Below are 144,179 nucleotides of genomic sequence, written 5' to 3'. Positions count from 1 at the left end.
TTCATGTGAATAGTGTACACATATGCCAAAAAGAGTATTTGCTACAGACAAAGCTTAGTTCAGGCAGACCCTGAGGGAATGTATTCCCGAAGAAAAAAAACCAAAAGCCTCTTGTGAAGTTAGCTGACAAACATCCATTTCAAACAGATTCAAACACTGTGGCATGCAGTAAAAGCAGACAGATGTGGGAAATAGAGCAGTTTTCAGTAGTAAGAAAATCCAATGCTATGCTGTAGCTAAGGTAACACTTTTAAATTTAAATTTAAAAACAAAGAACTTTTAAAACCCAGAAATTAAACAGATGCAGTACAGCACATACAGCTTATTAAGTCAGTCACAATATTTTGGGTTTGTGCTGCTGTTTTAACCACAGACTTCTGATTTTTAAACAAAGCTCCTGACCTCATGCAGGGTTAGCCTAGATTTTAAATTCTGATAGAAGCACTTCCATATATTAGAAAAAAACTCAATAGATGGAAAATAGATTGTTTTTCTTCAGTGATTATTTTGTGGCACAGATCATGGAGTTGCTTAAGGCAGCGGGATGCTCCCCTGTGGAGCTTTTTGCTTGGTGTTTGTCAAGTGAGTTGCAGAATTGTTCATCCGATACTAATAAACATTCTCATTAATGCCTGCTCCAACAAATCTGTCCAAACCTACATAGACCAGTTACCTTTACTGCAGCACACTCTCCCTCCCCTGTGTGCAGGGAGAGCTCCTCCTCCCTGCTGCATTCCTTATCTCCCCAGCTATCTCTCTGTGGCCCAGTCATTACATGAAAAAAAAAAAACCAAAAAAAAAGATGTGTAACAAAACAGACATACTAATTTAACAGGTGCATATTGCTTTCAAATTTTACAGTAAGGAATACAAACCATCTGATAATGGGGACGGATAATTTTTCATCCCTCTATTATTCAGGGACCTTTTCTATTCACTGTAAACCATCCATTAAGACAGTAGAGAATTCCCATCAACCAGCAAGATTTCACATCCCATTTAAGGGTACCTTGGACATCAGCATTGTAGGAAAATCATATTAGTTTTCTCTGCTAGAGCTTAGAATCTCTCAAAAAGCAAGTAAGTGCCAGGATTCATTCCTCCTTATTGTCTGGTTAGACAATCCTCAAAATTACCAAATCTTGCCCATGAGAACTTTTGTGTGGTGGATCTCCAGGAATTTCCACAGGTAGAACGAAGATGGTCATAACTACACTTAACTACACTTAACAATAGAAGCATCCAAAGTTTCTTCTTTCTCTAAATAAAGATGTAGGCAGATGGCCAGTTCTGTTTTCCTAAGAGCAACATTTTTGATTTCAGGGTTTTTTTATTATTCAGTTATTATTTTCATCCCATGTCAAGTCTTTATATTGTATTTGTGCTTATATTCGTGCTTGTATATAGGCTTACAGTTCAAAAATATATTTCTCTGAGTATGAGAAGAGGAACCATTAATGACAAGTCAGATATCCTTATAAGAGAAGGTCTGCAGACATAAAAGTGTTGAAAAAGAGTTGTACAGAGCATCTGAACAGTGCAAACATAAGATCTGAAGGCTCTTAAGTCTCCAGAATGAACAAACTCAGTGCAAGAAACATGAAAATAACAAAAGGCCATTGCAGAGTGTGTTTCTGAACAGCCAGAAATATCAGCAGTATTGAGGGCAGTCCTAGAACACAAATCATTCACATGACAGATTTCTTTGGGATCAGGTGAAGGCATTCATGTGTGTGCATGTCACATCATCCCTCTGCTTAGTCCATCCACGTAGTGCAATTTCAGGACCCTGCTCTTGCAAATTTGTGATGAGAGTCATTCCTTTCTGACTGTGCTAGAGTGAATTCACATGAGGTGATAGTTCTTTCCAAAGGATCAGGAAAATAGCTGTTTAATGAACAGACAGGTAGCCTAGCTTGGCCTTCAAAACTTACTTAGAGCAATACGGGCACCTGGATTTTTGCAGGCTTGCTCAGAATTATTCATGTTCATTGAAAAATCTCATTTGTTTTATTCTTATAAAATGTGCTTGGCAATTTACTTGTCAGACAGGGGAAAGGAACATGATTCTTTACCTTTATATTCAGATACTGCTTCAGAACTGAGAAGCAGATATTTAAAATAGGGCTGAGTTTCATTGATGTTTCATAAGCTCTCCCCTTACATTCTCATCTGGAACCACATCCTGTGACAGTCACTACCACACCTAGATCCACCATTCAAGGTGGGTGAAACAGGAGAAGCCTCATATTCTGCTGTCTCTGCTTTCTAACGTCTTCTTTCTACTAAAAAAAATACTAAACATAAAAGGGTTTTCAATACTGTTATGTTTTAAAGGAGTAATCACAAGTGTAAATGTTTTTAGCATTTAGTTCTTAGTGAACACATGTCTCCTTGACATAAGAGAGATATTTTGATTAAGCCTATGATAGTTCTTCCATGCCTTCATGAGTGGAACTTATGAGGGGAATTCCTGTGCATAAAAAAATTCATGAAACACAGGATGAAGTCCAGGAAAACAATCCAATACATCCCATGTTCTTAACTGAATTAAATACTTCTGAGATAATCTGGTGATGAGCTGATCGCCTTGTTTGCTACACACATGCAGCTTCTCTCAGCTATCAGGATGGAATAATCCCAAGGTATGACTGCTGAATATTCAGTCAGCTAAGCTATTTCAATACAGCCTAACCAATTACAATCCACTAAAATGAGTCAGAAATTAAGAAACAGGCTTATCATCAAATAAAACCAGTTCATTCCTCACCCATTTTCTTGATATTGCCGTTGTTCACGTTCTCTCTCACCATTCCTGCTCATTTTGCCAAATCAAATTATGCTTTTTTTCCTCTTCTTCCATTTCTGTTTTGCCCTTTCTAGTTATTTTCACCCTTTTTATACAATCTCTATTTTCTTTTTTGCCTTCGCAATTCCATTCTAAAGGCCTTCCTACATTCTTCATTTCTTTTCTATATAGTGATTCATTCAGTTTCTGCAATGACCTGCCTAAATTTTCTACACAATCTTGTGGTCTGAACATGCACTTCAAGTATTTATTTTCCTTTTCTTTGTTTTTACTGAAATACATTCACCCATGATCATGCTACTGTTTTCTTCATTCTATTTTTTAATTCCAATAGACATTAGCAAATGTAATAGATTTGTCATTAAGATCACACAATCACAGAATATTCTGAGTTGGAAGGCACTCACAAGGATCATCAAGTTCAATTCTTAGGTGAATGGTTCATATGAGTATCAAACCCACAACCTTGGTGTTATTACCACCAGGTCAACCATCTCATAATTGAAAAAAAACAAAACAAAACAAAACAAAACAAAACAAAAAAAATCAGATTAGGGAGTCTTATGTTTGATAAAAATATTTGGTAATTAATATTAATGTTCCCAGCATAATTGAACACCAGAGGGGAAGATCTCAAACTTGACCTACTAATCAGCTACAATTTATAAAAATACTGCATTCTTCATTAATACACATGTGAAACTGCATTTCTTTCAGTTCTGGACTGCACTCACATTGTCTTGACTACTTTGAAATATGCAGGGACGTACTCTTCTCTAGCAGTATGGCTGATGGCTTCTGTAACCTGAACAGAAGAAAAGTTGAACACATATCAACAGCAAGAATGCAATTTTGCTATATTTTATTAATATTTAGTTAGATGTTAAGTATATTTATTTATTGATACTATTGAGTTAATTTCTAGGGACCCTGAGGAATATGTCCCTAAATAAGGATGTTGGTGTTATGAGGAGCATAACAGAACTTCATTGAATTCCCTCTGGAAAAATATCACTGAGATGCCAAGGATTGGAAAATGTCCTAAAAGTCAGTATCTGAAGAAAATTCACTAAGTTATCCTGATAAATACCTAAAAAGCTTTAGCTGCCTGTGAAGAACTATGCACAGAAAAGCAGCACATCCCATTAACACAAGCAGGAATTTTTGACCAGCAAAATCACTGTTTTGACAGAGTAGATGAAATCAGCTCTGAGTTGCATGTGCAGGACTGTAGCAAACACTGCAGAAATGTGTAGGGACCCCTTCTCTTCAAAACTGACTGTGCAGAATTGATCACTGTGATGTGCAGTAGTGTACTGCTGCTTATGTTAGGTATTACTTCATCATGGAGGGAAAAATCTAAGTCTCATGTTTTCGTCTTCACTTGATTCTGTGCTTGAGATTTGTTTGCAAAATTTTGATCCGGAAGATTGATCCATTTCTGGATAATATGTAAAATTCTGTGCCTCAGCCTCAGGGCTCATCAATCCCATCCAAAAAAAGGCAGTATAATTAACAACATTCTTCTATGTCAGGAAGCTAATCTAGCACAACAAGCATAGGACCTACTTCCCAGGCTTGTGCTCCACCCCAGTGCTGACTATCATGCAATGCCTCTCCAAGCATAATATGTTTGCCACCACAGCACTGCCCCAGAGGACAGGAGAATATCCCTAACTCAGCACGGACTTACACAGCAGCTGTCTCCTTATTCACACAGAAGCACGGCCACAGAAACATTTCTCTGTGTGGCAGACAACAGGCAGCCCTGACAGGAGTTTGTGTGTGTGTGTGTGTGTGTGTGTGTGTGTGTGTGTGTGTGAGGATCCACCACTCCTGCACCTGCAGCACTTGGAAATGATCCACCTGCAACACTTAGAAATGATGCACCTGCAGCACTTGGAAATGATCCACCTGCAGCACTTGGAAATGATCCACCTGCAGCACTTGGAAATGATCCACCTGCAGCACTTGGAAATGATCCACCTGCAACACTTGGAAATGATCCACCTGCAGCACTTGGAAATGATCCACCTGCAGCACTTGGAAATGATCCACCTGCAGCACTTGGAAGCCTCTGCTGTGGTTTTGTGGGGGGCTGACCTTGTCCCTCTGCTGCTCACTGCCCACCCAGCTGCTCTCCCACTGCTCCTCTCAACAGGATGGGGAGGAGGAGCATGAGAATGCTCATAGGACAAGACAAATACAGGGAGGTCACTGAACAGTTACTGTCACGGAGAAAATAGACCTACCTCAGAGAAAACCAGTTTAATTTATTGACAGTTGAAATAGATTTGGAAGCGAGAAACAAAGATTAAAACAGCATCGCAGCCCTTGAGTAGCACGAGGAGATGGTGAATGGGGCTGTGATCAGTACAGAACAGCTCCTCTCTGATGGTCCTTGCTCCAGAGTGGATTATTCCATGGGCTGCAATCCTGCAGCATAACCCACCTCCAGCAGGGTCTCTCCAGGGACGTGTCTGACCCAGCGCCTGCAGAACCTCACCCCACAGCTTCTTGTCCGACCTTGCTGTCTGCAGGGCCGTTCCTTGCACCTTTTTCCCTCTTCCTCTGCCTTTGTGGCATTTCTTTGCCGTCCCTCAAGCACACACTCCCCCCTCAGTGCCACAGGGACACCGACATGTCTCGGTGGGGCTGTCCCAGCTCTTGACTTGGGTGACAGAGCAGCCTCAGCTGGGCTTTGCCTCTCAGGGCATGAGCAGCAGCATGAAAACAGCTTTTCTTGACTTTTATTTAAGCATCTTTGGGTGCTTTTGTCATTTTGTCCATGACCAGACAGATACTTATTTCATGAAATGTTGCATTTTTTACATTTTGATTCATTTGATCTCTTTAGCTCACTACAAAGTCAGCTGCGTGTTTGAGCTCTGTGTAGTGTCTTAGACTAAAAATACGCCCTGGTATATTCTGACAAATGTACAATCAAAACTCTCACACCTTTCCTTACTGTAATAGCCAAATGTCTTGCAGTAGTGATGGCATTTGCACCATTTTATACTTTAGGGACAGATACATATGTTTTTAGGAGCTGTATTGTCTGGATCCTGAAGAATCTGGTCTGTAGGGGTCTATTCAGTGAGTTCATGCACATCAGTGCATTCTTCAGCACCTATGAGCTCAGTAAATGTTTCCCTTCAGATGTACCTGTGAAGAATTAACACAATAAGTCAAAGTCAAAAAAAGCTACAAGAAAATAAGAATGGACATACATTTAAATGAGAGAGGAGAGGAGAGGAGAGGAGAGGAGAGGAGAGGAGAGGAGAGGAGAGGAGAGGAGAGGAGAGGAGAGGAGAGGAGAGGAGAGGAGAGGAGAGGAGAGGAGAGGAGAGGAGAGGAGAGGAGAGGAGAGGAGAGGAGAGGAGAGGAGAGGAGAGGAGAGGAGAGGAGAGGAGAGGAGAGGAGAGGAGAGGAGAGGAGAGATCAATGCCTTTTTAACGAAACAGAAGAAAAATTTCAATTTTTAATCATCTTTTAATATACTAAAAATAATCTCTCATTATTTATATTTCTATCTGTTGTGTATAGGTGCATCAGGTGAAAGGTGAGTCAGGTGTACAACAGGTGGCCAAAGCAGTCCCTGGTCTTCACTGAAGAAGGCAGGACCAGGGCAGCTTTAGATGTCTGCAACCCTCCTTGAGCAATGTTGCCACAGGGATGTGAAAAAGTTAATGAAATTAAAAGTAATTTTAGCCCTAATTTGCACCATTTGGTGCCACACCATTCTCTGGATTGTAAGACCATCCAGGGACTGGAAAGAACTGAACCCCCTCAGTACAGTTCCTTTGAACTCCATCAGATCATCTCTGCCACAGCCAACTCTTAGGTACCTGCAGAATGAGGTATTCTGTCACTTTGAACTGCTCTGAGAGAAGATCAAAAGCTAATCTAGACTATTCAAAAATATGTATTTGTTTACCCTCTGAAACTAGCACCAGACACTTGAAGTCACTTAGCTGAGAGAAGTATTTGCACAGTATTAGAATGGTTCAGATATGCATTGCAGTTGAAATAAGTTGTAAACTGCTATTGGATAAATTCAAGACTGATATACTCTAGATTCTTCAGTGGATGTGTTGATAATAACAATGATTTTGAATGTAGAATGCAACTTTCTGCAGATGCAGGAACTTTCTGCAGCTATACAGCTGCTTTTTCAAATATTTTCATTTATTTTCCTCATCTAGGATTTACACAAAACCTCTAAAAACCCAAACAGAATCCTTGAGTTGGTTTTCCACTGCTGACATTTTTGACTAAGTCTGTATCTTCAATAAGATGCCATTCACTGCCAAAAAGATTGCAAAAGTTCTTCTCTGAGTATAGCAACCTTCAAATGTCTGTAGAATACTTTAACTGCCCTTAATTTAGTAGCTGGACTGAACTAATTATCATGAACATCAAAAGGTTTCCAGAAATACAGTCATTAAATATTTTTTTCTTTTTCGTAGCATTAAAAAGCAACTCCTGGCTTTATTAGCATAAGTTTTCTCTTTAATTGGGTGCTAATGATGGTACTTTTTCAAGGATTTTCAGGGCTAGTACCTTGGGGTAAGTAAACATATAAATAGCTCTGGTAAGCTTAGGGGCTGAAATCTCAGGTTAACAGCATCATTACACAGAGGATATACAAGCATAACTAGAAAACTTCCTAAAATTATTGGTGGTGCTTTCCATTTCCAAATGACTCTTAACGTGACTGAAGTCATTAATATATGCCCAACCATTAAAGAAATAAAAGTTATTTTCTTAGAGCTTTGGTCAACCTTCAAATAACTATTTACTGAATTTCAGTGATGCTTCTTTTATTCTGTTTACAGTGAACATAAAATGGGGAAGACTCCTCCAGCAGCAGCCTCTCAAACAATTGGAATATGAAGAAACAGGATCTCAGAGGAACATTCTTAAACACACATTTTGGTTTTCCATGTATTTAATTAAGGACCATTTGCTCAGTATAGTCACAACTGATGATTATTGGTACCTTGAGTCCTATAATTTACATTGCATTCTACTTTGTACCCAAAGATTCCAGGGAGGATCAAGCTCTTTTCCTCTCCATGATTTAAATGCATTGAGGCTCTTTCTCCTGTCTTTTCCTTCTGGGTGTGCAGGAGGGTGTGGAGGAGTGAGGGCTGTCACTGATGACATTTACTGGGCAAGGTTTGTCAGTGATGGAGCACTGTAAGGACTGCTCCTACCCTGCCTTGGTCTAATGGCAACACGAGCCATTATTCTTTAGGAAACCCATAACAGCCTGCTGTCACCAACCTCCACTGTGCAAAGCACTGCCTCACACCAGAGACCAGCTCTGTTCTTGTTCTCTAAACACGACTTCTGTTTTGGGATTCCACAAGAAGAACAAATCAAAATGTTATTAATGTGTTTTATGCACTGACTTTCAACAGCAGTGACTTTAGTTGGGAAAACATTGCTTTTTAGTACATATTCTACAAAAGTGCTTCATTCTCTGTAGCAGGATTAAATGTTTCCCCACTTAGACAAGGAAGAAAAAAAGCAGCGAGCTACAATTCAGCTCTTCTCCAGAAATCATAGGTCAGATTTCCATTTATAAGAGATTTTTAAAAGTAAAATACCTGCCATTCAGGTGAACTAACTAACTCTCTGTTCTTCAGGAACTCTGACATTTTGATCTAGATAATAAACTGGTTAGCCTATGAAATAAGAGCAGAGTAGAAAGGAAATCAGAAAAGTTAATATTGAACAAGATCATCTTTGAATTTTGTATCTGTTTAGAGCACTTTATAGTCTACTTAAAATACTTAACATTCTCTTCACTAAATGAAAAACTGAGAATTATTCTTTTATTTCTCATCAAAAACTTCACTGAAAGGAATAAGTTCAAAGGAAACATCTGACAGGTGACTTGGTGACTTGTTTCTGAACACATCATGAGGTGCTCACAGGTAGGGGAGTACTCGGTGTTTACACTGTCATTAAGCCTTCCCCAGAAAAAAACCTGATACTTTCTTTGCACCATGGAATCTTGGCATTTCCAGGGTTGCTGCAGAATGTTTCCTGTGGTATTGAATCACAACTAAAATGTGCAAACTTATATTTAGTCCCATGTAACTTTTTTTAATGAGCCATTTAAATATAGAAGATCATTTTTTGCAGGTCATTTTCCTAACATTACTGAAAATCTTAACATTCTAAAGATTTTCTAGGGACCAAAAAAAAAAAAAAAAAAAACCCACAAATTTTAATGATTTTACTAAGTTAACTCATTGAGCTTTTTTTAATTTTTAGTTTTGAAACAAAGCAACATCTCATTGTGGCTGAAAAAAAAACCCTACTTCAAACCAATTGCCCTCTATCTTTGAATAAGGTGAGATGATAACAATTTGCCAGACTGAGACCTGAACCTTTCCCTTTACAAAAGAAAAGTTTGCTCACTAGAGTCTTTGTGCTTTTAGCTGTAGGAATGCATCACCTTCTTTAACAATGCCCTCTGGTCAGCTGGCTCTCTGCACCAGGCATTCTGCTCCAGACAGATGTGGGGAATATTAATCATGACAGTATTTTACCTTCTACTGCCCTGACCTTCACTGGGGAAGTGAAGATCTCAGAAACAGAGCATCTCAAAGAGCAGATTAATTCGGGGCGAGTCCTCTTCATTTTGGGCCAGATCCCAAACCAGAATCAATCTAAAAACTCTGCTGAAGGCAACAGAATTATGTTACTGAAACCAGTTGAATGTCTTCTGCCACAGCAGTCTCTGCATGTTTAAGAGAAATTTACTTTTCTCTTGATTCTAAGATATGTAAAATATTAAAACCACTAAAGTAAGTTGTATTATATGTAATGGTACAGTTTAGATTCTTTGGAAGTCAAACTAAAACTATCATGATTGGTACCTTGCAAATTTGTCTGTAAATAAGGATTAATTTGATTCTTGCAGGCTAGCTCTCAGATGATTTTGTGAACTATCATCTTCCTATAATTGCTGGAACATTTTTCAGTGCCTTACTAGTAAATATTGTGAATATATGACAATATCCAGTCTTGATTTCTTATTTTCAAGGAAGGTTCTACCAACAGCAAAAAGCAAAAATATGTATCTAATATTTAATGACATAAAAAAATTTACACAGCAATTAAAAAGAAAACAAAACCAAGCCTACAAGAGTCCCCACAACTCCTCTGAACACTGAAAACAAACTAGTAATGCTCCAGAAAGCTGCTCATCATATTTCAGTTTTTGAGGCTGGCAATGCAACTGTTAGTCCCATTTCACAAATGAAGAAACTGAAGCAGGGTTTTGGATTGATCAGAGCGAGGTGCTTTGAAAATGAGCCAAGTGTTAGGGTTCAGAGACAGGAGGGATCACTAAGGTTCCCAAAAGCCACAGATAAAAGCTCAAATTATATTCATCTACCTTTTAGACTTTATAATCATGTAATGAGCTATTGCCTCAGAGAAAACTAATCAAGCCCTGTCCTGTCAGGGTGACTGTACTGACAGGCTCTGTTTTGGAAAGCCAGAGACGCTCGCTCTAAGCCAGCCTGCAGTTCTCCATGCCTTGGAACTCAGTGGAAAATCTCAGCAACAGATGATTAGCCAAATTCGTGTGAAAGTAATATAATTTATGCCAGTGTAAATAATATAACAAATCCTCACAGATTACTTAACTAAATATGATACTGGAAGTTGGCAAGAAGCCTTTCAGAGAGGAGAAAAGAAATTTAATTGGAAAGTGCATTAATTGCCTCTATTTTTGACAAGGAATAAATCTTCATGAGACCTATCTAATCAATAGTTGGTAACTTCCTCAAAAAGCAGCCACAGCCAGGGCAGGAGCAGAACAAGCTGCCCCACTAATGAGGCTGAAGGAAGAGCAGTGCCGGTGACAGGAGGTCGATAAAATTCTGACATAGAGGGGGGAAGAGGGGCTGCATGACCAACCAAGGGTAGTGACTTCTCAGCATCGGGGAGCAGCCGGCCCCTGGGACAGAGCCATGCATTGCCAAGAGCCAGCACTGCTGTCAGGGCTCTGCAGGGTGCCAGGAGCTCCTGGCCAGCATCAGCTCCCACTCTGCTTGGGAGGAGAGCCCGCTTCCATCCTCCCTGTCCGATGAGCTCCTGCCACCAGATCCTGGCTCGGCCACGGTGCTGAAAGGAGCTGCTCCTCCGTTTGCGAACGGTGACGGGTCACTCACGCACTCTCCAGTTCTCCCGCGTTGGAAGGAACCAGAACCACACACCTGTGCTGGAGTAAGGGAACTGTTCCCAAGGGCTGCTTCACCTCTGCAGGATGAGGAGAATTTCAGAAAAGCTGGAAGCCCAGAAGTGCCACGGCTGCTCAAGGTGCGCTGGCAGCACATCCCACCATGGTGGGAGAGCGGCTGCCCAGCAGCATGGAACACACACACACAGGATCCCTGTGTGCTCCCTCTTGTCCCAGCTTCAAAAATAAAAACAATCTTTTACTAAATTTTCCTTTTTAACCCCTTCCTCCTTGCCTAGAGAAAGCTCCCACAGTTTAACAGCAGGAACCCATGAGGAAGAACTGCCAAGAGACCCTTTGGAGCAGCAGTTCCCAATGGGAACACCCAACTGCACCCAGCTCTGCATTTCCCTCGAAGTACAACAAAGTGGTATTGTAGTTTGGGTTTAGAAGAACAAATGCTTTCCACGGTGTTGTTATACAAATCTCAGTTTCCAATACAATGTTTTTATACACAGTAATTAATTTTAGAAAACAATTTTTTAATTGTAATTCTTTTTATAATAGTTTCCCTGTGATAACCTACAACCCAAACACAGCCCTCTGAAGTGATTTCTCTTTTATTTTTAGAGTAATTTTTTCTTGTACCTATTAGTGTATGCAATAAATAAAGGGATAATATTGATCTTGCATGTGTTTACTGCAGAGGAACAGTCACATTTTAATTGTTCTGCAAATAATAGAGCTTTAAATGTAGAAACATAAGCCAGCAGTGCATGCAAGGTTATCAGAAATGGTAAAAGAAGAGAAGAAACTCTGCTCATGTATACACACTATAACGTTTCTTCAGGCAGCTTGGATTTAAAAAAGAGCTCCTGCTGGGGCTTTTTTAAGGATAAAAGCAATTAACACAAATAACTCTTGACTGTTTACATTCTCAAGACCTTATCTCTCTCTTATTGAAAGCAATTTAAAAACTCCCTATTACATCACAAGACTAAGACAAGACCTCTAATTTTTCTGTCACCTTACTCCACTGTACATAGGTGTGTTTTTTTGCTGGAATTTGAGATTAAAAAAAAAAAAAAAAGAAATTACATGGGTAGGTTTTCTCAGTATTTAGATTATGGTTTTTATGAACTTTTTACACAGTTATGGGCATCGGATCTCATCTGCATTTCTGAATCAGACTTTTCCTTAATAAGATTGAGATACTAAGGGAAAATTATTGTAGTCTATTCTAAATTTATCTTACAATCAACATTGTCAGTGGAAGACACTATAATTCAGTAATATTGCATCCTGGTAAACTCCTTTTTTTTTTTTTTTCCCCAGAAATACTAGCTGAAATGTGCAAAATATGATTTTTCTTATACATTCTGAACCAAAAAATATTGCAGGTGATTAATAAAGGCAAGATATATTTATTTAAATGCTTTGTCTAATGTCTCATAAAAACCTTAATATCTCCAAAATTTATTTCAATTGGAACAGTAATAACCAAAATAGTACCAAGTGGAAACTATCCAAATCGCCATAAATCTATGACAGCAATAAATATAAAGGTTTGATTTATGGGAAGAAGTATTGAAGATTCAGTTTTTTATTAAGTTCCTCCATCAAATTTGGAAAATCGGAAGGAAATTTGTGAAGTAAAAAAGAAAAAATGAAACAAAAAAAAGTATCTTGAGAAATTTGAAGTTTGAAATTTGCTATCACAAAGTGGTACAACTTAAGGCACTTCAGGTCGAGCATAGGAGCAGACCACAGCTTCAGCCTGAGCTGCTCTCTGTGACTACCTTAGCTTTTGTCTTCTTTTCTGAAGGACATGGAAGAATGAGCTGGATTTCTTCATTGCCCTTCCACCAATCTTTATTCTTTTAGCTAAGCCTGGGGATAGAGAAGTCACAATGGGTTTTGTCCACTTTATGCTCTAAAGAAAGGTAACAGAATCTCTTTTTGAGGCTCAGAAGCCTTCAGTAACTCAGAAAATATCAATGAAATCTAATGGAAGAAAATATGAAACTTTTAATCTTGTTTTTCTCGGCTTTTTTTCAGATAATTTCCTTTTCATATTTAATTCTTGAATTTCAACATTTCCATATCCCAGATTCAAGCCTTGGAAAGATGACATGTCCTAAATAGCAATGAGTAGGTGCAGCTTGTTCATTGAATGAATACAGACAGATTTAATACTGGTTGTGATTTCTTTTTTCTGCTACAACTAGCATATGAGGGTTTGTCATTGTCCAGGTTTTGAAATACTTTAAGCTGGAGCTTAAAACTAGACAACCAGAATCCCAGGGCTGATACACAGCTGTGACACACTCTGCATGTCATCCTGCAAGCACCTTCTCAGGGCCTTCTGATGCCTGTTTCTGAAATCATTCTCAGGAAGGCTGGTTTATGCCCTGGGACTATGCTACCTGCTAAACAGAGAATTTGGAATTAGCATAACGCCTCCAAATGTTGGAGTGCCCCAGGAGAGAGATGAACAACTCCTCCCATGGTGGTAACGCTGAGGTCAGTGGAGCCAGACGAGTTCTCATGGCTGAGAAGCTGCAACTGTGGTGGCTTCTTAATGCTGAGGATCACATATTAGGTCAGTATTCTCCAAAAGATTATCAGAGGTTTCCAATGCTCACGTACACTGAGCAGATAATGTGCAATAAATACATAGTTATGTGTGAGGCTTTTGTTTGAATTAAACATACAGAAGCCATTAAGAGGTGTCCCTACTTCTAAGCAGCCTCTATACTTCTAAAAAGATTGTTTCAAAACCAGATGCCTTTATGAAAGTGAATAACACTGAAAAACTGCTTAGACCAAAGGAAGGTGTTTCTGCACCACTGGAGCTGCCAGTTTTGAGGGTACTGGGGCCCATTGGAACGTGCCCTAGGGCTGCTCACAGTGCAGCCCCAGACAAGAGGACAGCACAACAGGTTTCAAACATGCTCCCAAAGTTGGAAAGGGCAGCAAAACCATGAGCAGAATAATTTGTGGAGACAATTTCAGTCCAAGATTGCCATCTTGTGGGCTGCAGGTGCAGAAGAAAATTTTTTAGATCTGGATTTGTTATCCTGTGGTCAGTGATGACAAATTTATTGCACTCTAAAAAAAGACAAAATTATTGCTTTTCAATGAATCTTTAAGATCAAATTAAGGATTTTCGGCTCTTCTTAAGCAATAAGAGAAATTTCACTTTACAAAAAGTTAATAGTTTCTGATAATAAAAATTTTACAGCATCAACATTTTACAATTACTGTGTCCTGGGTGGCATCCAAAGCAGTGTGGGCAGCAGGAGGAGGGGAGCGAGGTTGTTATTGCAGCCCTCCTCTGCCTAAAGGGGGACTATAAAAAAGATGGGGACAAACTTTTTATTAGGGCATGTTGTGACAGAACAAGGAATAATGTTTCAAACTAAAAGAGGCTAGATTTAGACAAGGTACAGGGAAACATTTTTTTACAATGTGGATGGAGGAACAATGTGACAAGTTGCACTGAGGGATCCTAGATTCCCCGTCCTTAGAAACATTAAAGGTTAAGTTAGATGAAGCTTTGAGCAACCTGGTCTAGTTGAAGATGTCCCTGATCATTGCAGGAGATTTGGACTGGATGACCTTTAGTGGTCCCTTCCAACCCATAATATTCTATTCCAAGACTATGATTAATGGTTTATAAATTTCGATATAAAATTTTAATTAAACCTTTCGGAAGGTGACTTAGTAAAGGAATACTCTTTCCCAAAAGACTTTAGCTAGAAAAAGCAGTTTTAATATAGGAAAACTCTTCACCTACCGAGTTATGCAGATAACTGATTTCTTTAAAATGTTAGTGGGAATAAATTATTTTGTTTACTCAATATTTGGATCTAAAAAATTTTAATATATCTGCATACTACTTAAATATATTTTAGAATGCTGATTTTAAAAATCAACACATAAAAAAAGAGTCTGTTCCCAAGGAAAGATGTGTATAATAAGGAAAGATTTTAAGCACAATTATGTGGTCCAGACAGTATATATCAAATAAACATCTATGATGCATATAAGTGTGTTTGATTTACTTAGGTTTACCATTGCCATACTTGTGAAGTTGCCTGTTCTGCAAGCACACTGCCCTGCTGCTGCTGGGCTTGGAAATCTCAGACACTGCTGCACTCAGGACATTCCCTACAACAGGGAACATCTGGAGAATGCAGGTTCACCATGGGGAACCCTGAGCCCCACTCCCTGCGCTGTCTTTTGATGCCAAGGAGACTATTTCACCCCAAGACAGAAGCTAAGAGCATTGTTTTATGTTTTCCAAGACCCTGTAGAATGTGCAGCTCCATCTTTGCACTGTTATCTTAAGATGAGACCTCAAAATGCCACACTCATTGCAGAAGCCAAGGAGCCTGTGTTGAAAGGGACCCTTGGTCAATAATAATGATATATTGGGCATACATTATATAAAGGGTGTCAAAGTGGGACATTATTGAAAATATACTACTTTTCTTTAAACATTTTGCATTTTATTTCAGAGCTACAAATGAGGAACAATAATAACAAGTTTAAAATCTAATCACACAGTAGCAATCCAGTAACAATCAATTACTATCAGCCTGATTTGCATTTAATTTACAGCATCATTTTCATAAATGGAAGCTTTCTTTTAATATTTTATACTGTATTGCAGTCACTTTAAACTGTGCATTAAATATATAATATCAGCTAGTTAACTGTAAGAGATTTCAAGTGCAATTTTCCACAATATTTTATATAATGATCACTTATTCTCAGTTAAATTTGTCTCAGCTCTATTTACTCTGCTCTTTATTTGGTGCAGTAATACACAGAGGAGATTCAAGTGAACACACGTGACTTCTATCACAGAAGTTGAAAAAATGCAAATGTATTCAACCATTTGTATCCATAATAATCAGATTAATTTTAACAGTGTACATTTATTTTGACTTTCCGAGTTGAAATCATTTATAGCTGATTTTAAGAAGCTCTAAAATTCTTCCTGCCTGAAATAAATAAAAAGAAATGTTGCTGCACTTTTGAAAAAGAATCATGAGTATCTTGGATGGGCCACGAAGAAAAGATTGTTGCGTTTGAGAACATACAAGGTGATGCCTCAATGGACGTCAGCAGATGTCTGAAAAGCTCAGGTCTGCAATACAGCACACACGGCACACTCCAGAGCAAAGTCTGGGGAAATACTGCAGTCCTTTAAAACAAGAAAGGCAAGCAAACAGGCTGGACCCCTTCCACCAGGCACTAAGGTGTGGATTTGGCTGAGAAAAGGCACTGCCATGCTAAGACACTCACAGCTTGGCAGAACGGTGGTCACAGACTCCATTCTGCTGTTGTTAAGTCTGTAAACACAGAAGAGATAAAAGCAAACAAAAAAATCCTTCTCCTCTTGGTGTGTGTTGTTGCAGTAAGCTTTGCACGTTTTATTGGTTTATCTTTTCTTCAAACCTTGCAACTTTTTATTGCTATGAAATACTCATACAAAGCACATGAGTAGGAGCAGATGTTGTGTCACAACAATAACAAATATACATATCCTCATGTGATGTCTTTTGACACGTTTACATTATCACCTCTCTGTTAAATTTCAGTTTTGAAGAAAACATCAGATGTGACATCAAACATCATAAAAAGGAAAATAAATTGTACCTGTAGAAAATAACTTAATGTGAGTATCTAAAGAGGCCATGTACTCTTAGTGTCCCTGCATGTATCAGCTGACTAAATCCAAATTCTGAAAGTATCTTCTGATACTAAACACAAAATCATTTTAGTCTCCTCCCGTTCTAATTACTGCTGTATCCCAATGTTTCTTTCAACATGGAACATTAAGAAGGTCAATTTTTAAAGAGCTATCTAATGCAATACTGACAGCATGGAGACCAGTATTTCCACTGAAAAGAACATAAAGAAATAAAACCAATGAGCTCCTGATACGAGCTGCTTGTAGCTTGCACTTTATGTTACCACCCAGAGAGACACAGGGACACAGAAAATTCCACACTAAATGAAAATTCCACTTGTGCCTGGTACTGCAAAGAGAAATATGTAAGGAATCCTGCTGTGGACCACAGCTAATAATTCCTCAATGAAATTAACAGGAATACGAGGGCAGAATCACTGTTTGTATATTTGAGTAGTAATCTGCACATTTCAGAAGTTTAAACTATTACAAGAAAACAGGTTATGTAGGCTTTACTCCTTTGGGAAACATGAAACATCATTAGAAATGTTTTAGACTTTTATCTTGGTCACCAACCAAGCAAGGATTAAACTTCTCCAGAATGACTACAGCTAACACACTTTATCCATGCAAAGTAATTTATTATTATTATTATTATTATTATTATTATTATTATTATTATTATTTTAGTACAGAAGAGAGTCTGGTTCTTACTGGGAGTCATTTTCGTTTATCAAAACAATACGGATTTCTTGGGAATTTCTGTATATTAATAATGATCTGGTCTGCATGTTTGCTGCAGCCAGATGCTGAAATTCCCTCTAAAACCTCCATTGATTAAAAAATGCCACAGCTGTTTCTCAGAAATATGTTTTTCTGAAAAGACAAACTTGGTCTACTTCATTCAGTTTAACAGAGCCTCTGTATTTATAAGGACACTAAACGATCATTGTGCAGAAGCTGACAGAGAAAAATTTCTTTGCAAATCAGCTTTAAGTTTTAGTGGCTTTAGAATAAGCTTTAAAAGACATTTCCATAGCAGAATACAGCACTTAAGACCCAAAGGCTCAGATTATCCACTCTTGCCTGTGAAGGAACACATTTTTAATCTCTCTGAATATTAAGCCTAGACATTTTTGTACGTACTTTCTCTACCTGTGCAAGTAGATAATCTTGGTGGAATTACAGTAATAATTTAAAGCAGTGCCACAGCATGAGCCTTGCCATTATCACCCACAGGTCTGTCACATTATGGGAATTGTCTGTAACCCAAAGATGAAAAGATATTAGTACTGCATATATACGTCATACTTGTATACATACATAGACACATATATATTTATACATTCAGAAATACATACTTCATGCTTTTTACAGACATTTATATGACTCATTTGCTGGGTTATTCTGGAGCAACAATATTCTGGGCTTCTCTCAGCTGCTTGGGAGTTCATGGAATAACAAATTTAAAGCTGTGGGTGTTATTTTCCATGGTTGTTATGGGGCCAACCATCCAAGCAACTTGACCAGAGCACCAAGGCAAATGGTTTTTGTCATAGCAATGATATCAGCTGCATTCCACAGAACTGACCAGCACAGGCAGCCTTAAAATCACTTAAAAAAAAAAAATTGAGCATAATACAATACAATTAATCTCTACTGCTTTATCCCTAAATAACTGAAGTTTTGTCCTCAGTACTTCTGTAGTTGTGTTTTCATGAAAAGGAAATTAATTTCAAAGTCCCAAGTAAACCATCTTTGAAAGGTGGATCATGGTATTGCACCCGAAGAACTCATAGCTCCATCTTAGAATCACGTAAATATTTTAAATGAACATATTCAGGTTCTCTGAGAAGGGCTGACCATCTGTCAGGAATAAGGAGAAATCCCTCCAGGTCTGGTTTTGGACAGGAGGCTGCATTAACCACCTGTCTGTACATATGTCTATAGGGACATTTGGGACCAGCTCAGTGTGACCTCTGTGTTCATTTAGATTTATTTTAACAGGCAATATGCTATGTTAAAACAAAACTGTCCCTGTGGCATCACCCATCAAAGAGAGTATCTGCAGCATAAAGAGCAGGCCTTCATGGGGGAAAACACACAATTCTCTTCAAAGTTGTCAATATTCTCGAGCTCTTAGTCAAATCATAGCTGGAATGTTCTCTCAGTAAAAGCTGAGTGCAATGAAGAAGGCCGTGTTCATTGGAAAGATTAAAATAGGATTTGGATGTGAAGCTAAATCGAGACTGACATAGGGAAAAAACCCACAAATGACTACATTCTGCTAATTTCTGGTAGAAAACAGAGGAATCTCCTGGGTTTAAGATAAGGATATTAAGATGTAAGAAACTTTCTATGAAGAAAGAGCTTTGATAAGGTTTTGGAGGCAGCTAATCTAGATTTGTAGGACATTCTGGCTCTACTTTCTGTAAGCCTCCAAAATGTTTCCAGGCACAATTTTTATCAGACTGATAATAAGAATTACAGTGTCAAGCAAAGGTAAAAGATTTGTATTTCAGCCACACACAGCTTCCCTGCTCAGGGTACATTTATGAGCTGATAGCAGACTCAAAATAATGAAATAATTTCCTATTAAAATTGTAATGAAGTGCTACATAATGTCACTGTACGTATGTCACTGTTGTTAGAGTTTCCACTATTCTATTAATTTCAGTATTAATTCTAATACTGATAATGTTATTTTAAATGTCAGTACCATTAAGTGTTTCACAATTAAAATACTAAGAAATGTGATGAGACTTGCTATAAATACTTAAATCAATGTTATAAATATGGAACATAAAAATAGTGTTCAAATTAAAACATATTTGTGTTTAATAGATCATGTGAAATGTCTTGAGCATGAGTTAGTGCAGTTTCCATAGAATAATTTAGCTTTGATGTTTTCTTTTCTTAACACAAACAAAAAACCCAGGAAAACCAAGAAAATTACCTATCTGTGTCACTTGTAACTGATTACTGAAACATTGATGGCAATTATATCTTGAAAAAAAAAACAGTTTGTCTTTTTTTTATTTGAAAATTTAAAAAACCTTGGCCCTTTTTTTAATGTGTGCACACCTTTGCAGTTTTCCACTTGGAAACATTTTACTTTCGGAATGATCTATTTTTAACTGCCTGCAAGAGGGGAAAAGTAAAAATAGCTCACATCAGATGTAAAAATCTTAACCACAATGACATTTGCAGAAAAAGATGACTGAAATATTATTATACAAAAACAAGGGGGGGGGGAAGCCCTGAAATAATTTAATTAATTACTCTGCTAAGACAGAAAATTATAACAATTCCACAAAATCTGTCAGCCATCTAAACCTGAGCTGTGAAAGTATCAGTATTGGGGAGTTTTTTTCCCTAATGTCAAACCTAAAACACCTTGACAGCAGCTGAAGCCTGTTTTTTCTTCTCTTACACAAAAGTTGTTTGAGAAAAAAAAGTGGGTCGGGGTTTTTTTTTTTTTTTCCTTTTTTTTTGGTTTGGTTTGGTTTGGTTTTTCTTAATCTATATATTATATGTTGCGGGCTCACTTTTGGCTTCTCAGAATTAAACCAGCAGAAGGCTGGACTCTACCAGATACTTCTCTTCCTGTAGAAAATGAAATAATTCCTGTTGTCTGAGCACAGAGACAGCTTCACACTGCAGGAAATCTCCCAAAGGATGAAAACAGCAGGGCTGATGCTGCTTTGTTTTTTCCTGTTGCTACTGTTAGGAGAATTAAGAGCAAGAAAGGGATGGGAAAGAGCTGACTAGAAGAGTAACTTTGTGAGGAGAAAAGATCTTTGGACATTTCTCGCCCAGTTGTCATTAAAAATGTACTTGCTAAGCATATATGGTCTCTTTTTCTGCAAACCTCATTTATCCAAGCCTGAAGCCAGCAGTCAGACTTGTGCTACCACACTGCAAGAGAAGGACTTGCCCATCATCCATACCAGCAGTGCCAGAAAGCTCCAATAATTGTCAGGTTATGCAAAACTGGTAATAGAGCTTAAAACAACTAAACTGTTCCTTGTTGGCTTTTCTCTGTAGCTTTATGCCTTCAAATACCATGTCTTACAATACCCCTTTTTGTATGTTAAAATGTGAGGAGGATGGAACAGAAACAGTGCTTCAGCCTCTGTAAGGGTCTTGGAAGATGGTTAGAGATTGTCTGAACCATTTGTTAGCTTTGATCCACTTCAGATGTCTGTGAAGCATAAAGAGCACTCAGAGGGAATGAAAAGTCCCTTTGTGAACCCATTCACACCAGATAGGTTTACCTACACATGGAGACAGACATATAGAAACTGAATTATACACGTGGCACTCATCAAAACAATGTTTTCTGTAATAATTAGATACTGTTCCTTATTCCTAGGCCTCAGTGAACCTTTTAAGTCCTTACTTCAGACTCAACAACAGAGCTGCAAATAATTGCAAAAAAATGATATGCATAGATTCATTTGACATATACTCTCAAGATACCTGAAATTGTTGCTTGTCCTGTTTCCTCTGAAGTAGAAATCCTTTTTACTCTACCTTGTTCAGTAGCCTTGTGATTCCAACTATTTCAATATAAAAGCAATCCTGCATTATTTTGAAATTGATAAAACGGTCACCACTCAGTCTGTGAGATCTGGTATCACTTTAAAATCTTCATTAACAGTGGAAGAGGAACTATCTTGAAATATCTGCTTTAGCATCAGATCTTTCCAAATAGTGCTGGGCTGGTCACATATACTCCAGACAGAAGGATCTACAGCTCATCAGTCTAGTAAATACTGATTTAATGGAAAGTCACTCAGTATTCTCAGTAAATTTTGGAAGAAACTAGCAAATGCATTTTCATATATTGGACAGGTAGCGATGAATTAGGATGCAGAAACAGCAGCCCTCAGAATCAGGAAAAGCAAGAAGTTAGTTCTGGCTAGCTGGGTTCTGGACAGAGGGAAATAACAGCAATCTGCAAATGGCCTAAACAAAATAATTTTGGAAAACATAAATAAAAAGGTCACCAAATTACATTCCCAAATTATGCTAATTCTGCAGCAGTACATTCCAGCTTTATGTTTAAATTGTAGCAGCTTAAAACATTAGATTCTCATCCTTCCATGGGTAGATTTCTATGCTCATATCCTCATTCACTGAATACCTGGGTAGGACCTGTGTTGCAAGGAAATGACAGTCAGGAAAACAACATTTTTCAAGTAAATAAGTTTATTTGTTTCAGGAGATTATTTTAAAAATTCAAATTCAATTACTTTTAGTTATTTACTTCAAGACTCTGGAAAACTAAGAGAAATGAAAACAATGAAAATATCTGCATTGTATGTCTAAAACCCAAGCTTTTCACCAAAAGTTCTTTAAAATCTATAGGGTTATTGCTTAGGTGAGGTGTCCTTCACCCTGGAAAGCCTCAGAAAGTTTGCAGGGAGACACATCCATTCTCAGTACACTTTAAGCCCCCAGTACAAAATACATTGCATAAAATATGGACTGAAAGACAGAAATGAGCAGCCTTTTCCAGGTGAGTATAGGATCTGTTTTGGTCAGCACAGTTTTCTTGTTCCAAGGCAAAGTCACGGAGATAAGCTTAAATCCTCATGGTTAATTATTTTTGCCTGTGATGGGAAAGGTCTTTATCACTGCTGAAGTTATTCCACTTTAAATAAGCCATTAAATATTTATGAAGCAATGAATCCAGACATTTTATATCTCGTGCTTGTTCCCTGGCCTAAGGAGTGAGTCTTTGTGGAAACAGTTTGAAATTTGTCAGAGCTGAGCAGCTCCACCAGAAAACAAAACCATGAGTGTCTGCTAGCACTGCAGACATGAGGGCAGCAGTGACAGCATTTGCATGGCTGTGCTCAGAGTCCTTGGCAGACTCAGGAGGGCACAGAGGGGATCTCTCAGATCCATCCTGCATGGTTGCTGCCTACCAGGGCCATGAGAGTTGCTGGTGTGGGGTGCCTGATCTGGCTGGGCACCCAAGCCACTCTTTTACTCCCCTCCCCAACCGAACAGGGGAGAGAAGTGTTAAAAAGGCTCCTGGGTTGAGATAAAGAGAGGGAGATATCACTCAGCAGTTACAGGGAGAGATTACTCAGATGGGATCAGAAGATCCCAGGCAAAACAGACTCAGCTTGGGGAATTAGTTTAATTGATTGTCAGTTGAATCCAAGTAGGATCAGAAAAAAATAAAATCTTAAATCACCTTCCCACCCTTCCCTTCTTCCCAGGCTCAGTTTCACTCCCTATTTCTCTACTTCCTCCTCCTCCGCAGCAGCAGCACAGAGGGATGGGGAATAGGGGCTGTCATGTCAATCCATCTCACACTGTCCCTGTCACTCCTTCCTCCTCAGACAGGGAGCTCCTCACGCTCTTGCCCTGCTCCAGCCTGGGTCCCACCCCTGGGACACAGTCCACCCTGCCCTGCTCCAGGGTACATCCCCCATGGGGCCACAAATCCTGCCTCCAAACCTGCTCCAGCCCGGGCTCCTCTCCCCATGAGCTCACAGGTACTGCCAGGAGCCAGTGTGGGCTTCCCACAGCAGCACAGCCTCTTCTGAGCATCCTTGGTGCATCCTGCAGGTGGATCCCTGCATCCCCATGGACTCCATGGGCACCAGGGGCTGCAGAGGATCCCAGCTCCATTGCCTGGAGCATCTCCTCCAGCTCCTTTTGTACTGCAGGCTCTTTCACATAATTCACACTTCTCTTTCCAGCTCTCCTGCAGCACTTTCCATCCCCCCCTTCTTAAATCTGTTTTCCTGGGTTGATTGATTTCCCATCTCTGGTGGGCTCGGCCTTGGCCAGCACCGGATCTGTCTTGGAACCAGGGGCCATTGGCTTCATTAGACATGGGGGAACCTTCTGCAATCTTCTCACAGGAGATACCTCTGCAGCCCCTCCTCTACTAAGGCCTTGCCCATCCAATCCAATGGATTAAACAGGCCCCAGCGCATTAATTTTCAAAGCCGGTGTCAAAATTTCTCTATTTCATGCAAGCATGGAATTCAGCAAGTGATCTTTCTTGAAAAAACAAACTTTTTAAAACGGAAAAGTCGTTCAAAGCTTGATGCCCTAGATTTATCCTTTGCCAGCAACTCTTCCTCTGAGAACCAGTCAGGATTTATGTCCCACTCTAGAGATTCCCATGACCTTCTAAATAGCTAACTTTCATAATTTAGTCTTAGAACATTGTAATCTTTCTCTGACAAAGGCCCTACTGATATTGCTATTGTCTGCATTATCCTGCAGACATCACTAGCAGTAAGTCAACGCTGGGACTTCAGTTGCACTTGAAGGACGCAGCAAACTCCCTCTCATTTGTGGACTGCATGAATCAAACCATGGAAAATAGCGATAAATTGAGTGAAAGGAGTAATTTTTATATATTATAATATTTTTACACAAGTCTCCAGAATACAGAAGGAGGGTTTTGTCTAAAAAGCATTAGTTCACTGAAACAAATTGGACACGAGTCAGTTCTACTCTGCAGAATGCAGGCATACTTACTGAAGAATAAACTCTTTTAACTACCTTTGTGTATATTTCTTCTGTTTGAACTGCTAGTTAGAGAATATTGTCTGGAAATCAGCACTTTTGCAGACTTGTATTTCTCTGTACTATGTAGTTTTAAAATGGGCAATACAGGAAATCGAGCCAAGTGGCTAATTTAAATTTTCATATTGGTTATGTATTGTAATGCAATTGTAAATATTAGCTGTCCAAAATTCAGGCTGCTTACCTCAGCAGGACTGTTTGGGAGCACAGAGCAGGATCCAGCTAAACTGGCTCTTGTGCACCTTCTTAATCTCACGTTGGGCAATGGTAAAAGCCTCACGGGAAGATGTGCTCAGTTTGTTCACCTCCTTCAGAGTTAACAATTTCATTTCCCCTCTCACAGCACGGGAGGAGAGAGGAAATCACCTCAAGGGAAGCCTGACTATGTCTGTTAAAAACAAACAAGTAAACAAGCAAGCAAACAAACTTAACTGAGCAAGAGAGTCAGGTTTAGATTTTTGTTGCCAAAATGTTTGTCCAAAGCTGTTATTTTTCAGTGATGATACATGAATTTTAGCTCAAGCCTTAAGTTTGGGCAGAATTCAGCCCATTAAGGTATCTACATTTTGCTTCTGAGGGAAAGCTATTTAACTAAGATTGTACTCATTTAGTGAAAATGAATTATATTAGTGAAATGTATAAGCACAATTTATAATTTTACTGTGTTTTCACAATAAGCTGCTTTTACTAACAAAAGTTTTCCATGAGAAAATTTATGCCTGACACAGTTCTCCTGTCTCTTTGTAGTATATTTGTACTAAATGAGCAGCTTATCTATCAGAATGCAGTGCTCAAATCCCTTAAAGACCACTGTGTTAATTTTGTGCTATCATTTGATTAAAACCCGTCGCCTCCGCTTTTCCAAAATAAAGAATTTTTTTTCTGCTTTTACTACTTTAACATGTATTTAGGGAATAATACTTAACAACCTGTCATCTTTTTGCCCAGAGATCTGGCAGTATGAAATTAACTTACATAAAATGTTAAAACATTCATATTTTTACCAGCACATAAAGAAAAGGAAATGGAGTTTCTAAATAAAGCAGAGACTGGTAAAGCCCCATAACTTTAAACACATTACAGTTGAATTTATACTCTTTAATACACACACTATTTGCTTTGGTAGTTCCCAAATGCATTCCCAGGATGCACAATAGAACTTCAGTTTATTTCAATACCCATATAGATTGGATACTGGGAACAACTGGTATCAGCAGTCAAACAGCAGTAAATAGATTGAGAACAATTCGTATCTGTTTTATAAGACAAAGTTCTATATTGTGCTTCACATCTGCAACTCAGGGGCAGAAATCAGGTAGAATCAAGATTTATGGGTAGATAAGAGACCAAGATAAATAAATGTACTGAAGCAAAACTTTTTTATATCATTATTAAGCTGGTTTTGGTAACAATTTTGATTTTAATTAAAGCATATTCATTTTGACAAGGCATTTTTTAGAAGGCTTCCTGTTTACAGAATGGATGGCTGGTTGGGGTAACAGCAGCCCAGGTTCAGTGTCCACAGGATGAAATGGGAATCTGTCTGTCTCCCATATCCCATAGGGCTGCTCTGCCTACAGCACTGTTGGCTATTCTAACAAGAGGTTAGAGAACTTCTGCCTTGAAATAAAAAAATAACCATAATAAGACTATTGATGCTGGTGCGAAACAAAAGCAAATTGAAAAAACCTTAAACTTTTGTACTGAGTGTGGCTGGAATGTCACAGCAGCTGATATCGTGCCACTTTCTGGATTTGTGACTGAGCTGTGTTGATCACATACAAGTGTTTTGGCTGCTGCTGAGCAGTGTTTGCACAGCACCAAGTCCTTCTGGTTGTCACTCTGCCTCTCTGCTGGGAGGGGGAAGGAGACTGGGAGGAAAGGCAGCCACAGCTGCCCAAAGGCCTTTTCCATGCTCGCTTGTTAAGCTGTTTAATCTTGACCCACAAGTTCTCTTGCTTTTGGTCTTCCTCTGCACTCCCACAGGGAATGATGGAGTAGCTCTGTGGGTGCTTTGCTGCTAGCTGGGGTCAGCCCACCACACTCTTTTCTAACAAAGTTCACTGGGCAGCTGAGCCGGTGATTAAATCCCACATCTATCAACTGAATAAAAAAGAAGACGTAATTTTGTCACCGAGGCAATAATGTGTTGTTTGATTCCTAGGTCTGTCCCAGGCTTTCTCTGTGGCCCTGGACAATCTGAATTCCTTCTGTCCTTGGACAACTCACTCAATTTCCACCAACGGGAGCTTTACCAGAACTAATTTAATGGCAGCAGCAGCACTGCTAAGCCATGTATTGCTTTTGTCTTGCTCTGGAACTGTTTTCCCTCTTGTTTGTAATCAAATTAATCAGTAAGAGGATGTCTAATCTTATAGCTAAACAGGTCGTGGTTTTCTTCTATAGCAGATCCCATGAATATCAGAAAAGCAAGTGGTAATTTGATTATGTGTGCTTGAGAGCACCAATACTTACTGCCAAGGTTTCCTGTGCTCTCTTGCTGCAAATGCAAAGCTAAACAGGCTCAGCTTCAGCTTTCCAAATGTGTTTTCACTCTGAAGGCTGTTTATTTTTTAACTGGCAATTTTACACATATAGACATTTAAAAAAACTGTTGAATATGAACTTCAGGCTGTCCCCAAAAGTAATGTTTAGAGAGACAGGTAATAAAACAGACTTGTGTAGTCCATTAGCTGCACCTAACCTGACTGAATACATCACAGTCAGCTCTAGTAGCCTTGGACACGGAAAAGTGTCACACCAACCAAGATTAATGAAATTACCCAATGTTAAATATAGAATAAGACCATAGTTTTCAAAACTAAAACTTTTTATTGCTGAGGTGTTAAAATGCTAATGGTTTATTTTTATGCAAATAGCTTACATGAAGCATGGGACACAGACACTTTGAACAATTGCAGTAATAAGCAGCATCAACAGTCCCTGGCATGCAAGGCTCTGGAGGAGGTGTCTTGACTATCTGCTGCTGTTACTGGTTTTGACTTTATTTTTTTAAATTCTAACTCTAAACTGAGAATCCTGCTCTTGTTTTCTATGCAGCCTCCTTTTCCTTGCCTAGAAATTGGACTTTCAAAATAAAAACTATTTTACCGTTGTAAATCTTTACAATCTTTGTAATCCTTACCTCTTCAGTTTTCTTTACCTTTTCCTTGTATTTTCTGGTTGACAGGCACAGTCTCTGAAACATCAAATAATTCAGTAACTTCTCTTAACTGCTAACAATTCTCTCGTACTCTTTATTTTTATGAGAAGTATTTTTTTCTCCACTCCAAAAGATCTTATGATAAAAAGAAAAAAATTACAATATTGAATTACACTTTTTATTTACATAAATATCATTATATTTATATAAACCAGAAATTTTGTACCTCTTAATGATATGACTTGTATAAACACCACCACAACAACGCAAAATATCATGAAATAAATAATAAACAGAATGTGAGAGCAAGTAAATGAAAAGGAGAGAGAAAAAACTACAGCATGCTTGCTTCTCTCATCCTGGGAATCATTAATTCTGAATACTTGTTCTGACTTTATTTTAACATAAGAACTGGGGGTAGAGAAAGGAAAATAGTAAAATTAGACTTAAGAAAATTAGGCAAAAAGTCATATTTACCTGTCCTGAGGCAGCTTAACGTAAGAATTAACAACACAGGATTGAAGAGACCTTCTGGGCTACCAAGGACAATGAGCTATTGCATGGTTCTTATCACAAAATTATTAAGTTTTTTGTTTTGTTTTATTTTTCATGCCCAGTTGTCTCTACACCACTGCTTCAATGGCCACATGTCAAATCCATGCAGGAAGTTTGCTTGCTTGCTTTGCCCATGAGTTCCTGCACTGTGTGATTCATGGAAGGGAAGCTCTGCTGCACTGAGCACCTGGATGGGAACTGTCCAAATGTCTGTGTCACATCTTGTGACTTCTGTTTTGTGTGTCCTACCAAGTGCTGGTTTGCTTCCAGTCACTCTCAGTGAGAGAGGAACAGCTGAGGAACCACAGACTTTTATTAAAGCAGCACTGAAAATCAGAATTATTAGGAAAGGAAATCTCGTGGTAAATAAAATGGATCCCTACAACATAAAATGATATTATCTTCATTATTTTTAAGATTATTTTTTAAATATTATATATATTTTATAGCTATTACATTAATCATTACATTTTATGGTTATTTTTAAATAAGATGATTTTATTATCCTCTTTCCCTCATCAAATGGTTTTCTTATAACACTTTCCTTATAGAAGTGATAAACAGAAAACCTTAAGCAGCAACATTTTATGCACACCTTAATTGTAAATTATTTTTTAATAACTCCTAAGAAAAGAAGACATGATTGGTTTTCTTACAACCGAAGTAGTTTACAGTGTAATAATACCTTTGTGAACTCTGCACACCAAAAAATTAGACAATCTTCAAAATCCCAAAATCCTGCAAGTTCAATGGAAAAAAATTGTTAATGCTTTTCAATAGCTCCTTATTGAGTATTGACAAAAAATACAAAAATGTTCCTCTGGTTCTCCATCTATTTGAGAATGAGCATCAAGTGTACGTGAACTTAAAGCAAAATTACAAAAGAAGCATATTATCAACCTTTTTAAAACAAGAAGTCTGAAAAAATGAACTGTCACAATCTCACAAACAGTGACAAAGCCCAAAAAATTAATCGAAACAACTCCAATCCCTCATCATCTTTACACCATCTATTAGCAACTCTGTTTTCCCATTTAAAATGACAGGTGTAGATTCTCCTTTGTCCTCCTTGTACTTTCCATGGGTTTAGGTAAGATTTTTCTGGGGTTTGGGTTGTTTTATTTTAATAAGGATGTGAAAATTCCTATCCTCATAGGGCTGGATGTGGACAGTAAAAGTCTCCTCATAGAATCAAGCATGGAGGAGTGAAGGTCTGAGTAAATGACCAGAGGAGAGGAAGATGTGTGAGCATTCCCAACCCATCTTCTTAGGTTAAACCTACTTGGGACTGCTGCCAGGGAAGCTGAACAGAGAATACAGTTACCTCTGGTGTTTGTACAGAATTCACAGTGTGAAGCCCTTCATGGTGGAGAATGGCTCCAGGCAGCTGAGACAAGACCAAAAATGCAGCTCAATAGGACAGGTGAGAAAAGTACGTACCGATACATAAAATTTCATAGAAAGAGGAGCAACCAAAGACATGGAAATTATTCACATTACCCCAGATCTCTTTGCACAGACTTCAGCCACTTTAGCCCAATAAGTGGAGACCTCCCTGTTCTGCTGACAGTGCTGGCTTGCTGCAGTGAAGACTTCAAAACAGATCAAAACAATCAAAAAATGACCTGAGGTTGGAGGAACTGTGAAAATAGAAAGGCAGCAGAGCAGCAGCGTGATGAGAAGATATGTGATATCACAGGGATCAATTTTAAAAATTTAAAGGATACTTTAAATTATTAAAAGAAAAATAAAATTCTTATTCTGTCGCCTCTCTCCACTGTAGTATAAGCAGAAAATAGAATGGGGGTGACTGCAATCACTGTTAGTTTAACACATAGAAACAACTGAAAAACATTGTGAATAGCATTAAAGTAGAGCTGCTGAGATCTTGTATCTTCCTTCCTGACCATCAGAGATTTGATAGCAGTTCCTGTGCACAGCCAATAAAAGTTGAAGTAGGCATGAAAAAATAAATTTACAGCCCCTTCCCATAAAATACCAACTCCCAAAAATTTTAAAAAAGCTTTTTAACGTCATGCTATTCCAAAATATCATTTTCCAAACTTTCATTACCTTGAATTTACTATTTTTCTACACTAAAAGTTTTGGAGGAAGTAAATCTTTCGAGGGAGAACTGCTCAAACAGGCAAGTCATAGCAACCGCATGATGTTAAACAAAAATCTAAACAAGGTAACCCAAAGGTGCTGTGCTGGATGTGGACAGTAAATGTCTCCTCCATTTACATTCCACTTCTCTATTTTTTGTTACAGATCTACCAGGGGTGAGAAAGTTTTTTCTTACATAGACAACAACCTTTACCCATATGATAATAAGATTGGATTTATTTAATTCCTTTGCACACGTCTTCGAGACAATCTCCCCTTGCCAGGCTGCAGGACAGAGCAACTGCCTCATCTGGAACATTCACCTCCAAACTTGAATATTCCTGTTAATTAATTAATTCATGTTTGACGTGCACTGTGCTACCAGGAAGCACCCAATACTGAGCCATTTTCTAACACTACAGAATGAAACTGTGGAAAAAAAAAAAAAAAAACTAAATAGAAGTGTAAGAAGTTACTCGTTTGTCACTTGTAATTGGACATGAGAGCCTGGAAATCCAGAGCTGTTTCTCCTTTGTACTAGCTCTAGTTAAAATTAAGCATTCCCACACTGGCCCACTAGCAGCAAGAACAGAGAAAGCTACTTCTGATGAACTAGAAATACCAGAAGGAGAAAAGACTGCTCATGAGCAGTAAGTTTTAATAGCAGCATTTTGAAATGGAAAACCTGAATACTTACTTTGTGGATGTTGATGGTCTATGTGCATTGCTCCCTCTAGTGTAAAAGACAGAAAATCTCAACAAACATTCCCCAAAGAACCACTGAGGTCGGTAAAAACTTTTCGAACCCATTATTCTTTAGTCACATTTCCCCCCTAAATGCTTATAACATAATTCATCTTATTTTGATACAAGAAAAGACATTTTCACGTAGTTTCAACTGATAATGTAGGTATCACACCAGAACTGAGCAGTGAATGTGCAAACTTACACCCCCTACTTAAAACTGTAATACTCCCCAAGAAGTTAGCAAGCCAAAATGTGGCGTGTTGCAGTTTTTCTCTCCACTAGAATACTAATTTCCACTCCATGTTGTTATTATTACCACCACAGAAGAACCTGGTCTAAAACATAAAGCAGTACACTCCAATATGCACAGGTTCATCTGACTACTGTATCTGGTTAGGCCCTAGAATTTGGAAATAAAGCAGCTGTGGAGCTCAGACCTCCTTCCCTAAGTAGGTCTGAAATCCATTAAAAATGCCCAAGTCACACCAAAGACTGGCAAGTCAGAGAAATTATTTTAATTTTTAACTCAATCTCAGGAGCCACTGGAGGATACTGGACTTCATCCTAAGAGTATGGGAAGAACTGACATTGTTGCAACCTCCTCTCGACAGGACCTGGGAAGAATTCCTGGGACAGTTTCCACTCATATCCAGAACAAAAATAAAGGAGTTTTTCGTGCCAGTTTCATCAGAAGATGCAGTGTGCTTTGTCAGGATACTCAACAGGCTTCTTTTAATCAGTGAAGTTTTCCAGCTGGTAATTCTGGAGTCCCCCCTGTAAGATGAAGGCAGCACATGTTCCTTCTCCCAGGAACTGAGGAAAGCATCTTTGAAACAGAACAGTCATAAAATAAGAGTTGGAAGTCTGAGCAAAATTCACACTAGAGCTTTCCCTGAAGACATGATATTTAGAAGAAATGTTCCAAAATAATTAAATTAATGCTTTGGGGGTTTTTTGTTTTTTTTTATTTTTTCCAAAAGATGAGCTCTTTCACCCCCCAATGTTGTTAGTGTGCAAAACAGCTGAGAATGTAGAATCATTTTGCAAGTGTATGCTTTTTTTGAACTGGCATTTCGTATTTCATGGGTATCAACATTCTTGTACAAGTACCATCATCTTCAAACTTCTGTTGGAACTGCATTTCCAAGGTCCAAATCAGAAAAAAAAAAAAAAATTCCTCTGTGCCCCAAAATGAGGTTGTGAATCACTCTGTTATTTTACATATAGAACCTGAGTACATTTTGTGGAACCAGCCTGAAATAAAACCTGATGCAGCATATTTTTATAATACCTTTAACAGTGTCCTAAGGATGACAAGTGGTTCTACTATCTCAACACTGCCCACATTAGGCTCCACTCCCTTTAAAGAGCACGGCTGTATGGCAAATACTCGAAGCCATTATATTTAATGCAAACAACCAGATTTTAATTTTTTTTCTAACTGCTATGGCTGTTGTGGCCATCAGAGCAGCATATCTCACTGATGGTCCTTCCAGGATACCTACCATCACTGCTCTCCCTGAAGCTGGGTCTGCTGTCAAGTCTGAGAAAACTGTTTGCTTGATAATTAGTGAAATTTATCCAACTCATGCCTAATTACCAGGGTCCATCACAGGCAACTGGTCTCAGCTAAGTGGAATATCTCCTATGCAAAGGGCTCAGCAAGGACAATGCTGGGTGCCATAGGAGAACACTCAGCTTCTGGGCCCAGTGCCTTTGGAACAGCTCAGTCATGGAGTAAGAAAAAGGGCTCTGCAGCAAAATCTCAGGGGCTAAATCCAGGACAAAATTTACAGTTGAGAAAGAAATTTTATTTCAAGCTTCTACGGGGGTATTACAAACAATAGAGAATAAAAACATTAAAAACTATTTAAAAAGTAATTGTCCCTTTAAGATAAAGATTCAAGCAGGTTTAACAATGAAGTATGCTATTCAATGAAGTTTAAAAAAAAAAGATTTAAAAAGTATTGGTTTTGCTGTATTTGCTAATCCTTTATAAAAAAGCTGGGCATAAATACTTCGTGCATTCTTATGCATTATTTGGTGTTTCATATTATATAACTTGGTACAGTATTTACGATATCACTGCAAAAGAGTTCAAACACAGTGCATTTATAAATAATGGAGCCATTATAAATCACATTGCAAACATACCTTGCCATTTTCATTGTTACAAATTCAGTATCTCAGTGAAGGTAGGAATAAAGTAGCTACAACAATCAATATCTTGACTTTATTTTTTTTTCTTTTTCATATAAAAATGCAGTTCTGGAAACCCACCCTCCTTCTTCCCCCTGCCCAAACATAATGCTTTACTTCTTAAAAATAAAAATAAAGTACTAATTCTATATACATCACATGTACCATACAAAAATGTATCCAAAGTTTCTATTGCTACCAAAGTGTTCTAAATTAAAAGTTACATAAATCCCCTCATTGGAAACAAAAGATTACAAGTTACCAAAAAACCAAATTACACACAAACCATCAAGTTATTTTATACAATTTCCAATACATTTTTTCTCCCAAAGCAAGTTGTCTTCTCATGTGCCTGTATAAAAATGCATATCAATATATTTGTCAATTTTATTTTTCATTATAAAGCAAATTAATACATTTTCTACAATAAATAAAACACAGGGAGGCACACATATCAACAAAATTAAACCAATGGGAGATAAATGGGATATGGTTTTGAAAGAAATAATGTGCTTGCAGGCTTTAAGCCAGGTTTGTTTAAAACAATAACAACCTTAAGTCATTTTGGGCAGCAATGGAGTGTTTTTGGTGATTTGCAAGTGATGTACATAGTATAATTTTTATTGATGTCTTTCTCACAAAGTACCCTCCAAAATAATGCAACTTCCTTTCTTAAAATACATATTTGTAATTGTAAATTTACATCAATCTTAAATATGTGGTACTTTGTGCAAAGAGCAACAATTTACACAAACATTCAGCAGTCTTTTCCAGAAGCTAAAGACCAAGGAAGAAATTATACAAGCAGCACCATACTATATATGATTTAGGCAAACTTATATCTGATGTCCTTTTGATATTAGGCTTTAAGATCCACTAAACACCTAAAGATGGAAGATGGTGCTTAGGTAACTTAACCTCAGAAAGAAAAATTAAAAAGCGTGGAAAAAAACAAAAACCAAATCCCTCCCCAGCAAAATTATAAAAGGAATTAAGGAGCTACTTCTAAAATCAGAATAAGTTAAGTGTTGAATATACATTTATGTACAATTATGAACACTATGAACAAGACATTTTAACAGGTTTAGTGGAAAATCCTCCGATCTACAACACAATAAAATAATTAATCAATATGGCAATGGTGATTTAGAAGAATTGCTCATCTATTTCAAGTTTGCAGAACTCGGCCACTGAATCAACAATTAAGGGGTTGTATCTTCAATACATTCTTTTAGACAAAGAGGTTCATTAGTAGAGTTCAAGTCTCTGTGGTATCTTCCATGCCTTGCTGGAGAATCTCTGTCAGTCAATGTCACTGAAGTCACTGACTGGCTCTCCATGGACTCGACTCAGGTGATTCATAGCACGATCAAAAGCGATTCTTACTGCTTTTCGTATGCTCGAGTTACGTCCCTCCATCATTTTTAACTTGTCTATGGTCTCATCTATCCCAAGGGGAACCATTTTGGATTTGGGAAGCCACTGCCTGTAAGAAAAGGGCAAAAATTAAATCTGTTAAATATAGAATAAAATCATGGAGTCTGTCCAGAAATGTCAGGGCTACTACGCCATGTTTCTCATATCACAGATCAGCTTTACCATCTTAAACAAAACAATAAAACACCTTTTCAGATAATGCTTACTTGCCTTAAATATTTAAAGAACATGACATATTAAGAAAACCTCTTCCATACAAAGAGAGAATGCATTCCAATTCAGTGATATGTAAGTAGTGATTAAGTACCAACAGAAGAAAATTAGCCTGCAATACTGATGCAGGTGAAGAACAGGCAGCAGCAATTACCAATGGCCAGGGCTCAAGATTCACCTGACACAATACTGTTTCTCTTCTTTCTTTCCCCTTACATTATTACAAGCCATTTTCAGATGATGGATTTTTGCCTTAGATTTCAGGCATCTCAATTTGTTCTTTATGGGGAAAGCTTTAGCATGCTTTTACCCTGCAGTATGAAATTCCACTAGCTCTGTATTCAGGGTACTTTTGTGTTATAAGCTCCATAAATATCTTCAAATTCTGGGCATGGAGAAGTGATAATGGAAAAAGTTCTATATCCCATTCTTCTATTTACAGCATTCTAAATATTTACTGTAAAAGTATAAATTAAGTTGACATCATAATCATAAATGCTGATTGTAATCCTGTTTTCTGAAGTTACAGAGATTAAAGAAAATAAAAATTAGGTAAATTAATTAATATCTTTAAGATATGATACTGTAGTCTGCAATCCCAATCCTGCAAAAGGCAGAAGCCCTCCTTTTGTTTAAAAACATAAGTTTGGGAGACCATTTGAAGCCAAACCAAAAGGAAATCAGACAGTCAAATCTGCAAAAATTTTCTTTTACATGACTGAAATTGGTTATTGAAATATTTTCATTCTCTTAAAGGACTCTAAACAAGAGCCATATTGTACTGAGCACACACACTGAAATAAAATGTGACAAGTCAGTACAAGGACAGAGACAGTATGATAGCAGCATGAAAATCAGCAGTCTAACCGTTAGCAGTTTTAATACAGATCAGAGGAAGTTTTAAGAACGTATTTTTAAAAGAAAGCATTGCAAATCCTCCACATATAAGTGGGGAAGAAGAAACAAATATGCAAATCCATAGGGGATAGACACTGGTATCACACACTGAAGGTGACACACACCCTGCAAATGAATGAAAATCACAAACAGGGGTTCAAGACTAAAATAGACACAACAGAGATAAAATTATGAGTGCCAAAATAATCACAATGAAAGAATCATTACCAAAACAAGTTGGTGGGGTCAGGGTGGAGGGGAGGAAAGGGGCTGCAAGAAGTATTGAGTCTTTTCCTGTCCTTCTAAGCAGAGTACCCATTAGAGACAACTTTGCACAATATTTACATGATTTAGGACCACCTGCATATAGAGACTAATCAAAAAAGTTTAAGGTGCAGAGGACTCCCCAGATGAAGAAGCAATCAGAGCAATTATTAAGAAAGTGACCAGGGAAAACATGTGTTACACTGGTGACATCCAGCATGAGAAAAAAAACGAGAAACAGAAGGCTGAGTATGTTCAAAGGCAGAAGAATGCAGGATCTTATGGAATCCTGAGCAAGTAAACAAATTATGAAGAAGTACCAAATAATTAAGAAAATAACTGAAGAGTAGATAAATTATGACAAAAAAATCTAAGGGGCAGAAGAGCAAACATTAGTCATATATTTTAGGCAGGAATTTATTTAAGTGATAGCATACTGGCACAGAGGGAGTCAGGAGAATGTCAGCATCACTAGATGCTACATACAATCACCCAAAGAGGAAACTGATACCTATAAGTAAGCAAATTGAAGAGAAAAACAAGACATGGGCAGATTTAGTTAGCTTGACCTTTATGGAAACTAGGAAAGGAGAGGAGAGGGTCTACAGAGAACACAGAAGAGAAATACATAGTTTGATGAAAGGTAGATGAGAAACTTCCATGTCTAGGAAAACCCCACCAAAATCAAAAACAACTTTAACAACCAAAAGAACACCAAAAACCTAGTGTGGCTCCCCCTACCTCCCCAGAGAAATCCCACCAGCCTTAAAACCAAAGACCATGGTGGAGAGAAAGAGAATGTTTTGTTGGGTTAATTATCCTCCTTCAAAATAAACTATGAAGCAATGAAGCAATTTCATCAGGCCAATAAATTAAAGTAGCTTGTAAATAAAAAAAAAATATTTAATGATTTGCAGTGTTTTTTTTCCAAACTGACAATAAAAAGGTATCTTTTGGTGATGATATATGCCTTAGCCTTAGTTCAAAAAACAGACTCAAATCTGAAATTTTAACCTTACAGTTTATACTTCCATAGGAATTAGATCCATGGAAAAAATAATGTTTCAATTTTCTTCTAGACCAAAGGTACAGGTTCTTAAAATTTTAAGTCACTGCATCAAACAGTACATCTCAATAACATACCAACTTCTTTTATTGTCAAAAAATAGTACTAAGAATAGTTTCTCATCTGATTTGGTCTGCATTTGTTCTCCAATTTTCAGTACATCTAGAGGTGGCACTGGTATGGTAACACCGTTGTGATGGCCAGCAACACGAGGCATCTTAGGGTCAATAATCTGTAAGAGAGAAGAAAGGACAGTTCCTCATATTTAAAATGATGTAATTCCTTTTAAAAATGTATTAAAATTAAGTTAACAAGAAAGAAATAATAAATTGAACAGCCACTGGATATAAACTGACTTTGTGTTACACACGTTTTGACATAAGCTGAATAGGCACAGTGGAGATCCAGTGGCAGATTTGACTGAAAACATTGAAAGAAAGCATTTTTTTACCCTTATCAGTTCTTCTTAAAAGTCCCATTTGAATTCCAACTTAGTACAACTTTGAGACTGACAAGCAGGTTTTAGGATGAAAAAGTCAAACCAGGATTTCTAAAAGCTGTAACTGGCCTCACTCAAATTTTGGGGTTTGAAATTCATATACCTAAAAGAACCAACCTATGCTAAGGAGTAAGTATTTCTGTAAAATACATGCTCCCTTACTCAAACTCTGGAGTAAAATTAAAAAAAAAAAAAAAAACAAAAAAACAAAAAAACACCCCAAAACAACAAAAAACAAACAAACAAACAAAAAAAGGTGTTACTTCCAAATATCTCGTATATCCAATTTAATGATTCAGTCTTCAGAAAAAATACAGTTACAGTAACAAAGTCTTTCTAAACAAAACTTGAGGGAGAGAGGGAATATGCTGCTGAAGTTAAACAAACCATCCTGATGGAAAAACTCCTTTGCAGGCAGCTCACAGCATTATGAAGTGCTTAGTTTCCACCCAAAGAAAGGTTTTTACTCCATGCCTGCTCCACCCATCTCCTATTCTACAAAGTCCTGTTGTTTTTCCACCATCCACACTAGCACCAATCTTAATTCACAGTAAACTCACTTTGGGAAATAAACAAACAGAAAGCTAATACTGTGGGGAGCTTGTAGAAATCAGAAGAATTTTCTTCTCTTGACAGAGGTTTTACTCCTCAATCAACTTATCCCACTCTCAGCAACACCAAGGCTGAATAAAGCAGAAGGCAGAAAAGGAACCCCTTGGTCTTCAACAGTTTAAATCTAGCATTAATACCTTTCAAGAGACCATCATCAAATCATCACATTTTCAGCATCTGACCCAAGTGTCTTCGAGTCACCCACTGAGGGTACTTAAGTGCTCTGAATGCCACCTCCAGAGGTTTTAACCTCACTCTGTATGATCACATTTCACGTTGTCCTTAGAACACACATATTAAAAGTGGCAGTTGTCCAGATTCATATATAAATCATGCCAGTGTATGAACTGTTCATATAACCCCAAACGCCTCATCAATATTTTCTCTGCAAGTTTTGATGTAAGTAGAACTGTGTCTGTTTCTCCCTTATTAACACACAAATATATATCCTATATTAACAACAGCTTTAAGTTTCCAGTACATCATTCACAGTTGGCTGCAGTCAGTTTATTCCAGCTACTGAGTTTTTTGTTTCCTTAATGAGCTGCAAAATCGAGAGTATTTTTATACTCATTCTGCAGCAGAAATAATATATAATGCAGAAACAAAGACTACTGAGACAAGTATGCTGGTTTTAGCAGGGATAGAGACAATTTTCCTCGTGGTAGGTGGTATGGAGCTATGTTTTGGATTTGGGCTGAAAACTGCATGGACTATAAATATTGAGATGTTTTTGTAAATGCTGAGCAATGCTTATACAGAGTCAAGGCCTTTCTTCCTTCTCACGCTGCCCCACCAGTGAGGAGGGTGGGGGTGCACAAGGACTTGGGAGGGGACACAGCTGGAGCAGTTGACCCCAAGTGACCTGAGGGATATTCCATCCCATATGGCATCATGCTCAGGATGTAGAGCTGGGGGAAGAAGGAGGAAGGCAGGGGCGTTCAGTGTGATGTCATCAGTCTTCCCAAGGCACACATGCTGGCTCTGTTCCTGGGGATGAGTGAACACTTGCTGCCCACGGGAAGTGGTGAATGAATTTTCTTTGCTGGTGTGCACAGTTTTTGCTTTCCCTATGAAACTGTTTTTATGTCAACATGTGAGTTTTCTCACTTGCACTCTTCTGACTCTCCCCCACCCACGGGGAGTGAGCGAGCGGCTGCAGGAGGCTCAGCTGCTGTCTGGTTAAACCTCAACACAGGAGTATTGCACATCTCCAAGGGTGGGCAGGGCAGCAGAAGTTATTGACTTAAAATCTGATAGTGCAGTAACTTTACAAATTCAGTGAATGGTAAAGAAGGCAGAACAAGCCACCTTTATTCAACACCATATGCATGGTGTTTTCAAACAGACCAGAAGCAGTCACTACAGTACTTCTGGAAAGCTGGGCACTTACCAGAGCTGGGTAAGAGGGATATCCACTGCATTTGGCCCACACTACTTTTAGAGGCTCAAGAACAGATGTTGCAGCATCAGTTGAAATCCACATACTGCTATGCCCAACTTCTAAGAACAAGGAAATATAAAATTAAAAAGCTCCAGAATGAAACCTCAGACAAATCTGCAGTTCTTGGTTTCCTAATCAATAGCTCATGGTCCTTAGAATCCAAATACTATTATCAACTTTCACACACATACCAATAAAACAAGGCAGCATTCATAAGAGCTCTTTACATGATACTACTACTTTATTCCAAGACAACAGATAAAGAACAAGGGTTTAGACACTTCTAGAAAGAGCACATCTTAAAACGTCTTGGCTCTTAGGAAGGGTTTGCAAAGTTCCGATAATTCATTCCCTTTGAAAAAGCTCCAAAGAAAATATAAAATTATGGTACTTCATGTAACAGTTTCTTTTACCGTGATGACAATCCTGTCACAGAGGCGATGATTTTCAAGATGCAAGTTGCATAGCATATGTTTCCAAGTGCTGGATACCTGGATACTCACACTGAGTTTAGCACCTGGTAACTTAACAGTACTTCTCTGGTACACCTTTCTATTCTTATGCCTAAATTCTAACTGGCATTTTGATTTCTATTTATTCTTAACAATTTTTCTCAGTCTCTCAGATCTGCCATTTCCTGCAGTCAAGTTCAAAAACATCAATACGTTTCCAGGCAGCACCACTAGTATTTTATTTCTTCTCAAAAAGCAGGGCAGTGAAGAACTGAGTTCATGTTACTGTACACTTCTACCAGAATCCTCAATTTTCTTCTCTGTTACTTAGTAATGGATTGAAGTCTGAGACAGGTTTAAGCCTTTCAGTCAACCGAAGCCACAACTGGTCCTCTAGATACAGTCCAGAGACTGATCAACAGATAGTGAATTACACCCTCAGGATGAACTGGGGGTGGTGATCAAAGGGGGAAGAGTTATCCAAGCTGATATGCTGTAAAGGTCGGGCAGCACTTCTTGTATGGGGAAACCTGGTACCAAGATACAGTTCAGGGGCTGCAGCTGCACTTTCCCTCAGCAGTCAGGCAGCACTTACTGCTGAGAGAAAATGCATTTTAAATGGGTATCACTTATTTATAATGAAAGGTGGCATGTTCTATCTCAACACTACAAAAACATACTAGGGAAAAACAGGTGGTTTAAGACCTTTTAAAAGTAGAATTACCAAGAAAAAAGTTTTTAAAGTGATGCCGTGAAAAAATTACTTCAATCATTCTGCACAGTAAGTTCTATTTCTTTGCTCTGTTACTAACAGTTTGTAAAGTATTCACATGTCAGTTAGAAAGAGCCACTAAGGTGTCAATTAATTCATCCTTCTCTTACAAACTGTTAAAAAATATGTATGTAGAACTGTATCTGGTACATAAAACCAGTTACAAGTCCTCTTCAGCACAGCTAACAATAAGGAAATCTACACTATTCTCATTCTGCAAAAACGGTATTTTAATGCTGAACAGAAAATCATTCACAAGCTGACAGGATGCATACAGCCACTCAGGAGACTTCTCAGGTGTGTATCCAGGTAAGACTCAGAATACTTCCTAGTCAGAATTTATTCCACATGGTAATAAGGGGTTACTAATCTGGCACCTATGATTATTAATTTTCTTTTACAATATCTGCATAAGAAAACTCATCTTCACTTTTTATTCATCATTTTATTCATTAACTCATCCTCTTTATTTCCTCAAGCAAGGAGAGAAAATTAATCAAAATCAGAGTCAGATGCTATTCTTTTAAAAGTCTTTAAAGAGTCAAAAGCAGAATTTAGTAGTTTCTGGAAGGATGTCAACAACACTTTCAAAAGGTTTAATGTATTTAAGCAGTAAAAATAAGAATGTTAGAATGTGTCAAATAAATGGATAAAAAAAACCTATTAAGAATTCAATTCTGTATAGTTACCAGCTGCAATTCTTGCTGCTTTGGCATAGTTTCCATTTTCAATACAAGATATCAGTTCACTTCGATCTTCCAGTGTATGTCTCCGTATCAGGGCAGGTTTACCTTTACCACACTTTGGCAGACTGAAACTACAAAAGTACCAATATTAAAACCATCAAGTTTATCAAGTGATAATTAACATCGTTCACGATAAATCAAAATTTTGAACAAGAATTTAAATTTCATCAGTACAGAGTAAAATCAATGGAGCAAGCTCTAAAAATATTTTGAGCAACAAATATAAACAACATAAAAGCCAAAGTCCTGATTATTTTCATACACAGAATTGCCAGGTTATCAGCAAAAAACAGCTCAACTGCTCCAACAGTTTTACTACATAGAAAACACAACCATTCTCTCTTTAATTTTTCACTACAAATTCCAGTCTTTCAATTGTGAAATGTCTCTACTCAAAATGGAAAATTTGTTCTCTGCACGCTTGAGGTGTCTTCAAGAAAACATAGCATCTGAAATACTGACAGTTTGATCTAGAATATCACATTTAAAATAGATGCAATATTAAATTGTCTTTGTTTCTGAAAGCCTGTTTGGCATGACTGCATTAACACCATTCCCTTAACCTGAACACATGGATAAGGTCCTCTTTTTCTGTCTGACTAAAGATTTACTCTAAACTTTCCTGTATGTCCCATCCTCATAGCCCAATACTGGAGACAGCTACCTTTCACCAGAGATTAGTGCTCTGGAAGAAGATACACCACTGGGGATGGAGACATCAGTGGTGGCAGAAGTGTCTGTTCTGAGAGTCCTTTACCAAGACTTCATGGAAAGCCAATAGCTGGTACAGAGTTACTGTCACCACTGTAGTACCTAGACAGACTGAGTACCCACAGACTGACAACCCACAGTTCCAAAGCTATAAAACTATCTTTGCTGGGTACAATACTCTGCTTTCTAAGTTGCTTCTCTCTTGTCCTGACAAAAATAAACACACACATTTTTAGTGCTCCAAATTAGGAAGGTAATTAAGCCAAGACATTATATGCAAAAACATATTTGTATCTTTACAGAGCAAGAGAAGCACAATCAGTTTAAAAATGTAACTGCCTGGATATGTAATAACATGAATTCAGAAGAAGAATCCCAGCAATCCTGAAAGGTATCTCGGATCTAACATGACTGAGAAAATTGAAATGCACTCTTTTTTCCAAAATCTATGCAATCCTCCAATGTGGGTCAAAAGCACTATAGAAAACTGATATATCCAGTCTCAAATCTGCATTTCATATTTACAGTTTTACCTTGAGTTACACAAGAGACTGTTACTAGATGAAATACTAGATTCTGAAGCACAGCGGCGACGAGGTTCAACTTTTCTTCCTGGAGTATCATCTAATGCTCTCTCTTTACTTTCATCTCCAAAACCATTTGATAGACCTGCAGCATAACACAAAAAATAAACTGCATCAAACTGGAAACCACACCATTTTCATTAACAACTTTTTGTATTCAGACAACGTATCATTATTGTTTTGTTCATCAAGTATTTTGGTGTGATGAAAAAGAACGTGAATATTAACAAAATATGTAATTTCAAGGAAGTATTATAATTAGAAATTTCCTGTTATCCAGATTTTAAAGACATGATGAACCTTTAGGTAAGGTACCAAAAAAAAAAAAAAAGCAAGCAAAGATTGTAATATGGGAAATACTAAATGGAGTATCAAATCAGTCTTTGCAGTAATGTTTCCAACTATTAAAACAATCAGCTGCAAACACTAAGTAGAAAAAAAACCCAAGAAAATAAAATGTTGCAAATCAGGCAGATTACCTAGTCAACAAAAGGCTTATCTGAATGCAATGCTATAATCATTAAAATCCTTTTCAAACACTGGAAGTACGGACTGGTATGGATTTCTTCACGATACTATCTAATTCTTCCTGGTCAGACTGTCTGACATGATAACTGTTTTCTGTCACCAATAATCAATAACATACATGGTACTGTTTTCAACTAGCCTTCCCCTAACACAAGTTTACATACATCAAAGGAGATGATATTTTAATTTCATAATTGCAATGAAAAACATTAAAAAGGCTTTTTATATTACCATCTACTTATCTGATGGGCTGTTGCCAATCCTGCTCTGGGTTTGGTATACAAATGGTATGGTCTCTATTAAGCCATTTCTATACTTAATTAAAGAGGCAAATGAAAAGTTTTAAGACAGCATTCTGAAGAGTCTCTAGGGCGTGTGGGAGTGTGTGCAGAGATGCAGACATCAGGACTAACACGGAAAGAATCCAGCACAGACTCTAGAACACCATCAGAAATGCACTCAACAAAAGGCAATGGTACCAGTCTGCAGTCAGCTACTGCAAACTGCAATCCACAGAGAAAACAAAATTTCAGAACAAAATCAGTTCTGAGCATGTGCTTCACAACACAAGACAGAGCTACCCATGCCAGCCATCCTTACCACTACCAAGATTCGAAGGCCATCATGATCACTGTACATCCAGACACAGTCAAACTAGGTGACAGAACTCCACATGCTCCTCCACAGAGCACTGTACTATAAAACAATCATGGCAAAACTCCCTGTATTAATTCTTCCAGTCTGTTAGATATAAAGACCTCTGCAAAGGGGGCTGATAACTAAGGAACTTGATCTTAACAAGTTATTTTGTACAATCCAGTAAGTTTTCAAGCATTTCCATACAGTGACATATGGGGCTTCCCCCTCCACCCCAGGAGACCTTCCATTTGGATTATCAACATAATTTTAGATTTCTAAGAGAAAAAGTATTATATTTATTTACTCAAGGTTCTGAAAGATTTACATAGAAGCATTCTCTTTCATTGTCATTTAGTTTACACTGTAAATATTCATTCAAGAGTGTTTGTTTTGTAACTCCTACATTTACCTTTGATTTCCTACAGGAGAAAAACGATAAAAGTAGCACTGCCCTGAGTGTCAAGTACCAAGCTATTAACCAGTGATATTGATTAATCTTGCTCTCACTCTCAGCAAGTTGATAAAAATATCTGCAGATTCAGGAGGAGCTGTGTACTAGACTGTGCTGGAACAGAGCACGCTTTATGAAAAAGTGTACAGGGGAATTTAAGTTATCACAGGAATTTAAGTTATCACATGGCATTTGAAATGAAAAGCTGAAAAAAAAATCCCATTCTGCAAAGGACATCTCTTATGCCTTGGCAAAAACTATTTTTTATTCTTCAATATCCTGTCAGACTTATCTTTCAAGTGAGGTGTATAAACTGTTTTGTTTTCATCCTGCCACAAGCTGGAGACACATTACTCAAGTTATCGCTCAGGCATCTAGTTCATGTGGAGCAGCTATCAGCAGAAACAAGCCAGATCACAGACTGGATTTTAAGTAGGAAGACATCAAGCAATGATTGCTGCTAGAACAAGGGCACGGTTCAGGTTCCCAGTGGACTGTGAAAGTGGAAAGAAGTACCTGTATTATAAGAGCATGTGCAAAACATTTAACCATATATAAGCCAAATGCAACTTGGATGCTTATCTCTGCATACATTGGTTTTGCATGTACATGAACACCCAGGACAAAAAGACTTCATATTTTTGTTACTTCAATCAGTTCATGACTGTACTGTCACCAAAATGGACATTTTGGCACTCTCAGTCCCTGGCAATGGCATCTTCCCATTGTCAACAAGTCAGTACCAAGAAATACGTGGTCATGGTAAGGAGCCAGATTTCAGCAATGCACTGGACAAAGCAACCATGTGACTGCCTGATTGCTGAAGTTAAGAAATAAGGGATACAACAGAAACATGCAACTATAGCAATGGAGACACCTCTCTGAGGTGGCAGACTTATTCTAGTTTAAATAGAAACTATTAGTTTTATGACTCATTTAATTCACTTCGGATTACATTAAGAAACATTTTATCGATCTGTAGAATGGTTACTAACAGTGATGTCCTGGTTTCTGCTGGGATAGAGCAGATTTTTTTCTGAGTAGCTGGTACAGTGATTTATTTTGATTTGAGTGTTGATAACACTCAAATGTTTGAGTTGATGAGTAGTGCTGACAACAAGTCAAGGACTTTTCAGTGTCTCATGCTCTGCCAGTGAGCAGGTGCACAAGAAGCTGGGGGGGAGCATGGCCAGGACAGCTGATCCAAACTGGCCCAAAGGATATTTCATAGCATGGAGTGCCATGGCCCAGAGATAAACGGATGGGAGCTGGCTGGGAGGGGCTGATCACTGCTGGGGGCAGGGCTGGAGATTGGTTAGTGGGTGCTATGCCACAGTACTGTGCATCACTTGTTTCTCTTGGGTTTTACTCCTTTCTCCTATTATTATTACTATCATATTTTACTTTGTTTCAATTATTAAACTGTTCTTATCTCAGAGGTTTTACCTTTTTCTGATTGTCATCCTCACCCCACTGTGGGGAGGGAGGAGTGGGGAAGTAAGAGAGTGGCTGGGTGGTACTTGGGTGTCAGCTGGGATTAAAATATGCTAATGGGAGAAAAACCCCACAACATTTTCGACAAAAAAAGAGGAATAATAATGATGTGCAAAAGAATGTAGAGCTTCCCAGACATATTTCTCTCTTGCTTGTGGAAGTATGAAAAACAAAGAACATGCAAGCTATCAGCAGGAGTAATTTTCCTGAGCATCAAGCCCCAAATGACAGGAGCTTACACAATCCACGAGACTCCAGTTTATACAGTTCACATTTCCGAGGTTATAAGGAATAGGCATTATTTTAAGAAAGAAAAACCTCAAGGCTTATTTTAAATAAAACACACTCATATCTAGTCATAGATGAAGCAGTTCACAAGTGACCTTGTAACTTGCCAGAAATAAAATGAGGCAATAAAATCTAAGTGCTTGAAGGTAGCAGCACCGATGTGCAAAAAAAGACCAGATATACTACACTATTTGGTTTCTGCTATATCATTACAGAACTATTTTCTGCCATGAATCATGAAACACCCAATGTCCTGCAGCTGCTAGAGTAAGTGAAATTAAAGATCTCTATTTGCTTTAAGGAACTTGCATTTTATTGAATCAGTAGATATAACTAAGAAGGCCAAATAAAGAAAATCCATGAGATTTAACTCATCCTGATTGCAACTTTCCAAAATCTCATCATTCTGTTGGATCAAATGAGCTTTCTCTACAGTCATGGAGTGAAATTTTATGTCAGGTACTAAACTTCTTACACATATTGCCTCACCAACACCAATGATCCTCTTCTCCTTCCCAAAAGTCCTGAAGATCAAACTAAAAGCCTTTCATTAGTAGTTCATTTCTTTTACTTTTCCCCTCTGCTCTGAAGTTTCTTCAAAAAAAGCCGCCCACTTTCAAGAGGCAGAACGTTTTTCAGTTAAAAAGGGAATTCTCAAACAATGAAGTCTGCTATCAGTCTTAAATGCAGGGTTACTGCCATTTCTCATCTTCAGCTCAATTTCAATTTACATGGAAAATTTACTGTCTTGCCAATCATAGCATAACACAACCATTTTGAAAATAAAGAAATGCTAACTAAGAAGAAGAAAAGTAAGGCAAAGACGGTCAGCCTGATACTTTTCCACACCTCTCTCGCTGCACTGAAAACTGTGTTTATCAGGCAAAGTTTAAACTTTTTCTCAACACTGTCAGTTTGCTCTTTAGCTACAATTAAAACTTTCACTGGCTACCCACATCACATCAAGCAAGTCAGAATCTTGTTGCCCATACTAAATTAATGGAAGCAGAAAAAGGTAACTTCCAAAGGAGAGCAGAAGTTTGGAAAATATGGTAAGAGGAACAAAGCTCAGTATAGTCCAAAGAGCAGCACAGCAAGTCCACGAGTGTACAAAATGCTGCCCCAGAATACAGAATTGTACATTTCAGACTGTAACCACATCTTAGAGTTCTGCTGAAACAAAAAGAAAGAAGCAGAAGGTGTACAAAATTATTCTAAAGCAATTAAAAGTGCACTATACATAGCCTGATGCAAAACCAAGCACATCCAAATGTAAGATGAAGTACTCTCCTAAAACTAGAGCTGAAGGGCTGAGATTCAACCACTAAAAAAACTGGGACCATTCAAAAAATCACTGCACACAGTGCACCAGCACTTGTATAACACTATTTAGTCTAATTTGCAGTCACAACTTGTGCACTTACCCAGAACCAGTGACGTTACTCTTCATTAAAATATATACACAGTAGAGGAAAATGTGTATTTTTATTAAAAAAAACAAACCACTTTTTTTTTTTTTCTTGATAGGTTTCACTTCTCCAAGGAAGATGAGACATTTTTGGAGGGAAGGGAAGAGGATGCAGATGCAGCATTCTTAGCTAATCTGCTCTCACAGAACACGTTCTGGGAATAAGAGTGCTGGGACTGGTAAAACTCTGCCACCAATCTGTGTCACATATACTACAACACGTACAACTTTGTAACTTACGGAAATGGGGCAATATATTGAATGAAGAACATAGTTTCATATATGTCAAAGACTTCCTCCAAGAGTGTTCATTTCTATTTGTTTTTTTGTTTTAAGGATGGCTGGTGTCTCCAACATGATCCAAATTAATTACTTCAAATGTAATTGTCTTTCTGCGTTCCAAAATGATCATTTAATTGAATTCCATTCCATGTTGAGGATAATAGAAAATAATTAGGATCCAAAGAGATAAATACCCAGCATGATATTAGTTAATATGAGAACCTGGAAGACAGTGAAAAAGCCATTAAGTCTCTCTGAAAGGAAACAGAGCTTTCAAATAAATAAGCCATCCTTACAGCAGTGTCCAGAGACAGTGAGAATGACACAAGTGTCCCACATATTCTATCACTAAAAACTAAGGTTTCTAAAGGGACAATCTAAGTAAGTTTCACTTTGATTCAGGCCTCTTTCTTGAAAAAGAAAATACTCAGAGTCATTGAAAACACAGAATACAACCTCCACGTGAATGATGTGCATCAAGAACACAGTTTAGAAATATATCAAAAAATACCTCCAGTAGGAGCAAGAGAGGGGATGTCACCAGTTTAGGGGATTTATATATACAGATAAGCACACATAGGATAATGGAATACTTGAACGCAATAAATCATCAAAAGTTACTGTGTTTTTAAAAATGCAAATCTTGGAAATGGGCAGACTGCAGAAACAGGAGGGCATCCATTAAGTTTTTTTTCAAAAGTAAGAGACTAAGAGCCTAAGAGTAACCCTTTAAATGTTACTTCAAACAGTAACTTCTGGAGTGCAGTAGGAGTATTAAACACAATTCTTCTTTTCAGAATACACAGATGACTATCAGAGGACATCAAAGCTTCCAGTGCTTAAAATAGTCTTCAATATGCACACAAAATGGAAGCCAGTTACTCAAAGCCTACAAAGCCTGATGTGAAGAATACCCTTGGAAATAAAGCTTTTAGAACTTGCTTAAAGCCTGGTCATGGCTAAAGACAGCAAAGACAGCTCAATATGAGCCCACGATGTGGCACCTACACACTAAACAGCAGCACCTTCCAAGATCCTAAGCAGAAAATGTTAACCTTTAAAGGTTTAAGTGACACAGAGCAAATACAGTTTGGTGGCTCAATGAATAGCCTGTTTGATAGGTTCAAAAGAATGCTGAAGAATTAACCTTGTGACTACTAACTTTCTTCAAATCTGAGAATAAGAAGTATCTCTGGCAAATCAGATGAGACTCTGGTACAACAGCAAAATCTGATTTACACAACAGAAAGGAAAATTAATCAACATTTAATAACTACAGCTTCCATAAGATAAGGATCACACATTGCTTTGCACTACAACAGGATCTCTGTACTATAGGATTTTAAAATATGCAAGTGGGAGGCAACCTTAGTGGAGGAGTTTGAAAACACTCCAGAAAATTCTGAAACTAAAGAAGAGCATACCAGAAGAAACATTTCTCAAAAAAAAAAAAAAAAAAAAAAAAAAAAAAAAAAAAAAAAAAAAAAAAAATTACAGCTTCTTCTAAGACAGTATCAGCTTTTCCTATGGTACAGACTGATTAAGCAGCAGAGTAGAAAACACCATTACAAAGTGCACACACAAAATCTGAAAAATTCAAAGTTAACTTTACAAACTGAATTCCTGAATCAGCTTTGGTTTCTATAATTTATGACATGTAAAACAGATGATTACAAAATACAACCTTTAAGTGCCTGAATCACAAACAGACCAATGGTAGTCAGGATTCAAGAAATGACTATAGAAAGTCAGTGATATTCAGGCCATTTACTTCTAATTACCTTGGCAAAAATTACTTATGAGGACATAAGATCAGAAATTTTTTTTAATATTTTTTACTGATTTATGCCCAACAGTTAAGATCCTTAAGAAAAAAACTATATTCCATTTTAAGCTTTTTACTTTCTTACCTACAAAAGCCTGATATAAATGAAATAATCTTTAGAGATTTCTTAAAGACTTAAATCAATAAATATTATTTTAATTCACAACTTGTATAAAGAAAAAGCATGATAATTATTTATCAATATACTGCATGAAAATCCTAGTGCCTAGCAGTCTTTCAGAGCAGCCCTACACCTACAAAGGCTGCTCCATTTCCTAAACTGAGCAGTTCCTGAATGGAACTAACTTTCACAAATTGCCATCACCAGGATTTTACACAGAGCTTTCATCAACACAGTTTTTTCTTCATTGAAAGTAAGGGCTTCCCTGTAATTGTGAGAACACCATTTTTGGGTATGGTATCCAAAGAAAAGGAAACAGATGGACAGAGACCTCCAGAGCTCTCCTATGTAAGCAGGTCCAGTAATTTTATTAAAAAGAAATAATTTAGCACTTATTTGCCTTCTTCAGCTATTTAGGAAAACTGGTTCATAATTTGTTCCTCTTTCTAGGATAGGGAACAGAAAATGATACCGAAGTGGCCACTTGAATGAAAGATCAAGGCAGAGATCTGCCACTCCTGAGATGGCATACAGATACCACAGTAAACTGTAGATCTTTCTGAATTACTTCAGCAAGTTACACAGCTGCATTCCCAGTCCTAAACTTCCTGGCCTTTTTTACCTTGAGAGGTACTTCAAGCAGAGAGATTAAAACTTCATGTGATTCAGTGTAAAAAATCCAGTGCTTTACAGCCTCCTTCTATGATAGCTTGCAGAGTACTTGAGGAGATGTATGACCTGAGTCCTTTGAGACTGAAACATCATAATAAAAATGTAATCCAGCCCAGCAAAAGTTAAAAGTGCTTGCTATCCTAAGATTGTCTTCCAGGCTTCATCGACAGCAGCTGGAAAGACCAAATGAGATGTTTCATTGCTCATGCAGTCAACCTGAAAGTGCTTGAAGCATTGGCAAGTGAACATAATCAAGAGCTATGAAATACCAGCCCACTTTGCTATTTTTAGGCAAAACTGAACAGAAGAGTTAAAATAAGGCTGACTTGCATGTTCATATCTTTGTGTCTACTCAGATGACTCTATAGTTGCTTTTTTCCCCTCAGACCAAAAATACTTTTACCATCAGCACAGAATTTTTTTTAGAGAACTCAGGAGTTATCAGCTGAAGGTTAGTTCTTAGCATCTGCTTCTGTCTCATTTTTTTTTTTTCCAATGCCATACTGTTAGGAAGTAATTTCTGAGCATTATTATAGCTTTGGAGGGAAGGGAAAAAGGAGAAGTCAAGGAAGAAAATAGAATAAAAGGAAGGAGAAAATGAAATCCAAGTGGGAGCATTACCACATTAGGATAGCGTGGCCTGCCAAAGTGCCAGCTAGAAACAAAACAAAGCAACTTTGTTTCCATTTTACCCATTCTGGAATATTACATTTTCCTTTGTATGGGATATCTTCTTAACATGTACACTTTCCCTGTGCATGCCTAAGAAGTTACATCTGGGTACTACAGTGAGAAACACAGTAGAGAGCTATTCAATTAAAACTATCCCCAAACACTGGACTTATAAAAGGTATAGTGTGAATCTCCAAATTCACTGACTTTTAGAATATTTTCAATAAATCCTACAGAAAAAAATAGTCTTAAATGTCACAGATGAAGCACATAGAGGACTATGTTATTTAATTTTTTAGAAAGACAAACCTGGGCCAAGAAATGAGCGAAGTATTAAAAAAATAAATAAAAAAAAATTAAAAAGCAATACCAGAATACAGTGAAAGGCTCCACAATTCCTACAGCATCAAGGAAAACAGAAGGGCTTCTAGAAATACTTGTTTATTTCTACAGAAGATTTGGTTATAAACATCTTAGAAAATTCAGCAATTGTATGTTGCGTACTAACAACTAAGATCTTAAAAATAACCCAAAATGCATCACTTTCAAAGAAATTAGCATTTTTAAGACCAAAGAAAAATTTCCAGAATACTAATGCATGATGGACCTTATGCACGTACACAACTCACAAGCCTTGAGAAAAGCACCAAGTTGCCACTGATCCAAGTGTTCATCAATCCACAACATTCTTAACCACCTTGCTCAAAATTCCCCCTGTTTTCATAATATAAATCAAGAAATAGGAAAAGGAGTTTTCATTCTCAGAAAGTTAATACTACTATTATTTATATTTAATAAAACCAGAAGGAACATTTATTTCCTTAAAAACCATTGTGAGTGTTGATTGGAATAAAAGAGCTTCCTACTCCACCTTTCTGCCTTATGCACTTATTTTACTTTATGTGTATTACAAAACCCTCCCCTATCTCTCAGAATGTTCCCAGAAATTAAATTGGCAGAAATTTTCATATGGCTGGAAGAACCCCTATTTAAAGTTGGAGTGGGCCAAAAAGAAATTAAGAAATGCAGCAGGGGTCCTTTTTTTTCCCCCCTCGTAATTTCTCTCCTTAATTTGCTTTATTTTCTTAGCAAATGGTCCTGCATTTCCCAGTGCCTATCAACCTACTAGAAAACCAATTAGCCAAACTTATCCTGACAACTCAACATGTTGTCAGACTCCTGCAGTCCCCAAGTCTCTACACAGACAAATTTAACAATCCAGGGAATAATTCCCTTTAGGCCTCCACAATCTCCTCACAATCTCCAATACTTTGTTTGCAAATACACCTTAAAACGTTTTAAGTTTCCAAAACTCCTGCAGTCAGGCAGCTAAAGTTCTTGGACACCACTAAGTGCTCAAATAATTAAATTTCAAATAGACTTCACATGAAACAATCACTATGCATTTAAATATAACAAATCGGGTCTGTGGATCAACAGTCAACAGATTTAGTCAAATTATTACTCTTGATTAATGAATACCAATTATAGATAGATAGAAAGATGTATACACATATACTATCATTCCTGTCTATGCCAACCAGAAATTACATCAATTTGGTTGTTGTTTTGGTTTGGTTTTTTTCACTGAGGAACCTTTATTTTAGTTTTTTTTTTTATTATTTACTTTGAGGACCTAAGTTTCTTAGATATGCATGTTTTACTTTCACTTCCTCCATTTAGTGAATGGTACCTGAATGCTGTACATACAAAACCTGACTTTTAGCCAAATTGGCCTGTGATCCAGAGGCAGAGATTCATTAGAAATCAAGTACTGAAGAATTAAAAAAAAATAAACTGTGTTCCATTTCAGTCCAGACACAATGTCTACGCTTATCACATCAAATTAAATAACAGTGGTCCTCACCACAATATTAAAATCTATCAAATGCAAATGGAATTCATACACAGGTTACTTGCCATCATTTTGTACTAGCCATGCAGAAACAAAGGCAGCCCAACATTTCCTAACAGATTTAATAAGGAATCTTTGTTGTATACTGATAACTGTATGTGAAGTATGTATTAAGAAATGATAAATTCCTCCACTCTGCTTTTTACTGTGTGAATATTCTACTTCAGTGATCTACATTCTAAATACTTGTCTACACGTGTTTCAGTATGTTAAGAAAATCTGGGTAGTTGGAAGCAAAATTATGAAGTAAATTAATACACTTCACTGAAATTTTCTACTACTGAATTTGGACAAGAAATAATAGAAGCACAACACACTGCACTATAATAATATTATCTGAAATCCTGATTCTGTGGTAAGTTACAGTGGCTGTTTTAGGTTGTTTACTTTAAAATACATAAGTTTCTAATTAAAATAAGGAGTATTGTCCCCGCAACTGTGAATTACTAACCTAAATTTACAAAAGCTTAGAGATGATTAATAACACCAAGTACACAGGCAAATCTCATCTGCTCATAATCTAGCCTTTCACAATGTTAGAAAAGGTTTCTTAAAACAATAATTTGTTCCATCTGCTGTCTTACTTATACACAACTGATACAGGCAAATTTTTAATGGTCAGTAAAATCTACCTTCTATCCCTTAATCACTTTCATTCTCCTCTGATGCAATAACTGCACAAAGTATGTCCCTGACAAAAATAATTCATCTTCATAACACAAGAGCAAGGTCAGTATACAATGGATATTTTGAAAAGGTCATTGAACTTGTCACAGGTAAGACGTGACAGTCCCAACCTTCAAGAATCATACATCAATCTCTGATGTCACCAAAATTTCCTAAGTAAACCAACACCCTTCTTTTGGAAATTGCTGCTAGACACCATACGAAGCAAACCCAAAATACATCAAGTATGTATAGGAAATTTTAAAGCATGTCTCCACTATGCAGCTGTCATTTTCTACATAGCAACTACGAAGACAGAGGTACTCTGTGATAATGCTCTAGGAGAACACTAGGAAATTTAAATTTAAGATTAAACTACACTCCTGGCTTCATGTATTTTAAAGATTCTCATTTGAAAGGTCAGAGTATTGAAATGAACTCCTTTCAGTCCTCTCTGAAGATTAACTCATGCTGTTCAATAGTGCCCAATTTCTGAAAACGAGCTGGCATTTCAGTATTTTCTGTATAAAGCAACAGCAGTGGGACACCATGTTTCAAAGGAGTGTACCTGTGGATCCTGTATGGGTCTTCCTTGAAAACAACGAAAAACATCAACCCCAAATGGAAGTTAAGAGTGCAAAATAAAAGCAGTCTATAAGAATAATGAAACCAGGTAGGTGTGGTTTTACTCAACTAAATAAACTTCAGAGTCTTCTTTTGGACTTTGCCATGTAAAAATACAGGAGTGACAAGAAAGGGGGAAACACTGATGAGACTGAAGAGTAAGGGACAGAAACAACATATCCTTAAATAATGCCAAGAATCCTCATACTAGCTATGAATAGTAAGAAAGAAAAAATATGTGACAGTGCAGCTGTCGACCACTTAAAAATGTCAATGCTTTGCATATTAAGCAAAGATCTTTTTTGCATTTTTTCCTGTATTCAGTAAAATTCAGTTATAATAATAATAGTTACTATTCACACCATTCCAAGAAAACTGTGCAACAATAATTAATTTTCAACTGCAGGGACTTCCCACAAAGCTGCTAGCTCATGCTAAGGCACACAAGAAGCCTGCTGCATGCCTTTTCCTGTGACTGGATGGCTTTGGAAGGAAAAGCTCTGCTGGATTCTACTGAATAAAAACATTTTTACCTACAGCATGAGATTAAATTTTGTAAAAAATAACCAAATAGAAAGAATGTATTGATGTATACATCACCTTATGCATTTGAATCATAACATAGGCAGCTGCCTGAATCAATACCAAAAATATCGATTCATACACAAAAAAATCTCAACTGTTTTTTAAATCTTGGTAAGTATCTGACATTGGTACTGGTTTCCTGCTGAACTGCAGCTCAAGGTAGCTGCCAACTGCAAACTGCTTAAATTAGTGTGGAGATACAAATTTGAAAATAACAAGAGGAATAAAGTTTTCCTATGTGAAAGCAAAATGTTTGCTTGCAAACAGGAAAACTAATCAAAGGAATAATATCTGATAAACTGCCACATGTGTATGAACCATACATGCCTAAAACACAAGATTAAGAATAACTAGAACATTTTCAGGGGACTATTAACTGGCTAAACTGTTTCAATTCATTCTTCTTGAACAAGTACAAATTCTAACTATGAATGCCCCCTAAGTATTAGTTCTATATAAATTTAATTCTCTTCATATCTTTACTAGCTCAAGAAACGACTACATAATTTTGTTTTAAAATAACAATAGAAAAACTTTTTAACTTCTGGATTTTATTCCTGTAACTGGGTTGTTAGTTTTGAAGATAATCAAAAGCATATTTGCTCTACATACACCTAACTCCACATGAAGAAAGAAAAATAGCTGAATTTAAATGTATTCAGAAATCTGGTTGGTTTAGGTTTTGTTGCTGCCTTCTTTTTCCCCTTTAAGTTAGTTTTCTTACAAAATAAAAACTTTTCTTCCCCTAAAGAAAAAAAAAATCACAATGTTTAACATAAAAATTTCAAGGAATTAGTACTAATTCCTGGAGTGATCTAGCACAAAGTGATTCATTGTGTGTGATAAAATGCAATTTATATACAGATACATAATGAAATCACCTAGATTATAAACTGGCAAATTAGGATATTTGGCAACCAAAGCTTTTTATATTCTTAATAAAGATTAATTCATTTGTATTATCACACTGCCTTCACTCAGTACTTACTCCAGAACTAAAGTACCAGACCAAATCTGCATGCTCTTTCCAAGCTGCTAGGGAAATGAATAGAAGTTGGGGCTTTCCAAACAGGCTAACCTAACAAAACCCCAAAAATATCAATGAAAGACAATTCCGCTCACTAAATCTTATTTAAGGTTCTCTCATGCTATGATTCCAGCATTAGAATCATTAGCCCTCACCTGACCATTCAAAAAAAACCCAGCCAACCAACCAATTTTTAAAAGTGCACCAGCCCACACCCCAAAAAATCCTGTTATTCAAAACAAAAAAATTCCCAGCGAATAAAAAAGAAACAACTCTTTCATTCAAAGAGACAAAATCCTCACATGCTGTTTTCATACCTGCATAAGGGTTCCCAACACAACAATAAACAGAATATTTCACAGGTAATATAAAAGTCATAGTCATGGCCATGAAATAAAGGAACCATTTTTAAGTATTTTCCTCATGCTGCTTGTCTTCCTTAAAGGTTTTTAATTAATTTCTCAAATAAATAGAACCATGGTGTGCTAAGAGAAGATATAATTAATGCCTTGAGCTGTTCTGCACTAATGTATCAAGATAACATTTTCTTTAAAATATCCTTTAGAGAAGTCTCATTAAGAGCATAATCTTACCCTCAACTCTACTTAAAGGGTACAGACTAAAGAAAAAAACTACATGAAGTGTCACTATACGTTGGGATTTTAACACTTCCATAAAATATATGGATATACAAAGCGCCCCATACACAGTCATCAATTTCATAATGTAAAAATATTCTTGGAGTAACACTCAGCAAAATGAAATCACACATGGCACAAGTATTTTTCACGCTCCTGCTTACAAGCCTCCTGGTTTTGGCATCACATGTCAAGTTTCCATGTAATTTAGCAGGGAATTTTCAAAAGAGGAGCTGGTTCATCTTTCCTACAGGTTTCACACACACCCATACGTGTCATTTTAAAAACTGCAGCATGAAACTAAAGAACCCAACTTGGGTCTGTAAGTCTAACTGTCAAGGGCCAACTCAAAAATGAGTAATTATTTTCCAAACTGTCGCTACTCAACTGTGAGGACAACTGTGAGGACTGTTTCAAGTGCTAAAATCTGAAGATTAACAATCACACATATGTAAAAATGAACAGGTATGTTAACTTTCCAGATGCATCCATTCAAATAAGTTTCGTAAACATTTACCTGTATCCAAGCGCTTTACAGGGGACTCATCATCAACCTCAGAATCTCCACATGCACTCCTTGATCTTTTCCTTGGGTGCAGAAGTGTCTCCAACCTTGGAAGGACTACAGACAAAAAGGTTTTGGTCCCTAGCTGTGGAGAAGTTGGCTGGGTTTCAGTGTTCTTTGCAGACTTTTGGGGGCTTATAGTTTTCGATTTGCAGAAGAGAATGGATGTACGTCTGTTTACATCAGTTGATGACTCAGCTACAGCAGAAACAGTCGACTCATTGAGATTACTGTCAAGTAAGTGTTCTGGAGTGTGTCCATTTATTTCTTTCTGAATGGAAGTGCTATATAATTCATTATCAAATTTTACTCTTTTGTAAAGCTTACTCTGCTCTGGATTGAGTTCTACTGGTTTGAGGGTTGGTGGTTCTGAATTAGTCTCCAAGTTTGAAGGAAGAGGTAATGCATCTGATGGTTCAAGTTTAGGGGGAGATTTATCTCCTGAAAAAATTATAAATAGAGTGTGATTTTTGAAAACCTGTAGTTAGAAAGTCTATTATAAAACTCACTATAAATGTGCAGCCCACCAAATAAATCGTTGTCTGGAAACAAAGCATAACATTTTAAAACCAAAACTTGTCTAGCAACAACCTGTCCTAGTTAGTAGTTCCTACTTTTATACTGGGAATGTAACAGGGGTAGAAAAGGAGATGTATATAGCTGGTGTTAACAATTTGTACCTGGGTAAGTACTTTGTTCTTCTCATGCAGTTATGTTAGTTTCATTAATTAAAAACTAGAAAATCAATTTTTTCATTATTAAGTTGGGGTGGCGGATGATTATCTGCTAAATGCAACTATACTGCCATTCAAGTAAAATTTTTGATAACATGCATTTTTATCTATTTCACCTTATCAATATTCACATTACCTGCCTATGAAAAGTTTTATCAGCTAACCAATAAAAAAAAAAAGTACTTGTAACCTGTTCAACTTGAGTGAATTAAAATGTGTTACAAAATCTACACAAGGGCATGATTTGTAAAGCCTTTTTATGGTTGTGACCAGAAGTTTTACCTATCAAAAAGTAATAAAAATGGGGAAGAAAAACCCAACACCCCCAAAATCTTGCACTAGTTGACAAATAACACACTTGCAGATTTGATAGGAGAAATCAGAAAAAAACACCCTCTACCATTTTTCTCCAGGCCCCTTCCCCCTCAAATTTTCATTTTTTTTTAGTATGATTATGTCCCATTCAATCCCACTAAATCCATGCTGGGAAAAGACAATAGAGATATGACAGTGAGTGTATAAAAGTAGTTTCAATTTTCATCACAAGTAATGGGAAAGAAAATAAACATTCTGGTATTGCAGCAATCCCTAATACAAATAGAAGGATGTCCCAAACTATAATTACAGACTCATAACGATGTTAAAATCTTTCTAGCTTCCAGAAGAATCTTTCAAAATATAAGAAAGGAAATAGTTATTCTACAGTAACTGTATATATAACACTAATGTACTCGTTATGTCATCACATAAAATATTTAAACTTAGTTAAATTTTCGATGCCACCTAAAGAAAGGTATAAAACCCCCAAGTGTTTAAGTTCTCTATTTGCAGTTTATTTTGTTTGGCTTTGGCCCAGCAATGTTTACTTGGAAATCATTAACTTCTAAGTGCAGAAAAATCTTTACCCTACTGTTTAAGGTTTAATTAAACAATAGCACAGCTCATATTAAAAAAAAACCCCTCTTTTTAAAATAACAGCATGACTGTGCTTACATCATTTGAAGGCACAGAGGTATCAGAACTGGTAACTAATATTTCAGGAAGACCACAGAATGAAATGTTCAGTCAGATAAGCACGTTTAAACTACCAGCCATTAAAAAATCCTGTACTTTAGAATCTCCGAGGTGACTTTATTTGTCAACAAATTCTGATTTTCTTATGACTAATCAGAAAATATTCACAGAAAGACTGAAGAACATAAAACCACTTGAGAATTCTTTAGAAGTAAAACCTAAATTTCATGGGGTTATTCTGGTACTGTATTTTTCACATGATCAAAGACTGGAAACAGAATTGCAAGAGGGTAATTCACAGTACTATTAAAGTCAGTTCCTGTAGAGATCCTGGGCACAGGACTTTAAGACTTTTCTTATCTTTTTTTTTGGCAATTTGTTTTCTTTACTCCTCTATGTACCTTTCATTTGAGAAACTGAAATTTGAACTAATTATTACTCTCCACTAGATCAGAACCATAACAACCAACCCTGGATCGTGCCTCCCATCATGTTTTATTTAAAAAGCATACTGTAGATAGAAGAAAACCACTACTGCTCACTTTGGACTACTTTTTACACAAAAAAAAACCCTGAAGTTAAAGGCTGTGGCAACAAGAAGTTAAGCTACAAATGTAAAAAAACCTGTGGATTCATAAGATGCCAAACCCCACATTCCTAAAGAACTATATTGAATACCATCACCACTTGAAGATTAAAGAAATACCCAAATTTTAAAAACCCACACCATTAAACATTCTGAGAACACTTAAAAGCCTCAGGACAAGACAGTGTGCTGATTCACGTATGCTTTTCCTACCAATACTCAAATCTTCAGCAAGTTCTGTGTTTGGAATTAAACACTAAGTTGCTGTTTGAATGGCAGTTAAGGACAATCATTTCACTGGCTTCACCCTTCAAAAATTTTGATAGCATCAAGCCACAACAAATAGAGACTATTTTATTAACTACCAGGCTTCCACTTTCCCTTGAGCTCTTTCCTCCTCCTATTCAATGCACTTACTCAAAAACGAAACACATCTCTAACTCTCCTAAAGGAAAAGTTTAGTTTCTTAGAGCTAATCGTGACACAAAGTCAATAGAATTCTAATTTGAGTGACAGATTCTCTTTGCATCATTTAAAAATGAGCTATTTAAACCTCAGGAAAAAAAAAAAAAGTTAAAAATGCAAACATGGTATTTAATTAAAATATGAACTCAGTCCTTCCTGCACACTGCTCTCATTGAAATCAGTGGCAATTAGCCAAGTTCTGAGACAAATGTTTAGAGGAGGAAGAGAAGCAAAAGGGGAAGAGCTGGGCAGGTACAGCTGACTTGATTCTACAACATGAAATTTGTTAAGTCTTACCAATAGCTAGATTTATTTAAAATAGATAAATAAATAAGCAAATTACCCCAAAGCCTACCCACCCTCCACCCTAGAGTGTGGAGTAGTGAATAAAAATGGCTAAAAGCCTAGTACAGCAGCCTGAGTCTTCATTACCATTGACCTAGGCTCACATGACCCCTAATACATATTTTGACATTTAAGTGTATTTCCAAAAGTACAAAGGCATTTTCCACTCAGGCAGTTCCAACTGCTTTTTGTACAAGATGGTTTGCACTTTCATTTTTTAACACTTAAGTTTTTAAAGCCTTGCTAACATGAAAAATAATGGAGGGAGGTTTTTTTAAGATCATTCTACTCTTCAAATATTTGTTGTGATTAAGCAGCTATTTTCACATTATAAAACTACTCCTTTAATTTCAAAAATCAGTATTTTAAATTCAATTAATGTTACTCTATCAAATTCTTTAATTCACACTATTACTTACATCACAGCACCTGAGTGAAGCAGTTCAGAACAGTACTCATTTAAACCTGGTTTACAATCTTACCTTCTTCTTCTCCGTCTTGCTCTAATGCTGCACTTTCTTCTTCAAAACTTCCAATACCTGATTCTATTTGAGGAGCTTGGTTGTGTTGCTGACTGAGTTTGTTGCGAATAATGCTGATTTCTTTCTTTAACAGCTTTGCTCTTTTGCTCCTTGACCCACTGGATTTCATTGCACAGGTAAGATCAAGTTTTTCTAGCAGCTCTCTCAGCTGTTCTTCCAAGGACATATGTGCTCTGTTTGCAGGATTCAGTAACCTATCCACTGAAGTCAAAACACGTACAATTGAAAACGTGTTAGCATTTCCCAGAATATTTCTCAGAACAGTAATACCAACAGGAGAAAAGAAACCTGAATTCACACGCCAAAATTTAAAAAATACTGTCAAAAACCTATTTAGATTATAGTCAGAAATGCTGAAATTAATTCCTACTATATATTTACTATTTTTCTTAATCAGCATTTTGCTCAAAAAAACCTAAGTAGTAGAGCAAAGAAGTAAAAGGTCAGAAGGAAGGTTATAAAAGAAATGTGTTAATTATTCTCCTCACTTTCAAACCTTAGAAAACTCACATGTAATAAAAAAAAATAATAATAATTCCTAGTATAACAAACATGCTCGATTTTTTGAATAGGTTATTTAGGAATATGCTGAAGTTTATGAACACTGGTATTCATTTGCCACGCCTTACAAACATATACAATCACGTGAAAGAAAGCACTCAACTTAAAATCCTTCTCCGTGTAAATTAACTTAGGCTCTGATTCTGCCAAAATCAGAATCCAGATAGCACTGATGTCTAATGACAGATCTGGCACAAGAGAAACACCAGACTCTTTCAAGCAATGCTTTTAATGGGGGGGAATCTAGTTAGCAAACTGAACAGCAACAATCCTAAACATCCGTATGGAACGTACACGCTGCGTGCAATGAAAAATGGAACATTCAAAAATAACTGAAAAACATCTTACCATCCTCCCAAGAGAAAGGCTGGGGTGACTCAAGTTTAGGCCGTTCTGCTAAGTGCATTCCAGTTTCATTGTTATAACCAATTCCTTCAGCATCTCGCCTGGCTTGCCTGAGAACTACACCTCCCTGATCTCTTAACCGCACGGCAGCTCGATAAAATATTGTATCTTTTGCATTGTACTTCATACAGTTATCTATGATCAGATTGAAGTCTTCTTCAAACTCTGTGAGGTTTCTGTAGCCTTGAGCTTCTAACCGTTTTCGCATGGTGGAGAAATCCATAGGATGTTTAATATGATCCAAATAGTCTGGAACCTTTGAAGAAATATTTAAAACACAAATGGGTAAAACTGTCTTATTCCAGACAAGGTTTAGTTACTAACTGATCTACTTTTAAAGCACATTTTGTAACACCTCCAGACAAGAAATTAAAAATCTAACTTGATATTGCAAACATTTGCATGCCAACTGAAGTTTACGTATCACAATATTCTGCATCTTGGGTAACAATTCTGAGCTCTGCTAAGAGAAACTACGTTTTCTTGGGAGCTCTGTGGTTTTATGTACTCCTACTTCCAGGCAACTAGTGATAGGACAAGGGAAAATGGAAAAAAGTTGCACCAGGGGCAGCTCAGGTCGGATATCAGGAAAAAATTCTACACTGAAAGAGTGGTTTAGAGTTGAACAGGTTCCCCAGGGAAGTAGTGCAGTCACCATCCATGGAAGTGTTCAAAACAAACAGATGTGGTACTTTGCAACGGGGTTTAGTTGTCATGATGGTATGAGGTCAAAGACTGGACCCGATGATCTTGGCAATCTTTATTAACCTTAGTGATTCTACACATAATAACCAGCTGTGTACACAGTGTACGTACACACACACGTGTACTGTCTACTTTCACCTTCAAGTAAGAACATAGTATCTGCACTGCAATTTTTGATTTCCTTCAAATCTGCTCTACCAAAATCATCTTACTGAAAAGCACCAATATGTACCCAACATTCCACACAAGTATTTCTCAGAAATTACTTTGGTATATAAACATAAAAAGGCTTTCATAACAGTAAACTCATAACTCATAATGTTAATTATCAGAATGAAGATTAAAAGGTAACACTGCTTCTAACTCTGCATGTAATGACTCGTTTCTGGTACTTAAGTGCCACCAAGCCACATGCAAACACCAGGAAGCAGAGTGCAAACATACCTCTTTAAGGTTCACTGGCTGAGCAAATATACGAGCAGAATCCTTTTCCTGCAGCTGATCCAGAACCGATCTCAGCAGTACAGTGAATGGAATAAGCTGAAGTTCCATAGTAACCTGCTCAATCTTGACCTAAACAAGTAAGTTATCCAACTGAGCATTTGCCATTAACACCCTGCATTGAAGTTGTTTAGCAGCAATAGCATAGTATTTTAGATAAGATATAAAATATAAATATATGTAAGTAAATGAGTTCAGTACTACTTCCAATATCATCAGCTGGCATTTATCTGACATAGGTTTTCAGCTAATGATGTTATAAGAAAACAACAATAACAAAAAATTCATTCTTATTCCTCCAACTCCAGCTTCCCAGAACTTGAATTTGTACTTTATATGTAAGAATTTTGTTCCACTTTTAAATGCTTCTTTTTTAACGATTCTACATAGTAACAGCTTCACAATTCACCAACAATGTGAAAATAGTAAGAATTTAAAGGTAATGTTTCAAATTAAATTTCAGTTGTACTGCCATTTTGAAGTTTAAGAAGAGAATCCGATTTACAGTCTATATAAGACAGATATATTCTGATAATTCAGATTATATTCTACATAAATTCCAAGAAAATTATTTCAGAAAACAGAATCAACATCTTCAAATACTTGAAGATCCTTCAGAATTTTTTTTTATTTTTAACACTAATTCAATTCCCCTGTAGTTTAATTTTCAGGCACTTTTAAAGAATTATTAGCAATGAAAGTCTTGTTATGGCTAAAGTAAATTCTAGATGAAAGATTAAAGGTGTGTGCACATGAATACAATAAAAATGTGTAAATAAAGTATAAGCAAACACATGTGTAAAGTACATGCATATAAATAATAATACATGTGTAGGTAAAGCCAGTGATAAGTGAATGCACATGAACGATGCACAGAATTCTGGAAAGCACTCCAGAAGGACAAATTATATTAACTTGCAGTGAATGCTCACAGTTTGCAAAAGTGAAAGTGAAATTGCTTTTACAAATAAGGATCATTAAAAACTCCTACGTGCAAACATTTTGCGTTCACAGTTTTCATGTAAGATTTTCATCTTTCTGCATTATCACTTCCTCAAGTCTCTTCTCCTGGTAATGTTAACTGCAGACTGCTGTAGGACTTTAGATGCAGCTTTTATGTTTGTTTTTTTGTTGTTGTTGTTTTGGTTTGGTTTTTTTGGATTTTTTTTTTTTGTGACAGAAGGATAAGAATGCTACTAAGTATATGGACATGCACTGAGAAAACCTGAATGATCAAATCTTCTGAAGTTCTTCAGAAACCAATCATTTTTCCAAATCTATGAGAATGTCTTGTTAAATAATTTCTCTATACCAATGAGCACAGCATGGGTAACAAACAGAAGGAGCTGGAGGTCAATCTTGGTAGAAGTCATGCCCTAATTTCCATTACTGAAATTTGGTGGGACAAATCCCATGACTGGAGTGTGACTATGGATGGCTACAAGCTGGTCAGAAAGGCCAAGAGCATACCAAAGTGCAGTGGAGCTGCCCTCTACATTGAGAAATGAATATATTGTGCTGAGTTGTCTCAAGAAAAGTCGTGAGCAGGTTGAAAGGTTAGACACCAAGATGAGATCAGGAACACTGTGGTTGGTATTTATTTCAGATCTAGGGCAGCCTATTGACAAAGCCTGCTTGCTCCAGCTACAGACAGACATTGCTTTTGCAGGCTCTTTTCCTGCTGGGAACCACCCTGACATCTGGCAAAGTAGCATGACAAGCTGTAGGAGACTCCTGAAGGACACTATGGATAACTTCACAAGGCAAAGCTTCCATGTGGGACACAAGGAGAAGATTCAGGACAGCCAGGACAGCCTTTCCAAGGGCAAGTCCTGCCTAAGGAACACAGTGGCTAACCAACCTTATGGCCTTCTATGATGGAATAACTATCAGCAGACAAGGGAAGATGTCATCTATCTAGACTTCTCTAAGGCCTCTGCCAACAACATCCTTTTCTCTAAGCTGCAGAGAGATGGATTCAATGAGTGGACTGCTCCATAGGTAAGGAATTGGCTGGATGGCTGCATCCAGAGAGCAGTGATCAATGGCTTGGACTTTGGATGGACATCAGTAACATCAGTAAGAGTCCTGTCCCTCAGGGGTCTGCACTGGAACCAGTAGTATTTAGTATTTTCACCAATGACATAAGACAAAAGGATCAAGTGCACCCTCAACAAATCTGCAGATGACACCAAGATGAATTTTGCAGTGACACCTGAAGCACAGGATCCCACCCAGACCAGGACAAGCCCAAGAAGTGGGCCCCACAGGAATCTCATGGGATTCAACAAGGCCAAGTTCCAGTGTTCCTGCACCTGGCTTATGCCAACCCCAGGGATCAAGAAGGGTTGAGGGAAAAACAGCTCCAGCCCTGTCAAGAACTTGAGACTACTGGTGGATGAAAAAAACCTCAATATGAGCTGGCAGTGTGTGCTTGCAGCCCAGAAAGCCAACTGTATCCAGGACTGTATGGAAAAAAGTACAGCCACCAGGTCAAGGGAGGTGATTCTGTCCCTCTACTCTGCCCTCATTTGGCCCCACCTGCACTGCTGCATCCAACTCTGCGGCCCCCATCATAAGATCATGAAGCTGTTGGAGTGAGTCTAGAGGAGGGTCACAGATATGATCAGACTGGAGCTCTCTTCTGAAGAAAGACTGAGAGAAATGGGGTCGCTCACCCTGGAGAAGAGAGGGCTCAAGTGAGACTTTATTGCAGCCTCTCAGTACTTAGAAGGGGTTTATAAGAAAGATGGGGACAAACTGATTAGTAGAGCCTGTAGTGACAGGACCAGGGGTAACCGTTTTAAACTAAAAGAGGGTAGATTCAGACTACAGATAAGGAAGAAATTTTTTACAATGAGTGAAGCACTGCAACAACAGATTGCCCAGAGAGATGGTAGATGCCTTATTCCTGGAAAAATTAAAGGCTAGGTTGGATGGGGCTTTGAACAACCTGGTCTGGCCGAGGATGTCCCTGTTCACTGAAGAGGGGTTGGATTACATGATCCTTAATGTTCCTTTCAACCCAATCCATTCTATGATTAGATGAAAATTTTCTATCTTTTAAATAGTTTGAGTGCACAGAATGCACATGTTACTTGACATGTTATGTGAGGATTAAAATACACCTTTTCTTCTACTGAATAAAATACAGTGTGTGAGAATACTTAGATTGTCTTTCCTCCAGAAAAGTTTCATCAAATTAAAAGGTGCTCCATTTACCTGTTCTCTTTTTAATTTTTCACGCTTACGTATCAGTTCTATCAACAAACGTGCTCTTTCAAGATCATGGCGCAGCCTTTGCCAGTACTTCAATTTTTCTTTTAAGGCTTGCATTTCTTCATCATCTTCTGTCTAAGAAAAGAATCAAAACATTTTCATGAAATGAAAAATGCATACCTCTTTTATTTAAGATAGCTCTATACAATTACAGAATGTATGCACATGGAAGGAGAAACTACTGTCTTCTAGTTATGGCACTTGCTCATAAGCTTCATGAGCTTCATGCTCCAGCTACAGAAAATCTGTGCTCAGGGTATCTTCCAGAGTTACTCAAGGGTCTAATTGAAAATAAAATCTAAACTGGAAAGCAATCCTATGACAATGGCTATTGACATCAGAAGAACCAACACAGCAAATAACAACCAAGAAACAAAAAAACTGCAAAACATAATACAGGATTTTCGCATCAAAATCCAAACGAGGTGAACACCACCAGTTTCTTCAGAAACTCCAGCCTGGGAGAAAGAAATTACTCATGTGGTCAACACAGTCCACCTCCCTCACACCCAGCAGAACTAGGACACACTTGTAACAAAACAAAGTAATTATGGCTTGTGAGGACAGGAAATGAAAAGCTGTTTATTAGATAATATAGTAACTTCAAATGGTACTGCTGGTGAATAATGCAGCAATACACCCTTTTCAAAAATGGATGAAAGAACTTAATTTACACGTATTTCACAGTAAGCAATGTTTAAACACTTGCAGTATTTAGACTGATTTGTACATACAAAAACCCAGAGTGTTTGTTTGCCTCTACTGTTTTTCATAAGGAAAAGGGAGGATATTAGACTACTTCTTATAGAATTCAAATGGTATTGGTAATTCACCAAAAATGAGTCCATAAACTGAAATCCTGATATTAGTACCAAGTACACAAAAGAAACACCTCCTTTGGAAAATTATTACATTTGAAAAATGAGTAATTTATAAAAGCACCTCTTCCTTTTATTGCAGTATTTTATTTTATAAAATCACCTCTTTGCAGAGATATCCAAAACTTTGTATGCTTGCCCATAACTAGCATGATGCAATATACACTTGTTAAGTCAACTTGGAGGGTGTGCTAAAAGCTAAAACAAAACCAGTAAATTCCATCTGCTTCTATATATAGAAGACAAAGGAATAAAGGAAACTGGCTAAGCAGATGAACAGCAAACAACATTACAAATTATTACACCGAAAGCCATAAATTCCTTAAAAGAAGAATAATTTAGAAGTACCATAGGTCCTCTAAAGGAAGCTTGTGCAATTTTTTAGATAGTCAGCTCTAAAAATTGAATTACAAAAAACTGGAAGCTTAAAAACATTATCTAATAGATTATAGCCATTATCTAATAGAATTATAGCCATTATCTAATAGAATTATAGCCAGTGCTACAATTCTATCATCTGCATTGAATTTTATTGTTTTATATACTTTGTAAAGGTAAAGCTTAGTTTTATTCATATCTCTGACTTCACTGAAGTTGAAAATTCTTAAAATATCAACTACTTCAGCACTAGAAATAAGTTTGTTCCACATTTCAGTAAGAAAAAAAAAGAAAAAACAAAACCTAAAAACTGGAGCTAGAAACTTCAAGTTGCTTTTCCCAATGACCATTACAACTGACAGTTGCAATTCTTTTGAAGAGTTAAATCTTTATATAGACACAAGGTAAGTTTGGACAGAAAATAATATTAATATTTTTCAATAATTTTCCATACCTTAAAATTCTCAAGAGACTCACTGAAACAGGAAGTCTACACTGTCACTAACCACTGCTCTCCTGAACCCCTTCATCTCTGAGTATAAATCTCATGTGTGGAAATGTAACCCAACTCTTAGCTGTACTATTTTTCCAGCTCTACTGTTTTTCAGAACCAAAATTAAATTGCCAGAAGTAGAAGGCTTGTCCTCCCTTTGCTTGCAAACATTTAGAACCTGCTCTTTTGCCCTTTGTAACCACATAATTTAAGAAACTGAGAAATCGAGCCTGATGAAAGCTAAGTCAAAAAAGAATATGAATTCTAGAGTGGGTCAGGAAACTTTATACAGCAAGAAAAATGTTACAGTAGGCTTTAGGGTAGTTTATTAGACACTTAACTATTTGGCTGAACCTCAAGATGTAGTCACACTCAAATAAAAATATTTTACATGAATCAGTAGTTTTACCAATTTCATTTCATAAAACAGGCACGTACTTGTCAATCTGCAGATGTGACCCAAAATATCAAGAGCACCCTGCCTGCCTTTTTTCAGCACCTTTCTGAATGGCACTCTGGCTTGGGGATTAATAGTGAGCTTCCAATGTTTTAACACTTCTGTGCAAAGTAATGTTGGCAGACAGTTTACAGCTTAATAACTAAGAGAATTCTCCTTTGCCCTAACCTACTGACTATCTGACTTACAACATATGCCTTGATTAGATTAAAAGGTCCAGGTAAGTTGAAGAGAGCATGATGCACTGGTTTCCAACAACCAAACAGTAAAAACTGAAGACAGAAAGAGTTCCTTTAAAAATTTTTAGCTTTCTGACACAGAAAAGTTTCTATTAACTTTCTGTTAAGACAGTTATTCTTCCAAGTCTTTCTTTCTACAACTGTTCTGAGAGCCACCAAGTTTCATTTGGCTGATGACACAAGAAAAATTTATGGAGAAATTCTCGGTTGGAGAGGGAGTCTTCATCAGGAACTGTACTGATAGGACAAGGAGCAATGAGTTCAAACAGTAAGAAGGGAAATTTAGATTAGATATTAAGAAGAAATTCTTGACTGTGAGGGTGGTGAGACACTGGAACAGGCTGCCCAGAGAAGCTGTTAATGCCCCATCCCTGACAGCACTCAACATCAGGTTGGGTGGGGCATTGAGTAACTTGGTCTGGTGGAAGCTGTCCCTGCCCATGGCAGGAGGGTGAGAATCTTTAGCCAGGTGATCTTTAAGTGACCTTCCACTTCAAAGCATTCTGTGAGTCTGTGATTTTCCAATGGACTTATTTCTTGAACACAGTATTACCTAGAAAAGCTAAAACTTATACATTTATTAATACTGAGGGAAGAGGAAAACATTTTTAAGTCTAGACAAAGAACATGCAGCAACTGAGAACTCGCCTCACCATTAGTATGCTACCAGAGTCTCCATACCAGCAGGAATACTGGCAGTGTGGCACCATATCCCTCCTTATGCTGGATGCCAGTGTGTGAGAGCAGCCTCACTCCTTACAGAGACTGCAACTTAACATGATACACACAAAAATAGAATGACAGTGATGAAACTGGACCTTGAGCAATACAATTAGCTTTAACAGCATGCTCTGCTGGACTTGTATGCCAATCAGACAAAACCAGTTAGTGGTTACAAGTTGTGTTCTTAATGAAATCTTCAGTGCACGTCTGACCTTAAGTCATCAGCACCGTCTTCATTTCTTCTAACAGTGACTTTAAATTAACATCACTACAGTAGCAGCAAGCTTCTACACTTACATTTCATGCCTTATTTTCATTCAAGCTTTCTTAAAGCTCAGGGGGATAAAACTAAAATACTGAGGATGTAAATCTATGAGAGTATTCCACTATGTTTCCTTAATTTCTAGGTGGAGAAAGGAGAGTAGAAACCATCTTCTTACAGTGTTCCTGCCTGGTGAGGCAGTGCAGGTCTTTTTGCCTGGTTTAGAACTCTCAAACCCTCAAAACCATACCACAAGTGAACTCTGAAACACATTTATTCGGAAGTAAGTCTAGACTGTAAAGACCTCTCCCTTTGCCAAATTTGTCCTGGTAACCAAACAAACAGGGATCAAAACCACTTTTCATCACGCATCCTGAAACCATTTTCAGGATTTTGGGTTGTCATTATAACATTTATTTTCTGTTTAAATAACATTTAAAAAAAAAAAAAAAAATCTGACTCTATCACATCACTGTTTATATTTGATTAACTAAAAAATCTATGTTTCTTGATATTCTGACCCCTCATACAAAATAAAAATAATTTTCCCATCTGGACTGAAATGAACAAAATAATCACGCCTATCTTAAAATTTTAAGGTGTTCTCACAACAGCTATGCCATTACTGTTTATTGACTTGATTATAAATTGGTTTGCACGTGGGAGTAACAAAATACACTAAATGCCTTGCAGTTATGATTGCTTTAATAAATAGCTATTGAAGGTGCTATGGAAAAGATACAATGTCATACTAGGACACTGGCTACCCACTGAAGAGCAGTAACTTCACATTTTGCATCCACAGAATCATTTAATGCTCAGCTCGCCTTGAAACTAGATTTTACTTTTCAAAAGAATAAAATTTTTAATGGAGCAATATAAATAGCTTCCAATTTATTTAGAATATATTATTTCCTTATTTAAGAATCCTTCTCAAATTAGAAAATAAAGAAATACTGTTTGTACTGAAGTGTAAACAGGCAATTGAATTTTAAAATGCTCATATCAAAGGCCTATTTGATTTTAATCAAGCATCAATTACAGTAATAGTTTTATTCTGATAGTCATTATTTAAATATATAGAAATGTTGCACCCTTATCATGCCATCCCAGAGGAAAACTGGCTCATATCATTTTTCAGACACTAACAGTGGTCTAGTTCTATAGTGCCACAATAGCACCACACTTATGTGTTTGACTTCAGTATTTTATAAGGACTCAACTTCATTTAAAAATAAGTTTATTATCTGAATAAATCAATTTCAACTGTTATTAGGTAACACCAATTAGGTACACTGCCAGGTATCATTCTTCAGAACTTCTCATGCAGAAGTTAAAAGATTAATCCAACTTCAAAATGGAACAATAAAAACATGTTTCACAGAAACAATGAAAACAAGATAAACAAGAGCTTGATTTATATTCGAAGTTGACTCCACCTAAGAGGAGTCACATAAATGGAATTTGAGAATCTCAGCTATGAGGAAAGGCTGAAAGAGCTTGAACTGTTCAGCCTGGAGGAGAAAAGGCTCAGGGGCAGAAATCTCACTGATACACAAAAATACCTGACGGGAGCAGGCACAGAGATGGAGGCAGGCTCCATTCAGTGACAGTACAAGAGGCAATGGGCACAAAGTAAGAATGGACATCAGAACACTCCTGTTTTTTTTTTTCTAAACTGTAAGGGTGACCAAGGACTGGCACAGCTGCCCCGAGAGGTTGTGAAGTTTCCACCCTTGGAAATACTCAAAAACCAACTGGACGAGGTGCTGGACAACCTGCTCTAAGTGGCCCTGCTTGAGCAGTGGGGTTGAACCAGATGAACTCCAGAGGCCCTTTCTAACCTTAATTATTCTGGGAATTATTAATTAGTTTTTCCACAAGAAAAGCTAACAAAAATAAACAGACACAAACATGACAGACTAAATAATTAGGAAGCAGTGTTGAACACAGTATTTTTATGACCAAATCAATGACTTAATCAGCAAACAGAAATACAATTCCAACAAAAGAAAACAGTTCCATTTCAGAGGGGGAAAAACTCCATTTGAAACAAGTAAATTATTACAGAATTAATTCCTCAGTTTTAGAGGCTATTTTACAGGAAGTCAAATGCCAGGAGAATGGAAAGAACACAGCCTACACATTCCATTCCATTAAAAATGGTAACTGGGATGCAGAAAACATTTCCATGCCATGATGCTTCACAGCATTTTCAAGTCTATACACATGGATCCACACAATTCAGAAGTTTTAATTATTTTTTAAGCTATCCACTAACTTAAAGCCAAAACAGACCACCTGGAGTTGCTGTTGTGAAGTTTTTCAGCAACTTATTCATAGGAGTGTAAAACTAAACTTATGCTTGTCTACAATCCCACTTAACTGTGTCAAAAGCAAAACCAGAAGTTGAAACACTTTGAATTTCATCAACAACTTGCATTTTGTAATTACTGAACAAGGCGGGCAATACAGATCTGATTTTGAGAACTGTAAACTAGCTTTTTTTAAAACTTAAACTAACCCTTTACCCTGTTAAAATCCACATTTTTTTCAAGTGTCAAATAAGACATCTGCTTTGCATCTTTTGATGAATTTAAAATAACTTTTATTTTTTATCTGACAGTACATTGAAGAATGAGTTTCAAAAAAAGTACAACACTTATCAAAGAATAATGGCATTATGGTATTTGTAATTATAGTATTTTTGTGAAACATTTAAGCAAAAACAGAAGAAAAAGAGGCACTTTTTTTTTATATATATCTCATATCTTAAAAAGTATTAGAAAATTCCCAACTGGCAATATAAGCAATATCACTTGAGATATATTTACTTTCACGATAAATAATTTATTCAGTCGTGAGTAAAAGAAAGTTTTTACTTCGTACAAGGTTTCCTAGTTTTAACTCAACAAAATAGAAAACTTCCTACTTCTTCTTGTAAGTAAAAAGTATGCCACATACCTGTTGTGTGTTTCTTTGTGACTGTAAACTGGACTGCAGCCTTCTCAAGAGTGGAACACCGTTCCTAGACAGCCTTTTAAGCAACCAGTAACTGTGCACGCGTTCAACAAAATGCTTCTTTCGCTGAATGGCCACCTGATTCATAATCTTATTTAATCTAAAACATGGAAAAACTGATATTGTATTTTTCACAGCAAAGCAGAAAACACATTTATCTATGGAAGTTAAACATCACGTATATATGAATGCATACTGTAAAACCAGAAGCAGTCACTATGTTACTAACTTCCTTCGGTAAGATCCCTTCCAGTACAATTATTTGTGAGTTACAAATGATGACCAAATAGAGCTGCTTGACACTGCAGTTTCTACCAAATACATTAAGATACTTATCAAGCCAAAGGGAATCACTTGTTTTGTAATCATTATTGGAAAAGCAATCCCACATTAGGGCTGAGAACAAAGCTTAATGTGCATTTCAGAATGATTTTCCTATTGATAATGAAATCAGATAAAAAGCCCCAAATCACAGTGAAAATCATCAGATCATTTGTTTCCATCTACAGAAAGAATTAGTAGCTTATTTTACAGACAATACATCTTCAAACTTTTTTGCATTAAAACATGTAATGAAAGCCTTGTATTACTCTATTAATAAATTTCTGACAAATAAGTCAAACAAAAAATATAAAACATAGGAACAATTATTATTTTACCCCACACATACAATGAAAATAACTAAACAGAGAAGACATGAGGATGATATAAACACTTAACAAAATATTTTGATCAAAATCAATTAGTATTTTCTCCAAACCTGCTTTTTAAAAAATGTAAATACTCTACACATACCCTTATTTACAAATACTCAAGAAAAGTGCTTTATGAACACCACACGCAACAATACTGATTCCTATTTTTCAAATAATGACAAGTTAGACAGATGTCCAAGTCTCAAACATGATACTGGCTTCTGAAAATATATTAAAACAAAAGTTTATCTGAAACAAATCTTCAGCTGTCTGTGCCTACAGTATCTTGAAATTACAGCAAAATAGAAAAAGTCAATGGTTATAGAATGAAAGTATTTGCTCGTTGTATGATAATGGTGGCAGCCCTTGTAAAATTAACACAAAATGCCCCAAGGTACCAATCCCCTGCATTGCAAGAGAGATAGTTCCTTCATTTTGGGGGCAGCTGGAAAGAGAGCTGGATGTAAAGCAGTTACAGAATGCATAACAACAATGAAAAAAGAAATCTACACTCAGAATGTTTCTACTACCCATAGAAAAACTCTGCAATTGACAGTGGAGGGTTTATCCCATTCTCCAAAATTTAATACTAAATCAAGCAAATATTTACTCAAGAAGTGTCTGATTTGTAGAGCAGTACCATGAGACATTTAAACAGAAATCATAACTGTATATACATACCAATATTTTTCTATTTTTACCCTTTTTGTATTAGGAAGAAAGCAGTTTTGCAGGTAAGTGATAAAAGCTAAGTAGTCAAAACACCTAAAGAAAATGTAAAGTTAGAAGTACGCCTGGGGTAAAATGGTTTTTAAGAATATCTGGGAAAAATAAATATTTTTTCAGACTAACACAGTTTAAGTTCACCAAAGGTCATCTATCCTTGGGGTTTTTTTGGACTGTCTAGATAAGGTGCCATAGGTCTATTCAGTGCCACAAACCATAGCTAAAGTTTTCAGTCATCACCAGGCAAGGACAGAGCAAACCCGAGTTTTCTTTAAAATACAGTGCCATTGGGTCCTTTGGTTCCTCAATGACATTGTTTGCTTTGTTTTGTTTTTTCTAATTAATAACTAAGCTAGTTAGGTATTCTTGAAAAAATTCCAGTGTAATTTAAAGCTTAGAAGGTCTGCAGACAGACTTCAGACTGTCTTGTACATCTTTCACTGGCAGGCAGACATGGGCTCCACAAAGATTTATTCAATGCAGAACACATGACCTACTAAACTTCAAACAACATAATTAAAATTAATTATAGAATGCAATCAAAATCAAATAACTGCTTTCACAAATCTCTTGGAAATGGTAAAACCTACTGAACCGAGTCAGAAAAAGCACAGCCAAATACACAACTATTTGGAAAGATCAGAGAATCATAACATGAAGAAAGGTGCCTTGGCTTCATGCCCATCAGATGTGGCAAGACTACGCAAACATCTTTAGCTACAGCTTTAAGTACATTTACCAATTCACATAACAAACCATACTATTTATATATAATAACCGAGTGTTAAAAGAAGCTTAAGAGAGATGTTCACAGAAGACAATCTCCAACTTTCAAAATATAAAAACAGAAGGTAATTTGGAGTGCAGAGACTACTTAAGGTTGGAAGCTGCTCGTCTTTGCCTTCCCCTTTAAATGAAACCAAGCATTTCATTTAAATGCCACACATGGGCAGCAGCTGTGTATCTGAAACTCTCCGTGTGCAGGTATCTCCAGAGCCTCTACACTATGAACTTCGTGCTAGGAGGATGTTACATCTGCTGTTAGACTCTACTTGGATCACAGCTCTTTAACCATCTTTTTGCTTAGTCTGATACTTCCAGGTAGACTTTTACTGTCCCAAGCACTTCCAATTTTAATGGGTGATACAATCATTTTGGGGAAATGAGACAACTTTGCTGTAGAATCCTGTAAGTTGCACAAACTGGGTACTGATTTTGAAGTTCCCGCCACCTAAAGTGATTTTCCATACATTCCACTTCCCTTTTTTTCCCCCAAGATGTAATAAAGAAATAGTGAACAAAAAACAAAAAAAAGAAAAAAAGGGGCAAGTATTTGGGCTAGTGAAGGGAGAGCTGTTTAAAAACTTCAGCAGTTTGCAATCAGGATCTGACTAGGACAGGACTGGATTAATTGCTACACTAGACTGATAAATCCCCAGTGTGGAGACAAGGCTTAGAGAACTTAGGGCACCTCCCAGAACTACAGAAAACACCTCAGCAAAGGCATTTTTTTGCTAAGGTATCTGTCCAGAATAGAACTTTTTACAGTATAAGCACATCAAAAAAGAACAGCTTTCTGTACTATTTTCTAAAGACAAGACAAGCATACCAACTGCTGGGAGAAAAAAAAATCATTTTTCCCTCAACTTACCAGTTATTTCAAGCAAAGTACATTGATAGAGGAACATGGAAATTCTTAGAAAGGTGACTGTGTTCCAGGGATATTCAGTGACTGCTGCTATCTAACTGGTCTCATAGAAGAAGCATTAAGTTTCAAGCTGGTGACCACTGCAGCCTTTTGATGCCTTAGCACCAGCAGTCATACTGATTCTTGTTTTTTGGTTTTTTTTTAGAGCTACATGCCAAAACTACACAGATGACAAAAAAACATTTTTCAGAACTGTTTTAATTGTGCCACAGCCAACTGAGTGGGACAGAACTACTTCCTTTCCCCACTGATGTGCACTACAAACGGGGATATCATACAATTCCCTGCTTGTCTTTAAAATGGCAAAGGTCCCTTTAGAACTGAACCGTTGAAATGGCACCTACAGTCTCCTCACGTGGAGACATCTGATGGATAATCTGCCCTGGAAAGGATGATACACCTAAAGCACTGGTCAATGCATTCAGAGAGCTGAGTGTGTTACCCCGTCCTTGTTTCCTCACCTTTTAGAAAAATGCACAAAACAGACTTTGTCAATGTAAGAGATGTGCTTTTATCTATTAGCAAATCTCACAGCTGCCTTCTTTGGCTCATGACTTCCTTCCCCAGTTTCAGCTGTATATCACTGTGGCAACTAGGGTGACTGGTTACAGGGAAAAGGGAAACCAGTATTTTTGGAACCAACGGTGTGGCAGTTGAACTTAAGAAAGCCAGTGAGAGATTATCAATCATTACTAACCACTGCACAGACCATGCATGTTTTTTTACCTTCATGGGTATTATTTTCAGTATTACAATACCTCAGGATTCTTAAGTTTTTGGAATATAAACTGGAGAGAACATTTTCTTGAGCAAGTACGTGATCTGGACATTACTATAGTAACTGAAGCTCAAAGATCTTAATATGAAAACCTGTATTGATCAAACACCCAAAGGAAGATCAAGAATCCATTAAAACTAAGTGATTTTTGAACATGAACAAACCCTAGTACATTAATTACCATAGTTGCCATTACCACACCATTTAATTACCATACCACTGGTATTAATACCAATGGCATTAATTACCATATCATTACCACACTGTCCCAATTCTCCAGTTTTATCAGTTTGCTATTTTGCATTGTCCTTTATCCAGCATAGCCCTACTAAAGTTACACAGAACACAGGAAAACTGTATTTACTCTGTAAAACTTAATTCAGTATCACCAACACACCAGTTTCTCTTGTCCTATGCTAATATCCATTAACAATGAAATCAAGTTCCATTTTACAGAGTAAATAAAATACCCTTATTTTCCCACACAAAGATTGTGGATATGTTTTAAAACCCATCAGAACAAAATGTAAACAAAATTATTGAACAAGCTGCAACACAGTAAACTGAGTTTCTAGAACACTTGAATTTTCAAGCCTTGTTCAGCAAAGTTCCACAAAATATACTGAGGCTTGTAGGAAGGACACAAGACTCCCCTACAGGTAATTATAGTAATTCCAATGACATACCCTGGAAGACAATTAGCACAAAACTAGAATAAAAAAAACTATGGAAGAATTTAGTTGAGGAATTGGAATCAATTCTTGAGCCTTACCAATTATTTCTCCTAGCTCCATATCCAAAAACTTCCGTTTTTGAAGATCAGAATGCCCACCTGGACATAGGAAACTCTCTCTACTCTTCTCACGGAAAATTGCTTAACAAAGTGTTTTTAAAACCTGTCTTTCAATAACACTTTTTTTTTTTAACAGTCAAAAACCACAACTTTGTTATCACATTGCTCAATAAAAGCTAAAACTTACTATATGACTTATTAACTTAAAAATAAAATATCCCTCAAACTGTTCTGACCAACTTAAAAGACAACAGAGGTAAATGAATAACTATGTAAAAATCAGAATTCATCTGCATGTCTTTACTTCCTTTTGAAAAAAAGATAACATTCCTTTAATACCAAGCAGAAGTCAGCTACATGCCTAACAGAGTACATGGCAAATCCTGGAGAGACTGAAAAAGCTTTCATTTAAACCCCTGCAATACAAGTCTGCAGAATCCCCATGCAACAAATACACACTTTCTTAATTAGAACTACTTTGCAGGTTTTATTTCTTTCTGTCTGTTATATTTTAAAAGTCAAGCTACTGAATTTGCCTCTCTTAGGCTGAGAGTCTACCAGTATATATTTAATCTATTGATACATCTTCTGAAGCCTGAAAGTCTCTCCAGCTTCTTTATTCAACATTTACTGGTATTTAAATAGTATTTGATTTTGAATGCACATGTAGGAAGCACTTTGTCTTGCTTACATGACTGTGACCCCATTTTTCTATTTGAGCAAGCAGCTTGTAAAATTTTCCTTGGACAGGAAAAGTAGAACTGGAGAGCTAAAGAAACATTGTTATTTCAGTTGATTATCCCTTATCTTCTTCCTATTCTAACAACTAGAGTTTGTGATATTCCAAAACTTTGGGTAAGGACAGAAACCCAAAACAATAAATAAAATAAAAAACCAAAACCAAACCCAACTCAAACAACAAAATCCCCCTACCAGTGTCAAACTGGAAAAATCTCTTCTCAGAGAAATATACACAGATTTACTTCTGCCAGCTCCTATACATTAATAGCAACCACACAGAATTTTGAAACCTAATATCAAAAGGCTAAATTCACATCAGATATAGTAATCAAAAACCACATCTTGATCTGTTGTAAGAAGAAAGCTCAGTGTTTATCTTCAATTTTTTATGCACTCCGTAACTTGATCATTGAATAAAAGAACATGCCAGGAGACAGTTCTTCAGACAATGCATTCTTCAGATGTCTTGCTATGGCACAAATCACAACAGCCTCTATTTGCCACCAAAAAAAAAAAAAAAATACTGGGAGTTCACATAACTGGTGAAACTCAGAAGTTCTGAAACACAAAATCACATAAATCTTGGTCTTCATAACTGCATGAACACATATACAATCATTGTGGATCAAACCCCTTAGAAAGCACATAGGATATTACTGATATGCCTTACAGAAGTAACATACTAATTTATTTTAAGCTTCTTGGCCTGTTACATGTAAAATAAACAGAAGGGGGGAAAAAGGTATTATTTTTACTCAAAATCTACTTTACAATTTACTAAGAAAGTTAAATTCTCTGAACACATTAATTAATCCTTATTTAATTAGCTAACCAGTGTCAAAATGAACTAGCTTCAAAATAATACTCTAAAGTCATCTTTACTTTTTTAAAATACCACTGAGGCAAAACTAGTGAACACCACAGTAGCTCTTTTATTTTATTTTGGGAAACTTACTTTTTTTATTTAAGCAAAGAGATCAGAATGACATCAGCAGTAGTTTCTACACATAACAGAAAGGTTTCAAAGTCAAACAACGTGACAAGACAAGAAACATCAGCAGCCCATGATTCCTGGCATTTCCTTCACTTAAGTGATTCTGTGATCCAAGTATTAGGTACAGTCACAAGGCATGCCTACATCATGCTCCCCTGGAATTAAAATAAGCATTTTCACATGATTCTGTGAATTACACATACATGTATATTCAAGGATAAAGAGCTAACAGACATTAGTCTGGATTTATTCAGCTTCCAAGTTCTTTGCAATGCTGGCCCCAGCAATATTTTTCAACAGCTTTTTTATGCTGAATTTTAAGCCAAATTTCTTGATCCTTCTCCCCACCTTAAAAAATTTCTCAATGTATTAAAAAAAAACCCCAGAGTTCCCTAGAAAACATTTTTTAAAATTCCCAAAATAATTCCACAAGCTACATATATCAACAAGCAGCATTAGCTGTGAATGCAGACCAACAGTGTCTTGAAGGCTTTGTTGATGTTCCTTTCCCCTTATACTGCATTTCAACACTTTCTGTTTGTTTATTATTTATTTTTCTGGCCCATACTTTCTTTCAGAGACAATCAAGATTCCTGTGTTAAGATAACAAGATCACATTCAATTAACTTGGTAAGAAAGTTCAGGATAGCTCCACTGGGTAAATTATAAACTGAAAGAAAGCACTGGCTCTGCCTTGAGACACAGTAACACAAACCCAGTTTACTGCCAGGCACAGTATTCCTCCTAAAGAAACCAAAGATCAGCATACAGAAATCAGTTAATGTGGGGCACATAAATGCTGATCTGTCACAAGAGCTGAAAATGTTTTTGTAAGAGTCTCAGCAATTTTTGCTCCCAGTTGTTGGCTACTACTTACCTAATTTCAGAACAATCTTAAACTTTTTTTTTTTCATATTAACGATGCCATACACCTCATGCAACAACATAGAGTGTTGCTACTTCTAATAAAAGTGGGACCTTTTTACTTATTCTTTGTTGTCTATACAAGCATTGCATTTCAAATATTTCCTTAATTTCAGACATAACAAACCTGCCATGTTTGCAGAAAGTACAGATGAAAGCAAATATTTATATACTTCTAATGTCAGCTCCCATTTAATAGAGCAGTACTTGCACAAATGGCATTTTAATAAAGTAGATTACACTGTATCTCAGTGTATACTTTTAACATACCAATGATTAAATATTTTATATCACATTCTATTTCCCTCCAAATATATAGCTACAATATCATAGTTTCACAGCATTTTTACATAATGTGGATATTGACACTGCTAACGAGCAAACATTTTTAAAATGCCTCTTTTGACACATAAGATCAAGAGGCAACACAAAACCAGTTCTATTTGTAGTGAAGAATCAAGCACTCAAAAACAAGAGAAACTATGTAGTTTTCCCAGCTATCATTGTAACACTTTTGCTTCTTGTACCCATCCTGCTGCTGGATAAGGCAACAGTTATAAAGGACAAGGATGAGAAGCAGCAAGTTTAAAAAACCAAAAAACAAACAAAAAAAACCACAAGAAATTGAGCAGAGTCAGCACAAGATAACTAACAGAGAGAAGCAACTAGGTTTAGATTGTCAAGCCAACCCTAAAAGTTAGGATTTCCTAAGTTGAAAATTCTGAACCTGCAGTTCAAACAAAATCCTTTTAGTATATTTATGTTTTTGGGAGGGGTGGGAAATCTCTCTACTAAGCAAAATTCAACCATTACCCATCCCTAGTAGCAATACTATATTTCAAGAAGAAATTTGCCATTTTCTTCAGCCAGACTAGCTGGTGGCAGTGGGAGGCTACTTTTTAACTACCATTTGCCAAGAGGAGAAGGTACTGTCTGTCCCTCCCATAGGGTGGGACAGTTTTAGAGTGTCCTTTCCCACTCTCCCCACACAGCACAGCTGCTCTGGCATTTCCCAGAAACACAACTTTTAGATAATGCTCATTTCTACCTTTAAACAATAATTAAAAAAAAAACCACGCATCAAAAACAGGCAAACAAAAAAAGCTGATGAGTATGAACAACACAGTGTAAGTTTTGTATTTCAATAAAAACTGAATGGAATTTCCTAGTAAAGAAAGAACACATCTCTCTAGCCAGGTCTGACATACCCCTCCATGCTTAAGAGTTCCCTGGTAGTCCCACACATTATTACAAGTGCTAACCAAGTTACAAGTCAGCACTGACAGCACTGAAAACTGAAACCACCTTAAGGCTCTAAGATGAACTACTGCACCTTTGGAAGTAGATACTTAGGTGTAGACTTTCCAAAATACCTAGGCAACAGGACAGATACAGGCCTAACATTAAAAATAAATTACAGGGAAAAAATAAAAATAACATTAAAAAAATATAAATAAAAAGGCAGGGAAGGTAAGCATTTATCTCTTATCATCAATGGATCAATGGTTGGCAACTTCTGATCTGCACCCCTAAATCAAGAGTTCACAGATGAAAGTCTGAGAGGTCACATAATTAGATTATAAACGACCTAGATAACAACACTATCTATATAAGTGAACAGCAAAAAGCTTAAGAGTATGACACCTGTGTAAGAAATTCTGGCTGAAGTCATTCAAGGCAGTAGCACAGAAACCTGACCTAAGGTAAGCTGACCCAGAAGTTCATAAGCTACAAAAGTTGTGCAGAAATTATGAAGCATACTGTTCCATACCCAGTCTTTTTAAAATACCCTGAATATTAAGATAATTGTTTTGGAAAACAGAATTATTTTAAACTGTGTTACTAAAATGCTCATTCATATACTCTCACTATCCAGAAAAGAATACAAATCCTTCTCCTTGAACTGAACATAAATTGCAAGATGGTTTTCCTCAAGCTTCACCAGATGTACTCAGGGGCTGCATCCAGCAGGTACCTTCCTGCTCACTGTGATCTTCATCCTTGTACTCTCTTCCAACTCCCAACTTTGAAGAGCCAGCAGTATGCCAAGGAGGTGTTACAGTCTGGGGAATTATTAAGAAAGCAGTCCAAACCAAACATCTCCACGTGTGCCTCAATATCCAGAGATGTTGAAAACATATTAAAATCAAATTCTTCAGGTAAAAAAGCACTAGTGTTTAAACACTGGGTGCATATATTTATTGTCTAGTAACTTAAATAGCTTAACTGCTCTTCCTCAAGACCTCTGAAAAATCATGCTTCAGCTCCAAGGGAAAAAAAGGAGTGTTTTAAAAACAGATTGGAGAAAAATAATAATTTAAATGAAGGCTACTGTGAAATGATCCAAATAATTTTTTTTTATAATTTAGGGGTATGTACTTAATACCTGCAGAAACACAAGAGTGTTTCCAAAACAGAAAGGAGCTGAAGAACAGCCAAAGAAAACTTGACAACTTTGGTTCCAAAACAAGAGATTTGGTCTGCAGTGTACTCACTTTTCCTTTTAATACACCCATTTCTGTTTCACTTTTAATTTAGTGATCAGTTTTCTAGGACTGAACAAGTTCATGTTACAGAGTATTTAAGCAAGGGTCCTCCTCAGCCAAAGACAAGCAATTTATAATAAAGGTCAACTTTAAAATACCTTTAAACTGTCCATATTTTTTACACTTCTGACATACATTATAGGAACTCTACTTGTTCCTAGAAACATGAAGAGAAGCATAAATAGAAGGTGAATTTTTCTGCTGTCTTGAAAAGAAATTCAATCATAAACATTAAAAAAAAAAAAAAAAGAAAAAATGTCTCTGTATTTTTGCTACTGGCATCTAATGACTGTTATTTAAAAAGCCCTCTGATGATAGCTTTTTAGAGTCTGGGGATTTTTTAAAAATGGCATGAGCTGCCAGAGAACATACTTTCTAATCCTCAACTCTTAGTTCATATTCTTTCTTCCACTGTCTTAAGAAAAGCAAAACGAAAAACATACTACACTACCAATTGGGATTGTCCTAATTAAGACAAAGATGAATCATTTTACACCAACTTCCCCCTTCCATGGACAGTAATTCCTGTTTAAATAGCACTATTAGTTGCCTACTGACAACTCAAGCTTTTCTGCAGTGCATCACTAAACAAAAATACCATTTTACCAAGCCAATCCTAACAGAGAACAGAGCAATCAATCTGCTGTTTGTAAACACCACATGGGAGCTGAAGGCTGTTTGTCAAAGTCAGTCAATAAGTAGCTTCCTACATTACCAAAACTTATTACAGGAAAAAACTGCAGTTTCTAAACATGTATTTATTTAGATTCATTTAACCAGCTTTAATTGCTCACTACCTGAGACTTGTGAGTCAGCTGTTTGAAAGGCATCCTATTATTTTAAAGGTCCTCACTTCTGTGCATTCAGAGTCTGGTCACAGTACATGAAATGAGCCTGCACACAGAACTAGTGTCTGTTTGAGAAACTTTCCAGACCACTGCTCTTGAATTTGTAAGATTTCAATTCAAGTGGTAAACAAATATGCTGGTGTTGTAAACATACAAACATAAATTCCAGAAATACCTCTGGAGAAGTTATTCTGCCACACAAGGAAAAACACTTCCTTGAAGGCTTTTTGTAAAACTTACATAGATCTTACACTACAACTTTATTCTTAATTTATGTGAGAGGAACAAGATTCAAAACTTACATACACAATTAATTGTAATTTTTATTTTGGATCTCCTAAAATTAGGAAAAGAAGCTCAGAATCCAAAATCACAAATAAAGTTAACTTTGAGCTTGGCTTTTTTTCTTTAATATGAAGATCAACTGCATCTAGTATTCTGAATTTAGCAGTTAATTCTTAGAAGTACAGTGAATGACATGTGAACACACAACGTAACGTAGTCTGACAAAAAAAAAAAAAAAAGCCCAAACCAAATGTTCTGACGACAAGACAGATCACTTGATCAGTTAATAATTTCTCTGAGGAAGTTACTGCATTTTAATACAACTCCACAGAAGTGCAATGTGCATAATTAAGTAATTCTCTGAAAAAGGCCTTTAAAAAAAGCATGTAACAAATGTACAGAAACTTCAAGGTGGCATCTAAAAGCACTGGTTTAAACTTAAATCAATAATAAAAGTAAAGGTTTCTCACATTTTGATGGTGCGCTTACCTTTGGGGGGGGATATAAGGAGCAGATACTGTTGGCATAACTGTACAAGGTTCAACCACTGTTTTCTTGGCTTTTTTAGTCTTTTTTCTGACTTTTGATGTAGACCTAGCAGTTCTGACTGATCCCTCCTTTCTACAAACACCGTTTTTGATTTCAGCTTCTCCATAAATATTGAGCGGCCTCCGTGTGCAACCTGGTGGAGTATGCACATCGCAGTAGGCAGTCTTTTTCACAGAGAACGTTGTTCCACTGCCAGTCAGTTCTTTCACAGGTTCCATTTTCATATACAGACCAGCCTTTTGAGCACACGTCACATGGAATGCGGTATAGCAGTTTGCTTTGTGGCACTGGATGCAGGCACCGACACCTTTCTGTTTACAGAGGTAGCACGTTAACTTCCATCTGGCTGGGGGAATGTTCCTGACACCATCAATTGGCTCAATAAAAACAGTATTAGCAAATCCAACTTCTGGAATCCACAGAGCACACACCACGTGTCCCCAACGATCATCGTCTGTCTTTTTAAAGGCACCTCCCTTGTTTGGGCACAGCACACAGTCTACAGGCCGAGAGCGGGACTGCAAACAGTGTCTGCAGAGCCACTGGCCCTCAGGTATATATGGCACCCCGTAGCATTCCTGATGTACTGCTAAATTACACATATCACAAAACAGGATCACATTGCTGTTCTGACATTCACCATCCATGCATATACAACACACTGCATCTTCATCAATTAAAGACTGATGATCACCCTGTTTTTGGTTCTCACAATAAGACTCTTTTTCAAACCTATCCATAAGGAATTCAAACATATTTTGTGAAACAACCGACACTCCATCACTTTTACGCTTATCATTTATCAATTCTAACCACGCATAATCTTCTTCATCCATGTCATACTCAACTTCATTATCAAGTTCTTCTGCTGACTTCTCAATGAATTTGTAGTAAATTGGAGGCCTCCGAGGAGCTGAAGGGGGACTGTATTCAACAATCCGTACTTTTGGTTCTGGAAGAGGAGCTGTTGTAGCAGGTATACCATGTGAGCTCGGAAGAGCTTCATTTTTCTTTTTCACTTTGTTATTTTTATGGCGTTTGCTTCTTAGACAAACCGGTGGTCTTTCACTATTTTCTTTATTGCTGTTGCATTCACTCATTTCCTGGGCAGTAAGATCATCTTCTAATATAATTTCTAAAGGATCAAAGATACTGATCCTATGCAGGCGACCTTCAATTTCTATTTCAACCATCCTTTGAGCTTGAGCGTACGTCAAGGTTTCTCGTGTCGGGGAGTGTTTAATACTGCACGGGGAAGAAGAATGCCTTGCTGCCGATACTCGATGGCATCTTCCTTTTCTCCTCATTTGGTAATGTTTACCTAAAATTAGAGCAACAGTTAATACTATGAACACCAAACAATCCTATTAAAATATTGGTTTTACTGTAGTAAGGGAACAAACCTTCAGTTCTACAGCCCTCCATACATATATTTCACTAAAAGTAAACAAAACCAAAAGACTGTTGCTCTTACTCAACAAGACTGCTCAGTTTCGTACAAGTTTAACCTAAATATCAACAGATCTTCCAAGTAACAGCTTCCCTGAGTAAACACAGCTATACAAAATCCTTGCTAGAAACCTTACAGAAGCACTGTTGGCAAGACCACTGCAAGAGAACAAAAACATTTCGGAAGTATCACAGATTAAAAAAAAATGCGTTTGGTACCCTGTAAGAAAACCTTTAATACAATACTTCTTAATACCTTAGGGGTGCCTGCAGTTTGAAAATTTTTGCAGCAGCTACAGATTGTCCTCTAGACCTCTTTTCAAAAGTACTAATGCAATTGTGAAAGAAAAACAAATTTTCTCTGAATTTTTTTTCCAGCGTAATTTCAAACACTCATGTTATCAACTCAATTACCATAGCTATATTTAAAAGCCAGAAAAGCACACATACGTCCACATTTGGCAAGTGGGCAGTCTGACAGCCTTACACTTGTTTTACTTTCCTCAATCTTTAGTGAGCCCATTATTCTTCACAACATGACAAGGACATGACAGAACTCACAGTGCCCAATATGGTGCAGTATGGACTGCAACTAGTAAATACTTCACCTGTAAAGCAGATTTGACTTAGGGCCAAAACATGTTCCCTGCTTTTAAGTATGTGTGTACACACACCCTTCTCCTACAACAAATTCTTCAGGAGCTGTTCTCAAATCAACTGCTGATAGATAAAAATCTCCCTGTTTATAAACCCATTCCCAAGCTCTTTAAAACAATTTTTAAGTTTACAACCCACTGCAGAAAGATCACATACCATACAAAAAGATAGCTTCCTCCCCCGAACTCCAAAGCCCCATGACTAGCATGAGCACATATTTTGGTCACAAAATTTCTAAGTTAAAAGCTTCCATACATATTCATGGCCTTTTGACATCTTCACACTGGGTGGGGCTTTTCTCCTATAAGGGTTGAAAACATTACAAACCTTGATGGACACCATCAAGTTTAAAATTCTATTTCACTCATTCCTTCCTCCCAATAAATCATTAATAAATAGCATCATCCAACCTCAGCTACATTAAAAAAAAAAAAAACGTGATCTTTAATCATTGCCTCAAGTATTATTAAGGGCTCATCATTTCAACACTTTATTTTGAGTCAGGGCTGCTCACTGTAACACAACTGTCATTAGCATGTATTGCCAAAATAACCGAGAAATAGAGAAATCAAAACACAGCTACTGTGAAAGACCAGTGCATCTATTTCAGGAAGACAACAGCAAGCACTGAACAACTACATGAACCTCTCCATGCTGCTTGCCTTTTGCTTGCCTGCGATGCCCATTTCTAAAGGCTTCAAAGTACTGAAGGAACTCCTTTCACAGAAAGATTAGATCACTTAGGCAACTAACCCTAAGACTAGCTCCTGAAAGGCTCTGATCTGTCTTCTCTCACAAACGGACTCTGCTTTCACCATCTAAGCTAGTTTTATTATTCATGAGAGAATTGTGCTTCTCACAGATCTGACTTTTACACAACTAATTCTTAACCCTTATTAGTAGTTTCTATATCATAGTCAACAATCAGTACTTAATCATGATGGATATCTGATCTGCTCCTTATAGTCAACAGGAGAATAAAAGAGGTTCCACCTCTTCAACTTTGGAAGAAGCATTTAATAATTAAATTCTGTAAAACAACACAAGATTCGATCACACCAGTTTCTTAACTGTAAAAAAACAGTTTAAACAGCTAATGCTGCCAAAGAAGGTCCAACAACCAAAACCAGAAATATACCAGTAATGTAACCAAAACTGAAAGTTAGTTCCCAGTTTCAATACAGATTTTGTAATTCAGAGACCCAAAGGTAATACAAAGGCCCTGATTTCTGTTATTATGAACAAATAATGATGGATTCTTCAGCTAAAACACACTGATGTGTCAATGTACAGCAACTGATTACAGATCAGAATGGACTTATCAATCAAGAAACACAGGTTACAGCACGTTTACCTCATGTAATTGCATTTCAATTCTGTCTAGATGTAAAAGCCTGTTTTGGTATTTTTAATGCCCCTTCCCACATTTTAGCTGGTTGTGTATCAGTTCGTAGTGGCTCCTCAGGATAGAGACTGTTTCAGAAAACATACAGGGGGGGATGAGAGATGACCTTCAGAAATCAAAACCCTGTGTAACTTGTCCACACTGCCTTAGCCCAATACCACAGAAAAAAAACACATTAATGCTGTTTTCAAGCTCTACATCCCCCTCTGTTTCCAAGATTCTTAAACATGGCTTCAGGCCTTAAAAATAGGAAGAAAATATTCAAAAGCACAAGATCTTTAATGTTACTTAAAGATTTAGGACAGCTCTTGCAAAAGTCAAAGAAACTGTATGAACCAGACTGATAAAATTATTGAGCTAACACCTAAGAATACTGCAACATCCAAAAAATACTAAATTAAATTCAATGCTAAAACAGTAAATACAGCTGACATAGGAAAGAAGATACAGTCTCAAACACAGATTGGATACCCTACAAATACAATGTAACTCATACAGAATTGAAACTGGTAGTGCTCAGGCCGATTTTCATGCAAATTTAGTGTGAATAACTTAAATGTGCCAGAGGCCAGAGCACTGTTTTGTTTCTCCAAAATCCTTCTGTTTGCAAACGTTCTATAAATACTCCGGAAAAAGACCAGAGTTCTGCATAGCACATTCATCACCTACAACTGGTTGGCTTTCTTTAGGCAATTACTAGCTAGCACTTCTCCTTCCCACCCCTTGCCCCCTTCCCAGGACCCTGCAGATCGACAGGAATGAGGACCAAGACCTAAATTTGAAGAGTAAACTAAGACAAGTTTCCATTCAATGCTCACAAAGATACTGCACAAACCGAACATAAAATTATTTTAATGCACTTCTGTTAGCACTGTCCTGCCCTCGAAAACTGCAGGATATAAACCAGGAAAATTATCCACAGCTCCCATCTCCTAGAACTGCATCAGCTACTTGGGAAGGAAATCACCAGCAGACTTTTTCCTCACCATAACAAAAGTGCACAGGGATAGCTTTCGCTGTGAAATACATGGTATGAGGGAAAAAAAAAAAAAAAAAAAAAAAAAAAGCTATTTATCAAGGTGTACGATAGCTAAAACCAACATGAAAAGTACAGTACCATACACTTCCAAATTACAGTCTCTGCCCTAGTTACCTTCCTCCTCTTCAAATAAACTGTCTTTGGTCCCTGGATCCCCTGCTCAATGGACTAGGGAATTCCATTCTCAAAGGCACTTTCATGTAGACCATTAAAGAGAGAAAGACACGGGAATGCTCTTTAGTCCTAGACAAGGAGGGACGGTAAGCAAACAGCGCTTACACGCGCTCCGGGCGGCCGCCACCCGCCGCTTCAACCGCGCAGCAGGAGCGATTCCCTGCGGCACGGCCCGGAGCGGGGGCTCACCGGGCCCAGCGGACGTGCGCGGGCACGGCGGCCAAGCCACGCGGGACCACCAGAGCCGCTCTCCCTCCTTCCCTCCCACCCCCGGCCCGCTGGAAGAAGCCCGCGGCCGCCAGATCCCGCAGCCATCCCGGAACCCTGCCTCCCGCGCGCGGCCGCTCACGCCCCCGGGCCCGCCCCCGCCGGTGCCGCGCCAGCACTTCCTGCCCACGCCCAGGGAGCTCCAGCGCGCTCCCTCCCCTCCCGCCGATGGTTCCTGCCCGGCGCGGCGCTCCCCCCCCCCGCCCCTCCCGGCCCCCGGCAGGATGGTTCCTGCCCGGGCCCATCATCTCCAGCCCTTCCCAACAGTCACTCCCTCCCCGCCGCGAAAATACTCGGCCCACAAATATGGCGGCTGACAAAACAGCTCCAGCGGCGCCCTCCCTCCCTCCCTCCCTTCCCTCCCCCAGACCGCTGCGCTCACCTCCCTTCCCCGCCCGCCCGCAGCTGCACCCCCACCCCCCCGCAGGCTGCCGTGCCCAGTCCGCCCCGCTCTTTTCCCCCATGCCGCTCTCCCGTCCCGCTGCGACGGGACCCGCCGGCTCCCGGCCCCCGCCCGCCGGCCCCCGCCGCCCACCCGGCCGTACTCACGCTGTGGGAGCCGCCGAGGAGCGGCTGACAGACCTCCCGCTCCGCCGCTGCGGCCGACGCTCGGCCGGGTTAATGGCGGAGGCCCCGCCGGTGCTGCCGCCTGGCCCCGCGTCCGGCAGCCGCGGGCGGGCGAGCGGGCGCTCGGAGGGCCGCGCTGCCCGCGGCGGTCACCCGGCGCTGGGTGCGGGGCTGCTGCTGCCGCCGGGCGCGGCGCATTCGTGAGGCGCGGCGCGCGTCGCCGTCCGGCTGCGGGCTCGGCGCTCGGCTCCCGGGGCTGAGCGGCTCCCCTCCCCCCGCGGCACAAACAATGCGGCTTCACCACAGCGCTGCGCCGACGGGGGGGAGGAGGAGAGGCGGGCGGGAGGGAGGGAGAGAGCGAGCGAGGGAAGGGACGTGAGGGCGCCAGGCGCCGCCCAGCCCCGGCGCTGCCGCTGCCGCGGGGCGGGGCCTGCGCGCCGCCGCTCCCCGCGCCCGGGGCCGGCACCGGCCGCGCTCGGGGCCGGAACGCGCTGGCCCCGCGACCGCCGCGCTCCGCCCGGACCAGGGCCGGGGCAAGGGCCAGGGCCCGAGCCCCAACCCGAACCCGCCGCGCGTCCCCGGTAGAACGGCCCAGCGCGGGGGCCAAAGAACGGATGGAGGCTCGTTACAAAACCGAGGCTCAAAAGTTGAAGCGAGTGGTATTTATTATCTCTTTAGGGGGGGATGTCCAAGCTCAAGATTCCTTACGTAGAAAATGTGCTTGAAAGTCAGCTCTTTCGTGGTCTCTGGGTCAGGCTGCTGCTTGTAGATTAACTGATCTTTGCCTTACACGTTGACAGAGAAAAAGGTTATTTCTGGCTCCCCCTGCGAAGGACACCCTTTGTTAGGTATTATTTTTAGACACCCATTACAGCCATATTCAAGAACTGGATGATTTTCCTGCAATACATTTCTCCAAGGCAGCTGCACCCACATCCTTATAAAACGATTAGGTGGCCCAGCCTAACACAAACACTTGCCAGTGCTGATCATCCAGAATAAGTCCTACATAAATCATTGGGAGTAGGTGTGATTCTCTTTACTTAACAGTATTTAGCATCCACTCAGCTAAATTGCTGCAGAACAACTTACCAATTCATTTTTATGTTTTCTCTAGCAGTAAGATGTCTCCTTCCCTCAAAAACCAGTTAGTCTCACAATAAATATATGAGTAGGGAATCAAAAGTAGGTAACACCTGTTATTACTTGTAGATAGTTAATTAACATCCAGAGAGTTTAAGCAACTAGGTTGTGGAAATCCTGTAGAATAGGAAAAGTACTTTCCAAATTCTTTTTTTTTTTCTCATTAGGGACCACTTAGCACACTGATCTCTGAATAAAACACAAGCTATTAAAGCATCTAACACTTGTGCAGTGTGCTCAGTGTTGGAATAGATCCCTAAGCTCAGATAGACAAAGTTCCTTCAACTTCCAATATAAGAAAATTCATATTGACTATGGAGGTCATCTAGTAATTTGTGTATTTACCTGTGAGGAACTACTCTCCATTCAAATTATTTTAATGATCCTGCCATCAGTCTCAGAAGTCTTATAACATGCTGATATAAGTTAGTGTTGTTGCACTGGAATAAAACCTGTGATGGAAAGGTATTAAAGAGGCAACATCATACCACATCATGTACATTAATGTGCAAAGTATAAAAATGAATAAAAATGTCAAAAACATCATATTATGTTGGAAATACATTGGTTTATCTTTTAAGGGATAATTCACATGTGTATCTGCTGCGCAGCTGTGCAAATACTTTTTAAGTGGAGACAATTTTTCCACAGAGACCTTGATGGTGTCCACATTCTACATGTATCTGACACACAGCAAGTGTCATTTTTTTTCCAGTTTCTTTTTTTCTACCAGGTGTACTACAGCATTCCATAGTCCCTGGACATCCCTTTGAGAATCTGGTATTCCTTATTGGTGTTTTCCCCATTTGATCACTTTTCTGTAATTTAAACTCATGCTTCTAGATTCTCCCAACTGCTTTCAGTAAGAAGGTGGTATGTAGAGTTTTTGCTCTGGACCATCCAGGCTAGGACACAGAACTCACATCATTCCTTCACATGGTATTTCAGAGTAATGGCACAAAGATCAGGGTACACTCCACAAAAAGCTCTGTGTTAGGAGTCTTAGAGTTTGAAATAATTTCTCATTTACCTTATGACAGGCTACCAGAGCAGGATGCTCAACCTCTCCGTTTTAAGTATTAGTACATTAGCCCATGTATTTCAAAATAGAACAGTATGTAGTATTGTCTGGGGCATGTGACCAGTTCTCAGCACATGTGCCTAATAACCTCAAAGATCTGTTACCTTGGTCTTTTCCACACAATCACTATTTATCAGCCTCAGCATCCTCCTCTGTTTTCTCCTTGAATCAAACTTCATGAGACACATTACTATGTTTCTAAAGTGTATCACCTTTTTTTTTTACAGATTAATAAAAGTCAACTCAAGACTCACAGCAGCACTAAATAACTTGTAAGGGTACTGACTTACTTTGGATGCAACTTTGTATCCCTCTCCTGGCCTGGAGAGCAGGCTGGGGAAGAGACAAGAAAGAATCAGATGTCACTCCACATCTTCCTTAGAACCTGCAAGAATATGCACTTCGAGAAAGGTTTTGGACTGCCAAAACATGCACGTGTGGGTCCTCCTATGATGATGACAAATCTGCCTAACCTTGCATGCGATACTTCTGTACAATGCCTGAAGGTAATGCATCACCGGTAAGTTTTCACGTTTGGCTTCTCCATTATACAGTCTACACCTTCACACTTATCTATGAGATACAACATTACCATGGTCCTCTCATCCCACATGGGGATGCTTTTAGATCTCACTTACTTCATCAGTCATCCCAGGTGGCACTGGTGGAATACTCGTGGGCATGATTTACAAGTTCACAAAAGAAAGGTTGTTCCCAAACTTCACAAAAGCTAGAACAGCATTCACTGTGGAAAAGATGCTGTAACCTTACCAATAGATATATTACAGCAGTGTGCTGACCAAATTTCAGCTGTTTATTTTCAGTCTGTGGGGTGGTGGTGCAGAGTCACTTCACATCCTCTGGGCGCTTTGCAAATTTTTTGTATTTAACGAAAAATACACATCTCACTGATCCATCTCCTAGTTATCATTGATACCTTGTCAGAAAGATTGGTATAACATACTGGACTGAGTAGGATATATGGTTCAAAATCCTAGATGACCACCCCAGAATGAAGATTTTTTTTTTTTTTTGCTTCAAATATATAGTAGAAATGTTGGTCCATTTTATTCCTATTTGTTTACTGACTATATTCCTTGTTCTCTAGGTAGGACAAATTGTCAGGATTTTCCTTCTCAGTGCTCTGATCTGGAAGTTTTAGCTGTATTATGACAAAAGGGGGAATAAAAATGAAATAATATCAGTGTACATAATGTTCACCAATTGCTATGGAATCAAGGATTTTCTGTTTCTTACAGCCTCAGTAACTCTTACTTCCTGCACATTCTCACAGCCAAAGTGGTTCTTTGTTAATAAATTGGTAAGACCATTTAGTCTGACCCTTCAGAACAGTTCATGTCGATCCAAAAGAAGAGTCTTCACCAAAATACAAGTTTAAAAACAGACTGGGAGCTGTGTCAGTGCCTTTTATGGTACTGATGAAGGTCCAAAGACCTTTTATCATCAGAGCACCACCAGAAGTCCCACTTGATCAGAGTGCTTGCTAAGAAATACTGAGCTGCATCTGCTAAGCAGTCCTATGGAATGTTATCTACAGATAAACCTGAAGATCATTTAACAGAGTGGTCTTCAAGTAGTAAAGCTGCTATGCAAAGGCCCTTACTGCATTTCCATTTAAGCATTTGTTGGCACTAATGTTTGGGGTCACCTACTGCAAGAAGAGGTATGTATCCTGTCACTTGCTGACAGAGAGACACACCAAGCACTTTGCTGAGATGCACAACTGACAGGGAAACCTACAGCCTGCTTTACTTATGCCTATATTGAATCCTTTAACGTCATACCTTTAGGATTTTGCTGTTTTAAGGTGCTCTCTACAAAATGTGCTCCTAACAGTTGCACGGTGGAAGGTGAGGACTGACCTCGCTCCTCTGGACACTGCAAAGATGCAAAATTAAACTTCACAATTAAGATATACATGAAAACGTATGTAAACTATGCTTCAATAATACAAAACAAAAACCCACACCCAAATTACAACATGCTGCAACATAAACACAGAGCTTGCCCATGTAGTGACCTGTAGGTCTGCCAAACAGCAGAACTACCATCTACTATTTTAGAGACTATTTTATCAAGAACAAACCCTTGGTACAGAGTTATTGGCACTCTTATGCATAATATTGTTTTTTCCAAATGAGTAGACAGAGCCATAATCAAGAGAATAATATCCCCCTTCTCTTTCATCATTGTCTCTTCGGTATTAATTATTCAATTCCTAGTGCTTACAGTTTGGCACCTTGATTATGTTCTGCATAGTAACTCCCCCTGCAAAGGTCTTTGTGGGAAGCTATTCCTGCCATGGGATAGCTGCCATCAGAACAACCCCTTCATAAACAAGTCACCAATTTTCTGTTTAGCTCCCAGGAGAGCATCCCTGCATGATCAGATGAAAATGATTACCAGCACAAAAGAGCAGCAGTAAAGTAAATCCAGGATTTGGGAGTGCCCCTCCAGCATCCCCAGTTATTAGCCATCATTAGTTTAGCTTACAAAAGCAGCTGCATGTTTAGAATTGGAGTGTCTGCCAATTCACACAGCATAACTAACTGAGACAAATTATGGGCAAAGACAGAATGTCAATGGTAATGGGTAGGAATCAAAAAGCAAAACAGCAATTGCTATGCAAAAAGTTCTAAAAATATCATACTTACACAGCAAAAGATTATAAAACAGCATGGCTAACCAATCTACTTTGGATTTTGAACTCTTTTTTTTTGCAAGACACTTTGAGGAAACCTCAGTAGCCGATATAAGGCAGAATTTATAGAAAGTTACTGCAAAAAAGGGACCTGCTTGAACTGAACAGTTTTGTCAAATGCAGCCATAACAAAGGGAAAACAAAGTGTGCTCCATACCTATATCTGACAATCAGTTTTGAGAAACACAATTTCTTTTCTCCTGATCAGGTTTGGATTTCAGAAGATATGTGAGTTTGTGATAAATGAAGTAACTTCTTAAGATAGCATAACCCATGCAAACAGTATTATGCAAATACACTGTTACCTTCTCCCTTTCCTACTTCCTGATCCTCTCCTCTATACTGGAAAGGATTCTCTACACAGCATTCATCCAAGCAAAGACTGCCTTCGTAAAGTTTAATTACACATAAAGTTTATTTTATTTATTGAAACCCTTAGAGTGACTTCTCTATTCTCAATTCCTCTGGTGACAGCCAAACTTGCAAATATAATACGAGATGAGGGATAAGCTCTGAGGGAAGCTCTTTTCCTAGTCAGCTCACTCAGAAACAATCTCTAAGAAACAATCCCCAATGTTTACAGTGAGTTAAAAGTTCAGCCTTAGTATAATTAAGTTAAAATTCAATTAGCAATAAGACCCAAATCCAGTTTTAATCACTTTACTATCTCTTCCTCATTCATTCTAGAGGAAAAACCTGGTCTGCAGATGGTTAAAATGGTCTGCAATGGAGGAAGTTCGACTGTTAGAATCCCTAGCCATTTATCACAGAATAACTTCAAAAACAGATGGGCTTATTCAGAATTAAAACCTTGCCGCCTTGTTTATATGGGGAAGGACTACAGGAAGGTGATATCAAAATCTGGGAAGGAAAAAGAAAGTGAAAAATAAGTCAGAAGACTCAACACATGACATCCACAAAAAAGCCTGAACCACTAAGAGCAAGCGGCATGGCCTGCAGCTTCCTCTGTTCAGAGAAACCCCACTCGTGTATCCCTTAACAAGCAGTAATGAGCCCTACACAACCTTGTTTGTCCCAGACTTGCTACTGCCTCAGCCAAGGCCTGATGCTGTCTAATAAAGAAAACTTCCAAACTCATGTATATATAAATCAATTCTGATACTGATGGCTTCATAATATAGACAAAAATCTCCACAGGCCCAATAAAAATGCTAGAATAGGAACTTCAAAACTAACCACTCCTGAAAGACATACTCCAGCACCATGCTCACTGTACGTGAAGGGCAAGTAGGAGTAAATCCTGTCAACATGCTACTGTATGTTCAATTCAAGTTAAAAATCAGTGACATACACCTCTGATATGTTACAGAGGATGACTGAGATGAAAGAGCTGTGTTCTTAACAAATGAGGTAATTAATATAAAGGCACAAGGGCACTGTGGTTTTGGCAGTGAATGATTGCTCAAGCCTTATTTCCTGAGCACCCACCCTGACATCTTGGATCTGATGAGCAAAGCCAAGTACCCACTGAAATAAATGGGTAAGTATGCTAAACGTAAGTAATTTGCTATGCTACAAATTCTTAGCAACCATACCCCATGATAGATACTAAATAGGACATCCAGATCTAGTAGTTTTGACCTCTTTTTTAAGGTTTTGATCATTAAGTTAACTAGATAGATTCCTGAAAGAGGCTGGGGTCTATAAAAGGAGGAAAGGAGGTAATTTTATTAAATGTTTTACCTCTGTGCGTACAAAAATCTGCAATTCTTTGTGCTTTATTTAAGAACTGTTATCTCTTGATGTAGTTGTATTCTTCATGACTTCATATGGAAAATGCATCACTGATGCAGAAGTTGCTAGAGGTGAAGCCAGAAGTTTGAGTGAAAATAAGCTTACCAGAACATGTTTGGAAATAAATATTAACTGTTTAATTTTGCTAAAAAAAAAGGTAACAGAACCGATGCTCCTAACTACACTGTTATTATCAACGTTTAGTGTTTCCACTGCTAACTACACTGTTATTATCAAGGTTTAGTGTTTCCAAATGTATACAAACGCAAAAAGACAGAACCAAATCACTTAATCACTGCAGTATCAACATTATGTTTGCTACAAATAAAGAAATGGAAGGAAGGAATCAATAAAACTAGATTAAGATGAACAGCCCAGTGACTGGAAAGACCCTGGGACCACAGAACTCTGTCTGCAGCACTAAACATCTACATTTGGCTAATAACATATTGAAATAGGTGCATTTAAAGCGTATTTTAAGTTCGGTCACAGTAAGATGGGATACAAGAAGTTAATTTAGTTTCCAACTGGTCTTGGGCCCTTGCTATAGCCTCCCCGAGAGCCTTTCAAGTTCAAAGTACACCCTAGCACAGAGAATGACAGAGATGGTTACTTACAGCTACATTAAGTGATGTTTCTTTCTTCTCTGAACCTGTATTACCTATTTACAAGAGAAACCAAACAATTTATTTGGAAGCATGGTCTCCTGAACTTCTGCTATTCTACAAAACATAATGGGGAGCCAGATACTTGCAGTTTGCTCCAGGGACTGGAGTGAGAAATTACTTCTTATATATTCATTTAATCTATCACTTCTAATTCATGCCAGGTACAGTTAACCGTGCAAATAAAGATGTTTATTCAAAATATCTGAAACTGATAAGATTATAAATGTGTAAATGGAGAGAAAAATCAAAGAAAAAGAATCACTCTTCTGAAGTTAAATAACCAAAGTTTTGGGTTCTTCCTGTCAGGATGCCTTGCAGGTTTTCCTAATTATCTGTCTTCCTAAATGACTATGTTCTTTCACATATTTACACCTCAGATTTCAACTTTTATGGAAAATCTGTATCTTTAGGCTACCATCACACCATTGCTGCTACATTCACCACAAGCCGGCAGTCTGGAGCCTTCTCTAGGAATTGTAGTTATTTACTCTTCCTTTTGCCTGTCACCAGATCACCACCTCTGTGTTTTATTCATCACATTACTTGGTTGTTTGTGAGAAAATGTTCCAGATTTGCTTTGCTCAGACATTTAAGACCCAATTTCTTGAGTTTCCAGAATACTTTTGTAAAACAACAACAACAGAGAAATTCCAGTTATTTCACTCAATCTGTTATATACACCTGTATATTATATATAGAGTCATTAATTGGTTCTCAAGCCACCTAAAAGATACTTTAAAGAAATAATTAACTTTCATTAATCTCAACTTCCCTAACTGTTAAGGAAATTTTCAGAAGAGGACGTATGAAAAAATGAAGAGAGGTGATTACAGAAATAGCAACATGCAGTGCAAAGTGCAAAACTGATTTCCAGTCTTTTTAAAATATACTTTTCAAAAATTTCCAACTGTGAATTGTGAAACTCTCTAAAATCACAGCTGTTGAAAAATGCTGTTAACAAAGCCACATACCCAAATATTTAATCTTTCCACACCGTGATAAGCATAACTACATCATTTCAACTGTTGCAATTTTATAGTTCTCTAAAAGATGCTTTGTGAGATGATATATTTTGATAGTACTAATAACAGTTGTTGCTATCACCACCATAATGTCTTGTCAACAGACTGGTGATAGACTTCTTAACTAAGCTCTTGCACATCTATTACTGTGTCTAGTTGGCAGATCTAGCCAAGATCAAGCTTCATTTTTTAAGAAGTTTTATTCATATAACTGTACTGTGAACAGTGGAACACAAGTAACTTCACCTCAAATCACTTTGGCCTCAGTTGCCTGGCCCAAATCACCTACTGTAACTAATACATATACTATATATATAATACTGTCTGTATATACATATACACACACACTGATACAGTTGAACTCTACCAATAAAAAGGAACTGTAAATTAAAAAGTAATAAGGAACAAAGGACTTCCTGCACACAGCATAACAACTATTTTGTTGGCAGTTTGAGTAGTATAACAAAAAAAAAAAAAAAAACCACTTTGACACGAGATTTCCAAAGGAAGTAGTAACCACAACAAATTATTTACTGTATATTGACTGGCAGAACCCATTTAGAAAAATCACACCAGTGCTTAAGTACAAATATACACCTAATATGGCAGAATGCTGAGAAGCCCCACTATTTCAAATCAAAAAGCTATTGACTGATCTCTTAATTTACTGCTGTATATCCTACCAAAACACTTTTTACTAAACCTGTTCAAATTACAAAGAAAAAGACATGAAAGTAACTCAAACCAAAAAACAAGGACTTGTTTAAGCACTATCTCTCTAAACACTGTCTTAACCTAAAGTTTAAGTTTTCAAACCAATAATGTGTTCAGTACTCTTAAGGTTTTTCTCCAGTTTTAACTCCCAAAGGCAAGCAGCAAGTTACAACTACCAACACTTTAGGCACAGAAAAGTGTAATCTCTGACTGCCACTGGGAATTTGAAAACAAATATCACAATCATAGCAGATTATATTTCACTCAGCTCTCCGGAGAAATAACATATATCAAAAAGACCCAACAAACCACCCTTCTTCACCTTCACCCCACCTGAAAAGCCTGGATCACTCGGCCCATTGATAACCTTAACTAATGTTTCTCAGTCGAAGACAATCATCGATCTACAACCGAACACAGGAACTGGAGGAGCTTCATCCAGAACACGACCTCAAGATCATATGTAGCAGGTCACTGTTTCCCTGAAGCGGCGCAGCGCATTCCCTTCAGCCCTGAACATCCTTCCCTGGGATGCTGCTCGGGTGAGACTCGAGCGCCACGCCAAGGGCCCCTCCCGAGGCAGGCTCAGCGCATCAAAACGGCGCCCAGAACCAAACGCACTGTGCGTTACACCACGCGTACACAGCAGGGCGGGTTTAACTGCGGACACGAACAATGGAGGCTAAATCCTAACAAGGCGAGGGCTGCGCTCGGAACAGCGTGTCCGTGCCCGACAGTCTCTCCACGGCCGGCCCGCGGGGAATGCGAGGCGCCCGCCCGCAGCCTCCCGGGGAAAGCGCAGACCGGCCGGGCAGAGGCCCCGGGGGTCCCTGCAGGCCTGAAGCACCGCAGGAACCGCCCCAACCCCGGCCCGCCGCCCTCAGCCGCCCCAGGAACGAAGCGGGACGCAGCGACCAGCGGCCGCGCCCTTGCGGAGAAGGCCGGAATCGGGTATCGGACCCCGGCCCGCCCCGGGGCGCCGCCGCGAAGGGACCCCGCGGCCCCAGAACGCCGCTGCCCGGCGCCGCCATTTTGCGGCCCGGAGCGCTGACATGTCGCGCGCCGTGCGTGGCACCGCCCCCCGCGCCTGCGCCCCGCGCCCGCGGCGGCCGAGCCGGGGCAGCTGCTCAGCGCCGCGGCGGCGGCGGAGACAAAGCGCCGGGTAATGAATGGGACGGGCCCGCCCGGCCCTTCCTCTTAACTCCTTCGGGCCCGGCCGGGCGGCGGCAGCGGCGACCTCCGGCTTCCCCCGCGGCGGCCGCCCGGGGAGGTGAGTAGCACTGTTCCGGTACCGGCAGGGCGCCGGGCAGGGTGGTACGGCTCTCTGGTCCCGCGGCGCCCCCTCCCCCTCCTGTGCCCGCCACCTCCGCGTTTGGCCTCAGCGGCCTCGGTGCCTTGCGCGGTCGGGGACCTGCGTCCCGGGCCCGGCGGCGCCTCGTCCCTCCCGGGAGCCGCCCGCGGGACAGCGCCGCTAGGCCGGGGAGGGGGCGTGTGGCGGCAGGGCAGCGCAGGAAGCCGCGAACCAGGCCCGCGGTGCCGGCTCTATTGTCTGCGGGGCCCCGCGGGGGGCCCGGACGCCCCGGTGAACGGAGGTCGCCGGTGCCTACGGGTTCGGTGCTGTCCCGGGCCGCCCGGCGGGCCCCACCGCCCCCCGCCCGGGGAGAGGTGCCCGCCGCGGTGCCGGGTGCTCCTCGAGCCCCCCCCCCCGGCATTGTGCCCGGTGCGGGCCGGGCCGGGCCGGCGGGGCCAGCCGGGGCTGAGCACCCGCGCCCACCTGGCGGGGCCGCAGGAGCCCGGCCCGCGGAGGGAGCGGTGACCATGTGGCCTCTGCCTTCCCCGACCCAAGATGGCCCAGGCAGCTCCCGGCGTGGAGAGCCCACCGCCCTGCTCAGGGTGAGAACACCCGGCACTGGGGGCCGGCTCGGGTACGGGCTCCCGAGTCGGTGCCGGGACCGGAAAGCCCGGGAAATCCTGAAAAGCGTTTCCCCCCCCTCCCCGAGAAACAGGACACGAGGCGGGCAGGCGCCGCCAGCGGCTTCGGCCGCGGCGTAAGCACCGCGTCCGCGCTTGTTTGCGGTGAAGTTCCAGCCATCCCTTCTGGGGAGAGTCGCTCAAGAATGGTGTCTCGGAAAAGTGTAGAATTTAGCTTTCTTGTAGCGCTGCTCTCGTTTTCTGCTTGGGGCATGGTAACTTTGCTTAAAAGTGTCTTTTGTAGCTTTTAGATCTACACTGAGACAGCTGCTGATGTTAGAGAGCTTGTATTAGAACGCTTCCTGGAGTTCTCAGGGTGTCCAATACTCTCAAAGTCGTCTGCTGCATATACAGCCTACTAAAAGTATAAAAACGTGTATTATTGTAATGAAAGCCTCTTCTGCATTAATGGTGGTTCTACTTGTCATTGCTAAGTTTAGTAGAGTTAGTCTTTTCAGCGTAGAGACCTTTCTCCGTAGTGCTTATGTGTTAGAAGCAGTCCTGTCTTGTTTCTGGGGCTTCCTTTGAGAGATTTCAATAATTTAGCATGAGCTGTCATGCTACACCTATAATACTAACCAGAGAGAGCTTTTCAAGCCCCTGTAATACAAATGTACTTTCCAGACTTCCCTTACATGTTGCTGTCTTTATGGCCCGCTATACATGTGTATCTGTTTTGCTTTTCAAGAGCATGAGCATAGCACTTTTCTTCTAAAGGTTGTCTTCTGTAATGCAGTGTTTCACTTCAAGTGCAGGCGTGCACCCTTGGGAGGACATTCGTGGCTTACATACTGGGGAGAGTGAAGTGTGGAAGACTTTATCAACTATCCCCAAGATACTATGCTGCTAGTAGGAAGCCTGTGTTTGTGCAAATACTGGGCAGGGGTATTCTAATTATTGCTCAATATGGAGACTGGTTGTGCAGAGGAAAAAAATTCTGTTCAAAATAAATTCTTTTGTGTGCTTTTAGGAGTTTGAGTGCTGTCCTCTAGGTCCTATAAGACAAACAGGTGAGGTGCTACTTTGGTACTTTATGTTGTTAGTTGTAACAGATATTGAGGAATTTATTCCATAGGAGTTCTCTAGAGGAGTCAAATGTAAGAATTGATTGAGAATAAGTTAAAATAAGTACCTAAACTAAATAACTTGGAGAAAAGTTTTCTAAGCATTTGTGCTGTTACATAACAATAACTCTTGCTTCTTGTGGTGTAATGTCCCCCATCCTTGTGACTGCTCTGCCTTCTTGGAAGCTCCTCGTGAGCCCTGACTGAACCAGCTGAGTGATGAAGTGAGCCTTGACTGTGCCAGTTGGGCCACGAGGCACTCCCTGATCCCACTGGGAGCTCTGGCGTGGTAAAGGTGGGAAACAAAGGATCAGCAATTACCTCTCTTAGTCTTGGTAAACCATTTACCTGGATGAAGCCCGAGTAGAACAGTATCATTGTTACTGCACTTTGGGGAAAAAAGCTTAGTAGTTACTGACTTGATTTACGGTCAGGAAGGAAAGTTACTGATGACCAAAGTCAATCACCTTCTGACCCTATAAACAGCAGTCCTAGGTGAGGCTGTCTGAGCTCACCTGGACAGCAGCAGCCTGTGTCAGTGCCTCCCAGATCTCACAAACCCTCAAGTCTGTGGTACTCAAGGACTGTCAGCCCCTCACCCTCCAGCTCCATGTTGCTCAAGGTGCAGCCATTGCCTATTGGGAAATGCAAAAGGATTTGATGTATTTTAGTGAATCCGAAGGGAATTTTTCATGAGCCTTTGCATATGTAGAAATAGGTGTATGCACCATTTACCTATGTGTAAGTGAATGGTTACACTACAAATGTTGCTATTTTGAATCCATAGTTAAGTCGTTCTTGTAGTTACTGTGAAAACTATAAAATCACTTTGTAAATGTTAAAATATTCAAATATTAAGTGCTGCTAGATCCTTCTGCACCCTTATCTTTCCACCCATATCCTTTGCAGTCTTACTGCTTTTGCATTCACAGCCTTTGTATAAATCATTCCAAATTGCTTCTTATTTGATCTTCCTTTGTATGCTTTAGTCTGTGTAGTTAAGCAGTAGAGTGAACCTTGCCATTGAACTCTGTAAAATTGCATTTTCACATATCCATGTTAAGCCCTGCTTTTGCCAGTACCTTTGACAGTGTTGCTTTAAGCAAACCTCTCATTCATGACATCTGTATAAAGCAGAATGGTATGGCATCGTCGTTGATAATGTGAGAGGCAAGGTATAGAACAGCAAAAGGCTAGACAGGTGATAAAATTAGAGTAGTGTTTGTTATCTTTTTGTTACTTTGGCTGCTGCAGCCTCTCTATCTGGTGCTTCCCTCTACTATGGCTTGTTTTTAAACCCAGACAGTAAATGTCCAGAGCAAGAACCGTGTTTGCAGAACAGCCAGTGTCACAGGTGCTTAGTGCAGAGGGGGTCTTCTTCAATAAACATTAACACACCACTAAGACTTATACCAGGGCCTTGGAAAGTGCAAGAGGGTGACAGGACTTGACAAGTTTATTTGAAATTGTCCATCCACTGAAGTAGAAAATCCTATCCAATACTTTTAAAAAGTAGGAGCCTGATGAGTCTTTCTGTTTTCTTCTCCCTTTATTCTTGGAATTTGTTCTCTTGTGAGTTTTTAGAATCCTAAATACATTAACTTCTGAGAGGTTGTTTTTTTTTTTCCTCTGAGAATGTTTGAGTTAAAGAATGTACCTGTTGTATTTCCCAAAAGCTTGCTGCATTTTATTGCCATTCACAGTGAAGAATATTTACTGGGGGGTTTGTAAATCCAGTTTCTTTGCAGCTTGCTTTTTAACTTTTTATGGGTTTCATCTTCAAAGTGAGCATGTTTTGCTATGGGGTTGCCACTGTAATGAACAGTTAAAATAATCAGCCATATGCAAATAGCATGATGATAAATGTATATTGGCTTAGTTTCATATAGAAAAGAATATTATAGGTAGTTTAATGGAGAATTTTGCACCTTACAGAGTGGAGTATTTAACTCATCATGATACATTTTTTCCTGAAGTAGGGGTAATCTTCATGTATTAGTAGTATCAACATAAGGTAATTTACATAATGTTGTCTGTTGTAGTGCATACTTTCAAAACAGACTTCACAGAGAAAGAGTTCTTGTATGGCAGATATGCCTTGTTTTCTGCACATCTTTGGCTATTTATTTTGTATTTGTTACTGTCATCCTTAGTATTGGTCAATTTACAACTATGGAATTGTTTCATTTCAGCCAATTAGTGAAAAACAATGAGTAGTGTCTGTGGCCTAATGGTAGCTTTCAAGTGAAATCTAGAGTTTGAAGCTCTCAGGTTAAGAAGTAAGAAAAACGAAAGCTTTTATTGTAATTTTTGGTGCTTTTTTGGTTGTTTGTTTGTTTGGGATTTTTTGTTTCTTTGTTTGTTTGCTGAAGTGAAGGAAATTCTGTCCTAAATTAGTGTGTTATGTATTTTAACCATGGTAGTATTGGTTTAGGTTTGGGGATTTTGATTTTTTTTCTTTTTTTTTTGTGATGAGATAGAACTCAGTGTGATGGGTTGTTAAAACAACAGGGAAATGGCTTGATTTTAAAGGCCCTTATTTTCATTTGAGTGTGATGATTCACAATAAATACTGATTTTTATTTTTTTTAAATATTGAGTAACATATTAGAAGATGAGGTATGACCCTTTTCAATAGTCTAAGACTGGTTTTCAGTGGATGTTGACATAAGAAATATTATTATATTACCATAATCTTTGTGTAAACTCACAACCTGTGTGCTCTCTTTAGCAATTGCTGCACAGTTGCATCCTTTCCATCTCACCTCCTTCCCTTCCTGCTTTGTTGTTTAAAGACTTGTAGGGTTGGACAATCCAGCTCTGAAGGACTCAGAAGTTTACTAGTTTTTTTTTGCTACAGCTGTGTGAAAGGTTGTTGGATTTTTTTTCTTCTTTCCTTTTTTTTTAACATCTTCTAGTTTGCATTCACTAGTGTCATACAGATACGATTTTCCCATGATGTGGTTAGAGTCATTTTTGCAGTTACTGTGGAGATCTTCTTTATATTTAATATAAAAGCCAGTTCTGGGATTCAGTACTCATAAGCTTGAAAATCGAGGGTGAAAATAGAATTTTTAACAGCTGAACGTTTTAGCAATACTTTTTTGCAATTATTTGCAAAATATATGGGAAAAGATATTTAATAATATATTTCTCTCCTGTGATCAAAGAATTTGTGCCTGCTTCACCCCAAATGGGTTAAGTGGCTTTTCAGTAATTACTCTACTTACCTGTTGCTGTAATTCTGTATGCTATTTTCTGAATCAGTGTCTGCCTCTAAAGAAAATAATCTGAGATCCAGCTAAAATTATTTTTTTCTTTTCTATTTTTCTCACAAAAATAAGCAATCAAGAAAACCCAAACATTAATTTGAATTGAACAAGATGTTTGGCCTGGCTTGAAGCTATAACAAGTTTAACAATTCTTTAACAAATCCGAGAGGGGGGAAAGTGGGAATGGAAGGGTTGAGGGATTCTGGTGTTTTTTAAAGACACCAGGGAGCATAAAGATTCATATTTGTACTTTATTTTGCCTGTAGTCTGATGGCTCTGGCACTTACAAGGAATGTGGGAGAGCCAGGTTTACTTCCCTGCTTTGCCTGAGGAGCTTAATCCACATCTGAGGAGAGTTCCCTAACTGCTCCACTGATCACCCTGCCTCTGGTGGCTCTGTGTCTCCTTGGCTGACACCTTCCTCTCTGCATACATTATTTAAGTGTTGCTGTAATAGGGATGGCTAAAGGATCTCAACAGTCAGATTAGCCAGCAGCACAGCTCTGGAGGTGTTTCAATCGTTTAAGAGGCACTTAGGAGTGTTTTTTAAGTAAAAATTGTCAGTAAGAGAAGTGATATATAGTTCATTTCATAATGCACACTAAGCCAATCATCATCGTCTGCCCTCTGAGAGGTGATCTCCTTCCTAAGGGAAAAAAGCCCTAAGTGTGCATAGAAATATGCATGTTTGTACATACATATAGTGTTAAACATCTCAGTCTGATCAGGAAGGCTCAACATAAGAGAGAATGCCTTGCACATTATGGATTTTCTAATGTGGCAAAACATTTAATTGGTTTGTTGGGTTGGGTTTTTCTCAGTGTACTGGGGCCTCTGCACTATGGCACTCATGTCTGTATATTGATGATATCAGTGGGACTGAAGTTGCAAAACTCAAAATATGTGTCCTGCAATAGACTGTTTTGTTCTGTTTAGTTGTTAAGTCAAAATAAGTGATCTAATATGCTCCACTTGCAGTCACTCCTTCCTCATACACAGGGAATGATAATCTTGTGTTGATCCTATGGTATTGCATGTTGATTAATACACGTGGTTGGTCAAGTGTATAAGCAATATATTTAGCTTATGAAGAGAAGGTGTAGCAAGCTGAATCCTCTAGTGCATGGAAAGGTGTCAGCAAGCTCCTTTGAAATCTTGCATGTAATGTAGTTTCTGTTTCATTTAGCACAAGTATAAAAAAAATGGAGCAGTGCTAAAATAAATACAAAAATTTTACTTTTAAATTTTATTTTAGCAATAATCGGAATGATTTTTATTTTTATCTTTATTTTTTATTTTTATTTTGCTTTGAGCTCTAGAAGTGAAAATGTCTGATTTTTCTTGATAATTGTGAGGGCTAGAGATTTGAAAAAAGGTGAGAGTCAGGTAAGTGCAGCTCCTGGAGCTGTGGCCTGAAGAGAAATTTGAAACATCCCATGAGTTTCTGCTGTGACTGTTACTGTGTTTAAAAAATATCAAAAGTAATTACTTTCTTCTTTTCCTTAGATACATCATCTCATTAAGTTGGAGTAGCAAGTATTTAACCTCAAATGAAGCTGCCTGCCTGCAGTGGAACAGATGTGTAAGTTTGTTTGTTTTTCTCAATAAAATACTGAGCAGAAGTTTGTTTTGGGTCTTGTATCATTTATATTAATTTAAAGAAAGACAATGGGAAAAGGTAGTGAATAATTGTATGCCTTTGCATTGACTTGTATGGAGCTTAATAATTTAGCAGGAGGTTTGTATGAGTGCCTGAGCCTTAAAAATTAAGTTTGGAAGCCTGGATATCTTTAGAGTGGTACAGAAATAGTAACTATTTTATGATTTATGGGACACTTCTTACTCTGTGGTATCAGCTGGCATATATACATTCTTACCCTGAATTATACTGTTTAAAAAGGGGAGGTAACTTAGATGCTGCATTCATCCTGTACTCAGATTACAGGAGTCATAATCAGATTTCAAGTCTTCACTGAGTGAGTTAGTTTTAATATTTTCTTCTAGGATTTTTGTCTGAAAATATTAAAACTTTATATATTCTGTTTGAGCTTTTGAATACAGATTTTTTTGGGAGCCTGAGGTTCCTGAGTACAATGCCATAGAGAAAAAATTGTTCATATGAAGATAAGCATTTTTATATGGAGTAACAATAAATGTTGTTCTTGTGTAATGTTTCAGAGCTTTGTATTTATTTCTTATCCCATCCCCTCTGTGCCCTGAATAAAATAGTTCCATTTTTAAACTATCTGTATTATTGGTTAACATGCATGTTAGCAACAGATAGACAAAATGTTTAGGGTGGAGAAAATGTTGAGCTAGGAAGTCTTAGTGGGGTCATTCAATCAGAAGAAGGGACCTCTAAAGGCCACTTAGTCAAACCCCTTGCCATGAGGAGGGACATTTTCAGCTAGACTACATCACTCAGAGCCCCATCCAGCCTGGCCTTGAGTCTTGCCAGAGATGGGGCACCTACTGCATCTCTGGAAAACCTGTTTCAACATTTAACCATTGCCAGAAAAATCTATTCCTTATATCTAGTTTGACTCTACCCTCTTGTCATTTAAAACTATACCACTTTTTCTGTCATTACAGATCCTACTAAAATGTTTGTCCCCATCCTTCTTACAAACTCCTCTTCCTGAAAGTCTAGTCTAAAGTCTCATTGGAGCATTCTTTTCTGAACAACCCCAGCTTTCACAGCCTTGCCCTGTAGGACTGTGGTCTCTGGAGGAAGAGAAAATTAGAAGCATGATTCAGATTCATTCCTTGAAGGAAACTTTTCCTAAGTGACACATACAGAAGATGAGAGAGATTTCATTACATACTAAATCTGTCTATGGATTTTCATCAGTCTAAGCAAAAATGAACTGCTAGTGCTTTCCAAACCCAGAGGAGAGCTGAAGAGCAGGAGAGAGTAGTTGTTTGTACCAGCCTCCCACATCAGTTTTAGACCACTGTAAAGAAATCTGACAAAAGAGACAATATTTTCTTTTTCCAGAATATCCAGAAGTTCACTCTCCATGTAGTTACCTCAAGGTCACTGAATGCTTTGCATGGTTTCATTCTATGATGTCAAGCACTGTATAATATTATAAAGTGCCTTTCCATTGTGACTCTCAAGGTTAAATGCCTTCAGTTAAAATAATCCACTTTAGTACTGCCTGTCTAATGAAAATGAGTACCTGGTCTTTGTACCTTCAAGGACTTTCTCTCAATTTATAGTCCCATATGAAATAATTGTTGACTGATAGCTCCTTTCTTAATTTGTGAATAAAGCAGCACTCTCTTGACAGTGGGTACCCTAAAACCAGATACTAATATAGAGCTGGAGTCTCCTGAGAACAAAGATTCTGCTGTCCAAATGTTACCTGTTAAAATTTTAAATTTTGGTAGGTTGGCAGTGCCACAGTGTCTACATCGTTGAGCATCCACTGTAAGAATTTGTCTCAGTGTGTTTTATGTATATAATACATATATGATACAGTAAGTTTTATGTGCAGTTTAGATTACTGAAGAAAATCTAGTTCCTGATTCAAGGGATCTAGTAGTGCTAGATGTGCTCTGAGAAGGTGGGGGAGAAAAAGCAGTGTGAAAACTACTGCCTGTTTGTCTCCTACCCAGCTACTGGTTCCTAGCTCATGACAACTTTTCTTAATTTAAGATTTGAGACTGCAAATCCCAATGCTAAAATGTGGCATAGCTCTTGGCAATCCTATAATTTTTTCTTTTTTTTTTCTTTTCTTTAATTTTTTTTTACTCTGTGGTTCCCCTTCTTTATTCTTCATTAGATGTGAAACATGATATGCATGATATGGGAACATATGTACAGACAGGAGTTTGAGAAGAACAACCGAAAGACAAGATTGTAAAACTCATTTCATGGGAGGTTGTCACTTGCTGTGACTTGCATTAATAGCTGCTGAAGCAGTGGGAAGAGTGGGTCAGCTTTCAGGGAGTCAGTGTGCAGATTGTGCTGTGTCAGCAGCTTCCTTGCTTTGGTACTGGGAAATGGGAGGGATTGAGGTTCTGTTTGTTTCCTTTCTTAGTGATTTTGAGTTGTCTTCAGTGGCTTAATGAACTGTGGGGAGACCATAATCCATTTATGACAGGAAATACAATGATGCTCATAAAGCTTCCTCGTCCTTTTCTCTAAATGTTTTTATTTCCCTTTTCTGTACCTCACACTATATTAGTCTTATAAAAATAATTAGTAATAATAATAGAAATCGAGTGAATGGAAAGGATTATCGATTTCTTTACCTGTTCTTGTACTAATAGGGTTGTGGATCCTGCTCTGAATAGGACACCCATATAGTTGTACTATGTAAAACTTATTTAAAAAACAAGTTGTATTACCTTAATTAAAGCTCATGAACTGCACTGGTTAGAATAAGTATTACAAGATGTTTTATTCTTAATTTAAAAGTTCTTGTGTTTTTTGCTTCTTGAGCAAAACCTTCTTTGATCAAATTAAGATCTGTCTATGGCAGTTAGATGGTTCTTCTAAAACTAGTTTCTTTTGTGAGAAGAAGCTATTGGCAGGAGCTGTTTGCTAGGGGTGTTTGTACTTGCTGCTAGTGCTCAATGTGGTGCTGGTGGAAACAGTGTTGGCTTTCCTTAGCTTGGTTGTCTGAGTCAGCTAAGTCTTTGCAAAATCTCACCTTGCCTTGAAGAAGAGAAAAATAATATATCCCTAAAAGAGATTAAGAGGAGAATAGCTCTTGTCATGGAGGCTAGGAACAGGCTGGTTGACAAGTGAATAGAAAGATATGCACACTCATTCCTCCCTCCCTCTTCCCTGTTCCATGAATAGGAAGGTTTTGAGAAGGAGAGAGGTGTGATCATTGTTTTTTAAACTGGGATTTTAGGTGAATATGTCAGATGCAACTGATGAATGTACAATATACTTAGAAAACACAGAATGACAAAACAATAATTGAGAGAGCCATAAGAAGTTCATCCCTGCTGTGGGCATGTGCATTATGCCTGCATGTGATATTGAAGCTTGGTTTTAAAGTTACCCCTTTGTTTTTGTTACAGTTCTTGCACTCATTGGTACCTTGGTGAAACTGAGTGTTTCTGAACTCTAGTTACCTTGGATAGTATTGTGAATATTGTTTTCTGTTTTATTTAGTAGATTTAGTAAAGAGATGACCTTTTCCTTACTTCAAGAAAAATCTTGACATGCTTCTTCAGTTTATTACATGAGGAAGAAAGAAGGTCCCCTCAGTTGCAAAAGATTCTCCAAAGAAATTTTCCTTCTCCACACCGTGTATCTTTTAACTTGAAATAAAGTTTTGTGATAAAAGGAAGATTAACCTTAGCTTTAAAAAAAACCCCTGTGAAGTATTTAAACTACTGGTCATACTCTTGAATACGTATTTTTTGTGGTTTTGGATGAATTGCATTTTCTTTCTAACCTTCCTTTGAGTTCACAGACATTCCAGGATACAAATGTTTTAATAGAAGTATAGTATTATATCATGTTACACGTATACAAATATAATATAAATCATGGAAAACCTCTCAATAGCACTGTTGAAACTGAGGACATCTAACTAACTGGTATCAATATGAGCACAGAATTGGGTTGATGTGTTTTTTAACCAGACATCTTCAGACTTCATCTGGTTAGCATGAAACTAAATACTGCTACAGGGTAGTCTTAGCAGTTTAGCAGTTATGGTTCTGTTTTGTATATCAGAAAAATTACACTTGTAACAGGTTAATGCAATATATTCTGTAAAGTGCTCCATTTACATTCTGTCACGTCTTTTTCCACTTTTTTACTTACATGGATGTTTTCAGCAACAGTTCCAAGAAGTCTGACTACACGAAGCATGGTGTGTCTCTCATGATTGTGGTTTTTTTTTTCTTGTTTTTCATCATCCTGCCTATTCAGCTTTCTTCTTTACAGGTGTCTCATTTCTTACTGTTTGAAGTCGTCCTTGAAATGCTTGAAGTTTCACTCTTAGTGGATTTAAAGATAGACATTTGACAAAAATAAAACCCACGAAACTGTATGTTTTTTATTATGTTGCAAGCTAGGAAGGTAGAGTAGTCAGTAGAAAAAAAAAATAAAAAAAATCAGTTGTCCTAATCCTGTCCCTTTTACTTCATCAGCTTTGGGCTGCACGGGAGGAGAAAGAGAAGAGTCTAATGGGCTATTCAGAGAATTGATCACTTGGAGAGAAGAGTTGTTAGAGAAGCTTTGCTTTGAATTTTCTGATGCTGTTCTGAAAGCAGGCTGCTGTTCTCTGGCAATATGGAGTAAATCTTTAGTCTTTTGCCTTTCGCTCTTTTCTGACAACTTTTGTTGCTGCAGTTTTGGTTGTGTGCTTTTTGTATTCTCTGATATTCCTGATGCATCTTTCCTACTCTGTTCTTATTTTTATCTTCTCCATTTTACCCTTGTGTTGTATTACTGCAACCTTCATTCGTTTCCAGTCAGCCCCAAATTGTACAGCATGTGATACTAAAAGCAGCTTTGATGTCCTGCTCCAAAAATGCTCTAAGCCAAACAATACATGCTTCAGCTGCATAAAAAATTGAATTTTTTTCTTAAGCAAACCACCTAATTTCCTGTAATATTAAGATTTTCCCCATCATATCAGCACATGATATTTGTCAAAAATTATAGAAGATAAAAATATCAAAAGAAATGTATAATTTGCTGTAGCAATACTGAACTGATGTGTAAGACTTGAGAAGATCCTTCTTAAAGTTTTAATGAAACTATTGCTTAAAGCATTGGTATCTTAACAAACGAAAGATCTGACATTTGGTAGGTGTGAACGATAGCTCAGAAACTTATCCTGCAAATATTGCATGCCTGAAAATGAGAAGTAACACTTCAACACTTGAGACAGTTTGGATCCAGGAAAAATGTTGACATGGTTTATTTAGTGTGATAGATCTGTTTTTAATGAGTAATTTCTTAGTAGAAGCTGGGACAAATTATTAGCATGTGTACAACTTGGGTTTTTTTGTTCTTCATTACAGTGTGCTGCAATGGGAAGTTAGTAAAGGACATGTGAAGGGATATAGCCCCATTTAAGATCTGATGGTATTTTTAGTGCACTAAGGGAAAAAAAATAGCAACAATTAAAGGCTTATCAGGTGGTTGTAGGTATGAATAGTGCTTCTAATTCCGGTGATATTTAATGTTATGTGTGGTGGTAATGCAGCATGCTTCTTTGGTTTTGTTTTTTTTTTACTAAATGTCGGGAGTGAAGTTTTGACCAGTGATTGTCTCATTGTAGCTTTAGATTTTTATTTTAACTTTAAGGTAAATGCTGTTCAAAACCATGTGGAATGGGTATCTCTGTGCTATGGGCTTTAGCATGTTTCAGAGAGTTTATTAAGTCTGGGTGCTGGAGGATGATGCTTCAAGTAGATATATGGTTAATACATTGGCAGATAAATGATGGAGATTTATTCTCCTGAAATAAGTTTGAGCTTTGACTCGGTACCCTGTATCAAACACCTGCTTTATTCATACACATGCTGTGCAGTGAGCCTGCATCATTGAGTCTGATGAAATGTTTGGGTACTGAGCTTGTTTACCAAAGCCGGGGGGGCTGAATGGGAGCTTCGTATTTTGTTAAAGAAGCCCTGGTGTTGAGTCAGAGGGTGCAGAAAGGGCCTCCATGCTTTCTAAACTCCTCAGAGAGGAGCCTGGATGTGGCTGGATCCAGTCTTGTCCAGTCTTTTCAGCAGTTTTGTCGAAATGATTACAGAGGTGTAGTTGAACCTTTATCCAACTTTGTCTTGCAGGATAGAGGATGGCAAACCATATATAGTTACATATATATATGATGTGTATATAAATATATATGATGTTCTGATAATGATTAGATACAAACCATTTACCGAATTATTTACTACACAGCACAGGAACTGTAACAACTATTATAATATCTTGCACTATGAAGCAGTCCTATTGAAGCAGTTGTATCAAAGCTGGCAAAACAATTAAGTTGATTGATGTTACTCACCCATAACAATGACCTTGGGTAAATCTCTTTAGCTCAGCCTCAAGGAGTAAGAGGAGTAACCTTGAGGGTTGTTCCCCATTCAAGGAAGGAATCCTGGAACATATACACTCCAAGAAGGCTTATGTCAGAATATGCTGCATGAAAATTTTGACTGGGCTTTTATAGTATAAAGTGACTGATGATGGTCAGATGTCTCCAGCTGTGTCAGCTCAACAGCTTTGGACAACTTATCAGTAGTATCACTTGTTTGTTCCTTTATCCAGGAACACATCTACCACACCTTCATCTCACTATCAGGATGTTTAGCTTTGGGACTGACGAGTCAGGCTGATTTCAGCATTTTTCAGCACCAAAAGCAGCACGATGCTCCCTTCTTCATTTACCACTTGTAGGTTTGTAAACAGGGCATTTTCAAGTTGGTTTACCCCATTCCAGGCAGAGCATCCTGCTACATCACTAAACGCAGATACCAGAACTAAATGTCAGCTCAGTGTAAATAATATGCATGCTAACTTGAACATCCTTAGTTCTATCACACTTATTAATTAATATGAAATGTATAATAGTGTGTGATAGTAATGTATCCTATTTTAAAAGCATTATCTCAGTTCTTTAAAGAAGTTTTATGATTGAGGATGTATGACTGTAAGAACTGAATTGAAATAAATATTACTTAAAAATATATATCTTCATTTCTACTTTGTTCCAAAGTATTTTTTAAATTATGCTAATTTTTAAATCATACTGCTTCTTTTTGGTTTTACCACTGTCATGAATTATTTTCAACCTTTTGCACGTTGGAGTATGAGCCAGTGTAGTTTTGTGCAGGGGGAGCTGACGTGCACACTGTGTTGCAGATGGTTTAGGGTTTGAGACAGAAATATTGGTACAAAGCTGGAGCTTTTAGTTTTGAATCTTTTCGGAGGTTTCAGGAATTATTTGAAAATAAATAGTAAAGAGCATCCCATTGACTTTCCATGTTTACAGCAACAAGAAATCAGCTGTATAAATAAAAACATCTTTTGAGAGTAAGAAGCTAAATTTCAGAAGTTTGAGTTTGTACTCATTCGAGTGTTAGGTGGTTTTTGTGTGCTGGTTACATTTTAACTCAACGCTGTCCATTTAACAATAGTCAAATGACTAAAATTTTCACTTCTGAGCTATTACCTTCTTGAATTATTACTAATTTAGAGGTGGTGGGGAAAATAGAAAACATAAAGAAGAGTCCACAGAACCAGAAATTGTAACTTGGTACTAGCAGATCTGTTTTACTGCTTAAAATCATTTGTGTTCACAGTAAAATTATTTGATGTTTTGTGGGGCAAGAGGCAAGAAAGAGGGGAATATTTACATTAGAGGACATTTTTATCTTTTTAGTCTCTGCTTTAGCTAAACTCCTGCATTTGTAATTGGAGTTGAGTACTCGGAGTGTGACCCTTACACTCAGCTTTTAACACCTTGTTTTTTTTTTCTGCCTGCAGTGACTGATTTAAGCCCATCTTACACCAAGCCCTGAGTTTTCCAGTAACATGAAGGGCCATGAGTGATCTTTATACTTCAGCAAATCAGAGGTCTCTGTGTCATGTCCTGGCAAATAGCACAAGCACCCTGGGGAGCTCACAGAGGACTATTCATGTCAACAAGGGACAGTATTCAATATTGGTGGTGCTGTTTCCACTCTTCATTCCTTTGTGTCCAGATGGAGCACTTGGGGTTGTGGGTGTGAGAGGTTGTTTTACAGGTTGGAGGGAAAAACTTTGTAAAACCACAACAGTTACTGGTTTCCATAAGATCTGCCTTTCAGGTGACTTAAAAGGAATGGAATAGTAAAGATGTCACCTCTTTTCTCTTCCAGCAGTTCTCTACAAATCGTACTTCCCATGAAGTCCAGAATGACTTCTTTCTTCTGTTAAGCTTAACTTTCTGTACTTTATTCAAAATTAAACTACTGCATATTTCTAGTTCGTGCTTCTACGTCTGTGCCAATTCCTGTGACCCTCTATGAGACTTGAGACTAGGACCCACCTTGTTTCACTGTCACTAACTTGCCAGTTTTGCATTTCTAATTCTGCATTTTGATTGATCAGTATCTTGCAAACCTCTGTAGTTTCTTGCAGGAGAACTAGTACTGATATTTTGTCATCAAAAATTTCTGGAGAAAAAATGCACTGTTCTTAGTTTTCCTTCTTCTAGGGAGTTATAACTTTGAAAAGCAGTAAGTTTCATCTGGACTATAAATTTATACAAATATGTTCTGTTTATTTGTTTAGGATTTAGGATATGTATTCTCTGGATTTTTGAGGGTTTTTTTGTGTTTGTGTTTCTTTGTTGCTTGATTGTTTCTCTTTAGCAAATATTCCTTAATTAGCATCGTACCTGCCATTGCAGTTGAAGCAAATCACTTCTTAAAGTATGCGTTTCTTATTGCCTGTATAGTTTGCTCTTAGGTATTCCTAATGATGCCTGTACATTTCCAAAAATAAACAAGATGGACACTATTATAAAACTGACATCTGTTTGTGCAAATTACTATTAAGCTTTTATGTACATCTTATACTCAAAATCTGTCACTACTTTTGATTTCTTCTTCAAACTAGTAAATGCTTTACTTTCACTGTCTCAATGCTTCACATCTTTCTTGAACAAACTGCACTGGCATTTTGCAGGTGTGTCTTTGTATTTATACTACATGCTCTTCAGTAATAATGTATTTTTGTTGTTGTTGTTTTAATGTTGTTTTAAACTACTTTTTCTAGACCATTATTTGCACCAAGATTTTGTCATATAATCAAGTTCATTATTATTGCCTAACTATTCAATCTAAAATCTAAAATTGTTTAAAGCTTGCAGGCTACTCTCTGCTTTACAAAAAATAATCAGCTTATGGTTCAGTGTTCTTGCATACTTTTCATACTTCTCCGTGTGTTTATGTATGTCTCTGCAATTTTGAGACACCAGTGTTTCACTTTTTACCTCCTTCCTTCAGCAGTGATTTCTTCTGGTCGTGACAGTTTGCTGTGGCACTCAGGATCAGTGACATTCTCCAGACATTTCTTGTCAACCACTGCACACTTTCAGCAATCCCATTTTGAATGGAAAATCCTATAAAATGTTTCTGTAGGCTTCTTAACCACAGCAAACTACTGGCTCAGGGGGTAATAGTCCAGAGGAGTGCATTTGAGTATAGTTATTTTCTAGTTCTGTTTATTTTCTTTGAAGATGGTTTTGTTGCAAAGCGACTATCTCATTGTGGAGATTTCAAAAACATAAATCACTTTGAACTAACTGCCTATAGCTTTTTGTTCCTTTGAAAATATTTTCCTTCTTGAATATCCTGTTTGTTTAGTAGTAGTCCTTAATTTTGAGTAGCTTGGATCCAAGGATAAATAAGCTATGTAATCATGGTCACAACCAAATTCATGTTTTGTTCTAGGTGACTGTAAAATTTAAAAACATCCTTTTTTGTTTCTTATTAAAACAGATTGACTCTTACATAGAGCTGGCATGGGAGGAGGATATGAAAAATATGTTTCTAACGCTCAGTATTCTGGGTACTCTATTCTAAAGAAACTTTCCATTGAACATGTGAGGGTATGCAAAGAGAAGGAGCTTGACTTAATTTTACAGTGTGATGTATCATCATAACACAGAATCAGAGAATGATGGGGGTTAGAAGGGACCCCTGGAGATCATCTAGTCTAACTCCCCTGCTAAAACAGGTTCAGCTGGAGCAGGTTGGACAATCCTGCTTTTATCTTTGTCCAGTCTGGTTTTGAATATCTCCAAAGGAGGCTCCACAACCTCTGTGGGTAGTTTCTTCCAGTGCTCTGTCACTATCAAAAAGGTTTTTTCCTTGTATTCAGATGGACCCTCCTGTGTTTCAGGTTTCTAGTTAGGTTTCCTCTGTCGAGACTGTCTTGCTGATTGCAGCCCTCTGAGCTGTGCCATTTGGCCTCAAAGCAACAAAAATAATTCCTAGATATTTGAAAGAAAATGGAAAAAAAAATACATTCAAAATCTAAGGGGCATCCAACTAGGGATTTCCCTGGAAGTGATTGTCTTATCTAATCTCGGATATTTCTGCTCATTTCTAGAAGGCAGCAACAAGGCCGGGGAAAATATGTATTATGCAGGCAGAGACCTAATACAGCCATAAAGTGGACAAGATATAAGTAATTTTTTCTTGTCGTACACTCAGTCAAAAGTAGACTAAAGTAGTGTAACTGACCACAGACTGTAAGTACTTTTTAACGCTGCTAATAGCATAATAACTGTTTACAGCATGAAGGCATTTTCACAGCTAAGCATAAATATAGAAATAACACAGAGCTGCAAAGGGAGACCTAGCTTTAATTGCACAAAAGAAGGACAAAAAGCATGTGAATCAACAATTCAAGCAGTAAAAACTGCAATCGAAAACCAAGGATACAGAATAATAAAGATTTCTAGTGGGGCAAGAACAACTTTTGGTCCTAAAGAAATGGAGGTAGGAGGGTCAGGAGCAGATGAGATTGCTTCCCACTTGCTTTGGTGGAGGAGAGTATGTACATTAAAAACATGCTGTGACAGCAGGGAGAAATATGGAAGAAAGAAGTCTACCACCATGGATCCTGCTTTAGAGTCCAAACAACTCCCTCACCTCTTCACCTCAGCTTCAGTAAGTAAGACTGTCAAGGACTACAGCCATCAGTATTTAACTACATGGCATCAGCTCGGTGATATTGTGTACTCAAAGCTAATTTAGGATAAGGTGATTAGGGCCTAGGTGTTTGAATATGTAGTGATAACGGCTGATAATGATTAAGAACTTAACCACCAGCTATGTGTTGTTAATGAATGTCAATCTACTTAAGTGTGGTTATAAAGTTTGCAACTGGTCTTATTTATCAGATTTTCAAATCTTCCCATCACAGCTACCTTAAGCTTCACTGTGTTGAGCAGTAACTGCTTATCAGAACAGAGGCACTTGGTCTCTGCAGATTTTTCTGTTTAAAGCCTAGATTTATTTTTGCATAGTTGAGAAATTATAGGAACTGCAGGATAAAGATGTGATTACCTGTTTTGAGCCAAAGAAATCGCACACAGCTTTATCAGAATCCGATGCCAGTGGATATACGTGTTTATTTTGTGTGACTCTAGCTAGGAATCTGTAATGTCCTTACTGTAACTTGGCACTCCATGCATAATTTATGTTCTGTAAGCTCTGCATCAAGCCACTTGCTTGTGAACCTTCCTATTCTGTGATCCTAAGTCACAACAGCTTATTATATTTTCTTGCTTTTCCTGTTTGCAGTAAAAACTCCAAATTCATAGATTAGATCAAAGGAAAGAAACAAAAATCCTCTTGATTGGATTGCTGTTTTAAAAAGTTGACTGTGTTACACTCTCACTCTTGTCCCAGATCCACACATGTCCATATCATCAGTACTTGCAAGATCACTAATTTCTGTTTCATTCAGTTTTATACTGAGCCATGTAAATTTAGTCTGGCTGCCAGAATTGTTCTCAGATGTGATTTCACAAGCCAATGGAAAGTCTCTGTAGTGTAAATTTCTTGTAAGGTTTTTCTTCTAAGGTTTTTCTTCAAGTCTTTCCCTTCATCATTCTTCATGCTCAACCTTCATATCTTTTGGTATCTGAAAATATTTTTTCCCCCTGAGAATAAGAAAGAAAGGCACAAATACTAAAACTTGCACAGAAAGAAAAGCAGAATTGCTCCCTACCTCTTAGCAAGTTCTGACTGCTCCATCTCCCTTTCCTTAAAGCAGCTGCATTAAGACCATTGCCCCTCCTTTTCCCTGCCCCTTTACTTGCACTGGAAAAGAAAGGAAGTTACCATGATGATAGGCTTTCCATAAATCAGAAATCCCCAGAAAGTGAGTGTTCCTAATTTCTCTGTGAACAAACCTCATAGAAAAAATAGTCAAAATAGGTTACAAAGCTCATAAGACATTGATCTTGATACAGGGGGAAAATGTCAGTGTGACTAACAGCCTTTTTAATGTGATTTGTGGCTATGGCTAATTTTACCATTGCAGAAATCATAGCATATGCTGATTTGGAAGGGACCTATGAGGATCATCAAGTCCAACTCCTGGCCCTGCACAGGACACCCCAAGAATCACCCCAATTCTTTCTGTGTTTTAGTAACACATACAAGCTGTGGACAGTTTTTAAAATAATCAATTTAAATGTGTGTTTTGGCTTCAGCTGTGGAGAAAGAGTTCCATAAAATTTAGTTTGCAAAAATTGCAATGCATAGTGCGGCATCAGCAGGGTGGCCAAAAATATTTGTTATCTTGAAGGAAGACATCAATAACTGCATTAGTGACACAGAAGAATAAATAAGAAAGGGTTTGACAACATTTAATGTTCTAATATAGTTGCTGTGGAAAAAAAGTGACTGATAAATGCAGATAGCCTCTTCATATTTGTGAGGGACTATTCACTTCTAGTTTTTGAAGCTGCTGTTGCCCTTTTGTATGTAACTTAATATGCAGCTTCAAAAACCTACTCTTTTGTACTGCAATTGGTGTGAAGAATCTTCACTCAGAACTGAAATTAGCTGTCTTGTAAATGGGCTTTCTAGTGTAACCTTTGGGCATGTGAGGGATTTCAGCTGGCAGTGCTGCACTGGGCATATGCAACTCAGTGTGTCTGCTTCTGAGTGATGTTGCTGCACTTTTGGGAAACCTCTCTGTCTGTATGGCATTTATACAGCTCAGTTGTTCTAAATTAAACATTTCAGTTTTTAATAATGAAACTCTAAATGTAGCTTGTTCTATAGCATGTTGTTGTCTGGGAGTGTTAGGGCATGACTACAAACATGTGGGTATGGTCAGAGGAAGAGTGATTAGTGTGACAAAGCCTGAACACCCTTACAGAGGTTCCTTGTTTTCTTTTTGAAGACTGCTGTTAGTATGATGGGATATAGTGTTTGGTTTTAAGTACATATTTCTGTGCTAACATAATTAAATGCCTGCTTGTGTTCATATATCTATTGGTAGATACAGACACCTATCTAATATATGGGTTTAGCTATGTATGTGTGTGTACTTTGGTATATGTATGCAAGTTGTGGTTGAATGATGACGGAGGATGAGGTATAGGATAAGGTATATTCGTATGTGCAAGCAAATATGAAACTGATGCTTGAACTACAGACTTTTGTCAAAGCTGAGCCAGAGCTGCATGTGTAGACACATATTTGCCTATAATAAATGTATTGAGTAAATGTTGGGTTTTTCTTTTTCTTTTTTTCCACTAGTACATTGAATTGTTTTTACCTCAAAGGAGAAAAACCCCAAAACATACAGAATACTTAGTGCCTTTTTCATTCCACCTTTACTGTAGTTTTTTAATGTGTGTTAGTCAACTTTGTTTTCTGATTTTTACTTTTTTGTAGATGGTGTAAAAGAATCTCAGTTGCCCAATCAAGATGAACAGAATGGCTTTCTTCAACAAGAAGATAGAACATCCATTTTTTAGGATTCTATCTACAACATGAAGCATTTAGCAGTAGCTGTCTTTGAGAACATTCATCTATGACCTGAAATGTCCTGATCCTGGGAAAAAAAATGAGATTCCATTAATTAAGTCTATAATTTTAAAATGCATTTTCATGACTAATTATATTTGCTTATGTGCAACATGGATACAGAATTCATAAACCAGAGATTATTTTAACACATGCACACATTCTGTTTTACATTCATTAAACAAGACAAGTAATTTTAATCAAATTTTAAATAATCTTTTAAATTATCTATATTTATTAATAAATGAAGTCTTGGCAAGAATTGATCATCCATGGACATGAGTAAAGCAGATTTCCCCGGAATGGATGATACTTTTGTATTGGGTAAAATCAATAACTTGAAAGTAGAGCAAGAAGACGACGGCATTAACTGTACTCTGGAAAGAACGGATATAAAGACAGAACAAGATGATTTCAAACATGCGGACAGCAGTGATGAACAGGAAGACAAAGAAAAGAACTTCATTACCAACCACCCTGGCAAATATTTGTCTACAGAAAATGAAGATGATTATGGATCTCTTTTTTCTCAGTATAGTAATACATTGTATGATGTAGCAATGGAAGCTGTGACACAAAGCCTCCTTTCTAGCAGAAACATAAGCTCCAGAAAAAAGTCACCTGCTTGGAACCATTTTTTTATATCTCCTAGAGATAGCACTAAAGCAATATGTATGTACTGTATGAAAGAATTCAGCAGGGGTAAAAATGAAAAGGACCTGAGTACCAGTTGTCTCATGAGACACGTAAGGAGAGCACATCCCACTGTACTAATTCAAGAAAATGGAACTATGCCAGGTATATCTTCCTTTTCTTCATCTGCGTTATTGCTGCCACCTCAGTCTGCAGATGTTGGAGACCTGAGTTCTATGTTATCACCCATAAAACTGGTCAAGAAAATGGCTTCTAAAATACCATCTCCGGATCGAATAATTGAGGAATCTGTTTCAATTGTTTCTTCTGAAGAAATATCAGATCTCTCAGTTTCTGAAAAGTGCAGCAAAGAAGAAGTCATGGTCGGTTCGTCTCCACAGCAAACCAACAACCAATATGATGACACTGTTGAGAATGTAGCAGAAAAAACAGTTGTAATTCCAAAGGGTGCATCAGGTTCTAGAAGGAGATCTGCCGTCTGGAAACACTTTTATTTGTCACCTCTAGATAATTCTAAAGCTGTTTGCATCCACTGCATGAATGAATTCAGTAGAGGGAAAAATGGAAAAGACCTAGGAACGAGTTGTTTAATAAGACACATGTGGAGAGCCCATCGTTCCATTGTCCTGCAAGAGAATGGGGGTGGTACCAGCATACCACCTCTCTACACTGCACCTCCTACTCTCTTGCCTTCTTTACTACCGTCAGACAGCGATCTGAATTCTATGTCATCCTCTCCTGGCAAACTAATGAAAGAACCAACTTCTGTTTCCTCTTCTCCAGACAGAATCTCCGAGGAGATCCATACCAATCTCACTGCTGGAGATACTCTAGTGGAAGACTCAATGCTGTCATCTTCTGATGATATAGGTGAAGTCTCCTTTGTTTCATCTCCTGAAAAACAGTGTGAGGGATTAGGTCCACTAATATTTGAACCTACTGCTGTGTTTCAGCAAAATAAAAGGATTATGAAAAGGCTTAAGTCAGAAGTCTGGCACCACTTTTCACTCTCACCTGCAGACAGTCTAAAAGCAGTATGCAGATACTGCAGTTGTATGATAAGCCGTGGTAAGAAGGGAGATGTGGGCACAAGCTGCTTAATGCGGCATCTATATAGACGTCATCCTGATGTAATTGGAAGCCAAAAGAGCTTTCTCGATGTGAGTTTGGCAAACTCTCCTTATGCCACTTTGGCTTCTGCAGAATGTTCATCCTCAAAGTTGACTGACTTGCCTACAATGGTTACACATGATAATCAAATTATATTTCCAGTTAATAGTAAGAAGACCTCAAAACTGTGGAATCACTTTTCAATTTGTTCTGCAGATTCAACAAAAGTAATATGTACACACTGTGGACGTATAATAAGTAGGGGGAAAAAGCCAACAAACCTAGGCACAAGTTGCCTTCTAAGACATTTGCAGCGGTTTCATAACAATGTATTGAAAACTGATGTCCCAGAGACAGTATTATCCTCTTCTACGGATAATCATATGCCACTCCGCACAGAATTACTAGGATCTTCAAATTTTGATGAAACCAATGACAAGTTTTGTGACTCTCATCCAGTTGCCAAAAAAATCACAAGTCTTGTAGCTGAAATGATTGCACTTGACCTTCAGCCATATTCTTTTGTAGACAACATTGGCTTTAACAGGCTGCTTGAATATTTGCAACCTCAGTATTCTTTACCTTCTCCATCTTACTTTTCTAGGACAGCAATTCCAGATATGTATGATAATGTAAAACAAATAATTATTTCACATCTTAAAGAAGCTGAAAGTGGAGTGGTCCATTTTACATCTGGAATATGGATGAGCAACCAAACACGAGAATATCTAACCCTGACTGCTCACTGGGTAACATTTGAGTCTTCATTTCGACCACAGTGTGAGGATTACCATTGTTCAGCACTATTAAATGTATCACAGATTGACTGCGACTACAATGGAATCAGTATTCAAAAGCAGCTAGAATACTGGTGGGAAACATGGATTACTTCCATTGGACTTCAGATTGGGATTACTGTTACTGATAATCAGAGTATAGAGAAAACTTTAAATGAAGGTGATCATTCAAGTGTACAATGTTTTAGTCACACTGTTAATGTAATTGTAAACGAGGCTATTAAAAGCCAGAGAATGGTTCAGAATTTGCTTAGTATTGCAAGAAAGATCTGTGAACGCGTCCATCGGTCAGCAAAAGCAAAAGAGAAGTTAGCTGAGTTGCAAAAGGAGTATGAGTTGCCTCAGCATCAGCTAATACAAGATGTTCCATCCAAGTGGAATACATCATTTCATATGCTTGAACGTCTTATCGAACAGAAAAGAGCAATTGATGAAATGTCAATTGAGTGCAGCTTTCGGGAGCTAATAAGTTGTGATCAGTGGGAAGTCATGCAGTCAGTGTGTCACGCTCTCAAACCTTTTGAAGCTGCAAGTAGGGAGATGAGTACACACATGTCTACACTAAGCCAAGTGATTCCAATGATTCATATACTTAACAGGAAAATAGAAATGCTATTTGAGGAAACTATGGGCATAGATACTATGCTGAAATCTTTGAAAGAAGCTATGGTGAGTAGATTGTCCTCCACGCTTCATGATCCAAGGTACATTTTTGCTACACTTCTGGATCCCCGGTATAAAACATCATTATTTACAGAAGAGGAGGCTGAACAATATAAACAAGACTTAATCAGGGAGCTGGAAATAATGAGTTCTACCTCAGATGATGATAAACCTGTTTCCAATGGATGTGATATAGGTTCACCATCTACAAATTCCTATGGGGAAGATAATCTCTGGTCACTCATGGGTGACATGAAGAAAACAAAAGACCTGAAAGAGAGAGCAAAGTTACCAGAGGAAATGGTGCTTTCTTACTTGGAGGAAGACGTGCTTGAGCATAACTGTGATCCTCTAACTTACTGGAACTTTAAGAAGTCATCTTGGCCAGTGCTGTCAAAATTAGCTGTCAGGTTCTTGGGTTGTCCACCAAGCATTGTTCCTTCAGAGAGGTTGTTCAATACATCCAATGAAAGCAACAACTTTAGTCAGTCAAGGTTAATGATTGAACACTTTGAAAAGCTTATCTTTTTGAAAGTGAATCTTCCTTTAATATACTTCCAGTATTGAAACTAATGAACAAACTGCTAGACTAAATCTATTGTTGCTCACTGGATATTAACTATCTATGACTCGGATTTTTAAATTGCTCCAGTAGGGGCCATGTATGACATCTAATCAATGACTATAATTCCAAATTTTAGGTTCATTTTTTTTCCAGCTTTCAATATGTCTACATGTGCCTTATTCATAGTACTTCAGGCCAGATATTGTATATATGTTTTTTAAAAGTTCACACTAGAGATAGCCTGTCTCGTCAAATTATACAAAATTATGTAGGTTTTAATCCATAATTGTAAATGAACTTTTAAAAGCTCAGTCATTTGTTTTAATAGAATGGCAAAAAAAAAAAAAAAAAGATGTAAACAGTTCTATTCTGTAGTTTTTTATTCAATTATTATGTAAAAACCATAAACCAGGTACTGTATTTTAGTTGAACATTGCTTTAATTGCAAGAGAACAGGTTTTGTAGTTGTCAAAAGAAAGCTGTACGTGAAAGATGGGGTTCAAGCTGTCTTTTTATCATATGGTGTTTTTAACTGCAAGCCCTAAAGTACTTAAAGGATTAAGAAGAGTTATTGAGGAAGATGTGTTTACAGGAGACTGTTGACTTAGTATCTGAAAATAAATCTTAAATTTGAGATGGAATGTCACTTATACAGCAATCGGTAGTAAAACTTCCTGTTCTGGGTTCTCCTGTTCAGGTTTTACATTTTAAATGAATTATAGAAATATTCTGGGTATTTATAAAAGGTCTTTGGAAGTTCTCTCAAAGTTTATGAATTAATGCTTGTTGTTTAATGCAGTGTACAAAAAAAGGCAAGTAACTTACCAAGAAGACTCTAATGTCATTCTGAAGCCTTTTCTAATCTTTAGTGCATCAAAACTATAAGGCCCCTATTGTAAAAATTGAGCCCTTACTCCTAATGTAATTTCAGTTGTGTAGAACAGCCTGTCTTAAAGCTCCTAGTACAGAAATAACTGACCTTCTGGTTTTCAGTTATAGCCTTATGGATATGGTGCACTGCTTAGAACTTTATATAGTAGGGTTGATTCTTAACTGTTGGTGTCCATCAGGCAAATGGGATATAGAGCCTTTAAAACTCCAAATAAGATGGAAAAAATAGCCAGCATTTTAATTTGAAAGGAACATTCTCCTTAGTTTAACTCTAGAAAGATTCATCTTTTCAGTTTTCATTGAATACATTTTTGGGAAACAAGTCATCATTTGCCTATGACCTTTTAGAAAAGTTGTAGCTTTCTTAAAATACTCTACCTATGCCTAATCCAATTTTGCATTTACTATGTTTTAGTGTATTTATAAATGGTGAACTCAGTTTCTGAAATTAAACATTTTATTTGCAATTTTCTAGTGGTAGTCAATACTGCCTTTTATTTTCAGATGGATTTAAGACAACCTATTAAATAAAAATTAATTCAAAGAATTGTAATCATACCACAGAACAAGCTATGTGAAAAGACAGCTTTTCCATTTAGCTCTTTGGACTTGAGCCTGGATTCTGCTTCTTTTCATTTTCCAAAAGCTGTTTTAACTTTAGGAAAATTGGTTGAATTACTTCCCAAGTAATTCACATTTCCATGTGTCGTTTCTCTGAACATTTTAGTTTCAAGTATTTCAAGTGTTATTCCATCATGTTATGTTTATACCTGTACTATTTAAGTAGTACATAGTGCACTTGGGAAAGACTAATACTGCCTTTTCCCCTGCAGTATTTTAAAAGATAATGTTTACTTCTATCAACAATCAGCATCTCTCTGTTCTTCTAGGGTTAAATGAGAGCAGCACACATTTTTCCTGCAGGAATAAAACAATTTGGTCTAGTTTATATATAGCTGGAAGTAGGTGAGTTTGAAGCAGCTTACTGGGAAACATGTTTAAATGGTTACTGGTTAATTATTATCTCAGGTTTTTCTCTTACATTTTAACTGCGAATATAACCTTGACCCTTGTTAAGGAGGTTTTTAATCTCCCCAAACCAGTGGAGAGAGGATGAAAAAAATCAATTTTCTTTTTAAACAAGTGATATAAATGTCACTCAAGGCTTGAATGTAAATACAGCCTATGACTTCAAGCACTGTGGAGTCACATCAAACGAGGAGGAATGCTGGCAGTGAACAAGCTCACCTGAAAATCACAGTTCTCTGCACGCAAGAATCTTGGCTCCTCTGAAGGGAGTCTTTGCTGTAGCTCCTAGCAAACTCCCTGGGTGGAAAGTTATAGTGATGACATTTTGTAGGCCAAAATCTGCTTCTGAGTCATACAGATAATTAATTGTATAGTCATGCTTTTTGTCAAAATATTCTGCGAACACAAAAACTAGTCACTATTTTTAAAAGGAAAATTTCATCAAGTTAGTCTATTCATACCTGTGATTTCCCTTTTTAATTTTGGTTTGGTGTGGATTTTTAAAGGTCTTAGTTCTTAAGACCACACTGTATCGGTGTCAGCTTGGTTAAGAACTAATTAAATGCTTATGTTATAGTTTTTTAAGGTAATATGCAGGCCCAGAAGATCTTAAAATTGAAACACTTAATTCTTAAATAAATATAAGGGAAACTGAGAACATTTTGTTTTCAGTTGTAAGACTCGATCCTTCTATAGGAGTTACAGGAGCATCTCCTTCAGATCAGGCACTGCTGCCTGTGAGAAAAGAATGATTCCAAAAGAAGGGCTGAAAGCTTTCATTGAAGCTTGAGGTAAGTTATTGAGTGACTGTGTCTTGTGTTGGGTTTGCCTTATTATTTTTTATGTAAAATCTCAGTGATTGCTAAAATTTTATGGTTTTTACAACCCTTCTCATATTTGTAATAGATAAGACACACCTCCATTTTTACAGTGCTTGCTTCCCCTCAGACTAATAAAGCTGTGAACAGTGGGAGTTCTCATCAACCTGGGTTTGTGCTGCAGACAGTTCCCTAATGCATAATGTGGTGATCCTGCAACAGTGATTATTAAACAGACACTTTCAGTATATTAACAATTTCAGAAATAAATTTAGTAAGCAGACTTTATTTCAGTGTTAGCACAGAAAGTAAAGTGTAGATGATACTTGGTCATCATAAAAATCTTGACGTTTCCTTCTAAAGAAGCATCTTTTGCTTCTTTTAAAAGCAGGCAGGTGTAACAACTGTACGCTGCAGTAAGAAATAGTCTGTAGAAATGAAGGTAGCAAGGGGATGCAGTTGAGATCTGCAACAGCCTTTCCAAAGAACTCAGGTCTTGTGAAGGGTGTATAATAGAAAGTATCTATTGAGATGTATATTATGCTTCAGAAACCTGAGGTAATACTTCCCCCCCATTTGCTTCTTTTTATTTGTGGCATCTTTCCCTGCCTACCAAGTCCAAGTGAAGGAAATGTGTTTGCAGAATTTAGCCAGTGAGTATTTGCCAGAAATACTCATAGCTTCCCCTTGTTTCCCAAAAGTAGCTTCTGGATTTACAAAGAACTGAAATTTCAACTAGAGCAGTGTCAAGACTAGTGTAAGGATGTAACTGATAGAACTGATGATGACAGCTCAGAGTAGGTGTTTACAGTTGTTGAGATCTTTCCCTTATAGTAGTATTTTTTTTTTCTGCCATTATTCAGAGCTGACCAGATTAAACTTTAATTTCAATACCTCCAAACACAGGACAACTAAATACATGTACATAATACACAATTAACAAATAACTCTTTCTAGTTTTAGATTGTTTCGTTTTTATAAGCTAAGCATTTTATTCTTTCACAAATGTCTTTTGCTTTATTCTTTAAAATTTTAGTGATTCTTTGCCTTCTTGGTTTCATTGCAAAACTGACCCAACAGTGATTTCATAAAATTATGTCAACCAGAAACAGTAACCATGGCACTGTCCCTAACTCAGCTGTCAGCTTGAGTTCTAAGGACTGGATCTTTGCTTAAGATGTCCCCGACTCCTGTATTTAATCTCTGAACCAGTGCCTTCTTCCAGCTCCCTAAGTTGGCAGTTTTAAAGGAAAACGTGGACTCCATTTCAGGCACCATTTTTACCTTACACTTGGCACAAGCTGACAGACAAAGCCTTGATACAGAACCAAGGGCAGCTGCACCTGAAATAAAGCAGAATTGGTGAAATACTGCCCATGACACTAAGATGTGGAATTTCAGAGGAAACACTGGCTGCCCCTTCTATCATAAAGATCTAAATTGAGCAACCAAAAAATAGTTGTAGTTGCTCATGTTTATCTAAAGAGCTGATGTAAAACAAGTAGCTGCATATAAAGTGGACCAGTTACACTTTGAAATGATACACATACAAACAGGAAATGAAGAAAGCCTTTGTAGAGGTATTTGTTATGTAACTTTTGGAATTTTTGTAAATACCCTTTTAATCTTTGGTGTCACATATTAAGCAGATAGTGATACATTTCATGCATCACTATTTAACAGCCTCAACACAAGTCTTGGCATAGCTGAGACTAATTCTGTAACTAGCTCACTGAGATAGCTGTGGCTAACACCTCTTGCTTACATCAGTCATAAACTCAGCTTGATGACAAGTTTTCTTATTTTCTTGCAAGCACAAAATAAAGTCACTTGTACAAGAAAGCTTTTAAATACTAAGAATGAAAGTTCTTGGAGGGTGGTGGTAGAAGGGGAGTATGTAAGAGTGAGCACATGTAATAAAGGGAAGCAACACTAGGCTATAATTTCTGGAATTTCTGTTTAAGTTATGAAAAAATGCTGTCAGATCTGAGGGAACTCTCTTGCATTGAAATTGATACAGCAAACCAATGCTAAGAACTCATATCAAGTTTTCAAGCTCCTTAACACTATAGGAAGAACTAGAATTATTCAGGAAAATAAGAATGGTCCTGGAACAGCTGTAACTGCAGGAGCAGCAGCACAGTCTCAACTTGTTCTGAATGTGTAACCTGTCTCACTAAGGGGCTGTGTGAAATGGCCAGGAAGTGAGAAAAGGGAGTGTGCTCAGTGCTTCAGAATGCATCACACGAAATAGATGGCATTGAGATTGTTCTGATGGACAAACAAGGGAAGAACCTGACATGTTCTGGTTTTTCTCAGTGGCAGCAGATAAAGGTATTTGATGTCAGATCCAATACAACCATTCTCCATGTCTCCTCACCCCAATTTAGCTTGAGAAAGAAGACCCATAGCAAGTACTTAGGGCAGGTATAAGGTCAATACAGTCTGATTTTTTTACAGCTCTTGATATTAGAGACTTTGTGAACTGGAAGGTGTTCTTTGATCTCTAGTTCTTCTGGTTCTTGATGCAAGAGTTATTAGTTTTACCTTTATTTGGAAGCAGAGTTTACTTTCAGCTTCCAGAAATGTCCTCTATTGGCAAGTTCCACAACTTTTTTTTTTTCATGCAGTTACTTTTATTTAGTTCTATAACAAAAATGTCCTACATCTCAGGCTGTAAGACTGTGATTGTTCACCTTCTCCATGTGAAATGGCATGGTGACATACTTTTGTCCAAATAATCTGATGGACTTTTTACATGAACAAGCATTGCTTCCAAGAAATTAAGTCAAATTTGAAAGAGCAAGGTATGATGCTACACGACATTTGACCATTGGGGAGTTTAAACATGACACCCTAAAATAAATCTCATTCTGTAGCAGCACTGTAGATGAACTGTAGTAGCTGTCTTTTTGCTTTATTCAGGTTAATTCAACCTTCTGTTAATTCAATATGCTCACCTTATTTCTGCTTTTGTTAAGAAAGTCTGGACTTTATGGTAGGGTTGCAATCAGTCAAATCAAAAGGTATTTTTCTTTTTAAAAACTTAAATAGGTATGAGAACTGTATTACTTTAAAGTCCCTTCAAAAATTCCAAGTGCTCAGTCTCTGTCCTCCTACCTGCCCTATTCATTCTGTACCTTGGTGCTTCCTCCTATGCCCCCCAAATGCAGAACTTGTAATACCCCACTTCAAGTTTTTAGAAGGAGCAAGAGACTTTGTCTTCTTGTAGTTAAAGGAACCTTTTTCTTCCATGCAAATACACTGAATATTAATTTATATTAAAGGAGAAAATAATCTCTGTTGTTCTTGTAGAGCAAAAGAAAGGCAACACATGACTTGGAGATGAAAAGATTAATTTGAGAGAGAGATGGCTTTATTTTCTGTTCCAAGGATTGCTTGTTTTATTCAAGCAGCCTTTAGGGGAAAACTGCAGTAATCTTCAACCTGGTTTGCCAGCTGTCCCTGTTTATTCCAAGTGTTGGCCACAATATAATATTCATGGCCTGTGTCTGAGAATAGTTACCCATAGAATCACAGTTAGAAAGTAACACATGTTGGAAAGGACACACAAGGATCAGCAAAGTTCAACTCTTGGTCCTGCACACCCCATCTCCAAGAATCACAGCACCTGTCCAAACACCTCTTGAACTCTTAGGCTTGGTGCTGTGACCACTTCCCTGGGGAGCCTGTTCCAGTGCCCCACCACCCTCTGGGGGAAAGAACCTTCTCCTGCTATCCAGCTTAAACCAGAGGTCACATAGACAGAGGTACTGTGGTGCTCCCTGCACCACCTGGGTCACAATCTAGGCCTTTTAGTTATGAAACCAAAGTTGCAGATTTTCAAACTACGCACTTTCAGTAACTTCAGATAGAGAGCAACATGTAACAGGACCCAAATAAATTTCAGGCACTCTTCAGAACTGCAATCCAGAATCTCTTTCCCAACTCCTTGTATTTATTTTATCTGTCTCTACCCCCAGCAAATAGAGCCAAAGGCCAGTTTGAGTTGATGGCTTCTATTTCCATGGGTGATGAGGCTGTGAACAGGAGCCTGAGCTTGACAGCTGAACACTGTCACTGGTTTAAGTCCCACAGGTAGCACCTACACACCAGAGTAAGTCTGGGAAAGAGCTCTGTATGATGTGAGTTTGACATTCAGCAAGATGAAACTCTTCAAATGCCTCATGTGTAACATACTCAGTGCCCCTTCAGACAGTAGCTTGAAGTACCTATTCTGCAAGCACAGAAGCCCTAGGTTTCTCTCTAGGTGAGAGAAGCAAGTTCCCGTAGAGGGATTCTGACAACTGGGGATTTGGAAAGCTGAAGCAACCATGCAGACATTTGTATACACCCAGGCACAGTAAGTTTTAGTCCAGGTTCTTGAGTTGGGGATTCCAGTGTGGGGGAGTGACATGAAGTCAATAATTAGCCTTAACATGAAGGCTACCTAAATCCTTAAACAGAAGCCTTCCTTCTTGTGGTTCCAAATTTGCAGCTATTTGCATATGTATTTCCTTCTGTCTCTTGTGAATTGTTTGATGTTCAAACTGGCTCTGGAGGAAGCTGCATTTTCTTCCAAAGACAAGTCAAACAGATAATATTTGAATTATTTAAATTTCAAGAGCGGCCAGAGACTGGACCAACAAGTTCTGCAGGTTGCCTTTGCCAGAACGGCTCAGGCCAATGAAGCCTGGGCAACAACAGCCACCCACCCGAGAGCAGGCTCCACCCCACCAGATCAGTTCCACTGATACATAATCTAGAGGATAAAAAGAAAACACGGTCCCAAAAACTGAAACAAACTGAAAGGTAGCTCCTGAATCAAGCAAGTTTAAGAGTAAAAAGAAAACAAACAAAATAAAAAAAAACCAAACTACTTTATTCCATAATCATATTTTACTCAAGTTTTCAGTCAGCAAGGAATAGCTTTCTGCCCATGATAATGTCAGTGATTCTGACATTTTGCACTAATGGAGTTTCTGCCATATTACAACTGGCCCTAAACAAAATTCTAACCTTTTTTCCTTGTTCCATTCAGCAATCTATGCAGACATCTTGAACAAAAACATCTAATAAAAAAACTACAGAGCATGCAATCTTACTCTAGTTTATAGAATGCAGCACACATGGCACATTAGAGTATTCCTTTCCAAATGGATTACTTAATAAAAAACAAAGGAAAACAGCATCTATCTTAAAGTGGACATTTTTGTAAGTAAATTTTTGCACTGCAAATTAAGATATCATCACAACAGAAGAAACATTATTTTAAAAATTCCTTTTTCCCGGGAAATCCAGGCTACTGCTTTTTCATGAGCAGATGGAATGAAGATAATCATCCTTAGTACTCAAATCTGCTATCAAACAGCACTTGTCAGGAGTCCCAAGTGCTTTTTAAGTGAATGTTTCATTAGTTTGGTAGCCTATAGGGCACAGTTGGGTATTACAATGAAGCTATGATGAACATGGCTTTCCTATGTTGATAACATCATTAGGTTCCACACAGGCAATTGGACAGCTGAGGGAGTTACAATCCTGCAAATACATTAAGTAATACATCTTTGCACACATAAATTACATATCAAATTATTGCCCTAGCACAAACCTGTTGATTTTCTATGTTATATAGGATAATTAGGACATACCTGTGCTACATGATGAAACAGACTACCAAACCAAGTAGACAGGTTTTACTGAATATCACTAAACTTGTAGGCAACCTCTCTCAAACATATCTAACACTACAAGTCAGTACACTGAGTATGTACTGACTGGGAATGCACTGGATTATTTATGTAAGAAACAGGACGGAGCTAAATACCAATTGGTACAGAGATTTTCTGTGCCTTCCCACAGAAGCTGAGTTGCAGTGCTGGAATGACAATTTGCTGCTTTCTTATATAGTTCAGTCATCAGGAAGATCACATCAAAAGACAGTTAAAATTCACACTCAAGATGATAGAGGAAGTTTTTCCAACAGTACTAATTTTGGTTTCAAGTTTAAAGTAAAAGGAGGTAGTGCAGTAAGGTTCAACCCAATTTTACTGATGCCAGGTATATTTGCCAGTGGCCTGTGGGTTGTCTTGTAATGTGATATTTGAAGAGGATTTGTTTCCATCAGTATATGTGTGTAAGAAAACATCAACTGGTCTCCTGGTTTAACATCTTCTCTTTTGTCATACCTGTGAAGAAGAAAGAAAGTTTATTTTTATTCCTTGCTTTACTTATTAAAGATGGCCATTACTGCAGACACATGTAGCATCCAAGATGAAACACAAAAAAGGAACTAACATTCTCAATTATATCTCCTGATTAAATAGAGCTGGAGGAGGAAATAGTATTTTTGAAGACTGTAGGGACTCAGTTATTCCATGCAAGTCTTTCTGCTGTAATTGTGATATAAATCACAAATCCTAGAAAATTTCTTACTAGTTCCCTATATGAATTCAGTGGAAAAAAAACTCCAAAGCCTAAGATTGTAGGAAACTGAACCACTTTTAAGTCTGACACTACAAAAATTGCATTTGGAGAAATGTGAGGTTTTTGGGTTTTTTGGGGTTTTTTTGCTGATTTTTTGTTTGTGGTGGTTTTTTTTTTTTACTAATTCTAAAAAACACCTTATGTGGTACTTAAGCAGAAACCTTTTTCTTCTGGTAGTCACATCAGAATAGGAGCCCCAGAGAACAGCAGGGAGAAAACCTCCTTAACACTAGAGGAAAGATAGATCCTGGCAATTACAGTACTAATTTGGCACTTGTTATTTCTAAGTTCAAGTACCAGAATACATATAAATTCTATATAAAATTTAAAAAGCTATTTAAAAGTAACTACTGAGTTCTAGGACTATGTATTATGTACCTTACAGTTATTTCTCAAAAGGATTTATGTTTAATCTAGCTATTGAGGGAATTTACAGGATGAGAAAACAAGTGACTTAACCATTTGGCAGGGATGTGCAAGATCTAGTTTCAGCCACTTTTCATCCGATCTAAGCCCAAAACTGAAGTTCATTATCTCTTAAGAGCTGTATGAACCCCTTTAATCTTCTAGGAATTGAGGCAGATCATCCTCACTGTGTCATGAGGACATGGTTCTACTTCACAATAATTATCTGTTCATTCACTGAGGAGAGCCAGGTGCAATTTACAGCAGCTTAAGGGTTAGGATATTCATACTGGTCACGGCAGCCTGATTGAGTGCTCAGTCCAGCAGCTTCCAAGGAGAAGAGGTAAGTTCACTCCAGAACACTCCACAAACCACTGTTAGGCTCTGCAGCCTGAGTGAAGAGTAGTGCCCTATTCTTCACCTTTTCTGTGAACTGTTTTCTACCAGCACCTGGAACTCCTATTCTTAGGCACCTGAACCCTTCCACATATTTCACAGGCATCTCACTCAGGCCATGACTTTCCTTGCAGATGTGGATACAGGTAGGGAAGTGGTGCAGTCCCAGCCCTATGTACCTCTTAAATGCACCTAGGATTAAATCTAGCCTACATCTTTGAAGGCCTGGCCTCTCATCTGCCTGAATTCCATGAAAAAAAAATCTCAATTGATATTTTTGTAATCCTGCCTGACAGGGCAGTCATCAACATTTAAGATATTTGAAGGAAGTACTTTACAGAAAACTAGAATTCTTGTGTGGATTATTAACTAAAATTTTGGCAACTCAGAAAAGACCCCATGCTGACAGAATTCATAAGTGTCACTAAATACACCATCTAATGCAGAATTAGACTGTGCACACTGAACAGGTGCTTTCTTCTTCTAAAACAACTGCATGCTAACTTCACCTGCTAGTTCCAAAAAATATCACAGTAGCCTTTAGGTTGGTAGACACATGCAAACTGGCAGAAGGAATAGCATTACTTCGTAACAACCTTACCAAATACTAATTTCACATCTTCTTCATCAGCAAGTAAAAGGCCTTTCATCTGGCTGCAAGCATTTCTGAATTTTATTATTTTTAAATACTTTAAGCTTACACAGCATATGTAGTCAGGGTTCAAAGAGACTGCACTAATTGAAGACAAGATTATAACACCTGTTCTATGTAAGAACCTGCATGAAGCTTCTTTCAATCACCCTTTGAAGAAAAATAATAGATTGCTTGCATTTTTCTTGAGGCAAATAGATCTAATCTGATCACACTACTGAAAGCTGATAACTTTAAGACACTTTTGTTTATGGATTGCAATTATCTGATGAATCATCAGCCTTCACAGCCACCCCATCCCTAATCTGTTTCCACCTGACAGATACTATCTATGGAGATGTTAAGTTAGTTTTCACCCATCTGAAAGACTCTGACTTTCTCAGACAACCAGAAAATGGAGAGCTGGTGCCACTACACTTTGCACTGCCGTGCTGTCAGACCAAGTGGCAGTCCCGTGTATGATGCTCAGTTGTGGATTTTGCCTGATTTTTTTAAAGTGAAACTTTGTGCTGACCCTGAGCCTTTGTTCTGCTGAGTACAGATAAAAGTAAGAGAGAAACTGCTCTGTAGCTGCAACACTATGAAACATCTATCAGTGCCAGGGGTATTATTCACTCACCTCCCAATCCCACAAGGCCTTACAAGCCTTACAAACCCCAAGCAATCCAACACTCACCAACTCAAAAAGCTCATTGGGATGAAGCACTACTACTGAAGAGCGGAGTTGTATTCAGAGTAGTGTGTGTATTTAAGTATATTTAAAAACCCCAAAGAATGAAACATTTTTGCTATCATGCACATTCTATCCCTTGTACTCTAGCAGCTTAATGTCTCCTCCCAATTCATGGCTTAAGGCTGTCTCTAGATTCAAAATACAAAAAAAAAACAATTAGAAATAAACAGTAGATAGGTAATTGTGAAGGCTTTAAACTGTCTGGACCATCATGAGAGTGCTTGGAAATAAAAAGGCATAGGAAGATCGATGATTTTTCTAATTCCCTTGGAAGCATTCCTTCCCCTTCTTCTGCTTTACTTCCAAAGTATTTTTATCTCTAAACATACCAATAATTAAATTATGTTTGTTCATCTGATCTTTAATACTGTAACTGAAGAAAAAAACTCTATGCTCAGAATACTTCTTACATCAAAAACTGCTTGTGTTGCTTTTGTTTTGTGCAGTATGGAGAGAGGGTGTGTGTCACCTTCTAATGAATCATTAAGATAATTTTTATTTAAATTAAAAACTTGTGCTTCAGCTGAAGAAGTAGACCTAAGAAAGGTTTAAATTTATGGTTGTCATCCTGAAAAGCAAATGATACCACCTCACAATGCCTCCTACTATTCCTTCCAATATTCCAACTCTTAAAAAAAGTGTCTATATATCACTGCTGGTCATAGTAACAAAGCACTCAACAGCCTTCCCTCAGAGCTAATCAATGTATTCACAGGAGCACCTTCAATCCCATCTATATGAAGGATGTTCCACATAAAAACAGACTTTCAACTTTAAAATGTACATGAGCCTCACATTGCCACACATCATTCAGACAAACAAATCATTACATACACTCTTCTGCTAAGAACAGCTCTGTTTCACAAGTAGGGAATCAAACCTAGCTGCATTAAACATTCTGGTACAAATTTTGGTAAGCTAACAATTTTGTTGCTGTTTCTGATGTCTTTAGAATCACAGCAACATTAAGACTGGAAAAGATGTCTACAAGCATCAAGCCCAATTGTCACCTAGCACCACCACCACGTCTACCATTAAGCCACAGCCCCAAGTTATCCACCCTTCTAACACTTCCAGGGATGGTGACTCTACCATTTCCCTGGGGAGCCTGTGACAACCCTTGCCATGAAGGAATTTTCCCTAGTATTGCACCTAAACCTCCCCTGGCACAACTTGAAGCCATATCCTCTTGTCCTTTGAAATATTCTATGCTACACAGGCAAATCAGAATCAACCAAAACAATGAAAAAACACTGCAGTGCTTTATTTCTGAAATGGCAGCACTGCAGACATCAAAAATTCTCTGAAGATTCATTCTGTTCTTAAGCCAGATTAATAAATACGCTGTGGCAGAAACTGTGCTTGCAATGCTTGTCCCTGTGCACGTGCAAAAACGGAGAAAGCAGGCTACTGCCCTCAGACCAAAATACCTCCTTCAGAACATACCTCCAGTCAGAATTGAGTTCCAGAAACCGAGACACTCCCGTTTGTGCTGCAGCCACGTCAATATGAACAGAGACATCTACATCAATAAAGAAAATACAGTCGTTTCAAAAAAATTCTTCCAGGTACACTCTGATTAACAATAAATTAACAAAACAGTAACAAAGAAGATGAATGCACATAGTTTTAAGAAGCAGTACTCAATACATGAAAAGATACACTGAAATTAAGTCAGCTTTACATACCTGCTGTTGAAGGTACCAACTCATGCAACTTCTGAATTGCCACTCCTCCAGGATAATTGAAATGTGAAACATATAAAGATGTCCCTGAATAAACAGCATTAAGTAGAAGATGCATTATAATAAAGAAAGATCCAAGTTTGTACAGCCAGGATCTCCGGTAGTTATTCAGACTGTTGAGGAAGAGAAAAACAAGGAAGAATAAACTGTTATTTTCTTTTATACTGGTCACTGACTTCTGTGACAACTGTTACGGAAACTCCACTTCTAGATAATAAAGATTAATGAAAATTTTATTAATCCTATATGGCATGTATTTATTACCAATTTCTAGAAGATTAACTTCTAGTGACATTTAAATTCTCATTAATAAAGCTAAGACAAACTTATCAATAAAGCTAAGTATTTCTGTGTTTAAAAACTTCAGCTATGACTATATTCTCTTTTAAAGAAGTTAAACTCTGAACTTCAATTTGTTTACTCAATATACCCAAACATAACTATTTAACTCCATGTTTCACAAGCCTCACCTGTGTATTAAACTATCCCCTGATGTAAGTTAACAGCTCAGGAGTACACTGCAATGTGTCTTTCAGTAGATAAAATAAATTGCATTGTAATGGTGTAACAGTAAAATTAGGGCTCTATTCTCAATTCTCCTTCAGACTTCCCAAATAGCCCCATCAAAGCATTTGACTTTTCTGTTTTCACTTCTCTCTACCGTCAAATGGGTACAAAGACCTCAAACTGCTTTCTACACCATATGAATATTTCAATATGATCCAAAATTCAAGATGGAAAAAAGTGCATAGAACAGTACTAATAGTTCTCTTTTTGCATTTTCAGAGGAAGAAAGCCCCAACAACCAACAGGATTTTGAACTTACATTCGTGAGCACATTTTAGCAGCCACTATGTTGAAAACAGGGAAAGTATAGATGATGAAACGCAGCTCTTTGTGTGGGAGAAATGAATACAAGAAAATAAAGCCCAGTGCTGGCAAAAGTAAAATCCGAGTTCTCTTTTCTGTTACCCCTAAAGGTACAAATATTATGCTGCATCCCAAAGCACGAGGCAGGGCTGAATAGAAATACCACAAGAAGGGAGAAGTCTTCAAGGTGAAAAGAGTTAAGGATGCTTTCTCTGCTAACAAGTAACTATTATTTACATTAGTACCCACAAATTCTGCAAATATGCAGTATGCTTTTTGTATACACATTCTTCCAGCCTTTCATTTCCTGTCTTATCTTTGGAGAACTAAAAGCAGTTGCTTAATTACATTCACATCACCCAACAGAGGCACATCAAACGGCACTAATGATGGGCAACATGAGAAACCAAGGGGAAGAAAGCTGGATTTATATTGGTAGAACATAAAGAGGCAAGAAAAAAGTTAGCAGAGGAGACTCACAATTTGCAAAAAAAAACCTAAAAGACAGACATTGTCTCATAAGTTTTAAATAGTGAAAAGTAGAATCTAACACCCTTAGTCTTGGGATCAAATCACATCAAGTCTTTGCTTTGGCTGGTTGTGTTCTTTTCCTCTGGATTTCAAAGGATACTCCCCAGTTGGAACTTTTGTTTAAAACTGTGTTATACCAGAGCACTTTCCCCTCAGGCCACACGAGCTGCCTCCAAAATAGAGAATCCACAGCAACTGTTAGCCCTAAAAGAATTAAAGAGATATAAATCTGCATGAACTAAAAACCAGGGAAAAGCAAACAAACACACCGAATAGCACATATACAGGATATTGAGACCAACATCAACTGAAACATGAAACATGCATTGTAAGCCTCATACAAAAGCACAGAGAAGGCTGATCATGTCTGTCTTGCAGGGGAAATGAAGGGAAGGGAGGCACTGCTGAACAGAAGCCTTAAAAGAAGCATGCTAGACACGAATCCAATTTGGATTCACCCCACTCCAACCTCAGGTTTGAAAAATGGTTTAATTCAGTTTTGCTTTAGTATTAAGAGCATTAAATGTAATGAATGATAAGAAGCTCATGTTAACTTCAAATTGTATTACACAAATTTTTATTGTGAAGATACAATTGTTTTTTGTTAAGAAAAAACAATCACAAAGTTTGCTACTGTTCATTAGGAGGAGGGAGAAGGAGAATAAGGGATGAAAGGAAAAAAGAAAGCAGCAAAACTGTCAGCCTGACTTCCTCCACTCAGCTCTGTGAAAACTGCTCTGGTACTTAAAAGATTTTGCTCAGATAGGAAATGGGAGTGCCAGTGGTTAATTCCCACTGGACCTCCAAACTCTTACATCATGAGGTGCCACCAAATGTACCTTCCATAATTGTTTTAGTGTTTCTGTTGTGTACTCTGTGCAAGGGACAGCACACGGCCAGGGGTCATCATCACATATCTGACAACAGCATTTTTAATTAGGTAAGCTGGCAGAGCAGCTTGGAGTATTTATGTGCATATACACGGGTCTTCCACAGATGGGTAGAGACAAGGGAATTTTTCAACCCCTCCAGTATGGAGATCACTTAAGCTGTTAAAGTGAATTTAATAACGGAACAGAGCTGAACTGCAACTCCCCAGAACCCTCCTGCTTGGTATCTCTGTCAGTCACACAGCTGTATTTTATCCCGGGACTCATCACCATGGCAATAGATACTACAACTGATAATATGCACAAGTAGCTACAGAAGTCAACTTGCACATCTAAGCCTCTTTAAGATCAGGACACTACACTTGTAAGCATCTAAAGACAGAGGACACACTAACTCAGTCTGCTCTGCACATCTATTTCCTCACACAGACATTTTCAATGAGATAAAAAAATCTTGTCCTATTATTAGCAAATAGGATCAAACTAAAACAAAAACAATTTACAACACCCCACTTACCCTCTCTCCACTGCCACCCCCAAAAAACACCCTTCAGGGCCATTCAACAGATAATTCAGTCAAAACTCTACTTGAACTTTTTGTCATTTGCTTTCTTCCAAGAAAACACTTACCCAACCAAAATATTCCAGCAGGAACAGCATGGGATAGCACCTTGAAAATGGAGATTCTTTTAGTTAATAATGTCACCAGGAGCATGAGGCCTAAGAATATGCAGAGCTCTGATCTGAAGACTATAATCGCCAAAGCTGAGAACCAAATGAATGGCCTTTGCTTTTGCTGTATCCAAAATGTCAATGCCAGGAGCACTGCAAAAACAAAAAACCAACAAAACAAACCAAAAAAACCCAAAACACATCATCCAACACATTGAATTCCTTCTTTTCTAAAGGGTAACACTCAATGCTACCTTTTTGTTCCTCTAACTTCCCACCAATCCTCTCTTGCTCTTCATACCATTTCTAGTCCAGAGAAATGTAATTTGGAATAATGCACAGCTTTATACTGTTGATGCTTAAGTAATTAGGAAAGGTATAACCACAGAAGGAAAACATGGGAACTCTTCCTAGGTAGTATATTTAATAGCTGTTGGGAGGTGGGGGGGAAGAAAAACCTTAAGGGAGTACTAAAAGCTTCTCAAACTATGATTCATGATTATTATTGCTCAGTATCAGCTGGGCAGTTAGTTTATTCTCTTGGCTAAGTATAGTCTATATTCATGACAACACAACCCCATTTCAAACATAAAAATGAGCCTACAGACTACTGCTGAGGGAGAAAGATCTATAAACTCATTTACATGATTAGGTGGGACTCACCATATCTTTACAGATGAAGTTGTCTCTACTTTTAGTTTAAATCTAGTAAAGTGATCCTAAGGAAAACGTGAAATGCTAAGGTACAAAATCATGAAACAACTTGTATTTTTTAATATGCAGAAATTATCTGAGACATTACTACACAGTTTATCTGACAGTTCATCTGCTTTTTTTTCTCATTTATCATCCATACAGATTCTTACATCAACCTCACAAATCTATTAGCTGAACAACTTGCACTGAAGCATTTAGTGACTCAGTTAATATCTGTCACATGTAATTATCTTTCTCTTCATCAGCTCTGGGGGAGAACTCTATATGAAAAGAAGGGTTTGGATTTGTTTTTTGTTGTTTTTTTTTTTTTTTTTGTTTAACTCTAAGTATAGAAACTGCTGCATTTGTAGACAGCTTTAGAAATGGAAGGTGGAGATGCTGCAGTTGGAATTTCTTCTACACTCCCATGAGAAAGTACAAGCCAGGTTCACAGGGTTTTTTGAACTGCAGGTGTAACTTGTCCCTTTTCATAAATCTGTGCTTTATGCATTAGATGTGTACTCAAACCTCTAGCTATCAAAGCCATCTGCCAAAACCCACATGTACTCACATTCAATGAAACTTGATTCGACAGTCATTGTAAGCATATATGGTAAAAAAAAAGAAAAATCTCAAGCTTTCTAGCCTTGTTAACAAACAATTTAATCAAGTGGATATTTTAATTTGGTCTGACCATACTATTTGTGTGCTTTAACTTATACGTTTGAAAATAAGTTTTAGATTTTCATTTTTTTTCCCCAGGAAATACCTACCAAATGGAAGTGCAAACACATTAGGGAGGGTTCTTGTACAGTAAAACATCAAATGAAACTGAGTAACAGTGATGAGACAGAAGATTGATGCTGTAGTTGCTCCAAACTGTTTTCTAACTTCTTTCTGCAGCTTCCATAACGTGTAAATCACACTGAGCCCCAAACTTCCTCGGACTATCAGGAGAATAAAAATGGGAATCAAAGAGGAGCATCAGATGGATCACTGATGAATGGCCATGTTATATAATGTAATGGGATCTGAAGATTAACACATAAGATACCACAATATAACTACCTTCAAAGAAACAGAGAGCCAAACAAAACTCCATTTAATTTATCTATTCTAATCAACTTTTAACTTGTCTGGTAGTTCTGCACAAAGGTCAATGCTTCCATGCCAAAGTTAACAATCCTTTCTGGACCATACATGGCAGTGTACATGTCTCTGAAGAGACTTGAGACACTTGCTTTTTCTACACTGCCTGACATTTGTCAGCATAGATTTCTGTGTGCTGTTAGTTACTCCCCAAAGAGGGAGCTGAATGGCCATGCTGGACCCAAGCATCAAAGTTTGGGTTTTCCTTCATGGAGGAAAAGAATATCACAATTTAACCACTGATCTAAATGTAGTAACAATGTTTTAACTGATGCTCTAATGGCTGACATCTCTGAGATTTGAAGTTCTCTTACCTATCAGCTGGGAATAAAATTTGGACATTCTCAGCACAGAAAGTACGTAGATAGCCGGGCTGGAAAGAGCAGCAATAAAAATTGGTCCAAGGAACGTTCTTGGGACGACTCCAGGAAATTCATGATGGTCATACTGCAAAAAGGAGAATCTACTTAGAAACAGAAACAAGGGAAAATAAATCATATTCACACCACATTTGTCCTACAGACACTGCAGGGAATTGCCACCTTTAACACTGTCCAAAAGTGAAGATATAATTTTAAATTTACCTTATCCAAGTCCAGCTGGTGGTACACCACATCATGGATGGCTTGTAGGTTAAAGCTTTCCTCCACTTTTGTAAAAGGACAGACAGTTAAATGAACAAAGGCCACCACAATAAGCAGCAGAAGCAATGGGAATGACCGCCCACTTGAGCTCCTCTTCTGAGCCATCTTGGGTTTGAAATTCAGATATGTTCTATTATTATTAAAAAGAAAAGTTTAAAAAATTACATAAATAACATGACATGAAGTGTACAACCAGAAAAAAAGATTGATGATGCAAGGAAAATGTACTACAGCCGTCAAAAAGTTTAAACAAAGACTAGTAAATCAAAACATCCAGGTTTTTTTTACTACATTCAATGAATTAAAGTACTCAAAAAATATATTCAGGAGCACTTCAGAATTCCAGTCTGTAAATATAATTGTTTTAGTTTTCACCTAAAAACCATGGATCCTACCAAAGAAAGCACATCCATTTGCATTCCACACTGCCCCACTGCCGAGTGTCACCTCAGTTATGTCTGATTTGGGGACAGCTTTGTTATTTACCCTCACATTAACTGCACACTGGATTTACACAAGATCTTTAGAACAGTGTCTTCTTTGTTCAGGCCTCCAAAATCAGCGGGAAAGAATCCACGAGGATGAGAATATTCAGCACAGAGTACTTTGATCTCCCCAGCTGGACAGCAGCTAGGTCTGGACTCTGTCAGAGAAGGACAAATCCCCTCTGGCACCCACACATCTCACTATGGCAAGAGATTCTGTACCCTACACCTCACACTTCTACCCAGAAATGAAGGCCACTTCTCCCTAGTGCTTCATTTCACAACACCACTGAGCCATTCTTAGGGTAGTATTTCTGTTGTATTTTACCATTATGATAAAAATCACGTGTCCAGGTGATGCCAGACCAAATTATTACATGTTCTTTTAATTTAAGCTTCACAATTTTATGCAA

At 37.9% G+C, this 144,179-nt stretch overlaps 3 protein-coding genes and 1 long non-coding RNA gene across 6 annotated transcripts; 1 reads left to right on the top strand and 3 right to left on the bottom strand.

The window, feature by feature from the left end:
- Positions 1–32,684: 32,684 nt before the first annotated feature.
- On the bottom strand, positions 32,685–90,210 carry BRD1 (bromodomain containing 1). Of its 3 annotated transcripts, XM_062491587.1 has the most exons (13): positions 89,925–90,210; positions 84,325–85,705; positions 72,741–72,897; positions 66,290–66,421; positions 63,011–63,133; positions 61,805–62,117; positions 60,836–61,096; positions 57,162–57,650; positions 42,699–42,834; positions 41,398–41,525; positions 39,434–39,543; positions 37,007–37,161; positions 32,685–34,538 (listed from the first exon to the last, which is right to left on the bottom strand). In XM_062491587.1, the coding sequence occupies exons 2-13, from the start codon at positions 85,689–85,691 to the stop codon at positions 34,355–34,357; spliced, it is 3,555 nt and encodes a 1,184-aa protein (XP_062347571.1). In that variant the 5' UTR covers positions 85,692–85,705; positions 89,925–90,210; the 3' UTR covers positions 32,685–34,354. The 3 variants fall into 3 exon arrangements, with proteins under 3 accessions (XP_062347571.1, XP_062347570.1, XP_062347572.1); XM_062491586.1 differs by lacking the exon at positions 89,925–90,210 and having other exon boundaries at positions 63,011–63,139; XM_062491588.1 differs by lacking the exons at positions 32,685–34,538; positions 37,007–37,161; positions 39,434–39,543; positions 41,398–41,525; positions 42,699–42,834 and adding an exon at positions 48,081–48,121 and having other exon boundaries at positions 63,011–63,139.
- A 417-nt stretch (positions 90,211–90,627) lies between these two features.
- LOC134043879 (uncharacterized) lies at positions 90,628–96,708 on the bottom strand. The gene is made up of 5 exons (XR_009933195.1): positions 96,593–96,708; positions 93,972–94,065; positions 92,457–92,499; positions 91,431–91,537; positions 90,628–90,767 (listed from the first exon to the last, which is right to left on the bottom strand). It is a non-coding gene; the product is annotated as an uncharacterized LOC134043879 (long non-coding RNA).
- A 24,482-nt stretch (positions 96,709–121,190) lies between these two features.
- On the top strand, positions 121,191–125,373 carry ZBED4 (zinc finger BED-type containing 4). Its single transcript, XM_062491555.1, has one exon. It carries the CDS (start codon positions 121,191–121,193, stop codon positions 124,677–124,679), a length of 3,489 nt encoding a protein of 1,162 aa, XP_062347539.1. The 3' UTR covers positions 124,680–125,373.
- Positions 125,374–131,941: 6,568 nt separating this feature from the next.
- ALG12 (ALG12 alpha-1,6-mannosyltransferase) lies at positions 131,942–143,414 on the bottom strand. The gene is made up of 9 exons (XM_062492621.1): positions 143,222–143,414; positions 142,952–143,084; positions 142,262–142,435; positions 140,751–140,945; positions 139,331–139,434; positions 138,656–138,879; positions 137,773–137,942; positions 137,531–137,606; positions 131,942–133,600 (listed from the first exon to the last, which is right to left on the bottom strand). The coding sequence occupies exons 1-9, from the start codon at positions 143,384–143,386 to the stop codon at positions 133,369–133,371; spliced, it is 1,473 nt and encodes a 490-aa protein (XP_062348605.1). The 5' UTR covers positions 143,387–143,414; the 3' UTR covers positions 131,942–133,368.
- Positions 143,415–144,179: the final 765 nt, after the last annotated feature.

This window comes from Cinclus cinclus, chromosome 4, assembly GCF_963662255.1.
Source record: "Cinclus cinclus chromosome 4, bCinCin1.1, whole genome shotgun sequence".
Classification (NCBI taxonomy): Eukaryota; Metazoa; Chordata; class Aves; order Passeriformes; family Cinclidae; genus Cinclus; species Cinclus cinclus.
Note: the sequence above shows the minus strand (reverse complement) of the source record. Positions and strands in the feature narration are given on the sequence as shown.

Coding starts and splice junctions, on each gene's coding strand:
- BRD1 (XM_062491586.1), bottom strand. CDS start 85,691: ATGAGGAGAAAAGGAAGATGCCATCGAGTATCGGCAGCAAGGCATTCT. Junction 66,422..72,740: donor CACAAAGAAACACACAACAG/GTATGTGGCATA, acceptor TTCTTTTCTTAG/ACAGAAGATGATGAAGAAAT. Junction 62,118..63,010: donor AGCCAGTGAACCTTAAAGAG/GTATGTTTGCAC, acceptor ATTTCTTCAAAG/GTTCCAGACTATTTGGATCA.
- ALG12 (XM_062492621.1), bottom strand. CDS start 143,386: ATGGCTCAGAAGAGGAGCTCAAGTGGGCGGTCATTCCCATTGCTTCTG. Junction 137,943..138,655: donor GCTAAAATGTGCTCACGAAT/GTAAGTTCAAAA, acceptor CTTCCTCAACAG/TCTGAATAACTACCGGAGAT. Junction 137,607..137,772: donor GTTGGTACCTTCAACAGCAG/GTATGTAAAGCT, acceptor TTATTGATGTAG/ATGTCTCTGTTCATATTGAC.
- ZBED4 (XM_062491555.1), top strand. CDS start 121,191: ATGGATGATACTTTTGTATTGGGTAAAATCAATAACTTGAAAGTAGAG.